The 142,377-nt window shown below is 40.8% G+C and overlaps 6 protein-coding genes across 8 annotated transcripts in view; 2 read left to right on the top strand and 4 right to left on the bottom strand.

Moving 5' to 3' along the window:
* The window catches only part of LOC139443596 (coadhesin-like), a 19,111-nt gene extending 1,822 nt beyond the window's left edge, over positions 1–17,289 (bottom strand). The window contains exons 1-12 of the mRNA XM_071224559.1: positions 17,161–17,289; positions 13,024–13,072; positions 12,342–12,362; positions 11,638–11,676; positions 9,595–9,615; positions 6,074–6,253; positions 3,411–3,605; positions 2,103–2,288; positions 1,405–1,590; positions 559–750; positions 244–429; positions 1–112 (exon numbers count right to left, since the gene is read on the bottom strand). The exon at positions 1–112 is cut by the window's left edge and continues 80 nt beyond it. Of these exons, the coding sequence (XP_071080660.1) occupies positions 1–112; positions 244–429; positions 559–750; positions 1,405–1,590; positions 2,103–2,288; positions 3,411–3,605; positions 6,074–6,253; positions 9,595–9,615; positions 11,638–11,676; positions 12,342–12,362; positions 13,024–13,072; positions 17,161–17,175 (1,382 nt within the window). The 5' untranslated portion in view covers positions 17,176–17,289. The remainder of the gene's footprint in view (positions 113–243; positions 430–558; positions 751–1,404; positions 1,591–2,102; positions 2,289–3,410; positions 3,606–6,073; positions 6,254–9,594; positions 9,616–11,637; positions 11,677–12,341; positions 12,363–13,023; positions 13,073–17,160) is intronic.
* A 16,222-nt stretch (positions 17,290–33,511) lies between these two features.
* LOC139444260 (malate dehydrogenase, cytoplasmic-like) lies at positions 33,512–54,155 on the bottom strand. The gene is made up of 9 exons (XM_071225183.1): positions 54,074–54,155; positions 53,399–53,535; positions 49,278–49,376; positions 48,769–48,865; positions 46,777–46,952; positions 37,831–37,953; positions 36,054–36,230; positions 35,301–35,414; positions 33,512–34,420 (listed from the first exon to the last, which is right to left on the bottom strand). Exons 2-9 carry the CDS (start codon positions 53,516–53,518, stop codon positions 34,208–34,210), a joined length of 1,119 nt encoding a protein of 372 aa, XP_071081284.1. The 5' UTR covers positions 53,519–53,535; positions 54,074–54,155; the 3' UTR covers positions 33,512–34,207.
* On the top strand, positions 53,958–81,814 carry LOC139444229 (WD repeat-containing and planar cell polarity effector protein fritz homolog). 2 transcript variants are annotated; one of them, XM_071225152.1, is made up of 28 exons: positions 53,958–54,014; positions 54,739–54,804; positions 56,356–56,400; positions 59,598–59,648; positions 59,869–59,939; positions 60,225–60,284; positions 62,123–62,243; positions 62,777–62,910; positions 63,415–63,492; positions 64,375–64,475; positions 65,971–66,033; positions 66,613–66,712; positions 67,735–67,771; positions 68,200–68,270; positions 68,601–68,651; positions 68,815–68,886; positions 71,497–71,588; positions 71,942–72,043; positions 74,230–74,335; positions 74,971–75,085; positions 76,043–76,166; positions 76,830–76,893; positions 76,994–77,084; positions 77,869–77,966; positions 78,977–79,095; positions 79,859–79,956; positions 80,152–80,177; positions 80,536–81,814. In XM_071225152.1, the coding sequence occupies exons 2-28, from the start codon at positions 54,744–54,746 to the stop codon at positions 80,584–80,586; spliced, it is 2,202 nt and encodes a 733-aa protein (XP_071081253.1). In that variant the 5' UTR covers positions 53,958–54,014; positions 54,739–54,743; the 3' UTR covers positions 80,587–81,814. The 2 variants fall into 2 exon arrangements, with proteins under 2 accessions (XP_071081253.1, XP_071081252.1); XM_071225151.1 differs by lacking the exon at positions 53,958–54,014 and adding an exon at positions 54,238–54,316.
* A 429-nt stretch (positions 81,815–82,243) lies between these two features.
* On the bottom strand, positions 82,244–89,903 carry LOC139443180 (large ribosomal subunit protein mL48-like). 2 transcript variants are annotated; one of them, XR_011651720.1, is made up of 8 exons: positions 89,861–89,903; positions 89,499–89,581; positions 87,559–87,613; positions 86,043–86,173; positions 84,538–84,640; positions 83,960–84,049; positions 82,932–83,133; positions 82,244–82,393 (listed from the first exon to the last, which is right to left on the bottom strand). XR_011651720.1 is itself a non-coding variant. In XM_071224141.1 (7 exons), the coding sequence occupies exons 1-7, from the start codon at positions 89,879–89,881 to the stop codon at positions 83,023–83,025; spliced, it is 594 nt and encodes a 197-aa protein (XP_071080242.1). In that variant the 5' UTR covers positions 89,882–89,903; the 3' UTR covers positions 82,244–83,022. The 2 variants fall into 2 exon arrangements, 1 of the variants encoding a protein (XP_071080242.1); XM_071224141.1 differs by having other exon boundaries at positions 82,244–83,133.
* A 242-nt stretch (positions 89,904–90,145) lies between these two features.
* On the top strand, positions 90,146–96,006 carry LOC139442709 (DNA-directed RNA polymerase II subunit RPB7). Its single transcript, XM_071223591.1, has 8 exons — positions 90,146–90,229; positions 90,983–91,092; positions 91,393–91,552; positions 92,340–92,390; positions 92,837–92,902; positions 94,760–94,831; positions 95,211–95,244; positions 95,721–96,006. The coding sequence occupies exons 1-8, from the start codon at positions 90,218–90,220 to the stop codon at positions 95,732–95,734; spliced, it is 519 nt and encodes a 172-aa protein (XP_071079692.1). The 5' UTR covers positions 90,146–90,217; the 3' UTR covers positions 95,735–96,006.
* Positions 96,007–131,158: 35,152 nt separating this feature from the next.
* LOC139443595 (scavenger receptor class F member 1-like) lies at positions 131,159–133,800 on the bottom strand. Its single transcript, XM_071224558.1, has 2 exons — positions 133,790–133,800; positions 131,159–132,239 (listed from the first exon to the last, which is right to left on the bottom strand). The coding sequence occupies exons 1-2, from the start codon at positions 133,798–133,800 to the stop codon at positions 131,159–131,161; spliced, it is 1,092 nt and encodes a 363-aa protein (XP_071080659.1).
* Between the last annotated feature and the right edge of the window lie 8,577 nt (positions 133,801–142,377).

The raw sequence follows: 142,377 nt of genomic DNA, 5'->3' as shown, positions 1-142,377 counted from the left end.
ACTGGGTTGGTGCAGGTCCTTGACCGTGTCCGGACTGTTGTGGCATTAATTCCGCATGTTGCAGAGCAGGGAACCAGGGACCACTGACTCCAGGTAGCATAGCTTCCATCAACTGAAATAAGCAACAAACAGAAAACCGTTAAAATCATGATAATATTGTTGGGCTCTCTTTGTGGTTTGTCTTACAATGAAACTATAGTGATGCTGTTTGTAATTGGAGTAGAAGGTGTACTGCTTAGATACCTGGACATTCACACAAGAAACAGTTCTGGCTTAGAGTTTCAGTCAAATTTCCGATACAGTCCTCTCCGCCGTTCTGGGGAGGTGTACATGTTCTCGTCCTACTTCTGGTCTTTGTTGCTGATGGTCCACACGTCACAGAACATGGAGGATTGCTCCAAACACTCCAAGTAGAGATAACGCCATCAACTGAATAAAACAATATCCTCATTATTTCTCGTCTCAGACAAACGTTTTGTATTTGTTTTAAGCATACGATCGAATGAGTCACATAAATCAAAGTATTCTTTTTCGTAATTGTTTTATATGCAATCGTACCTGGACATGAGTTAAGACCACAAGGAAAAGAGCTTCTTTCGAAAGTTGGTCCTGAACAGGGTGCTCCTCCATGATTTGGTACTGGGTTGGTGCAGGTCCTTGACCGTGTCCGGACTGATGTGGCATTAATTCCGCATGTTGCAGAGCAGGGAACCAGGGACCACTGACTCCAGGCAGCATAGCCTCCATCAACTGAAATAATCAACAAACAGAACATGTTGAATATATTCATCAATTTAGGGTTTCTTCTGAAGGTCTCCTCTGTTGTGCACGCGGTGTATGAAGTCTTCATAAGCAATCAAATTTTAGAGTTTGAAAGACACTCGTTCTTCTATTTGTAGCGACATTTCAGAGCTTCTTTCTTCCTCTTCATCAGATGCTTACTGCATGTAACGTAAGGTTTATGTGGAACTTACTGCACAACCAACCACTCCACAGTTTCTTGGTTCAGTGTCATATGTTTGATTTGATTGCTCAAGCCATGCTCTTGCCTTTAAAGTGGTTAAAGAACAAAGCGATATCATTTAGTTATTTACACAATGACCAGGATGTTCGCTTCACTGAATCTGAATATAAAGCATTCTGTCGTGTTTATCTTTGACTCATTTAAAAACAAGGAACTATTTTAAATACTTAATTGGTACTCTCTTTTATTATTTAAGTTTCTACGCATATCAGGAAAATATAAGGATTTTCAAATAGATATTTAAACATATGATTCAAACATCATGTTACTTATCATTAATTTTATTATATTGTTTGCAAAAGTTAAAGGTGTAGTTTCCATTGCGTCACACACACTTGCGTGCACGCTGCTATATTTCAGCTCATAACTATGTAATGTACCTGGACAGTCATTTAGGCCACAGTAAACTTGAAAAGCTTCATTTAAATTCCCTGTACATTCCTTCCCACCATTCTGGGGAGGCGTGCATGTCCTCGTCTTGACTCTCATCTTTGTTGCCGACGCTCCACATGACACAGAGCATGGAGGATTGGTCCAAGCGGTCCATATTGACAAAACTCCATCAACTGTGAAAGAGATAATAATTATAAACATGAAGTAAATGTGTTTTCAAATAACGTTACAGATATCAAATATATATTTAGTTACATTAAAACTGTTCAAAAATTAGGAATCAAATGAATGACGGTTGTGAAAATAAATGGGTGAATAGACAGATTTTCAATTACGACTGATGACTTCATCTGTTTGTATTATAGTATCAGCGACATATGTACCGCATGATCATGGGTAAACATTAATTATAAAAAAAAGGTAATTCCCCATGACAGAAATGTACTCTTTAGTGATGTAGTGGAAACACATTGTAATTTACGATGCCTTAAAATTATCATTATTTGTATATCCGTACTATAACTAACTACAGTTTCAAATAAGTTTAAAAGTAAAACAAATATAATCAACCAGGTATAACACGTATCTAAATATAATTAATAAAACTGTACGTTTATCTCCTACACGTACAAAGAAGCTTTGAAAGGGAAAGGCAATGGATTATGTTATCTATATACAATACGACCTGGGCATGCGTCAAGACTACCAAGGCTTGTTTCAAAAGATGGCCCTGTACAGGATCTTCCTCCATGATTGGGTACTGGGTTCGTGCAGGATCTGAACCTAGTCCTGACTGAGGTGACATTAGCTTCGCATGTTTCATTGCAAGGGACCAGGGACCAGTCGCTCCAATGAGTGTAGCCTCCATTAACTGAAATCAGAAACAAATTGAAAAATTGTACAATCATACGTGTGCTCATAGGTGAGTGTTGCTGAATATTTAGTCCACTTTCGTCATTTGAGATCACAATCCCCTGATTCCAACCACAGGATACCCCTTTAAACTGCAGATGTATTAATAAAAGACATAACTCTGTGGCAAGGCTCAAACTGCAGATGTTCTACCAAAGGACATCCCCCCGTGAACTGGCTCATTTTGTTGTTGCTGTAACTCGCCAATCAGCTGAACAACATTCAGTCCATAAATAATTATTTATCCTCAGCCAAGAGGATATTGTTAAAGAAAAAAACTCGGTGACATTAAAAATTTGAAAGCATGATGTCTTTTATATACAATCTTATCATCATATTTTACATTGTATTTATCATAATCCTCTCAAACCAATATTCAGATTGCAATGAAATCTGCATTTGGGTTTATTTTTACATGTTTGTACAGTTCTTTTGTGACAAAGGAGGTAGGGTCATGTCAAGACATCGCTTGTAGGTGGATACAGTATAGCTTAACCAATATCCAGGGATTTGATCGGAACAAAATGGTCACAGAAAGAAAGTTCTTGACAAAAAATACTGCTGAATGTTGAAAAATGAATTTGCCTGACACAAGACTTGTGTTGCAAGATGTGCATAAACAATGTATATTATCAATTAAAAAAATATCTGGTTTTGCAGCTGTTGCTGAAAAATATCCAGTCTCCAAAGAAAATCCAACCCCACATCCTTCAGAATATCGAATGATCAGAGTCCCTTAGGCCTAAACGTTCACTTAAGTCCACCATACACTTGGAACGGACATAAGAACGTTTATATTGTGGTTTTATAATTACTGCTCACACATATTAATTTTGCACGTTTCTCAGTTGAGAACTGTTGTTCGGTACCCAAAACAATTCTGTCAATCAAAACTTCAGCGCACCCTCTTTTTTAATTTAACTGGCGGTATAATGTAACCTTAATGTGAATATTTACCGAAAACTGAACGTTTCACACACGACAGAAAGCTTTATAGATTTAATATGATTTTTGTCAACTCGAACATTGTCCAACATTTTTTGTAAGTAAGTTTCATTTGGCAAATGGGTAAGTTTGGTACCTGGACATCCATTCAAGCCACAGCATTGTGTTTGAGTTTCAGTTAAGGGTGAAAGGCATTCGCCGAGGCCTTCGTTGGTACGTGTGCAGGTTCTCGTCCTCCTTATGGTCTTCGTTGTCGATTCTCCACACACCTCAGGACAATCACCCCAAACACTCCAAACACTCCAAGGAGAGAAAACTTCATCAGCTGTTTCTTTGGCCGTAATTAAGACAACATAACCATGCATTTCAATTCTGTGTTGGTATTTACCAAAAAGACACAAATGTTGGTAATATTGTCAGTGACTTACTTATCTATCAAACGATTCAGACAACTAGTTCTGAATTCTGAACACTTTTTTATGCTTTGGCTGAAATGATAAGGGGTGGAATTCATTATGTCATGTGATACTTGTTACGTTTCATACTTTTATTCTTGAATTATTTACAATATAAGCACCACATTAAATATGGATAAACCATCCCGAAACGCACCGTACAGTTTAGTACAGTAAATTGTGTCTGGACGAGTATAAAGCTTCAGATGTCCTTCAAGCTCATGATATACAAGTTCCTAAACAGGTGCTTTACTGCTTTTAGTCTTGATAAATTATTCATGATATTTCGTTATATCGTGAACATGCAAAGCATCTCTGACAACCAGTGCATGATTGGCTTGGAAATATTTGGTAATGAAAGAAAACATGTCGAATGCAGTGCATGTTTCGTCAAGCAGAGGTAGTTTGTAGTGAGGAAAGGTACATTTGCCTTTAAAGGCTCAGACGCATGTACAAATAGCAGCCTGATGCATGAGAAGAAAGGCATACTCAAGCCTGCTAACAGTCGGACTGACACTGACATTATTTTACATAGCTGTTAGCAGCAAGTAACGAACTTGCGTGAAAAATAATAGAATTCTGTCCAAACATTTAAAACTCTATAATTCATAAAAATATCCCCAGAACGTCCATCACTTTCAAGATAAACTGATAATCGTCACACTTCATCAAACACATAATTATATGTTATGTGACAGTGTACATTGTAACTGTATTTATGTTGATGTAGTTGGCAGAAATCTATTGAGACGCTCATAAAATGGCAAATGTTTGCCTTTAGTGATAATACAACAGCAACTCGTATAATATTGTGTTTAAATTGTGACAAAGATATAGAGTGACCTCCCTTGGTCTGTGTGTTTAACTTGAGAAATCCGTCCAGCGCTTGTCAGAGTCAAAAGAAGTTTATTGTACAAAAGGCCTCCGGCCCATATACAAGAGAGAGTTACGTATGTAGATACAATCATAAATGTTACACATTGGGATATTCACGTTGTTTAATAATTCATTTCTTTTGGCTAATGCATGCTTAATATTAGATTCGGTCTTTGTCGCCAGAATAACTACAAAGGCGTTTATCGGTGACATTGTTATGAAATAATCTTGTATGTGTTGCTTTCATTGTAAAATGGACAAACACAAAATGATGTTCATTTTCTATCTCTAGATCACATATTGTGCACATTCTTTTCTGTTTTTCAATGGACAGTTTTCTTACTTCATTTGCAAATAGGTCTAGTAAACCAAGTCGATATTTAATAAAATGTTTTCTTAAGTTTTCCGGAGTGAGTACTGATACATATATTTATGGTTGAATTAAAGTCTTGAAAGTTTTGTAATATTCATAATGTCAACTATCCTCTAAAGTGGAATGCCATTCTTGGTAGCATAATGTTTTTTTGATTTTTCTAAATTCATTAAGAAACTTATTTACATTTCCAGCTGACTGTCATAGCCATATAAAACATATTCCTTGTATGCGATGTCCAAATATTCTTTCCCATGTTATCTACATGTAGAAGTATGTAATAAGGTAATTTAGGGAGACGTTATTCATGAATATGAAGGGTTTTAAACCAGTATTTTAAACATCTGATCTGAGAGTTAATATATAATGGGTATCTACCACATTCACCATAAACCATACAATTTGGTGCAGAAGATCCGACACAAAGAATTTTTTTACATTTTAATAAGTGTAATATTCGCTACCCTCCCGGGATTGGAGAGCTCCACTGTCGTTGGTGGTTATTTGATTGAGTGATTAGCGTATGCTTAATAATACTGACACGGCATAGATTTTGTGTGTGAAATGTGTAAATTAGGGGATTATAATTTGATTTGACATTTTTTTCACTTGAGGTACATGTATTGTGATTCTAGTTCAAAGAAGCCTTTTCAAGAAATACCTGGCTCTAAGCATTACAAAGACAAACGCAAAAGTATTTGTTAACAAAATGCAGTTTGAAGAATGTGAACATAAGGGCTTCATTTTATAGTTTAACTAATGGAACTACAAATATGAAAACCGTCAGGCCAATATATTGTTTATGTGGACTTAATCTTTATAATGGCAAACAAGAGATCCATTTATATGATCGGAAGCTTTGTATTGACCCAGTGAGAGCAAACAGTCTCACAGTGGAAGAGATACCTAAAATCACCGGAGATGCCTACGTCCGAACGAAATGTGAGTAATTTGGGTGTGACAGTAATTTAGCTGTAGAGGAAAGTTTGGGATGATCCTGTAGGACAGATGCATGTGAAAAGCAAGAATTCAAGAATGCAAGAATAGTGATAAGCTTTAAGCATCAACTGAGGTTGAGATTATTGATATACTCACTTTGGCAGTCATCAGTTATCTCAAAAGGTTCTGACTGTGTTTCATATATGCGAAGACCACCATTTACTCTTTTACAGTCATATGTGTCACCTTCGCAGCAAAGCTTCCTGAACACGAATCTTCCTGATCCAAAAGTAGGTGAACATAGATCTGATGAGGCCCATTCACTCCATCCAGCACCTTAGGAGTGTCATGGCATGTATAAATATTTGGAACTGTATAAGGGAGTTTACCATGATATTTTAGAATCCTGTATTCTTATTAGTTCCTGCATCCTGTAAATTGGAAACATGATGCCACCAAACCCAACACAATGGATGTATTTCCTAATGAACAAGCAACCAAATGTAAGAATCTTTGGTAAGTTCACCAATGCTATTTTTCTGTTATCAGATGCATCATTGAAAAAGGTTTTACATAATGAAACATAAGTAATTTGAGTGAGTGATTTTGGTTTTACGCTGCTTCATGCATTGTTCCAACTACACTGCGAATAACACAAGGAATTGACTCCATACACAATTGGCTTCATATGCTTATAGTGTAACATGAGGTCAAAAATAGCAGAGCTTCGGTTACCCAAAAACATTAATGATTTTCACACACGATTCAAAGTATCACTGACCCGTATTAAAAGCATTTGACCTACACACCTACAATTCTTAATGACTGTACGTCAGGCAATCAATAAGCTGCACTCAGAATGCCATCAGATGTAGGTGACCCTACGATCCCCAATATCTGACAGGTAATGAACCTATCCATATTATTATTATCTTCCCGAGGCAAGTGAGTTAGCTGACTATTAAAGTCCAGTTTCCACCCTTGCCGAACTGGGCTGGTATTATAACTAACGAGCCTATGCATAGTCCAATCAAAATCGCGCTCCGAAATCGAAATCCGGTTCGTAAACTATCATTCAGATTCGGTCGATTTCAGGATTTGCAAAGCATGTGCACCGCTAACTCGTTGTCAACAGATATTTTCTAAATCTTTTCATGCTTTTAATCAAGGTTCTCACGTGATTTGTTGCACTTCGCGATGTAAGACTCGTTTTATCACAATATATAGATCTTGATTATCGATCAGATCGTCTTGACTTGGCGCCGCCGTTTTGTTTAAAGCAAATGCAAGCGATACTAGAGGTGAAAACTGATTGGTCGATAGAAGAGGAATAGAAGGGACATAACTCGTAACAGCCACTGGTGGCGCTACGATCGAGCCCAGTAATTCCAGCCTAGTTCGGAACTGTGTGGAAACTGGACTTTTAAAGTCAGTTAACTGTCTTGCCTCGAGAAGATGTATTATTAATGACAGTCCGACACACGGTCGAGGACATAACACGGTGTTGGTCAAAACGCAGTAAGCAAGCATGCCAATCGTTAGTGGCCCGAGACCCAATCAGTCAGCCGGTGACAGCAGATAGGAAACCGATAATATCCCACCCACATTAACACCAGCAACCTAATCTACGCCCAGTCGGCATAACCCGGTGCTAAGAAATGCAACTGTTCAAAACACACCCTTAACTCGTTAACTGTAACACTGGGTGCGATCAGACAGTGGACCCTACATCCACCAATGCTGGTAGAAATGGAGCCCATAGCAACCTATCCACGTCAACACATCTTCATTGCCTTTTCCCGTCAAACGATAAGTCTACAAGTGAAGTATAAAACTAAAGTAACATCTCGACCTAAAGAGTCAGTTATTTAATTTAACGACACAGTAAATAATTTTCCAGCTGTATCACGGCGCTCGGTTAATCATCAAGTACAGCAAACCAGTGTTTGAAAGCATGAGCAACGACCCACACTATCAGGATTCGATGACAACAGAATCCACCAAGTAATGAGAAATGCTGAATCTGCCAATGATATGATGGTGGTAATATAAGATATACTCAGCAACAAAAGTTCCTGTGACACCCCTTTCCAATCCGTTGCATACAAGAAAAACCTTTCTGATGTTCAAATGGGATACGAAAATATGAAAACATGTAGCACAAACGCAACCTCAGCAGAAAAGCATGATCTGATGGCAAAACGTGTCTTTCATGCAGCAACGCGTGTTTTAGGGATTCGGTATGCATTGTTTTTGCTTGTCTTGAAAACTGCAACATTGAAAAACATCACATTTTAATCATTATTTGAATTTTGGATATGCCATGCCTATCTGAAAATGACAGTTTGATGGCCTTTGGTATGCTCCAAACAGGAACGTCGCAGCGTGAAGTTGCTAGGCGATTGAACGTGCACAGAAACACCATTAAGACGTTATGGCAGTGAAGGGAGCAAGCATAACACTGCCAGATACCGACCAAGGAGTGGCAGGCCCCCCGTTACGAGCGTCCGTCAAGATCGTTGGATTCGAACCACCCATCTGGGAAATCGCTTTCAGCCTGCAACCATCACTGAGAGAACCATCCCTGGCCTTTTTCGAATATCGGCACAGACTGTACGTCGGCGTCTTCGACGTGACGGGATTGTTGCGAGGAGACCAGCCAGACGCCCTATTTTGACCAACAATCACCGCCGATTGGGTCTGCAGTTGTGTAGACAGCGAATGCGTTGGACGTCAGTTCAGTGGAGACAGGTTCTGTACACCGACGAGTCTCGTTTTCAGCTCTCCCACTGCGATGGCCGAATACGAGTATTCCCACGGTGCGGTTCTCGTTTTCAGCTCTCCCACTGCGATGGCCGAATACGAGTATTCCCACGCTGCGGTGAACGTTACGCTCAGGACAACATGGACCTGGCATGATTTTTCAGCAAGACAACGCCCGACCCCATGTAGCCAGGATTGTTCAACAAGCACTTGGACAGAACAACGTAAATGCGATCCCATGACCTGCTCGCTCGCACCGATCTTTCTCCAATTGAACACATGTGGGATGAAATGAACCGCCATCTCCGACGTTTACCACGTGCCCCCAAAACAGTTCAGGAACTGAGAAACAGGCTGGGGGGGATATGGGATGTCATCCCACAATACTATGTTAGACGTTTGATACGTTCAATGCGAAGAAGATGCATTGCAAGTTGCATGCATCTACGCAAGAGGGGACACACGCTACAGACGTGTGAATTGACATTTCTGTTCTTGCATCTTTCTCTTGTCATAACGTCATTTCTGTGCTAGATATGTGTCACTAAATGTGTAAACTTGTTTTACTGGTCCATTGGATGTTTGGAAATATGAATTCTTTCAGATGTGTGCGTCTACTTTGATCAGGTTTTTTGTTTTCTATCGTGTCACAGGAACTTTTGTTGCTGAGCATATACACGTTGTCAGCCGGATCCTCGCCGTATAAGATGTCATTATACCTCGAAAGTGGAAGTCGATACTAGTTACTAGTAGCTCTTCCTTCAGGCCTTTTTACCTGCAGATTCTTCACTACAAGGAAACGAACATCGCAAAAGGAATTCTCGATGATGATCGTTATTAGATACCATTTAAGGCATTTGACATAGAATTTGAAATGCAAAAGTAATATCCATAGTTTAAGAGGTTGTCCTTACCTTCGAATGCTTTTATTTGTTCTGAAAGTAGAAAGTGTAGATGCCAGCTTCCAAAAACTAACCTTTTACACATTATGTGTCTTGGATTAGTTTAGGAAATTTGAGCTTGACAATGACCTACAATATATTTACGCCTGATATTCATGACATTATTAACGAATACATTCATGCGATAAGCACTTACATGGATCTGATGATAGTATTAAGAGAGTGAGTGAATATAACATAACGCCGCACCAGCGATTACGCGGTGAATCTGATGATAGAAACTGGGGTCTAATTCTATTCCACTGACAGATAAAGTACATTCCATATACACCGCTGGAAAATACTTAACCTAACAATGCTATGATTATATGTCTTTTAACTGAACACCAAATGCAATAGTTCATATTCTTCCCCGCGAAATCACGCGCGATTCTTAATGTTGCCATACTGATAGACATTTTAAACTAATGTCCCCAAAAAAGTATACCAAAAGTTTGAAAGACTGTGAAAGAAAAACAAAGGCATGTCGAAATTCAATATGTACATTCTTAATTTTAGTTTTGCTTTACCATAATGTGGAAAACCATTATGATTGTTATCTATACAAAACAATTACGACTGACTGAGACACAAAGACAAATGTTTCACTGTCACGTAACTTGTTCAACATGACTTTAAACACGAAGCTGCACCAATAACATCAAACGTCGGGTGACGTTAGGGGTAATCCGCTGCCATTCCTCAAGGAGACATTGTTCCAGTTATTTTCTGATGGCTGGTGCTGCTGGTCGTCTTCTGATCTAAACTAATGTCCAAAAACAAGTATACCAAGAGTGTGAAAGACATACTTAATTTTAGTTGTGTTTTAACATAATGTGTAAAACCGCTTATGATTGTCAGCAAAACAAAAAGAATACGACTGACTGAGACACAAAGACAAATATTTCACTGTCACATAACTTGTTCAAACACGATGCTGCACCGATGACGTCAAACGTCGGATCCACTGCCATTCACCAAGGAGACATTGTTCCAGTTCTTGTCAGATGGCTAGTGCCGCTGATCTGTCGGTCAAGGATCCCATAAATGTTCGAAAGGGTTCATATCAGGAGAACATGCCGGCCAGGGTAAAGCGTTGTTCAGAAAGTTCCGTGTGAGCCTCGTCGTATGCGGTCATGTATTGTCTTGCTTGAAGACAATACTCGTCTGTATACTCGCTGCCGACCATGTTAAGGTAGAGCAATATCCACTTTCATCGGAAAACATGATGCGTCCCCAGCCCTCCACTTACCAATGTCGAAGTCGCCAGGCCCATGTCAACCTGTTACGTCGGTGTTGACGTTTTCACATCACTTCGCGGTAGGGTCGACGTGCTCTGATACCACGTTCTCTTAATCTCCTATACATATATTAATCTCTATCGACTGACCCTGTATCCCAGTGTCGTCGCTGTAATGAAGTGGTTTTGGAGTTGAATGGTCCGGATGTGGCTGTCGTCAATGGGCCTGGCCACCAGTAGTCTCCCTGTCTGTTGTAAACGTTACATCAATCTGACAATGTGGATTCAATCGTTCTTGCAACGGTTGCGTGCATAGCTCCTTGTTGCGCCATACCAACGGGTCTCTCCCTCTGTATAGCGGTTAAAAGTGGCATATTTTCTTGTTGCTTTTGGTTGATGTGTTCATAACGTGCCGTGTCACCAATTTTATATAGTATTTTTTCACGTGCATTGCGTTCTACGTTGCTCAAAGTCGTCGTGGCAAAATGCTCGATTTTTATAAGAAATTTATTTTTTTTCCTTGTCACCAAATACATTTGGTTGTATTCGTGCGACATATCTAAGTCTTAATTTATATTGACTTTCTAAGTTATCAAGAAAGTGAAAAACATTTTTAGTTGGTATACTTTCTTTTGGACACTAATTTACATTACCGAGCGAAGATTATGGTGCTAAGATAAATTCGTTCTCAACCGGTCCTTCTGGTTATCAGGTTAAGTATACCTCGAAACTGATCATCGCCTTACAACGTTAGCTATACCTTCAGACGTTTTTACCTTTAATCTTAACACACGAAGGCACCTGTGCGTCCTCACCTGTAAAAATACAATTTATCACATGCATGATATTATTATACTTATCAAACCTCCGTACCAATGACAGCCGTATGAGCTGACTGCATTATTTTCACATAAATGTATAAACACACTCAAAACTGAGTTCCTATGTTTACCAGGAGTGAGTGAGTAGGACTTAACGCCTCATTGAACAGTATTTCAGTAATATCATGGCGTGTCATCATGATGTGGGAAGAATGCCCGAAGTGATGCAAGTCTTACACTTTTGCAACTTTGGTGAGACGCTCGCGCACGGGTTTCTATCTGACAGACCGCGTAACAAAATCAGGGCGAATATGAGATTCGAACCCACGATCATAGGTTTCTGGCAAGCCTAAGGAACGCATCTATACCTATCGAATTCCGCCTTGGACGAAATGTTAAGGTCATCCACAAAAATGAAACGCCAGTTGACGCATTTACAACGTTAGGTAGACAATTGTCTTGTACACTACATAATGAGGCAGATTAAATACTGCTTTGATGGATTCCACGGTTCTGACAGGGCAAACCCATTGTCAGTTTGCTGAAAACTAAGACAGAACGTGGGGCAATCGGCCACTCAACTCAGCATCATTGGTAATCATAAGATTTTTCTTTAAAGATACCTTTCCGTTTGATGACTATACTGTTTTACTACTTACTTTGGATTGGTGCCATTGATTCTGAAAGTAGAAAGTGTCGAAGTTAGCTTCGGAAAACTAACCTTGTATACAAATAATGTGTATAATGTCATCGTAATCCTTTGGTCTACACAAACAAAGTAGAAAATAGAGTCATCAACGATGAACACATTGCTTCACATCAGCCACTACACACATCAAAAACAAAAATAAACTTGGTCCTTGTCAAATGTTTATTGACAAATGCGATGCTAAATGTATTATGCGTTTTTAAAAGGGCGTGATAGGGGGAATTCGCTCATAATTGTAGTCAAAGAAAGTTAATCACACTTTACAAAATATATAGCACACGAAAAGATCGAGAGTGGCGCCTTAATTACTATCCTTATTGCATAATGTAGGATTACAAGAAAAGACTAACTGACCAGGATTTGATAAATGATATTGTGATCAATGATATTGACAAGATCATGTTAATAAATAAATACATTTCAAATAGAGAGCGCTTTGATGCGTCACTTCAATATGTATTTGTGAAAAATGGCAGCTAAATGTACGCGGCGTGGGTCTAAACATACGCTTTACGATGCTTGCAGAGCAGGCAACAGCTTGTGGGCAAATATCGTAGATGTTTCATGTTGCATTGCCAATGCTGTTCTACATCCCTACATATACACACAGTTTTTATATCGAAAGTTCTTACCAGTCTGATGCAGAATGAACTGGAGGACTGCGAATGTGTTGAGAAATATCTACAAGAAAAGAGATGAACTCCATAGTCAAATTAACTTGCCAGGTTGAGTATGATTAGTGTTCAGAGAACAACACAATAACGTGAATGATGTGTAATGAAATTGGCAGTCAAGTACGATAATACCCAGTTTAATCAAATACGTGTTGGTGAGTTTAAAAGTATCGATGTCTTTGAAGAAATACATGAACTGGCCCATTTGTAGAAAGAACGAATCTATTCCAATAGAGGACAACATGCTTATAGTCGAAACATTTGTGTGTTGGATTACAGAATTGCGAAAATATACCCTAAAACACGATGGGGATACTCGCAAGTTACTTTAAAATTTCATAATGATTAGAGATATTAGTTTCTAGTAATAGATGTTTATAATAATAAACGAATTAGAAACAAAATGAAACCGGTAGAGAAGTATGACAGAAGATGTTATGACCGTCAACGATCTAGGAGGACGATAGGGGTTAGATGGGAAATTTGTGGATCTGTGCTGCATAATACCGCCACGGTTTGTCAAATATTCATTCACTCGATGAGCCATACTATGCCATACTACGCATGAATCTCCCAATTGCGATTTGATGGTGTCTGGCCGACTCCTCTTCCAGCGCCTGGCCAATAAGGTTAACGCACACCTCTTCTTGTGCCCATGACGTGTTCAGTGGGGGAATGGCCTGGGTTAATTGCTGGCCATGGCATTCTATTTATGTTGTGCTGCTTGACGATTCGTGCACGGTGAACACGGGCATTGTCGTCCTGGAAGACAAAACGTCGACCCTCACGCCTTGCAAAGCGAACATCAAAGGGTGGTCAGCATGAACTGTCCAGTGACCTTTCTTTGCACAAAATAGAGTGGGGTTCGCTCTGTCATTCTGATGCCACCCCATACCACAACCAATCCAACGCCAAATCTGTCATGATGTCTCAGCATGACATTGGCTTGACGTTCATTTCGACGTCGCCGGACACGGCCGCGGAAAATCAAGGAAAAGCATCGGAACTTATCTGAAACATGACGATTTGAAAGGGAGATAAGCTGCATGAAGACGATTTCTGAACCGTTACCCGTTACTCGTTTTCCCGTAGCCTGATGAAAGTTTTCAGCAAACGCCTCATCGCTAGACCATATACAGACATTAAACCGACATCACAGGCAGGCACGTTTGGATTGGGCTGAAGATCACGTCAATTGGACAGACCAGGAGTTGGCTCCAGTACTTTTCACTGATGAATCGATATACTGTCTAGACTTCACAGATCGTCGTGCCCGAGTGTGGCGTAGACAAGGAGCAATATTCCAACGTAGCTGAACATGACCGCTATAGAGGGGCTTAATCATGACTTGGGGTGGGACCAGTAGGGAACTGATCTCCTCGTCCTACAACGGGGAACGATGACGGTGTGCGCTACAGGGATACAGTCTGGATGTGTACGTGAGACCGTATGCTGGTGCAATCGGACCGGACTTCATCCTCAGGGACGATAACGCCCGACCTCATCAGGAGGCCTTTGTCCGCTTGGAGTGGCCAGCCCGGTCACCAGACATCAACCCTATCGAACACATGTGGAATGAGGGCTGCAGATCACCCTGTCATGATGCTCTGGCCTTCCGGCAACTCAACAGAATGGTGTATGGTGTGTGGTGTATTTGTCCTCCCTGACAGCAAAGCAAGGGAGATAATTGAACAAGGGGGTCAACTCTCCGAGTACTCGAGTATTACGTTATCTCCGAGTACTCGAGTATTACGTTACTACTCGCGTAGTTATCATACTCAACTCGTTCTCGAGTATCGTGTGACAGTTTCAGTCCTGCCTACATCAGGTATTCGGTGATAACTGGTGTGATTATCTTATCACATTTTGATGTATTATTTTGACCTCTGACCTCAGACATCTGTCTGAATCATCAATATATTAAAGACACTGAATAGTGTTTATGCCTGTAGACGTTATGGTAACATGCATTAAATATTAAATATTCTCCAAGACCATATAGCTCGCACTTATTGGTTGTTTTATAGAATTCAGACTTGCTTAAATGAGAAATTATAATGTTTCTTATCATTTTTTTAAAGTTGACAAAAAGCAAAGTACAACCTGGTAATAATTCACGTTTTGTTTGATACATTATCTTTGACTTTTTGACATGTTGTTTATGAATTTTGGATGCATCGTTTCATATTCAATGTACATTGACTACTCCCGATTCTCGACATGTCGAGTTGAGCGATGAGCACAAAGTCATACCAACAGACTCCCTACATGTACGTAAAGTATGTCGGTGTATATGCGTGACCAATTAACACGATGCTATTGATATCCATTCAGCCATGACTGCGGAGGGTATCGTATGCCCATGCCTCCAGGTGGGTCAGATTAGGTTTGTATGCCCCCGCTGACTTGTTCATAACTGATTCATATTCCCAACGTTGGTTTTCACTCGTTCTTTCAATCGTGTCAATCTCGTACTGTTCAAACATACATGTTGCATTTATAAAGGGTTTGTGAGGAACTAGCCTTCGCTTACGAGATCCCGGTACATGTCAGTCTAGACTTGCATAGATGTCTATTTATGGAGTTTCAATGCGATTGATATCTAGAGCTGATCTGCCAGTGCTGGTATTATCGGCGAACAGGAGTATCATTTCATAACATACATATCATTAATAAAATAAAGAATAACAATGGCTTAAGGACTGATGCTTTGATACCATATTGTTTTAACGTATTTAATAAATAGAGAATATTTCATGTTTCTCTCATTGAGTGACGGGGAAAAGGAGATATTTTCACTCGAGGTTATGCCACACGTGAACATATCTCCTTGTCCCCCTTCAAGAGATGAGAGAATGATATTTCACTCGACACATGGACTATCCTATATATTATATACTTTGCGTGTAGTTGTCTTCAGTAAAATGTAATTATTTCATGACAAATGGAAAACATTGAAACGTAAATTCTCCCTACCTCACCACAGGGACGGCTCACCACCACTGGTATTTGCGACTTAAAAAGTAGTTTGTGTTTGCAAAATCTTTGAAAAATTAAACAAAAGTATCAAAAAGTATTTAGGGTCAGAGGCATTCTTTATCATACACATATATGTGTTTATACAAAATCAACTGCAACAAAAATATTCTTGAAAACTACGAGACCGCTGTTGGTATCTAAGTATCTAAAATGGCGCTTTGCGAAACGAGCAGTCTCGGTTGACGAGTTAAATGAGAAATTTAAAGTTTATAACGAAACATTTCAAGAGAATAACAAACGGCGTGAAGCGTTATTGACTCCATGAATGACCATTTGTCATTGCTTTGCCTTGTCAATGTTTGAGTTAACGTAAAAAGGAAGTGAACAGTTTGATACGGGCCAAACACTTACGATAAAGAAATATTGAAATATTAGTACAGAAAACTATACAGAAATATTCATGTTGATCTAAGGAATTACATATTTGCTGATATATATATCGTCGTTGAAAAGTACTTGACTGTCCTGGTATAAATCGTGTTTGGTATTTACACAGTAAGTTATGATCTATAAGATGATTATACAATCTCTGGAAAACGATTAACTAAAAAAACTTACTGATTCATGATAATAGTGACATAGGTCTATTATCAGAAGGTAAAGATGTGCCCCACTTTTGGTACAGAGGAATGACAGTTGTCCTGTATGCCAACGTTTTAATTTCGTTCTTCTAAACAATGACTACTTGACAGAAATAATGACAGTTACAAAACCATATTCATAAGAAATCAGTTCCAAAAGTCGATTGTTCGATTCCGACTATAGATCAGCGTGTGTTTATGACAGTGATGATCCCTGGTGTTCGCGAAAAGGTGAGCGTATCCTGCCCCACCAGCGGCACCCGTCATAAACACATGCAAAAGCAAGTCAATGATTTACATGAAAAAGCATGGGAACAACTCAGATAGGGAATTACATTTTTGTCATTGATGCGTCAAATTACGTTGTGAAATGCAGACGCCAAGGGCTGGAGCTTCAGGAATATTGCTCGACATGATGGGAAAGATGAAAGTATTTAAGATGGTGAATGGACGATCTATAAAGACATAGACTTACCTTCAACAGCTTCATGGCTGCTGTTACTCTGTGAACATATCAGGTGAATGGTGAATGTTGTACAGCGGCACCAGCACTTATGTACAGGCTTTTGATTGCTACTTCAGTGACAACCTAAAACTTTGTAAAGATTTCTCCAACGAATATCTAACTGGACAACAGACCCGTGTCTGTGTTTGCGTGAGCAGGGTGCGTAGATACTTTCAATGGGGGTGTTTTGTATAGATAAGTGAAGCTTTCGCTCATGGACTCTTGATGCCAGGTAACCATGAGTAATAACCGCATGTTGTATGGGGTTCAATAACTAAGTCAACATGTTTACTCTATTCAATACTGTTCCTTCTCACGACCGGAGCATATGGTCATGATAAATGTGGTTCAAGTGTATTATGACTGGATACAAGTTCTCTTTCATGGAGTGACTACATCGTGATAGTCTCAACTGCACTTCATGGCAAACTGTTCCATTCAATACGAGAATTCAAAGCCAGAGCTCGCTGGCATTTAGCATGTCCAATGTAATGTTGACATTGCGTAGACAGCATTCATACCTTCTTGACAGATACATATCTTGTTGGATAAGAAACGATCATATTACCAGGTTGTCAGCTTCAAAAACAAAACATGGTGCCTTGCGAGATAATAAGAACATTCCCTTTTCCATGTGCTCTACATGTATTTGACAATTATGTTTACTGCCTCCGTGGTCCAGTGAATGGGGCGTTTGCCAAGGAAGGAGTTGGGAAACAAAGACCATTTCGCTGTGGGAAGAGTATTCGGCGTCTCGAGAGTCACAGCTTGTTCGTGAACACAACGGTCAGTCACTTGCAAGTTAAACTCCTTGTATGGTAGCATAGTTGGGAGCTGTGTTGCAGCGATAGTATGTGAGCTCCGGGAACGGGCTATGACTGTGAGGAGCTTGTGTTTGGCCTGTCGAAGACATTCTTGACCAACTCCTGCCATTTCGGGACAAGCGTTATAGGTTAGGGAAATACGCGAGCGATGACAACTGCTGTCGACGAGACTCAATTCTACTCTATTTAGATAACTTGCCTTTGGTGATAACTGATTCCTGGTTAGAATATGTCTCCAGCAATCTTTGCTTACAAGGCAACAACATGGTTGGTTGGTAAGGCTCGATGTTTTGCTGATTGCGTATCATACCCGCCGGCGTGGGACGGTGCTCATTATATAAGTCACTGGTTCGTCTCGCCGCCGTGTTGTAACTAGAATATGTCCGAGGTCCATGGAAACAACAAACAAACACAATTATTCACTTGTGACAAGCCAAGGTGTTAACAACGAAATTCCCCCAAATCTATATATACTCTCCCAAAAATGTAGGGGATCATGAAATATAAATGTTATGATCGGTCATCAGAAAGATCATCTTTGAAAATACGCCTGCCAGAGATCGATAGAACGATCTCGGAAACAAAGCCAACGCACCTGAAATATTGCACTTTGGCCATGCAGCTCCTCGTTGTATGTGGGTAGGGGGTCATTCGTGAATTTGACACTTCAATGAAAGGTCATCAACTTGGTGTTGTTGATTATCATTATCCCATGCGACACGTAAGCTCTCTTGCCTTAAGGCAGTATTTGTGATCAGATTAAACATGCATCGTACACAACGTGAACTATTGGCATGCTTCACTCAGTGGAGGTTGGCTGCATATTCAATGTGTCTCAGTCCATGATTTGCATACTCTGAAACAGATTTCTGCAGACACAAAATGTTAATGACCGGCCCCGCACAGGGCACCCAAGGTCAAGAAATGAAGTCCAGGATCGATTAATCAGAAACAAGCTCTCAATGCTACTGTCGAACCAGTTCGACAGAGTTTGTCACTACCAGTGTTGCTACTGTCGAACCAGTTCGACAGGCGAATAGCATTAGGACACCCACAAACAAAACTCGCCATATCTATTTACCAAGAAGGCTTTGCGTTACATTTAAATTACGTATGGCATGCATAAATGCTCAGCTTGCTCAATATCAAAACTTTCAGTAGTGTATTTACCTCAAAAAGAAAATATCGCGAGTTTAAAAAGTTTCAGCCAAACTTCGCGGCACACAACTACCACAAACGGCCATTGTTGACTTTTGGCACTTCACGCTGATCGGCATGCAGTCCGATATTTTCTTTATAATGTTATGACTTTTCACAATCGATCATAATTTATTGTTTGCCGACGAAAGGAACACACTCAAGTTCCTTAATTTCTAAAAATTAGCAATTTTCGAAGTAATTAATTATAAACAAAAACAATCTGAATCGTAACATCATCGATTGGATGAAACTTGTGCGATCATGGCAACGGCGGTAAACAAACAACTCCACATGCATAATGATCCCGTAAGACTATTATAATAATTTTGTTACATCTAACTTCATTTTCTAGAATTATTGACACGAATGTATAAATCTGTGTAAAAACATATCATTTTTATAGAGTTTTCAAATGATTTCGTTTGATAAACTTTCGGACACATCAACAAGCCGACAAACGTCGGTGATACGTTTGGGCGTGGCCTAACTCGCGATTTGTGTAGTTGAATAAAGTCAACAAACACTGCAAATAATGACAAATATTGGATGATACGCAAAATCTGAACTGTTATACATTCTAGGTAAATCATGCAATAGCAATATAATGCAGTTTACGGAAAATAATCGAAATACTTGCAATTTAACCTATCATTTCTGAAACCGGAAGCACGTACCGCATGACACATCGAAGCAAACTATGCAAAAGTTGGTAAGCGATCATAAAACAAATTCCGAAATAGATTCAAATTCAAAAGAAAATACATAGTTTACTTTTTTTCGACATTTGTTTACTATTTATTGATCTGGATAGCAGTCTTCACTCCTATTTGTTTCATATTTATACGTGATTGCCGCCGATGCGTAACACCAAATTTGTAAGTCTAAATCCGAAACCGTAAAGGATTCCGCGCTCGATGATTTTAAAATTATTTTCTGAAAACGACGACAGCGGAGAGCGATTTAACATATTAATATGCCATAATAATAACAACAGAAGATTGTTATTGGTCTGTCATTGCAAGAAGGACAATTTAGAATATTAAGGATTGTTTTTAGAACGTTTACTCCCCCTCCCCAATCTTCAGAACGGATGGAAGTAGGTACTCACGTCGACTGGATAAATGTAGGGCCTATGTGATTTTGTACCCAAAACAAAATTGTACCCAAAGCACTTGATGATTTTGTACCCAAAAAACTAAACTAAATCTTGTTGATCATATTTATTTTTTCATGTTTATTGCAAACAATGAGCTGAACATTATGGTAAAACATTTCATCAATAATATGACTAACCTAAATGTACGTGGTCCTTGAGTGTAGTCAGTCCACATTGGCACAACTCAAATTGACTGATTGTGATAGGAAAGTAATAAATTCTTGTGAAGAGAAGAGGCCAGTAAATTGGTAAACCGTAAGGTAATTGTAGATCTAGCGAATTGACAGAAAAGTGATAATAAATTAACTTTTTTCATATAAAAAGCAATGTGTAAGTTTGAAACTACAAAACTGTAATACAAAAATATTCTGGGCACAAAAGCACATACCTGTTTGGGTACAAGCTCTCAAGACATTTTACGTACAAAAAAGCACATTTCAAATGGATTTCATAGAACAATGAGATAAAAAAAAAGATATCTAATCAGTGGAATTCCATTTCACATTTTAAACAAGTATTTGTTTACGTAACCAAGCTCAGGTAGACGGCTCATGTTGTCCTAAAAGTAGAAAAAAAATATGGACACCTCAGAAATGAGGGCTTTTAAAGTAATAATTCAGTCTAACTTGTCAGATGGTTTGATATTGGTCCATCAAAGAAAAATCCTTAGGAAATTTAATAATTAATTTATGACACAAAAAATTTGAAGCACTAATCCTAAGATTATTCAAGAAAGGACAAATGTGGGTTTTTTGTTATTGCAAATGCTTTTGTTTTTGGCATTTCTTGTTTCATGATGGCAAGGGCACTTTTATACACACCAACTGAGGAACTAGTGACACACCAGCTGATTAAGTTTGATACTGTGATTGCATATACAAGGGAAAAACAGGTTTGCAGCAGTACATGTATGCGAAAATTAACCACATAAGGTGAAATAAAGTCAGGGGGTGTGGCTGACAGGACAAAATACATCTGACAAAGGTAATCATGTATACAGGGACATTTCTTTTCATTCCATCCAGGAGGCTGAGACACAAAGAACATAAGGACCTATACTGACTGTATATTCAGAAACCCATCAAAATGATTAAGGATGTCAGATCCAAAGCTGGTGATGATCTGCATTTATTTAGAATTTTTGTACATTATATTGACTGAAGACGAAAACCTGTTGATCACATTTCACAATGGTTCATGTTCCTTCAGGGGACATGCATGAGTGTCACTGTCAAGCACACGAGAGCATACTGCAACAAACCTGGAAAGTCCTGCCACACTAATTACACATTGTTTCATTGGTGAGAACCCTGAAAAAATACATAAGGTAGGATATTTCCATGTACATTTCTCCAACCGAACAGAACTGCAAGAATTGTCAATGTATGTATATGTGCCCTATTCCTTTTTCAAAAGATAACATTCTCTTATAAATATACGATATGGCTAACTCACCAGCTAAGTGCCACCCTGGTTCTTGTGATTAAACAAACAAAAATATCATGTTCTGTTACAAGAAATTAATGTATCGTATTCATATTACAATTATATTTAAGAATTAGTTTTTTGGAAACAAACAACTTCATACACAAGATTAATGTCCATATGAGTTGTGTATGTATAGGTTCATATAAGGATCTTATCTATTTCTATATTATTTTATGAAATACTAAACTTAAATAATGACATCAAATAGTTACTTATTCACATAATTTATGTTCAGGTGAAAGAAGACAATTGTTGAATAAAATATGTAATTAAAGTCTGATCAGTTACACTGTGCTGATGCATTGACCTGTTGACCAATATTTAGTATCCATACACATAATCATTGTGGAAAAAATAGATACTAAATATAACTTAATATTTTAGAAGCTGTGAACAGATGTATATAATTAAACATTAACAAATCTATCATCAATACGCAATCATGGCGGTCTCTATATTGATGGAATAAGTTTTAAGATGATCCATGAATTGTTGTAAAATCATGCTAGATCTAGAATCGATAAATGTATTAAATTATAAAAGGAAAAAATATTTAAATATCCCACATTTAATTAGAAACTAACACTGAAAATATGTATATCGTATTTTTTAATATATATATTTACATCACCCACCTGCGTATATCCTACCATATTCGGCATCGCATGAATGCTATTTTGAAACACGTTTTGTGACGCCTATTATCGCGCACCTGTTGTGGGGTGTGATCGTTGTCGATCGACGATTTCTATGGACTTATTGCTTCAAACACATAATTATTATAGTGAAAACAAAGTAATCAACATATACATCGCAGATACATGAATCATATCACTTTATATTCAACGTAACATGGAATGGTGATCCTTATGTATCAACAAAAGTTCAAATAAAAGATACCGAGAAACTTGCATGTGGCGTGTTTCCGGGTCACGGGAGCATGCAAGGTCCAACGGATTAAAAAATACGTCAATTATATCGTGAAAATCACTTTGTAATTTCATGTTAGTAGCGATTACTGATAGTATGTAGTGATTTGTGTTTATTCTTTATAATACAGGCGAAATATTTCAAAATTGACTGTAATTGTTTTGTTTCGAAAGATTATCAGCAGACTACCCCTGTCTGTGACATCACATCCGGTGACCTTTGCGCAAACTGAAATATTGCTGTCAGAATTTACGATCTTTATTTTCATTTTTCTCTCGTCATATTAAACGGAAAATGACAAATGAAAGAATCTTCGATTGAGAAGATCGTCAACTTTCGCCAAGTTATAAACATGAAGACAGTGTAAACTTTGTTGATATTAAAATAGCAATAAGTTACGACGAGGTCGGGCGAAGCGCGCCATGTTTGATGTTCGAACGTCTGCTAGCATCATGACACGGTATTTGTATTTTCGTATATCGTAAATATTCAACCAAAACACATGAAATAAGGATTGGTGAATATTCATGAGTCATTTATTGTTTCCTGCAAATTTGATAACGTGACATGTTAGATTAACTCGAATGTTCCTATTTCTGCAACTGACATGGTGACCTCGAAAATTTAGTTTTTTTCTGTTTAACGTTTTGATAATAAATTTACAGAAATGGTTCATAATTTACCACCGCGCTGTTACTTACCAATAAAAAACATCGAATTTATACTCAGTTAAAATTAAGATATCGGTGATCTGATTATTGAAATCAATTAGCACAAATTTAACGATTTAGAAAGGTTCCTAACATGAAACGTAAACCACCTTCAATATCGTAATTCAGGCAAGATTACGAAAATTTACAAATTTTGTGTTCGTTTTGGTCTTAACCTTGGTATGATTGAAAACATCAGGATTTTTTTACATAGTAATGTGTATTTTTCTGTCAGGAATAAATGTGCAAAATATTTCTTCAATTGGCCCTTGTATAATGAAGCACCAGCTGTTTGAAATCACCCACCCTCTTTACATCGCCTTATGCTAAAATTAATCCAGCAGGCAGGGCCAAGAAGTCTGAAAACAATTCAGCAGGCTAAAGGTTAAGAAATCGAGCCCAGTCAGCCAATCAAATTGCTGTTCAGTTGCGCCAGTCTTCCAGAGTGCAAGTAACTGAGCAGACGATTAGAAATCGTCTGCTTGCTTGGCGACCACGTGTTGTACCACCATTACCAGTTTAGTCAGACGCTAAGGGGAGTGGGCAAGACTCCGATAAATTAACATTGGGAGTTTGATTCGGACCATGCCACGCCGTATAAATGAATGTTTGACCAATCGTGGGGGCATGACCATTGTTGATCAAGTCATGATAAACGTTCATTCTTTTATTACACTCCTCTATCATGTTTCTGGGTTGTTTGCGCCCTTACACTACACCGCTGACATGTCCCATTGAGTGTCATGTTACACCTAATCCTTCCGTTGTCCTATCCATCCATTACCTACCCTTTGTATTTCTGTGATCATCTGTTATTTCTGAATAACCTGTACCTTTTATGAAGAGTATATATAGGGGCTTTCCCGAGATAAACGATTTTGTCGGATTACACAGGATGTCAAAGTGGACAGATGTCAAATTTGTCAATCGACGGCATACTTCTCAACAGTTGCTAGGGGTCAAAGAAGCATTTTATCACGTGAAACAGTTATGAACAAGTGAGTATGATTTAGGCCGCTTTTAGCAATATTCCAGCAACACCACGCAGGGGGAAACCAGAAATTGGCTTCACACAATTTCACCCATGTGGGGAATCGAACCTGGGTCTGTGATGTGACGAGCGAATACTGAAACCACTAGCTTAGACCACAGCCCCCAGTTTGAACTAAGTGATTAAGCTTGTTAATACCATCCATCAGAATAAATTTCGACCGAAAGCTCTAAGCGTATTTCAATTTAACTCTACGGTCTTGGCGAGTACAAAACATGTAGTATGTCACTGTTGCTGTCCTGAAATCCATTGCCAGTTAGCAGTCCTTGTGAAGGGAGATCTTTGTACAAAGTTCAAACGCGGTATTTAACAGCGCAGGTAGTTTCTCAAAGTATTCGAGGCTCATTGAATAGTATGAATACCAATTCTTGCACGGTTCGTTCTTCACGAGGTTTCAAACATGAGTTGTTGTAGACCAATTCTAATACGGTTCTTCATGGGGTACGGGGCGGTCGGGTAGCCTAGTGGTTAAAGCGTTCGCTCGTCACCCCGAAGACCCGGGTTCGATTCCCGACATGGGTACAATGTGTGAAGCCCATTTGTGGTGTCCCCCGCCGTGATATTGTTTAAATGTTGCTAAACGCGCCGTAAAACCATACTCACTCACTCACTCTTCATTGGTTGCTGAAGACCAAGTTTAACACGGTTCTTCACGGGGGACAAGCATAGGTTGCTGAAGAGTAGCTCTACCAAGCATCTTCTTGGAGGAAATTATTTATTGAAAACATCAGCAACGATTCACCACATCGGGGTATATGGCAGGCAATCATCTAAGTCACGGAGTCGGATCGCCCTATCCAACAACGTCACCATGCCGCACTTAAACATGGATACCCCACTCAGATACATTGTCCTGACACTGATCCCACTAGTCCGTTTCATCACCTTAATGCAGAGCGCCAGGCTACGCAACAAGTACCATATGATCGAACCACCTTCAGCTCTCGGGGCTGACGCCCTATCCACTAGACCAGGAGGAGGTGTCGCCTCTTTCCACCAGCATTGGGGTTCTAGGGACCCACATGGTCAGCTTGTCTTGGTATTTCACTTAATGTGTAAGGAAGGCACAGGGTTATAATGATTAGTCATTTTCGCTTTTCCGTTCTGTTTTGTCTACCTTATATCTACTGTTCAGCAGTCCATGCTTGCGACAATGTTTGTCTTAAGCACCGAAAAAGCAGTAATAGGAGGATTGGATTGGATTGGTAAACTGTGTCCATGGGGTTGGTGACTGGTAGAAATACGGTATACATGTAGAGATGTTATGTGACATCCAACAGTAGACATTCTTTCCATTAGCCTCAGGTACTCGTGAAGAGCAACCTCCTCGTGGTGAGTGCTGGGTAACGCTAATAGCTCTTCCCCCGTGTGGAACCGGGGCAGAATATTTCCACAGCCTCCCATTGCTGGTCGTATGAGGCGACTAAAATGGGCAACCTGTTTGCCGTGGGTTGCGCCCCTGTGTCGGTGGAGGAAGGTAGTCTGGTGGTTGAGGGCACTGGTTCCAGGATTAGCGTTCCTTTGCCCAATACACCACTTTGACCCTGACTTCACCTAGACGGGTGGTAGAATGGGCCCGGTTCTATCAATCGGCTGGTCACGCCAAGCCCTGTGCATTAACATTGTCTTGCACAAAATTGAACAAACTACACTATGTCAACAGTTGCAGTTAATCTGTTTTCAACTTGGACAAGTTCATTGAATTGTGAAGTTTCTTTGTTTTGCACATTAATGTCCTATTTAATTGTATATTTATTGGTCTTGGTCACTCAGTTCATTTAATTTCAATACGTGTTAAAAAATGAATACTAATCATTGCCTAGAGTCAAATATGCCCAGAAGGCGGTGGCTCATGGGCCAATCCGGTGTATCTATTAATCTTGCATTAATACTTCTGCTTGAGTATATCGTCCCAGTATCCTTGGTGCTGTCAGTTGGAGGCCCACTGGCATATAGCATTGTCTTATTGATACTCCGTCGGGGTGGGGAGCTGGGCCGATGAATCTCTATACACTTACCATGATACCCCCAAAACAACTTAAACGTACGTTAGATGATAGTACATCTGATGATGATACTGTTTCAAGGAAAAAGTCTGACTTTTGGTCTCGATTTTTGGTAATCTCAGCATCTGATGATGGTCCTCTGAAGATAAATCCCTTTGCTCTTTCCAAAGCAATTTATGGTATTGCTGGAGACGTCGTGACCATGAAAAAAAACAAACAATCTGGCTGTATCCTGGTTGAATGTAAATGTGCTTCACAATCAGCTACGCTGTTGGCTGTTAAACATCTCGTTTCTGTGCCCGTTACTGTATCAGCACACAAATCACTCAACAGTTCTAAAGGCATTGTCAGGGATCGGGAACGTTGTCTCTCAGACATGTCTGAAGATGATATAGCCTTTGAACTGAAAGACCATGGTGTTTCAGGAGTCAAACGATTTACCAAGAGACAGAACGGTCAAATTGAAAAGCTAAACACGTATCTCTTTACCTTTTCTCTTCCGGTTCCACCAAAATCCATCAGAGCAGGTTATTGTAATATTGGTGTGGACAAGTACATACCGAATCCACTCCGGTGTTACTCATGTCAAAAGTTTGGGCATGGTGCCCAGTCATGTACCAACAGGAAAAAGTGTCACCGATGTGGACAAACTGACCATGATACATTAGATTGCTCAAACGATCCGAAATGTGCTAACTTCTCTGGAGATCATGTTGCATCTTCAAAATCTTGTCCTGTCTGGCAACAACAACACCAGATAGTAAAATTGAAACATGAGAGGAATATTTCTTTTTCAGATGCCAAACATTTGGTAATGTCATCTACCACTCCAACTGCAGTTGTTTCATATTCAGCAGCCGTTGCACGTCCACCTAAACAAAACTCCAGATCTGTTCACTCTGTTGAATGCCAGACGGACGTCACCTGGGTTAGGACCAAGGAGTATTCACTTCTCGATACTCAGTCTGTTGCATCTACCCAAACAAACTCTCCATCTAAATCACTGTCTCGTTCAACATCTCGTTCACCATCTCCCTCTGTGGTAAATGCCAGCAAGACATTCAACTATTCACAGAAATCTGATCGAATACCAAAAGGTCAACGTGATCCTGTCCAACTTTTCAACAAATTTCAGATGCTAGAGGATATGGATGTCACACCTCATCCCCGAACGCGAAAGAAAAGTCATTCGCCTCGGGCTAGAAACAGATCTCCTGTAATGCCACCTCCTGTAACATGAACACTAAATACCCACTAATTCAGTGGAACTGCAGAGGTCTTAGGACCAATTTTAATGAGGTACAGTTATTGGTACAAGATGTTAAACCTTCTGTTTTCTGTCTTCAAGAAACATATTTAAAGCAGACAGATAAGTTTGATTTGCGTCAGTATAATGCTTACCATTCCTTTTCTCCACCAGGCGACAAAGCCACTGGCGGTTCCTCTCTCTTGGTGAGGCAGGGTATTATACATAGCCCTGTTCATCTTAACACTACTCTTCAGGCTGTTGCCGTCCGTCTAACTTTGCATCTTGCATTTACTCTGTGCTCTTTGTACATACCTCCATCTTCTACGCTTCAGCGATCTGAGCTGCAGTCCTTATATGACCAGCTGCCTCAGCCCTGCATAATCATGGGTGATTTAAACGGACATAACCCTTTATGGGGAAGTAGCAGCACTAACACCAAGGGACACACGCTAGAGGATTTCATATCTGACAATAGTCTATGTGGTTTTAATGATGGTTCCAACACATATTTACACCCTGCAACAGGTAGTTATTCCGCCTTGGACCTTTCACTCACAGATGCAACACTTTTGGATGAATTTTCGTGGTCAGTTCATGATGATCTATGTGGTAGTGACCACTTTCCTACAATTCTGACAATGTCAATAATCCATCTGACGTTCCCCCGTCAACAAGATGGAATTTTTCAAGGGCCAATAGGGCTCAATTCACATCTCTATGTACCAATAACCTAAAACCTGAAATGTTCAGGAATATTGCTGACCCCATTCAGTTTTTTTCAGATGAACTGAATGCAATTGCCAATGATACCATTCCTAAGTCCTCTGTAAATCCACACATTCGCAAGCCATGGTTCGATAATGATTGCAAACAGGCAAGAAAATGTAGGAAGAAAGCGGAGAAGTATTTCCAAAAACATCCTACTGTACATAATTTGAATACTGTTAAGATTACTAGTGCCAAGGCACGACGAACTTTCAAACAAAATAAACGTCATTCGTGGAGAAACTACGTTTCCAAGATTAATTCACGTACACCTATATCAAAGGTGTGGAATATGGTCCAAAGAATTAAGGGCAAAGGCTCAAAATCAAGTGTTCATCATCTTAAGGAAGGTGATCACTTCTTGGAAGATCATTCAGATATTGCAAATAAACTTGGCGAAACGTTAAGTAAACACTCTTCTTCATCAAACTATCACCCAGAATTTCAAAAATATCAGATACTTCAGGAAAAGAAGAGGATTAATTTCAACTCTGAAAATGGCGAAGACTATAATGAAGTCTTTTCACTACATGAGCTACAAACAGCCCTTGGGCAAGCTCATGACACGGCAACAGGGGCTGATAATATTCACTATCAGCTTTTGAAGCATTTGCCCGAATCCGGTCTTGCCATACTTTTAGAAATATTTGATGAAATTTGGACGTCAGGAAATTCCCCTCCTTCTTGGCATAATGCAATAGTTATCCCTATACCTAAGCCGGGCAAGGATCATTCAGATCCTACTAATTACCGACCTATATCATTAACAAGCTGTGTTTGCAAAACTATGGAACGAATGGTTAATAATCGGTTAGTGTGGTTTTTGGAATCTAATAATCTGATTACAAATATTCAATGCGGTTTCCGTAAAAACCGCAGTACTATTGATCATCTAGTACGTTTAGAATCTTTCATAAAAAATGCGTTTGTTTCTAAACAACATGCTGTATCTATCTTTTTTGATTTAGAAAAAGCGTATGATACCACATGGAAGCATGGCATTTTGAAAGATCTACATGACTTTGGTTTGAGAGGCCGCTTGCCTTGTTTTATATCCCAGTTTTTAACAGACAGACAATTTCAAGTTCGTGTGGGGTCTACCCTGTCTGATCATTACAATCAGGATCAGGGTGTCCCACAAGGCAGTATTTTGTCCGTCACCTTATTTAGTATTAAAATAAATAGTCTTTCGAAGGTTTTAAATAATTCAGTTGATGGATCACTTTTTGTGGATGATTTCAATTTATCATGTCGTGGTAAAAATATGCATACCATTGAGAGACAACTGCAACTGTGTCTCAATAAAATTCAGAAATGGTGTCTTGAAAATGGTTTTAGGTTTTCCAAATCCAAGACAAACTGTATACATTTCTGTCGTCAATATAAACCTCATAAGGATCCGGAGCTGTATTTAGATGGTACTGCAATTAAAATGGTAGAGGAAACCAAATTTTTGGGGTTAATCTTTGACAGTCTCAAATACAAATTGGGGTGGGGATCAAACAACTCTCCTTCATTTGTATCATTCACTTATCCGGTCAAAACTTGATTATGGCTCCATTGTATATGGTGGAGCCTGTAAAAGTAATTTAGAAAAGTTAAATACAATACACCATCAAGGACTACGGCTCTGCCTTGGAGCATTTAGAACATCTCCTGTTGACAGCTTATACACAGAGGCTGATGAACCTTCTCTTCAACAACGCCGTATAAAATTATCACTACAATATATCACAAAATTGGCTTCAAATCCTTCAAACCCAGCATATGACTGTGTATTCAATCCCCCTTTTGAGGACCTGTTCAATCGTAAGCCGCATCTCGTTCCACCACTCGGGATTCGTATTCAACCGCATGTCATTGCTGCTAATACAGATTTAGATTTAATCACTTCTTATCGACTACTCTCTACTCCTCCTTGGCAGTTGGTCAGACCAGAAGTGGACCTTTCACTCACTCAATTAAAAAAATCTGACACAAACGATTTAGAATATCAACAGGAATATTTACAATTACGCCGCAAATATGATTCATATTCGTTCAATCTTCACGGATGGATCCAAGGATAGTGGTAAAGTTTCCAGTGCCACTGTTATTGGATCAAAAACCATACCTACTAGAATCCCAGACAATAGCTCCATTTTCACTGCTGAGGCAAACGCTATAAAAACAGCCTTGGACTTAATTCAACATCAATCTAACAGTAAACAATTGATCTTTTTTTCTGATTCTCTTTCATGCCTTCAAGCGCTAAAAAATGTCTCTCTAAATCATCCATATATTCTTGACATTTTAGAATTATACAATGATCTGTCTACTAGCCAATGCGACATCATATTTTGTTGGTTACCAAGCCATGTTGGCATCGTGGGCAATACAAAAGCTGACGCTGCAGCTAAGGCTGCCCTTGTAAAGTCTGTCTCTAATATTCTGATTCCACACTCTGATTTTAAATCTTGTATAAAAGATTATATCAGACATTTAAGGCAAACAAAGTGGAATACCCAGTTAGGTATGAACAAACTGCATGCAATAAAACCTACTCTTGGATATACCTACTTGGGTTGCCAGTCACGACACGATGAAGTTGTTTTACGACGATGTCGCATTGGCCATAGCCGTTATACCCATGAATATTTGCTTAAAGGTGAAGATCCTCCGTTTTGCATCCCTTGTGATGAGAGAATTACAATCAAGCATATTTTGCTTGATTTTATAGACTTTTCTCTCACAAGGGATTCTTATTATCATTCAACGTCTTTCAAGGATCTTTTTAATAATATCAACGTTCATTTAATTCTCGGTTTTTTAAAAGAAATAGAGTTATTTGATAAATTTTGAATTTTGAATTGTTTTAAATTAGTGTGATATTATTAACAACTAATATTATTGAAGGCGGTGCTACTCAGGGGGTTAAAGTAGCATAAAATTATTGTCCTCTTGACTCTGGTACGCAAGTCCATCTAAATAAAAGTGTGTAATATCAACTAGTGTTTTAACTACTTGACTATGGTTTGATCTTTTAATATTGGTTAGCATTGAAGATGACCACTTGTGACCAAAGTGATGACATAAATCCTGCTGGGAATCATGCAGGTAGCAAAGGCACTGTAATTCCCATGATCCCCAGTTAGGTGGTCTAGCTTTGGTTACCAGAGGTATATAGCCCAGTTTTATCTTGTACCAAGTCTACTGAAGAATTCTTTGTTTTTTTAATTGTGAACTGGTTTGTTTTATACCTTAGCTGTGATACATGACTTACTGTTTTACTGTCCTTTGTCGACGGGTATTTACTATAATTAACTTGTTTTCATCGCAATATGGCTGCAATATTGCCGATGCGATGTAAAATTTTAACTCACTCACTCACTCACTCACCCATTAGCCTCAATGTCATACATGATAAAACACAACCTGGTATGTTGAAAGTATGTTGAAAGAATACATTACAAGCAGGAATTACAGTTCTGAAAAGAAATATCAGTCAGATGAATTATTATCATTGGTCCGGTGATTTCATTGGTGTAGTTCGTGTCACCTTCTGTAAGACACGATGTGCCTGATTGTGCCATGTGGACATAATCTTAATGATGGCCAGGATGTTGTCTAAATTTCGTCTGTGAAACACAGTACTCTTTTGAGCTGAAATGAAACTGACCAGCTTAATTTAATCATATCTAGTATTTGTGTGTCCGGTCGGTCATTCTGCCCGGCACATGAACAACGCACTAAAAATAATACACTTTCAATTTCCAAACGAAAGTACGAAAGGATCCTGGCAAGGGACACACCTCTGTAGAGCAGGGTTATGCTTTGGACTGCTGGTCCAACCATGCCATGAATAGTGAGATGGGATTCATGTCGGTTTGAACATTATTTCAGTTATATTACAGGTGAGGTGAAATGGGGTTTAACGTCGCGTCCAAGATTATAGCACTTATATAGCGACGTGCATGCACGTGTGTGTGTGTGTGTGTGTGTGTGTGTGTGTGTGGCTGTGTGTGTGGCTGTTTGTACTAGTCCGGACTGATGCCGATTTATAGTGCTAGCTCAGTGAGATACCATGCCGCAGTTTAACATGAATACTCCACTCAGACACAGTATACTGACTCCGAGCCCACCAGTCCTTGTTTTATCCCCTTAATGCAGAGCGCCAGACAGGGTAACAACAAGTACCATCTTTAAACGTCTTTTGGTATGATGCGGTCGGGGATCGAACTCCACCACAGAGGCGGTCAGTTATATTACAGTGTGACAGCTTAATGTTAGAGGAAAGCCTAATGTGATGCAGGTCTTATAAGATGTTTTGCTGCTTCAGTGACATAAAGGAGCATGGTTTGGTTCTGACTAACCAATAGTCAATCAGGGTGAATATGGGATTTGAACCAACGATCATAGGTTTCTGGAATGCCACCTGGGCCCCATATTAACCTTCAAGCAAGGGGCAAGTGTTTATGAATCTAGAAACAAAACCAACAAATTATCAGGAGATGACATCCCCCCAGGCTGGTGCAATTTGGAAATGGAGTATGGCTACTTCCAGCCAACATTGGTTCACAAAAACAGCAATGCTGTTGGGTATTTTTCAATATCCCAAAACATCAAAAGGCTTCAGTTCACCACTAGACTGATCTGTATAGCAAGTTTCATTAAGAAATAGTCAATGTTCTTAAAGTATTGCTCCAGAAACAGCACTAGCCCCATTTTCAGCCTAAGTCCAACCTGTCTTCATAAGAAAACAGATAGATAAATAAAAAACCCACATATATCCCAAATCATCAAAAGGCTTCAGTTCAGCACCAGACTGATCTGTATAGCAAGTTTCAACAAGAAATATGCAACGGTTTAGTTGGTCTGCACTGGAATGGAAAACGGACTGACATGCTGATCACCATATCCCCCCATTCTTCAAATCCGGGGGGATAAAAAAAGAAGACAAAAAATCTGGTTCCTGTTTTATTTCATAGCACTGACAATGATCTAGATGAGCATTTGGACAAATCAACAGAAAGGTACTCTGAGCTCTCTATAAACCCAGCTCAACACCTGACTCACAAGCTGGATATATAATAGAAGGATTATAAAATGACCACAATAAAACTATATCTCTTATTGCATACAGGTCATTCTGTATGGTATGTTCAAGTATTTATGCCCTGATATTTCAATCCACGTCGTCGTCACTTTCAATGATTCCAGGTATCGATGTGAGATCACAAACCAAACATCACACCTATATACATTCAAAATAATGGTGGGTGTTCTAATTTAATGACTAGCCTTGTCATGACCTCAACAGGTTTTAAGTAATGCTGTGAACAGTGGTGTGAACTGGTTTCACATACATACACACACACTTACAAAAATGCCTTTTTAATGTTCTAAGTTGCTCATCAGCTTTCATCCACGGGTTAAGTAGGACCAGGGATTTATCTAGCATTCCAAACTAGGTGCCCTTGCCTGGCACATATCTTTTTCAAAATTTGAGAATTTGTAATGACGCTGACTGCAAACTTGACGATCACGACTAGATAAATCCTATAGACATACCATTCCTGGAACAGAGCTTATGGTCAACCACCAGGGCCTAAATACAAGAAGTGTTAGTAGACAGATTCTATAGTTTGGGTCCGAACAGTCAATCTTGACAGACACTGATGGCCATGTCGCGTTCCTCGACAAGCTCCTTCTGTGTGGCGTCCATCTTTTCGCGGGCAAAGTCATCAATAGCAATACCCTTGACAATTGTGTAACTCCTATCTGCAGCGATCGTAACTGGGAAACTGTAGACAAGGCCCTCCTGGATCCCGTACGATCCATCAGAGATTACCCCCATTGATGTGATGGCGCCCTGCAACAAAGGATATATGGGTAATGTGTGTCACCACGGAGATATGTGACCTTTTGCTTGATAGAAATTTAATGGAGCATATTTGTGGTGCCCCAATCTAAACATGCCATAACAGGTTTTGTAAAATATTTAATTTCCAGTTTATGAGTAAGATTGCTTTTAGTAGTTTAGATATGTCAGATATGAGTGGCAGCTTCATTTGGGAGGAAGCCCGAAAGGGATGAACAACACAGATGCAAAGGTGAGGTGAGGTGAAATGGGGTTTAACGTCGCGTTCAAGATTATTGCACTTATATAGCCACGTTCCTGTATGTGTGTGTGTTAGTGTGTGGCTGCTTGTACTAGTCCAGGCTCTTGGCAATTTTATACTGCTAGCCCACGGAGATACCATGCCGCAGTTTAACATGAACACTTCACTCAGACACAGAATACTGATTCTGAGCCGACAAGTTCTTGTTTTAGCCCCTTTATGCCGAGGGTTAAAACAAGCACCATCTTTTAACGTCTTTGATATGATGCGGGCCAGGGATCGAACACCTGACCTTCGCTCAACCACTAGACCACAAATATGGTCCATATGCAAAGGTATGACTTTGATCATTCAAGTATCATTACAGATGCCAGTCTGGATACAAACACACCCTGTCAGCGGTGTATGCATTTTCAACAACAAATCATATACTAAAAAGATAATAACAACAGATTCAAATGCCCACAACAACCCCGCTCACCAGCGATGAGTGCTCTTTGGTATACGTCTGAAATGGTGGATGCGGTGTGAACATTTAAACTTACTAGCAATAATTGGAATGTTCCTACCCGAGGTAGTGGAGCAAATTGCTTAAATGGTCACTCATCCCTTGCTCAAAACATATCTTACCTCCTTGGTGCCAAACCACCAGTCTCTGAGGTGGTCACAGATTGCTTTGGCAGCCGACATCGCACTGGAGAGTTTCCTGGCAGCGATGACTGCGGCCCCTCGCTTCTGCACCGTCTGTTGTGGAAGAAACACCATCGTCACTTGGATTGTACAAAACAACAAATGCAAGGCCAGACATTTCTTGTTTCTTGGCTTACAGATTAATATATGGAAATAACTGAACCTCAATCCACAAAGCGATCTTAGCACAGATACGATCTTAACTTCAATAGTTTAACATTGACCTTCAACAATCATAGCTCTACGTCCTTACCCGTGCAGACCCCAAGTTAAAATAGGTCTTCAGCAACCCATGCTTGCCGTAAAAAACTAAACTGCTGGTTGTAAGAGGCGACTAATGGGATCAGGTGGTCTGGCTTGCTGACTTGGTTGATGCATGTCATTGAATTCCAATTGGGCAGATCGGTGCTTATGATGTCAATCACTGAATTGTCTGGTCCAGCCTCGATTATTTACAGACCGCCACCATATAGATGGAATATTGCTGAATGCGGCATTCACCCCAAAAACATACACATGTTATCCTAGGTACTCCTGTCTGTTGAGAAGGGTGTGCAACTAAATCTGTTGTGTGTCTGTGGGAATGTTCTAACAACATATCGTAAGGAAATTTATCACATAAATGTGGCAGTGACAACTAGAATCCAAGACTTAAAATATTATCTCTTTACAAGACATTCAGAGTATTGTCACCTGGATGAATTCATTGTTGAGCCAGTTGTCATCTTTGACAGCACTTCGTACGTCCTTCACCTCGTTCTGTACCTTGACCTTGGCCTGGCTGATGTCGGGGAACTGCGTGGAAGAGTGGTTGCCCCAGATGATGACGTTGCTGACATCGGCCACTTGGACACCCACGCGGGCAGCGATCTGGTGGTACATAAACAACAGGGGATACATGAGGGAAGCAGAGAGAGATTTGAAACTGACCGTATGCAAGTCAAAATAAACTTGGACTATGGTGACCATGTTCATATTTACCATACTGCAATTTCTTAGCACATTACCAGGGGTAGATTTAACAACAAATTTGTATGTAGCCAGCCAGGCTTGCTCCTAAAAGTCCTGTCCCTTCTCCAAACTAACTGGCCCTCCCCAAAAATGTTTAAGGCCGCGATTGAGTTACTCAGGGGGCTCAGAAAACTTTAGAACACACTCCTAAAACATCTTTTCCTGCACTCTGAGATTAAATGTTGGCAGCCATTTGCCTCATTTCGTGGAGATTTTATGTGCAAATAAAGATGTTGTTGTTGTACAGAACAGTACAAAATGGCCGCCAGTTGTGTCGTAGAAATTGAAGTTTTCCATTGACCAACTGTACCAGTTACCACCATCGTCTAAACAGCAAGTGATGTTCATTCGTTCATTTTGGGATAAATATTTCTCTCTTCTAATAGAAAACAAGCAAAAGTTAATCGAGATGCAGTCTATAGCAGGGAGTTGGCAATGAGAGAAAGGTCATTGGTTCAGTCCCCAGCTATGTCATACCAAATGACGCTCTGCATTAATGGGCTAAAACAAGACTGGTCAGTTCAGAGTTAGTATACTGTGTCTGAGTGGGATATTCATGTTAAACTGCAGCATTGTATCTCAGTGGGCTAGCGCTATAAAACCGACAGCTTACATCTGAGTGAAATAATCTTGAATGCATTGTTTAACAACATCTAACCTTCCCTATCCTGTGCTTTATAGAAGACTGATTAGTATAAAGCTACAGTCCTATGTTCAGGGATCAGTAAATAGTTGCAGGAAACAAGAGCTGGTCTGAGTGAAAAATCAAGTGATTATTTCTGTTCTGGAGCATCCTCCCTAGGCAAGGGAGTTAACCGACTGTAAACGTCCAGTTTCCACCCTTGCCGAACGAGGCTGGAATTCTCGAGTAACAGTTTGGCTGGACGAGCGAGTTGATTCATAGTCAAAGAAAGTGTAAGGAAGAATCATGAGCAAACTTGTTTCGAACATGTCAAATTGATTAGATATCAGGAAACAAACAGTCACATTGTCACCACGAAGTCTAATCAGTCCATGAAGAGTCAATACGTGCCCAGGAACTGGGAGTGTAAGGAAGAATTATGAGCAAACTTGTTTGAAACAAGTCAAATTGATTAGATATCAGGAAACAAACAGTCACATTGTCACCACGAAGTCTTATCAGTCCATGAAGAGTCAATGCGTGCCCAGGAACTGGAAGTGTAAGGAAGAATTATGAGCAAACTTGTTTGAAACAAGTCAAATTGATTAGATATCAGGAAACAAACAGTCACATTGTCACCACGAAGTCTAATCAGTCCATGAAGAGTCAATACGTGCCCTGGAACTGGGAGTGTGAGGAAGAATTATGAGCAAACTTGTTTCGAACATGTCAAATTGATTAGATATCAGGAAACGACCAGTCACATTGTCACCACGAAGTGTAATCAGTCCATGAAGAGTCAATACGTGCCCAGGAACTGGGAGATAACCCACATACCTGTGACTGGGCTCTGTTCTGGTCCAGTCTGGTCAGGCAGGAAAAGTTCTCTTTCGGGATGGATGGAGCATATTTAGAACAGATTAATGCGTTTGTGTTGGCTGGGTTACCTACAACCACTACCTGAAAATAAAACATGACAAAATCACCTTCATGTAATACTATATTAACATGAGAATCACTGCATTGGTGTTGGAGTGTGAAACTTACTTATTTTGTAAATGTTCAAAAAGACATATTTGTGGAAATATTGAAAGTATCATCTTGATTGATTTTGGAGACAGACAGCCTGTTTTCGTTTGAAATACTATTGTGAGGGTAAACATATATACTATATATCGCTGTGTATAAGGCAAGTTTTTCGTACCTTGAATTAGGGGGCTTTCAAGGGGGGTTGTCTTATACACAGGGTTGAAGAGTTTTGGTGTTTTTCCCCCTAACACAGACATAACTGTGAGCAAGTAACACCGGAAATACCATGTCAACAAATCCGTAATGAATCATGTAATTACACTGTCTGGTTATAAAAACAGTTCATTGTATATTTGGACTTACCTTTGTAATCTATTTGATTAATTTTATTAAAAATTTCGGCATTTCATTCAATATTGTTCATTTTCATTTTGTCAAAGTTGTATGTGAAGTGATTGGAAGATTGGTGCCTGGAAATGAACTTGAGTGGAGGGAGAATGGATATGTATATCATAAATGCCATAATTTGACTTGCTGAATGTCATATTTGTTGTAGTTTGACTATTATACGTCAACATAAAGTTTTCACTATCGCGAGCGTGGAAGCATCAGAGGTGATTGGTCAAATTGTTCCATACAAAAAAAAATATTCGGCAATAGCGATCAGCTGTACCAGAGTGCTACGTTTATGGTTATTAATCTATTTCAAATATATATATAGTAAAATAGCATTAAAATTACATGATATTGGAATAAATTATTCTGAATAAAATAATAGTTTCAGATTCAATTCTTTCGATTATTGTATCAAAATTCTTTAAAATTAGTAAAATCTAAATATTTTTTACATTTGTATACTTATCCTGCATTACTCCGTATTGCATTTACTGCTGTCTTTGACAGAGTGACGAACTGTGTGAGATCCAGCTGCTGAAGAAAGTTGTCCCAACCAGCTCAGGAGGCAGCGCCCTCTCACAGTCGGCACGTGACCCGGAAGTCATGACGTCACACAAAAACACATAACTGCTTTAAACATAACATCTGAAACTTCGTGGGGAGGTAGCGTAGCGAAAGGGAGGGCACTTAGACTTCGTAATGCAGGATAAGTATACAAATGTAAAAAATATTTAGATTTTACTAAATTTTTTAACTTATCCTGCATTACTCCGTATTGCATCTTTATCAGACGGCATGGCCGGTGGGCATACCTGCAGATGTGAACCATATTAAACCCTCGTCTAGGTCCGATGAATCCGCACCGCATACAAGTGATGACCGGAACATCTACGACCATTCCTGTCTTCAGGAAACAAGAGTCGATGCAAAAACGAAACGCCCGAATAGGTAACCGAAATACAATGAGGCGTGTTGCCAAAATATATAACTTACCGAAGAGCGAAAGCGAAACGCAGTAGAGCCCTCTAATCTGAGGCGATAAACACCAGAGAGTTCGACGGGCCCCGCTCGGGGAATCGAAGAATCAGCGGCGTCGGCGGCAAAATTTACGACCAATCCCAAGAGCGAATGCGAAACGCAGGAGAGCCCTCTAGGCTGGAGGCAAGGAACACCGGTGAGGTCGACGGGCACCGCTCAGGTATCAGAGAAGCGTTGGCGTCGGCGCCGGTGTCCACATCTACTACCATTCCTGTCGTCAGGAAACGAGAGTTGATGCAAAAAGTAAAACCCGGATAGGTGACAGCAATAGAATGAGTCGGGTAACCCAAAACTAAAACTGACCTAAGAGCGAATGCGGAACGCAAGAGATCCGTCTCGTCTGGGGTGATAAACACCAGAGAGGTCGACGGGCCCCGCTCAGGGTATCGGAGAATCAGTGGCGTCGGAGATAGATGACCTGTTGGGCTACAACCAGGGACCAAAACTGTGAACGCCGGCGACAACTTTCAAGGCTACATCACGGAAGTAGTGGTTGGTGAAGGCGGTGTCCGATCGCCACGAACAGGCTTCCCTGAACGACTGGATGGAACAGTATACCGTGAAGAACCAGTGTAAATACGATCGCCCTGATCTCATTTTATTTCAGGTGATAGCCTTTGGGGGGAGGGTCCAATCCGGCGGCTCATAAGCTTTAAGGATGACCGTCCGGAGCCACAGGGAAAAGTATTCCGGCTGACCAACGACTGCGACGAAGGGGAGACCGGCAGAAAAAGGTGTTTCCTAGACTTGCGGCAGTCTTTAGATCGTAGAATAACCTTCAGTGCCCTTACTGGGCATAATGACGCTCATCCTCATCCTCGGCACCCACACTGGACGAGGGGGGAGGGGACAAGGAATGATCTATCAGGCTGTCCTGGGAGTTGAGTCTTTACGCTGACGTCCCAGTACGGTCCATGATGAACGGCGCCCTGGGTACCGCATTCGAACCGGGCACGGGAGACGTCGAGGGCGTGCTGTACATGGACTCGAGCGGCAGTAGTCAAAACCAGTAGAAATACCCGTCTTCTACTTAAGGTCGTAGAAGGAAGACGAGGGGAGTGGTTCGAAGGGCGTTGAAGACCACATTCAGATCCAACGCAGGCGGTCCGAACTTGGCCTTCAGGTCTTCAAGACTGAACGAGCGCAGCCAGGCCCGTAGGTCGGGAATTTTCGTCTTTCTCCGATCGTCCGAGATGGCCAGAACGGAGTAGATGGCGACCAGGTGTGTGAGGGTGGTAAGCCCTTCAACCGACGGGTGCTACGCAAGTACAGAAGGAACTGATCCAGGATCTGCGGTGACGCTGTCATCGGATCCTGGTGTTTGTCAGAACAAAATGCCTGGAACAAGCATCATTTATCAGCATACAGTCCCCCTGTAGATGGACGGTGGGCTGAAGCAATAGCCTTGGTCGCTATAGCCGAATAGCCCTTGGCTTTCTGCAGGTGTGTCAGGCGTGCAGACGATAACATGCGGGTATGAGGGTGTGGCAACAGACCGTGTGGATGGAGCAGAAGGTTGGACCACACCGGAAGTTCCAGGGGTTGTCTCTGGGTATGTTTCGGAGGTCGATAACCCAACTTCTGGCTGACCAATAAGGCGAGACCAAAGTCAATGGCAGGGGTCGAGTGGCCTGGATCTCTGAAGAACCATGGGAGGGAGAACCGGAGTCGGAAAAGCGTACACGCGTAATCCTTCTCAGGAACGATGGAAGGCTTCGACTGCCACAGCGGTCGTATCCGGCACAGGTGGAATGGAAGACGACAGCTGGCCACATTCAGATATGAGGCAAACAGATCTAGGGTTGGGGTGTCGACCGTTTGACATATTCTGGCCCGAGGCGCCGGAGAGCGTGAGGCGTCGGAGAGCTTGAGGCGCCTGGAACGCCGAAGATGGTGATTCTCGGGGGCGCCGGTCGAGTTTGTAGCGCCGGGAGAGGGGCGAGTACTCTGGGTCCGCAAACACCACACTACGGTGACGTCGTCAGTGGACACGATCAACAGGGCGTGACCGAGAAAGCACTGTCAGCAAGCGACGTCCTGGATAAGCCTTTATCTCGAGGCTGTTGCTGTGCCAATGGTGTTGATCTCTGGATCACAGGTGGTCACAATGTGGGCTGGTGTGGGCCACTAGCCACTGACAAGGTGGCAGGGGAGGTAGTCAGCAACAGGGGTCTGCGATTGCGTACCGTCGGTACGATTCGGAAAAAGGTGTGATAGCCTGCGAGCCAACCTCAAGTAGACGAAGTAAACCAGCTTCACAATCGACCGCCGGGGCATCGACGTAACCGGGTAGTAGGAAGTCGAGGCAATATGGCCATTGCACGAAGTAATGAGATCGTTTTCATCCCTGAAGCGGCGTATAAGTACTCCTGTTCTTATATCGAGGTGACGATGGAGGACGACAACACGATACGAGGCAGGTATGCAACAGGGGTCAGTGGGACGGCCGAGGGACTTTAAGTATCAAATCGACACTGTGTCCGGTAGTCAAGGCGGAAGATAGGAAGGTGTCGTAGTCGAAAAGATCAAACCGGACGAAGGAAGGCGATCTTTTCCATCCCTTGAACGCCTATAGGCGCTATCGTTCTTACAGCGAAGGGTTGATGAAACAAGGTTCCTCGTGACAGCCGTGTTGGTAGAGGAGGTCTATTGTTTCCAACATCCGTACATGGATGGACTGCGACAGGCGCCTGGTTGAGTGGTAGCACCAAGCGTACAGTTAGACATGGAAACCAATCTGTAGAAATACATGGCACCCCTTGCCATGGTAAGTTGACCTAATTCCGGTCGGAGTTGTTGACAGTCCGAGTACTTGACACGTGACATGTAAATCACACTGCGCAGTAGCCGAGAAAACCGCCTTGGAGTCGGAACTGAGGTGCAAACTCCACACACAGACAATCCTCAATGAACTGCGTGAGAGGCGATCAAGTGGTGTACCCGAGTTTTGCGATAAAACACGGAACCCCATGGGCGTCGTGGAAAACCCGGTGAGCGCCGAGGAAGAGTCTCTTTCAGGAGCGCTGGCGCTAGGGTAGGGTAGAACAGCGTTGGTGTCGGCGATGTCGACGAAGTAAACTCTTTGTAAGTGGATGTCGTCGTCGAATCTGATACAGACGCTGTTCACATGACGCTCTGTTTCGATGGAAACCCGCAGGTCATCTCTCCGGAATCATAGCGCTTTAAACGACGGGATTATGGATAACGTCTCAGTGGGCAAGTTGAATCAGACCAACTGTCTATTGGTTGAAAAGATTCCACCCAGGAAGTAGAACGATAGTCACGATCCCGAAGACCGACGGGAGAGTAGCGACAGGAGCGGCGACAGTTGTTTCACCATGCTTCTCCGTGTGACGAGTTATGAGACGGCAGCAAGAGAAGAGGGCAGCAAGAGAAGAGGGCAGTGGCGCCGGGGAGGCGATTGCCGATGGTGCCCCTTAAGCCGCAGTAGAAGATCGGATAGTCGGCTCGTTGATCTGAGCTTGATAAAGCTTGTTGATCTGTGCGCCGGAGGTCATCTTAGGCGCCGGATATATCATAGGCGCTTCTTCCGTAACTCTTGAGGCGCCGGAGTAGTCAGAGGCCCCAGAGACATTAGAGGCGTCGAAGATCATGAGATCAAAGACCTTAGAGGCGCCGGGAGCGCCGAAGACATCAGAGGATGCGGAGGCGCCGGAGCGCGGAGACATCAGAGGCGCCGGGAATTCACGAGGCGCCGAGACATCAGAGGCGCCGGGAGCGCACGAGGCGCCGAGACATCAGAGGCGCCGGGAGCGCACGAGGCGCCGAGACATCTGAGGCGCCGGAGGCGCCGGGAGCGCCGGGACATCAGAGGCGCCGGAGGCGCCGAGACATCGGAGGCGCCGGAGGCGCCGGAGGCGCCGGGAGCGCACGAGGCGCCGGGAGCGCACGAGGCGCCGAGACATCAGAGGCGCCGGGAGCGCCGGGAGCGCCGGGAGCGCCGGGAGCGCCGGGGAGCGCCGGGAGCGCCGGGAGCGCACGAGGCGCCGAGACATCTGAGGCGCCGGAGGCGCCGGGAGCGCCGGGACATCAGAGGCGCCGAGACATCGGAGGCGCCGAGACATCAGAGGCGCCGGAGGCGCCGGGAGCGCCGGGAGCGCCGGAGGCGCCGGGGAGCGCACGAGGCGCCGAGACATCGGAGGCGCCGGGAGCGCCGGAAGCGCCGGAGGCGCCGGGAGCGCACGAGGCGCCGAGACATCAGAGGCGCCGGGAGCGCCGAGACATCGGAGGCGCCGGGAGCGCACGAGGCGCCGAGACATCAGAGGCGCCGGAGGCGCCGGGAGCGCCGGGAGCGCCGGGAGCGCCGGGAGCGCCGGGAGCGCCGGAGGCGCCGGAGGCGCCGGGAGCGCACGAGGCGCCGAGACATCGGAGGCGCCGGGAGCGCCGGGAGCGCCGGGAGCGCCGGGAGCGCCGGGACATCAGAGGCGCCGGAGGCGCCGGGGGCGCCGGGACATCAGAGGCGCCGGAGGCGCCGGAGACATCAGCGTTGATGTGGTGGTGTTGGAGACCGTGAACGGTCGTATGTCGTGCCAGGGGAGGCAGACTCTACGTTGGGAGCGCTGGAGCCGCCGGTGGAGTAGGAGACCGTGAACGGTCGTATGTCGTGCCATGGGAGGCAGACTCTACGTTGGGAGCCGCCGTTGGTGCTGGGAGCACTGCGAAGCTCCGCTGAGCGCTGCTGCCGTCAACGTAGGTGGGGGTCGACGAGCACGTTGAGCGAGGTGTGTCCTGGATACTCGCATGAGCTGAAGGATCACAGCGACGAATGACTGCAACATCGGCACTGCCTTGTGAAAGTACAGGGCATCGTACAATCACGGCAGAAAGGGGCGGCCCCGACCAGATTTGTTCCCGCGGCAACAAGTGCAGCGAGGCAGAAAATCTGGAATTTAAGCAAAACATAACTATGTGGCAAAGCCACAAAGTGCGGGAAGCATAATGTGATTCAGAAACTTTGTATTTCAATGAAGTTTATGAGATCAAACAATGACGCTAAAAGGTAGCGAAAAAGCATAGCTTTAAGCAAACACATAACCATGTGGCCAATCACAAAGTATGGGAAGCATAATGGATTCAGAAACTTTGTATTTCAATGAAGTTTATGAGATCAAACAATGACGCTAAAAGGTAGCGAAAAAGCATAGCTTTAAGCAAACACATAACCATGTGCAAACACGTAACCATGTGGCAAAACCACAGAGTACGGGAGACATAATGTAACTCAAAAACTTCGTATTATATTGAAGTTTATGAGAAGAAACAATTACGCTGAGAGGTAGCGAAAAGGCAAGGCTTTAAGCACACCAAAACAACATACATAAATGTAATGTATTACCCAAGCCAAAGAGAGAATTCAAAACGCAGAACACGACATTACGTGGCCACGTGGTGAATGGCCAAAATGGCGGGAAAGAAAACAAAATGGCGGGAACAACATTGCGCCCGTAAATTACTGTGACGTGAGCCACAGACGAGCGATAAACGTTACAATTTACGAATGGGAAGACCCTAAGGTCACGGCCCATAACAGGTAACAATGTAGCAGCATATAATGAATGTAGAAACACGCAAAATATAAAAAACAAATAATAAGCTTTAATTTCCACAAGGGATACACAGTACGTCCGTCCGTGGAGGTGACAAAGCAGTTATGTGTTTTTGTGTGACGTCATGACTTCCGGGTCACGTGCCGACTGTGAGAGGGCGCTGCCTCCTGAGCTGGTTGGGACAACTTTCTTCAGCAGCTGGATCTCACACAGTTCGTCACTCGGTCAAAGACAGCAGTAAATGCAATACGGAGTAATGCAGGATAAGTTAAAAAATTTATATTATTGAGTAATTATTCACCAAATCACCGATATATTCCGAGAAATGTGTGTACAGCTGATTGCTACTTAGGAGGCTTAGTTTACGAGAAAATACACACAGTAATCTAAATCTCTGCATATAAAACAATGCCTATCGGAACAGGAAATACAATATAATCAGTAAATGATCATGTCTAGTGTTTTCTTTATCTCAACTTTTAAATTTGTATTGACCAAGTTTAATTGTTATGATCTGTTTGTTTCCCTGAATTTGCTGAAGGGGAATGTAATTTTTTTCTGCAGAAGACAAACACGTTTTTATTGCAATGTAGGGATTGTGTATGCGCTGGTGACGTGCTTCATTTTGATTTGCTTTATAGATGGGGTATATAGATTAGCATCGATTCTAAAGGTTTGTAAAGGGGGGTCTTCTTATACGTGGGGTCGCTTTATACATGGCAATATACTGTACAAGGCCTACCACTGTGAGGGTAAATATATATTCAGGGCCTGCCACTGCGAGGGTAAATCTACATACAGGGCCTGCCGCTGTGAGCGTAAATATATATTCAGGGCCTGCCACTGTGAGGGTAAATATACATACAGGGCCTGCCACTGTGAGGGTAAATATACATACAGGGCCTGCCACTGTGAGGGTTAATATACATTCAGGGCCTACCACTGTGAGGGTAAATATACATACAGGGCCTGCCACTGTGCGGGTAAATATTCATACAAGGCCTGCCACTGTGAGGGTAAATATATATTCAGGGCCTGCCACTGTGAGGGTAAATATATATTCAGGGCCTGCCACTGTGAGGGTAAATATACATACAGGGCCTGCCACTGTGAGGGTAAATATATATTCAGGGCCTGCCACTGTGAGGGTAAATATATATTCAGGGCCTGCCACTGTGAGGGTAAATATACATACAGGGCCTGCCACTGTGAGGGTAAATATATATTCAGGGCCTGCCACTGTGAGGGTAAATATACATACAGGGCCTGCCACTGTGAGGGTAAATATACATACAGGGCCTGCCGCTGTGAGGGTAAATATACATACAGGGCCTACCACTTTCAGAGTTAACAACGGTAAATGATTAAGGCTTGAACACTATGCTTGAAGGTAAATAAATGCATACCGAGTCTGCCATTTGAATGCATACAGGTAGGCCTACCATTATGAACATGATGAATCAGTCTTGAAATTAAGCATGAAAGTCGAGTGGTCACAACCTCAATGTTAATGGAGAAGATACAGGAGTCCCCTGATTGCAATACTCTATGAGCAAACCTCAAGGGCCCCCAATATTCCGAACATTGACAAAAGTAAATGCATACAGTCACAGTGCCTGCCATATTGTCGACACTAGTCTAGCTTCTGGTCTGTCAGACCAGACATAGGGATTCGGCAAGCACATTTGGAAACAAACTGTGATACAGTTCAAAATTTGATTAATTAAATGTAGAACACTGCATTAGTCAGTACCTTCACAGATTTTTTTGAATACTTGTCCAATGAGTTGCCTTGTGTCTTGAAGATCTTGACATTGGCGGCGAGGAGATCCTTGCGTTCCATTCCCTCTCTCCGTGGCATGGAGCCCACAAGACATGCAACATCGACGTCCTTGAAGGCAACACTCTCATCACAGGTGGGAATCACACCTGCAATTACACCAAGGACAAACACGTGACACGTTTGAAATTTGACTGTCAAAACTGAAGTTTTGGAAAACCAAGAAAACAAGCATGAAATACTCACATCCCCTGCCAATATGATATGTCGGGTTGTGTGCAATGTAAATGGCCTAATTGCAGCACTAAAAAAGTTATTACTGGTGTTGTTTTTCCATCTGCAGTTTTATGTAACTGAATTTGTAATGAGTACGGTATATCGCTGTGTATAAGGCGACCCCACGTATAAGCATGATAAGACTACCCCCTGTACACACCTTCAAAATCAACCCAAAATCCTATACTCCGTGTAAAAGGCGACCTGGAATGAAGCACATCACAAGTGCGCACACAAACCTTATATAAAAATATGTTTATCTTGCGTTGTTTTTTCTACGATGATTGGTCGCGTGTGTAACTCCAGCACATGTTGCCATTTTGTGTTTACACGGTACGACACCAAATTGGTGCCCGTAAAATAAGATTCATTTATGAAGTAATAACATATAAGAGACAATGGTGAGTAATTTAATCTCCAATTAACTATGTTGTAACTCCATAGGATTATATTTGCTTCACATTCAGCGTGTTTATTCCAACAATCACTTATTCACACTGTCTCCAACAGTTGTTAATACAACCGTAAAAACAGTGGGAATTGATTTCATCTTCACCGGTTATCACATGTTAGGTCACATGTGCAATATGCAAATGCTTACCAGTACTTCCGGCTCTCTACTCACGGATGTTGATTGTTTTACCGTGTCAGCTGGTTTGACAATCTGCATCGAGGCGAGGGTCATTTCAACTTTATTTGCAGAAATTATTAAACTTTATTCAAGGAAAAGAGATACAAATCATGTTTATATATGGAAATAGTTATTGGAACAGTTATTTAGGACGAAATGCGAAGTTTTATTGTCAAATGCTGGGCTGGCTATCAGACGCCGGTTGACATCGCCAGTGGAAATAAATGTGAGATCTTCGACTCTGTGTATAAGTCGACCCCCCTTCTTATTCCCCTCATTTTTGGTACGAAAAACTCACCTTATACACAGCGATATACGGTAGGGTGAAACACATGGACGAACAACTTCTTTATTACAATTAGGAGCGATGTTTTCGGTGAAGGTTCTGACACCGTTATCAGGCAAATGAAGTACAGAGTATGGTTGACAAGAATATATAGTGTTTATACAGTTGAGTAGGTTTAAGATCAGTTACACTGTTGTATTTGTAATGATCTGTGTTTCTGCATGAAGTTAGTCAGTGAATGCAACAACTGTGTCCATGACACTTTTGGAGGAACATACACTCAAGCAATGCAGAACTTACCAACAAGAAAGGAAATGTATTCAATACTGTGTGATGATATTATGTGCCAAATTTGGTGAAGAAATATGGTACAGTTTTCAAGATCCGCTCCGGAAACGAGGACTACCGCCATTTTCAGTCTAAATCAAAGTCGTTGCTATGGAATCTCGAATTTTTTTTTTTAAATCCCAAACTTTCAAAAGGCACCAGTTCACCACTAGATCTATCCATGTGCGAAGTTTGAAGAAGAAATATAATACGGTTTTCAAGATCTGCCCTGGAAACGAAATGTGACGGACGGACGGCAGGATGGAAGGACGGCACCCATTCCTATATCTGCCTTATACTTCGTGGCGGGGGATAATAACAATAAGCTGGAAAACCAAGGCTGCAGTGAATACTAGCTGATACTTCTTTACATTTTTGAAAATAAACAGTAGACCTAAACAAGAGAGTAACTATGGTAACAGACAGACCACAACCCAATGCTCACTTTTGAGGAGAGGGAGAGCACAGTCCTGCAGTTCCATCACCACTCCATTGAGCACTCCCATCATGGGCGCGATATCCAACAGAACAAGATCAAGAGCCTGGAAACACATCATCATATTTGTCAGTTTGTACAGGGCACGGCCGACTTGTTGTTGCTGGTTGTTTGTTGTTTAACGTCGCACTCAGCAATATATCAGCTTTATCATGTATATGGCGGCGTTCTGTAAACAATCGAGTCTGGACCAATTGTGTGGATCGATGCTCATCATATCAATCACTGGATTGTCTAGTCCCGACTCGAATATTTACACATCGCTGTCATATAGCTGCAATATTGCTGAGGGCGAGTTAAACTACAAACAAACAAAAGCATATTAATGATAACTTAGTAATAGTATGCATGAGCAATGATGAAATCTAGTCAGATTTAGAACTATTTCCTCCAGGGCTACACATGGCATAAGTTACACATATAACACAGCCATGCAGTATTTAGCCATTACGTCTCACCTGGTTTGTTCCAAACACCTCTCCTCTGGCTATGGCAATGACAAGGGAGTAGGCAATCTGCCCTGCGGCGCCAGTCACCAAGACTTTCAGAGTTTCCGACTGTAAAACAACATCAATTGTCATTTGGTTAGACTGACCTAATGATGACATGGTTAGACTGACCTAACGATTTATCATACGGTTGACATGGTAAGACTGACCTAACGATTTATCATACAGTTGACATGGTAAGACTGACCTAACGATTTATTATACGGTTGACATGGTAAGACTGACCTAACGATTTATCATACAGTTGACATGGTAAGACTGACCTAACGATTTATCATACCGTTGACATGGTAAGACTGACCTAACGATTTATCATACGGTTGACATGGTTAGACTGACCTAACGATTTATCATACGGTTGACATGGTAATACTGACCTAACGATTTATCGTACTGTTGACATGGTTAGACTGACCTAACGATTTATCATACCGTTGACATGGTTAGACTGACCTAACGATTTATCATACCGTTGACATGGTTAGACTGACCTAACGATTTATCATACGGTTGACATGGTTAGACTGACCTAACGATTTATCATACGGTTGACATGGTAAGACTGACCTAACGATTTATCATACGGTTGACACGGCAACTCTGACCTAACGATTTATCGTACTGTTGACATGGTTAGACTGACCTAACGATTTATCCTACCGTTGATATGGTTAGACTGACCTAACGATTTATCATACAGTTGACATGGTTAAACTGACATAACAATTTATCATACTGTTGACATGGCCACACTAACCTAATGTTATGTTATTATCAATGTTCTGATTTAAAAGTAATTACCAGTTTTTTACAGATAAAACTAGGCTTGGACCGGTAATTCATGTGAATATCAGCACCTGTGGACAGGCAAATAAACTATTCTTGTTGACCAAAACATTGAACATGATGTTGAATGAATTAAAATCAGGCAATCTTATATTTTTTTCATTTTGTGACTGATAAAAAATTAGGGGCAACTGGTATTTTTTAAAGTTGCACGTCCACTGGGAATGGCAGTTTCAAAAGCCAGCGGGAACACTGATCATGGTTACAACTAATGACATTGTTATACAGATCAAATTATATGTTATAATAGTTGACATGATTAAAAGAGTACATGATGTATGTTCCAATAGAAACTACGGATTAAAGTTTCACCTAAAATGAATCACAAATGCCATTATCAATGTTTACAAGTATACCAAAATATGTTTACAGTAAACTACAGTTATAACGAACACGTTTATAATGAACTGGTGGATATACATGTAACAAACTTACTTTTTTGTCCCAACTATTTGCTGTAGTTATGCTGTGTATATGCATATAACGAACAACGGCTACAACGAACTAAAATTAGTGGTCCCTTTGAGTTCGTTTTAACCGTAATTTACTGTAATTGTAAAAACCATAATGAACCAGAAAACAGGAAAGAGTTGCCATGGTTGCAGAGCAGGGGACATTGACATACCGGGTATACATGTTTTAGAATCCTGATAACGATAATCAGGACAGGAAAGATACATTTTCAATATTAACATGTTTAACATAAACCTAATAAAGGAGTCATCATCTGGTCTGTCTGTCTGTTCATCCATTTTCATTTTCTTCTTCGAGAAGTTGTGGTATCGTCAAGTCACACAAGTTTGATCGACATGTAACTTTGATCGGCAATTTTTAATGTTAATTCTTCCAATATGTAATGAGAAATTACGGTACCTACAGCTTTGATCTTCTGGGAACACAACTTTCATTCGCTTGGACCGGAAAATGCTTCGTGTCAAGTTACAAAATTCAAATTACAGCTCATATTCTGAAGAAAGTCCACTTCTTTTTGCGTACGATAGCGATAGATCTGATGTATCTATTCCACTGATCGAATAGGCACATGAGCATCACATTATTTTGTTTGTACTGCCTGCACACACGTCCCATGTTTTACAGCCATTGGATGTTGGTTGCTTTGGACCTTTTTTGCTAAAATGTACAACCTCCGTCATACGTATATGTGAGAAAATGCTACATTTTCAGTAAATAAACATTCTGTTTGTGAACTTGGCTGTAGAGCTTATAACCTGTCGCTGACACCAGAAAATTTGCAATCCTCTTTCAGGAAATGTGGAGTCAACCCATTTGATAAGTCTACCACCGCCGATATCAACTTTGCGCCATCAAAAGTTTTTAAGTCAGTTGAGTGATTCAGTGAGTTTGGTTTTAAGCCACTTTTAGCAATATTCCAAAAATATGAATGTGGGGAAGACCGAGAAATGGGCTTAACACATTGTACCCATGTGAGGAATCAAATCCGGGTCTTTGGCGTGACGAGCGAACGCTTTGCTTTAACCACTAGGCTACCCCAATGCCCCTAAAGATTGAACATTCGCTGCATCCTGATACTGGTATTATTGATTCAAGTGTGTCAGTTGGAGACAAGGATGTCACTTCACATACTGAGGGCAATGATGTAGTAGGATTCTTTAAAGACAAGAAGACTGTACTTTTCTAGAAAGCTGTGTCTACTAAAAAGAGAAAGGTTCTAAGCGCTGTTGTCGGGGGCAAGGCCATCACCGAAGATGTCATTCTGAATATAATTGTTTCCCATCAGACTGTGAAATCAGCACCCAAAAACAGAAATCAAGCACCTAAACCATGTAAAACTTAAAAAAAAATACTGTCACTGCGAAGAATGCAAGTACTTCAGGAACTTCACAGACCAACTCGCATCATAGTTTTGATTCGTACAATAGTGATGTGACAAGTGATGACGAACTCTGCTACAAATGCATCCAATTTGTACCTGATGAGGTTGGAGCTAGTGTCTCATTAATAATTACAACCTGGGCACAATGTACCCACCCTACATGTCAGCACTTGACACATAAACGTATCTGCATGCCAGTTCGTGTTGTGCGTCAACATTCTGAGTTTGGGTGCCCCTGTCACCATGAGCCTGAAGAATAACTACCTGTATCAACCTTGTAAATAAGCTGGATATTTGTGACTTTACATTGTTTTTTTTCAATATTAAAACATTAAATGAACGTTTTATTGACAAAGATATCATAAAACAACTGTGGACTGTTCTAATTCGGATTTTGACACAAGACATGTCATCTCGGTTATGTGACAAGCGAGCCAATCAAATGATCAAACTTGTGTTACGTAACTTTCTGGGTCACTTCTGTTGACAGTGAGAGGGCGATGATGTCGTGAGTGTCAATTTGAGTGGAAATACCTGGATTTCGGAAATGTTTGTCATAAATAAACAAGTTTAGAGGTAAGATATTTGAAAAATAGATCATATGAATATTATTATGAATATTCAGCGACTTTTCGTAAGTGATCAAACTTCCATGACACAAGGATACTGTATTCCAAAGGTGCTCCGCAAATTTGAATGTCCATTCAAGAAATCAAATTCAACAGCCAAAAAGGTTTTAGTATTTCTTACAAAGCACCCTCAAATGAGAGTAAGGATCATAAAGTGGTTTCTGGCTCCCCTATAGAAACGACTCATGTTTTTCAAAGTGGACCAACTTTATTGTTACTAGTAGGCCCAAAAGGCACTTCATGTTGGTCAACTTGAATGAACACAGGACATCATTTTATACATGACTCCTTTCAGGATTCCAAAGAAGAAAAGCTGCTCGCCACTCTCTGCAACTGTCATGAGAGAAGAATAATAAAGATCTTTCACTCATGACTGCAACACCGAAGACGACCGGTGCCCCTCCTTAGCCCCCACCCCGCCCCCCACAAAACAAATTCAAGTTACTTTTCACACAAATTAAACACAGCCCTAAGCGAGAACAACATAGTGACGGCAAACAATAAAAGTGAAGCATGGGTGAATTAGGGAGGCTGTAGGCAGCAGTACTGCTTTGTCATGAGGTCATGAAGTGGCGATCAGCTGTGTGTAACTAACTGCACATACTTGGAGGACTGTCAAGGTCACTATGCAACGAGACAACACTGATTCCTAGACATTCAAAGAGAACCAGATGAAATGCGACACTTGGAAAAGGGTATGTGGAAGACTAACTACTTTCGGAACAATGGTAAATGCCTACCATTCTGGACGTTTTCTTTATCCACGAGACCACGCTTCTCTCTAATGTTGATTCACTACCGCCGGCTGAGTGATGTGGTAAGGTCAAGGACGGGCAGCTGTCGCAAGTTGTAAAACGCATTTTGATTGGATCGTATCCTGAAAATGGACCAATGAATAAGAACATGAGATGGAACAATCGTGACCAAGTCAGGCCATAAGCTGGTTCCCGGCTCCCTATGCGCGTCGTCAACTTGCGCCAAGATTGTAAACTGGTCCCACTATTGGTACGCGACGCAAGCGAGTTAAAATTTAGTTTTTTCGAGTTTAGGTAGACCGGAACCCAGTCTAACGAATACGTTACGGAAAGATGCGAGTGGTGACGAATGTAGATCCGTGGAGCTCACCATTGCATCATGTGGGATACATAGTCAAAGAAACCAGCTGAAAATCTACCTACTAAGATCTACCTCTGATCAAAATTAATTCTGAACTTTTTTCGTAAACTAGATCTAGGGGTGGTGCCTAACAATAATATATGGCCTAATATATTAACTCTACTTAAAATTAGTTTGTTTTGTTTTTTGTTTCGAGTCCGCTACCGCAAACCATCTTAGTCTCTGCGCAAACTGATTTCGGTAAATAAAATAAATTATTGTGGTCATCCCTTTACACATTACACATGAAAATCACCAACTATATGCTAGACTGGTTCCTGGATCCTCAGCTCGGTCGACGAACGGGAACCAGCCTATGCCGAATGGCTTAATCGATCCGGTTAATATATATCGTTCCGGATTTTAACGTTGGGCGTCACGTTTGCGCATGCGTCGATATTAGTTTGTTTACTTCCGATTTTGAGCCGACAAAATTGCTGAAGTTTTGGAGATTAGTTTGCGACCTCAGAAGAATCGCTGTTTTTTTATTTTAACAACCACGTGTACGATTCCATCTGTCTTACATTAACTTCTAGTTTTCTGCCTGTGGCATATTTGCAATTTTCTTGACTTTCCCGAGTAAAATTGTCAACAAACTGAACACAAACATATCAAAAACATACAACAAGATGATATAGTCTGTGATCAGCACACGCATTGACTGAATGTGTACTCACGAAGTAGTTACATTTTGAGGGTTAAGTGCATGACAATTGTAAAGTTAAATTACGAGAGTAATATTTATGATGCTACAATTTGTAGAATTAGAAAATATGGTGAAATTACCATACATGAACATCGTTGATACCAGAGATCTATTATATGGTCTCTGCTATGACTTAAGGAGGATCTGATTTGCTCTTCTTATTTACACCCGTATCCTTCTGTGTTTGGATCTATTTATGACAGACAGATGTTATTTCAGTTTCAATGGTGACTTGTCTGAGTGAGCTGTTTCTCTGGTCTCTGAAAAATCATTACTCAATACCAGGTAAATTCTATAGAAGTTATAATGATAATATTAATTATGTTGGACTTCGTTTTTATGAATGTTGTGTTGTATCATCGCTAAATCAACATAGTGCACACATGGTATATATATATACATAGTTCCTCGTTTGGCTTGATATTCAAATAATTCACAGAAAATAGATGCTAAACAATATCAAGAATATGTCTAGTAAAGAATAAATTCTGTTTCAGGTTGAAGTGCAAGTAGCGCTGTCACTGCAAATTCACTAAGCATTACTATTGTTTTATGTGGTATGATCCGTTGTAAGATGTGTGCTAATTGAGATTGTTCAATACTATTCGCTTACAGTTGTAACTTTTAAATGTTTAGTGACAGATCAGCTAGTGTTTATGCCCTAGATAATGTAAGTTTGTACTACTCATCTTGTTGATGCCATCATGGTCAGTATTGGCACATTTTCTAATCAGAATTACAATGAAACCTCTTTTAGTCAAATGTCGGAAAGCCTGACGTCTGGATATTTACTGTTGGAAAGACTATGAATATCTGGGATGTACAAAACTCATTGGCAATTCATGTTGGAAAAAATAATTATTTGATTAACATTTGTGATGTTTTAAATGTTTTCTTACGTTCAGCATTGTTCAGGGAATTTTTTGCATTCAATGCAATAATATAAGGCTAAGGTTTCTTCCTCTTTGTTGTTCCTGTTGCCAGTGAAATCTGAAAAAACAATAGCATTAGTTATCATGGTTATAACTATGATCATTATAATAAATACCTCAGTATATCCTCTTCATGTCCTTTAGGGTCCAGACATAATTTCCAAGAATATTGCATTAGGGACTGGTCATGTGACCCCTTTTGGAAACCATACCATGTATTATTGATGTATGGAAATCTCTTGGAAATGTGCATTCAACAGTGTCATTAAAATAAATCAAAACTACCAAAATAATGACTTTATAGCCATTTGAAGTTATGAAAAAAATACAAATTTTCGGTGATTTTTAACTGTCTATCAGTAACCCCTTACAGTTCAAGATCAATGTGGAAAACCCCTAACAGTATGGTATCTGTGGAAAGAGCAGACCCTGGGTAGTAATCTCATTACTGACAAAGAAATGTCAGGGGGAAAATGGTGCAAAGAGTGAAAAAAAAAGATTGCAAATTCCTCGCGCTTATATTTAAGCTGGCTGAGGTGTGTGAGGAATGTTTCCCCAAGTTCAGAGTACATTCTGGAGATCCTTAGGGTATTACCACTGTGACTGCATACTCGAAACTAGCAATATGACTTATTGCAATGGATTCATCAGGGGTCTTCCGATACAACTTAAATTCCAAAACTATTTGTTTAACTCCCGGCTGTCCTGAGGATATTACCAAGAATTGGGCATATTTATAGACAATTGCTGCCCATCTGAGGCAAAATACATGTGTTGGTTTTTTAACATTATATATTCCTAATCTGGAAATTTAAGACATAGAAGTGTGAACTTGGTTGTTTTTTAATTGATTTCTTTGGCTGTGACACAGTAAGTAACTGATTGACATTTTCTTTCTTTGCAGATGGAGCAATTGGGTGCCATGTCTATCATGATAAAGGAGAGCAAGGTAGCTAGTAGGGGATGTAACGACACGTAGACAGGTCCTGGTTTCCTCGTATAAGTGACAATCTCATTAAACTCAGATCTTAGTTTTCGCTACCACTAAACAAAGATCTGAGGACAACCCATTACGGGTCACGTCAGAACGACCTTTCGCGAATTTTGACCGACCAATGAAATGACTGACAAGAAATCGACATTTGCCAATCAGAAGGCAGCTTTCTCGAGCTTAACGACACTAGTTTCAAACTGGCGACTACGCTTCGAAACATATTTTGACGTATTCTCGATTAAAAAATTTAAAACTGATAAGAACATTCTGGAATGGCTCATAGATGGCCTAGATTGTATGGATATAATCATAAAACATGTAGCTGTCGTTCAGAATACCCCATGTTAAATATATCGTGGTTGCATGATTAGAAAACACATTCCAACTGTCACTTTAATGATCTGGTAAGCAATGCTCTGATTGGTTGAATGAAAGGTCGGTCTGATGTGGCCCCTAATGGGATGTCCTCAGATCTTTGTTTAGCGATAGCAAGAACTAAGATCTAATTTTAATGAGATTGTATAAGTGACTACCTGGGAGGGGGTCACTCAAATGTGTTACTGCCTGTCCATGGCTTTACGGCATTAATTTCAAACTGGTGACTACGCTTCGAAACATGTTGACAAGTTCTCGATAAAATATTTGGAACCTGATCAAAAGAACATTCTGGAATGGCTAATTGATGGTCAAGATTGTATGGATTGAGTCATTAAGCCTGTAACTATCGTTTGGAATACCCTATGTTAAAGTTTTTGAGGTTGCATGATTAGAAATAACATTCCGACTGTCACTTTCATGATCTGGTAAGCGACGCTCTGATTTGTCGGACGAAAGGTCGTTCAGGTGTGACCCCCTAATTGGATGTCCTCAGATCTTTGTTTAGCGATAGCAAGAACTAAGATCTGATTTTAATGAGATTGTATAAGTGACTACCTGGGAGGGGGTCACTCAAATGTGTTACTGCCTGTCCATGGAAAACGGATTATCTGTATGTATCACAAAAACTTGTCATTGTTATTTAATTAAATAATATAACAAAGTTAAGTAATCACACTCGCTGGGGGGCACTTGAGTGGGCTTGTCACTCTGCGTAGTGTAGAGTGCACCCGTCTCGCATGCAAGAGACGGTAGGCCGTCTCGCGTACACGTTACATTACTGAGTTATATTGTTATGTATCAATGGCTACTTGTATCACTGTATGATGCATGGCCCCATGGCGTATGTCAATAATGATGAAAGTGACTGTTAAGTAGTAACTGATCTGTTCCTCTTACCGTTGTTACCCCCTCTGTTCAAGATGTCAACTTGTACACATAACAACATGGTAGTTTCTTAAACAATTATTTCCAGTGATGGGAATAAAGATAACAAACAGCAGATATTGTTAGGTACAGGGTATTCCCGATTTTGAGTTACAGTGAACTATGTTCCTAACAAACACACAACAAACTGACGGATATAACAAACATATTTTTTAGATCCAACCATTTGTTGTATATATTCTGCATGTGTGCTTATAATGAACTACAGTTATTGCAAACTTAAATTAGTGGTCCCCTCTAGTTCGTTATAGCCGTAGTTGACTACATTTTGCAATTCATCATTCTCACTTGGAGCCAAATGGACTGTAGGTGCTCTTGTCAGGTAAATTTGGAAAACATCAGGATATTGTTCAAAATTGGATTTTTGTAATGTTCTAATTTTCATACTTTCTGAGAAAATTTAAAATTCAAATTGGGAATTTGTTGCAAACTTTGGGCCGGATATCGACCTCGAGCTGGTATAGATAAATCCCTGATGCTGGTCTGTGACTTGTCAGGTGGATAGGCTAGGTGACTTCCTTGACTGCATGTAAACATACTTTGACAACACTGATCCTTGCTCAGAATATCAATCAGTGGATTATGATCCTTGCTCTCAATATCCATCAATGGATTATGATCCTTGCTCACTACATCAATCAATGAATTATGATCCTTGCTCACAATATCCATCAATGGATTATGATCCTTGCTCACTACATCAATCAATGGATTATGATCCCTGCTCATTACATCAATCAATGGAATGTGATCCTTCCTGGCAATATCAATTAATGGATTGTGATCCTTGCTGCCAATATCAATCAATGGATTGTCTGGTCAAAGCTCAATGATTTACCATGTTTAAGGGCCATATTATAAGGATGGAATATTGCTGAGTGCAATTTTAAACAAAAATTTATAACAAAAAACAACTTGTTATTATTCTGGTCTACAGATTCCCCTTCAAAATCAGGAATGTGGAAACAAAATTGCAGTTTGAAGTTTTTACCACCAAGTCTGATAATGTTTTTTGCTGAACATGCTCAAAGTTTAACATGTAGTCAATACTATTGTTTGGTTCACTGGTACTCCAAGCATATATGTTTCTGTCTCATTTAAACGCAATAGAAAATATATATCACCTGTCATAGCTTTACATAAATACCAAAGTGGAAGAAGATAAGTTACTGCTTTCTCCCTCATCTTACCAACTCTATTTGTTTACAAAACAAAGCAAAGATTTAAAGGTCTGATGTTTATTGTATTTCTTTTTGACCATTGACCCAAGCTTTCAGGGACAAAAATCTTTAAACCTACAAATAAACATGATAAAAATTGCCAGTGTTTCAGATTGGTTCTTTTACTGTGACACTGACTCATTGCAGTCCACAATTTGATTGTTTTTTAGTTTGGTAATCATACAGAAGAATGTCCTATTAAAAGTTGTTAAAATCATAGAAGTGAGTTGAAAACACTTGTATGTTGGATGGACATTGTTTCAGCCATACGACTGCAGTAGGGAGTTAGTATGATTTTACGCCGCTTTCAGCAATATTCCAGCAATATCGTTCCAGGGGAAACCAGGAATGGGCTTCACATAGTACCTATTTGAGGAATTAAACCCGGGCCTTCACAGTGATGAGGGTGTTTTGTAACCACTAGACTGCAGTTGATATTTGTGCATGTTATCATGGTTATCATCTTCCCGCAGCAAAGGTGTTAACTGACTTTATAAGAAAGTCCAGTTTCCACTGGACTTTCCTATAAAGTCAGTTAACACATTTGCCGCGGGAAGATGGATGGTTATATGAATTTATGAATTATGAATTATGTTTCTTGTGATTCAGTCAACTTTCTGGAGCAGCCGTATTATGAAGAGAAGCAACAGTTTACTGAAGGTAAATATTAATGCCACCTTTCTCACAGCCACTATATGATCACCGATAACCAGTTAATGATTGCGTTGCTAAATATTGTGGGAGCCTTGAGTTGCCAGAAAATGAGATTTTTGTACTTGACAAGATCTAACTTAAAAGGCCACAAATCAGATGATGATGATGATAATCATCATCAAATTGACAGGTGGACAGTGACGGTGGTATTTTGTTGTCATTACAGCCAGGGACATGATTTGGTCTCCTCGAAACAAGCGGCCAGAAAAAATAAGGGACAATTTAAAGGAGGTTGAGGTAACTCATTACATGTTTCTTGTGCTTTGTAAACATTGCAGATCAAACTATTACACTGTTAGAATATGTAAGACGTTAATGGTAATCATATATTCTGAAGATGGCTGCACAGAGCTTTGATTAACAAATATTGTTAATATTTTTGTTACGTTTTCAATCACTAAAAATAAATTGATGACATGTACAATCACATACTAGTTTCACAGAAATGATATGTCTTTGTTTTATGTTTGTCTCTCTTTAATCATGTTAAATATTAATTTGAGCCATGTTCTTGTTTTGTAGGACCTGCTGAGTCAGTTTAAATGTGTTCAAGTCAGGTGGAAGAACAGAAGGGTGTTGCAGGTATGGCATGTTACTCATGGCCTGTTTAGATTCTGGGTTAAATGTATCGTGGTTATCATATTGGTGGTCTCAGACAGCTGCTTACGTTAGAACACTACCTGCCTGAGGTCGTACACACAGGTGACATCGAAGGCAGGCTAATAACATAGAGCTGAAGAGATGAAATGAGAGGATAATTATAAATCATAATAAATAATAGTCTGCATGATAACTATTTAAAAAATATGACGATTGGGAGCTGTTTATCATACAATAAAACACTCTTGGTTAATTCTCCCTGCAGTGTTCTATTGTACGATAAACAATGACCAAGAATCATCGGGTCAGTCCATTTGATAAACTGGGGAGGGGGTACGTTTGGTATTTCCCGGATATTCTTCCAATTTTCACGTCCATTCCATGTACCTTTTCTCCCAGCACCAATTGTCATATCTCTCCCACTTTTGAATGCAAATTATTCTGCCATCGCGTTCATCTGCAGTGCCCGGCTACATCTATGGGGAACATCTCACCTCTCAAAAATAACATTGTCCAATTTATGATGTCATGAAGTTGCGAGCGCTTCTTTGAATCTCCAGAAGTGACGTAATTATAGAACAATGTTTGATTGTGAATTAAACCACACTCTGTTCTTCATTGTTCTTTATCATGTAGCTATCTTATATATATGTAGATACAACTCATTCAGTCCATGTAAATGAGTACATGGATGATATAGTGGTAATACATCTTCATCCTCCCCAGGCAAAAACACCCGGTTCATAAACATGGCATTTGCTGTGCCGAATTCGTATGATTGCAGGATTTGCAGAGCATGTGTACCGTCAACTGATATTTCCAAATGTTTCCATGCTTTTAATGAAGGTGCTCTTGATGCACTTCGCGAGGTAAAATCTGTTTGACTACAATAAAGATCTTTATTATCGATGAGATCGCCTTGACTGGGTGCCATCATTTTGTCTGAAGCAAATGCAAGGGATATGAGATGTGGAATTTGATTGGTCAATAGGAGGGACATAGAAGGGACACATAAGTCGTTATAGCCGCTGGTGGTGCTACTATTGAGCCCAGAAATATCAGCCGTGTTCGGCAAGGGTGGATTTCTAAGGTCAGTTAACTCTCTTGCCTCGGGAAGATGTAAATCGTGGTTGAGGTTCTCTACTTGTCCATATACACCAGCATTTCAATAAAACAAGGGAATTTAACACCCCCCATCCCCTTCCTGGACTTGCCATGCAACAGTGTGAAAGATTACTCTGTTTAAAACTCTCATTAAAATCAGATCCTAGTTCTCGCTACCGCAAAACAAACACCTGAGGATATCCTATTTTGGGTCACGTCAGACCGACCTTGCTCGAACTTTGACGGACCAATGGAATGGTTGACAAGAAGTCGACATAAGCCAATCAGAAGGCAGCTTTTGCGTGCTTTACGGCATTAATTTCAAACTGGTGACTACGCTTCGAAACATATATGTTGACAAGTTCTCGATAAAATATTTGGAACCTGATCAAAAGAACATTCTGGAATGGCTAATTGATGGTCAAGATTGTATGGATTGAGTCATTAAGCCTGTAACTATCGTTTGGAATACCCTGTGTTAAAGTTTTTGAGGTTGCATGATTAGAAATAACATTCCGACTGTCACTTTCATGATCTGGTAAGCGACGCTCTGATTTGTCGGACAAAAGGTCGTTCAGGTGTGACCCCCTAATTGGATGTCCTCAGATCTTTGTTTAGCGGTAGCTAGAACTAAGATCTGATTTTAATGAGATTGACTCTGTGTTGGGTTTTTCCCAGCAAGACCACCATGTTTTTATGTCTCTGCTTGTGTGTAGTTGGTGTTGAGCAACTGCTGTGTCCTGACATTCGTTCTGACCGGTCACTCAGGGGATGTGGAGAAAATCATCATCGACAAATCGATGGTGGCCAAGTTTAACTCGGAAACTATCTCAGATGGTGGGTAAGGGGTGTTGGTGATTCTCGCTTGTGTTGAGAGTAAAACAAGTGTGTTCTTCAAACTTCATATGTATTTGTTTTATTATGAATATACTCCCTTTCCATTGAGTAGAACTGGAGGCTTGATGATGGCTTGATTTACTGATATGAGTGGTTAATCAATCCTGGTCAACCTGATTATGTTCGAAGATTTTTTAGCATCATAGCCATGCTCGTGGGTTTCACCAAAGTGGTAAACATCTGAGACCTGCATCACGCAGTCTATCCTCCCACATTAAGCTGACACGCCATGATTTAACTGGAATAATGTTAAAAGCGGCGTTAAGTCCCAAACACCTGACCACCCATGTCCTGGTAATTTGCTGTGTATATATATATATGCTTAGAATGAACTTCGGTCATAAAATGAAATTAGCAGTCCCTTGGAGTTCATTATAATCGTAGTATATTGTATTGTGTTTAATCTTATGCTTTGAACATTTTGTCTTCTTTTATCATTCATGTGCTGTTATGTATATTCTCTTCATCACCAGTGTATCTAACTGACCAGTTCCTGGTGGCATGTCACTATGACTGCTGTAAGCTGGACTACGCCCACTTCACGAAGCGGCCTCCCCTCACTGAGGCAGCCAAACGTATTGACAAGCTGGCCACCTGGGAACCAAAGGTGGGTGGCAGTTTCTCTAACACAGGGTCATGGTCATATTGTCCTCAAGGTCACATCTAACAGTTGAAGGAACTATCACAATTGTCCATGGCCCAATAGTCTGATAGTAATACGACAATGGCAAGTTGAAGTATCATTGTAATAGTGAAATAAATATTTTATTGTCACACCTACAATAGTCTTTTCCATTTAATTTCATGTATAAAAATTTATTTGATTTCACCTTTTCACAATCATTGTTAATCATGCCCTAAATCTCGAACTGGTTTGAATATTTTCTTATGATTTATATTTTTCAGCAATAAATGTTTTTGTTCAACAACTCTTCTGCAGTTTATGCTTCAGTTGTGAATAGCATGCAGTGTTAAAGTCCCAGTTTCATATTAAAAATTCCATATCAACATGGTCAATAGAATATTTTTATGTGCTATATACCATTATATAACAGGAGAGAGTGATAAGAAAGTCAATCCTTTGACTGTTTGACAATTTCACATATTTCAGTCCATTCAGTTGGACCTTCCAGGCCCCAAGGGCAGAAGACTGGAGCGACGTTTCTCAAGCAACATCCACAATGATCTGGTAGGGACTGATTGCTTTTTGATTTTAGCGTTTTCAGTGAATGTGTGTTCATCAAATACAATCAGTCTACAAGGAATTACACGCATGAATTATTGTTTTAAGTCCTAAATCTTTCAACATTAATTCCCAAGGGACAGAATATCTGTTGCTTCCCAGTAATGGGTAGGCTATTCCATAAGTAACCTTCAAGAAAGTGTGGAGTGTGTTAGTCATGGAAGAGGAGAGTAGAAATGGGGTTTAGTGTCGCGTCCAAGGTTATCGCACTTCCGTAGCGATATGCATTCATGTGTGTGTAGCTGCTTGTACTACTAGTAATAGTCCAGCATAATGCCAATTTTATAGTGCCAGCCCTTTGAGATTTCATACCGCAGTTTAACATGAATACCCAATTCAGACACAGTATACTGACTCTGAGCCGACCAGTCCTTGGTCTAGCGCTTTAATGCTAAGCGCCAAACAGGGTAACAACAAGTACCATCTTTTAACGTGTTTTGGTAGGACATGGTCAGGGTTTGAACCGACCGTCCGCTCTCCAGGCAGACGCTCTGCCGCTAGACCACTGAGGCTGTCCAATCATGGAAGAGAGTTGACAAAAATCAAGTTATTGTTACATCATCACCTTCATCTTGTACACTATTGGATGTTGTCGCCAAACAATACACAAGGAAACATCAGACAACTAGCTAATCAGTGTGAAGCGGAAATTATAATTTTCAGTCAGAGTTATTGAAAATTATTCATGTCCTTTGTCTGATATTAATGTATGGATGATGAATTCTCAGGGTTCTTTTGAGAATGAACAAAGTCAATTTTTCATGCTGATATGTATTGTGAAACAGCTTCTTCTTCTGTTCCAAGATACCTTGTATTTGACTGTTTCAGTTGCTGGTGTGGTGGTACAAGTCAAGTGATGAGGCGTGGCCGTGGACCCCAATGTCCGGGGATAGAGAGCGGGCAAACCTTATGGTTATGTCTGTCAATGGGTACGTATACTGAACAGTCTTTGCACATTCAGTGATGGCGTGTAAGGTAGCAGAGTAGCAGGTACTCTAAGAAAGTTAAGAAACTGTTTGAATAAACAGTTTGAAATCTCCATAAGAAACTACACATGTGTGTTTTAATTCACCATGTTAACAAAAAGATATCATCTCTATGCATTTGGATGCTGCCTAGACAATAAAAACTTTCTCCAAATTCATTGTATCATATATTATTAAGACTGCGCATTATTATTGGTACACTGTGATACAAACCATTGACGGTACATATTTTAAAACTGTCACACAATGCGCATTTCTTCTAACCTTACAATCCTATGTGGAAACATGCTTGAAACTTACCTCCTCAAGTGTCACCGCAGGGAGATGGATTGTCGGTCAAAGTCTAAAGACTGGTAAGAAGTTCAAGCCGGCGAAGACGTCTGCTGGTTCATCTGGCGGGACTTTTGTCTCCCTTCCAGTTGCTGCTGCCACAGTATCACAGATACTAATTTTGTCTGTCATCAATGATGCAGTATCTGACAGTTTATTTTAAATGAAGATGTTGAAGATTGGGAAATTTTGGTACAAATTGTATATTTACAAATTGTACAAATTGTATATTTATATACTTATCTTATACTTATACGCTATATGCCCACCCGACCATCCCCGCACCTGATAGCTCTGACAAAAGAGAATGAGTTGGCAGAGATGGACAGATGACCAGGTCGTGTAAGGTTGATGTGCATGGGATCACATATGTGGCCTGGTTGATGGATGGTAACCATGGTGATGCTGGGATGTGTTCAGGTGAATTGTTTATTAGAAGCTGGAAAGTTTGTTCCACATATGATCGAAAGGAAAGGAGAAGTGCATATTGTGAGACAGGATAAGTACCAATATATAAATATACCATTTATAATATCATTTTCAGATTGAGCTACAATCTAAATTGGTTGGTATATTGAAAACAATGTGAAAATAAAAGACTGGTGATTTATTATTGGGTGGTGGTGGTGAGAGATTGGTCTTACGTATCATATTTTGCTGAAACACCCCCTACCCTAACCCTCCCTCCTCAATTTTATGTAAAACTGATTCATGCTAATGCATCTATGTCAAGTCATGTACCCAAAATCAAGTTATTTGAGAAAAGCTACCCATGAAGCTACCCATGTAAGTCCAGGTTAGAATAGATAGGCGACTGTGCTTGTCGTAAGAGACGACTAACGGGATCCGGTGGTCAGACTTGCTGTCTTAGTTGATGCATGTCGTCGTATCCCAAATGTGTGGATCCAATGTCAGGATATCAGTCACTTGATTATTTGATCCAGACTTGATGATTTACACAGACTGCCGTCATATAGCTGGAATATTGCTGACTGCGGCGATAACAACAAGAAAACAAACAAAGAAATATTTGAGAAAAGCAACCAAATACTGCTACAATGCCTTGACTGTTGATCATGTCACATTGCTGGTTTTGGTCGTGTTACAGACCCAACCCTGATGTGTTGACGTACACCAAGACCGAATGTGACCCTGTGCATGCTGCATTCAGGTGAGTAGGGTGTCGTGTATGCTGGGTTGGAAATAATCTAACATACACATGTCAATGTCAAAAGTCAACCTATGCTTTGCTAATGCTGTGTAAACTTTCTTGAAATGATGTCTTAAACGCAATGTATAATTAGGAAATAAACGATGAGTGGGAGTTGTTTATCGTACATTAAAACACTTCACTCGACCACGAGTTGTTTATTTCTTATATAAGGTATCAACATTATGTACAGACTCTTTAGGATATGATGAAATAGATACAAAAATATTTACCCATAATTTAATAATGATGACTCCCTCAATAGAATCCGACCTTGTCAATGTCGGACAAGTCCATTTTTATGCACAGGTGGGTGTTTCCCGCATGTTCACACTATCATCACATTGATTACCTGTACCTTTTCTCCCATTGATGATTGTCATATCTCTATGTTTGGGGAAAATAAGGTTCAGTTCAGATACCATCTGTAAATACATGAACTGGTTGTGTTTTACCTTGATGTAAAATGGATTGACAGTGGTGATTTATGACTGTTGGCTGTTGTTGAGATGTGTAGTGAGAGTTCTGCTTGTGTGTCAGTGCTATCCAACCCCACAAGATCTACACCGTGGAACAAGCTCTGTCTTCAAAGGGGGACACAGTGGCACAGGCCTGCATCTATGAAGTAGTCCGAGGGAAGGTAGGTTGTGTGAACTATGTACATTGAAATCTTGTTGGTTACACTTGTATGTATATACAGTGGAACTACACCATACCAATGATTCGTTGTTATGGAAATGCATTATTCCAGATGATTAACAGGTTCACTGCACATGCAATGGTTATGAAACAATGGCCTATTGAGCATGAGAGGGAGGTTAAAAGTAATCAAATACTGCCACACACTAGAGAGGAAAGACTTGATAACTCAAGTTATATTGGCCCAGTGATCTTTTCTGGTTGTACAAGGCGACTAAATGGATTGGATGAATACCACATGTTAAATTTTTTCAATTTTTCATGATAAGAAAACACATTCCAACTATCACTTTCCTGATATGGCAAATGAGGCTCTTATTGGTGGGATGATAGAGAGCGGGCAAACCTTATGGTTATGTCTGTCAATGGGTACGTATACTGAACAGTCTTTGCACATACAGTGATGGCGTGTAAGATAGCAGCATCTAGGTACTCTAAGAAAGTTAAGAAACTGTTTGAATAAACAGTTTGAAATCTCCATAAGAAACTACACAAGTATATTTTAATTCACCATGTTAAAAAAAAGATATCTTCTCTATATCTTTACTAGTAAAGACTGTCATCTGTTTTGAGCGTTTGTTTTCAACCCTGTGAACTTTCCAGGTGAGAACTTTATCAAGTTTTGTATCAATATGTGTTTAATGTTATCAGTCTAAGATAGTGTTGGCTGTTACTCAAGGTGAGCTATGTCCTATATAAAGCATTACTTTGGTCATTAGCAAAAATCACAGGGGTGGATCAGTTCAGAGTTGTGTCCCTTTGACATGCAGGAACCTGTGATCATGGTTTGAATTCCAGATTATGTTTGTACAATACCTGAACTGGTAAACCTATACGCCCTGCCCCAATTCTGGCTTTCATCCCACATGAAGTTGACACACTAGGAAATAACTGAACTTCTGTGGTGTCGACCAACTCACTCGCACCTTACAAACCTGTATTCATGATACTTCATACTTTCAGATACAGAGAGTGTCAGTGACCAACATTCCACTTAAAGGTATTGTAGCAAACTAATTTACTCCAGGCAAAACACACACACTTTTACAATGTGGTAATGTATAGTGATGTCATATCTAAAATTTAAGTGCAAAAAAATAAAACTGTTGAAATGGTAACTTGTTCATATTTAAAGTCTTTGATGGGCACTTAGAAGTTGATAGAACATGAATACATGACACTTTTTTTGGAAAACAACTTCTTTTTTCTTCGCTACGACATGTCAGAGCTACTTCTTGCTCTTTTTCCTGATGAAGGAGAAAGATGTAGCTCTGAACATCAAGAGAAAGAACAAAATAAGTTGCTATCCATAAAAAGTGTCATGTATTCTTGTTCGTATGTGTTGCTTACTATGATATATGGATAACATGTTATATTTGTGTTCTTGCATGAAGTGAGTTTGCACTGACAAGTTTGGTTGGGTTTCAGCCAGTGTTCTCTGCCAGTGCCGGAATCCGTCTGAGGATAAACTTCTCCTAGGTTGTAGCGATGCCTCATTGGTAAGGCTTTGAGTTATTGTGTTAATATTTCATGATCTGTTTAAAGTTAATTCAGGTGTGACTTTGTTGTGAACACTCAAAAGATGCGTGTGTATGTGTAATAGGTTGTCTGTGCCAACTTGAGTATTCTTCAGAGTGACCTGTGGGAATTCCAGGTTGGACTTGGAAAACCTTCCACTCAGTGACTTGAATGATAGCACTTCATCGTGCCCTGTCTTGTCCAGACTCAAAAATTTGGCTTCCTTCATGAAGCTTGAATAATGCTGAGTGCAGCTTAACTTAAACAACAAACAAACAAACGGTTGACTGGCATTACATGGTTCATTGCAGGTGATGTATGACGAGCACAGGAAACTCACCCAGTTTACACGGGCAGCAGTGGTGAGATATTTCAACTTGATAAGACCACATGTTAACAATAGAAAGAAACAATTGCTTTGTTCATCTTTCACCTGTTTAATTTGTTCTCTGTTCTTACACAGTGATCAAATCAATATGATTATTATATTTCAGTGTTGATATAAAACAATGGTTTTGTTAACAGCTGCCTTCAGTGATGTCCTGGCACCCTGGTGGTACAGTGGTGTTTGTGGGCAGTGCAAGAGGGGATGTACAGGTGAGTGATGTGCTGGGGGTACAGTGGTGTTTGTGGGCAGTGCAAGAGGGGATGTACAGGTAAGTGATGTGCTGGGGGTACAGTGGTGTTTGTGGGCAGTGCAAGAGGGGATGTACAGGTGAGTGATGTGCTGGTGGTACAGTGGTGTTTGTGGGCAGTGCAAGAGGGGATGTACAGGTAGGGGATGTACAGGTGAGTGATGTGCTGGGGGTACAGTGGTGTTTGTGGGCAGTGCAAGAGGGGATGTACAGGTGAGTGATGTGCTGGTGGTACAGTGGTGTTTGTGGGCAGTGCAAGAGGGGATGTACAGGTAAGTGATGTGCTGGGGGTACAGTGGTGTTTGTGGGCAGTGCAAGAGGGGATGTACAGCTGAGTGATGTGCTGGGGGTACAGTGGTGTTTGGGGGCAGTGCAAGAGGGGATGTACAGGTAAGTGATGTGCTGGGGGTACAGTGGTGTTTGGGGGCAGTGCAAGAGGGGATGTACAGGTGAGTGATGTGCTGGTAGTACAGTGGTGTTTGGGGGCAGTGCAAGAGGGGATGTACAGGTGAGTAATGTGCTGGTGGTACAGTGGTGTTTGTGGGCAGTGCAAGAGGGGATGTACAGGTGAGTGATGTGCTGGGGGTACAGTGGTGTTTGGGGGCAGTGCAAGAGGGGATGTACAGGTGAGTGATGTGCTGGGGGTACAGTGGTGTTTGTGGGCAGTGCAAGAGGGGATGTACAGGTAAGTGATGTGCTGGGGGTACAGTGGTGTTTGTGGGCAGTGCAAGAGGGGATGTACAGGTGAGTGATGTGCTGGTGGTACAGTGGTGTTTGTGGGCAGTGCAAGAGGGGATGTACAGGTGAGTGATGTGCTGGGGGTACAGTGGTGTTTGGGGGCAGTGCAAGAGGGGATGTACAGGTAAGTGATGTGCTGGGGGTACAGTGGTGTTTGTGGGCAGTGCAAGAGGGGATGTACAGGTGAGTGATGTGCTGGTGGTACAGTGGTGTTTGTGGGGTTGGTTGGTTGGTTTGTTGTTTAAGGCCGCACACAGCAATATTCCAGCTACTACTGACGGCAGTTTGTAAATAATCAATCAATCCAGTGATTAATATCATGAGCATCGATCCACGCAATTGGGATAGGTGACATGCATCAAACAAGTCAGGAAGCCTGACCACCTGATCCCTTTAGTCGCCTCTTACGACAAGTCGCCTTTTATGGCAGGCATGGGAGTGCTGGCACCCTGGTGGTACAGTGGTTTTTGTGGGGAGTGCTGGCACCCTGGTGGTACAGTGGTGTTTGTGGGGAGTGCTGGCACCCTGGTGGTACAGTGGGGAGTGCTGGCACCCTGGTGGTACAGTGGTGTTTGTGGTGAGTGCTGGCACCCTGGTGGTACAGTGGGGAGTGCTGGCGCCCTGGTGGTACAGTGGTGTTTGTGGGGAGTGCTGGCACCCTGACGGTACAGTGGTGTTTGTGGGTAGTGCTGGCACCCTGGTGGTACAGTGGTGTTTGTTGGGAGTACTGGCACCCTGGTGGTACAGTGGTGTTTGTTGGGAGTGCTGGCATCCTGGTGGTACAGTGGTGTTTTGGGGGAGTGCTGGCACCCTGGTGGTACAGTGGGGAGTGCTGGCACCCTGGTGGTACAGTGGGGAGTGCTGGTACCCTGGTGGTACAGTGGTGTTGTTGGGGAGTGCTGGCACCCTGGTGGTACAGTGGGGAGTGCTGGTACCCTGGTGGTACAGTGGTGTTGTTGGGGAGTGCTGGCACCCTGGTGGTACAGTGGGGAGTGCTGGTACCCTGGTGGTACAGTGGGGAGTGCTGGCACCCTGGTGGTACAGTGGTGTTTGTGGGGAGTGCTGGCACCCTGGTGGCACCCTGGTGGCACCCTGGTGGCACAGTGGTGTTTGTGGGGAGTGCTGGCACCCTGGTGGCACCCTGGTGGTACAGTGGTGTTTGTTGGGAGTGCTGGCACCCTGGTGTCACCCTGGGGGTACAGTGGTGTTTGTGGGGAGTGCAAGAGGAGATGTGCTGCTGAGTCATGTCCTGACACACCACGTTCATCTTCCCGAAGCAAGGGAGCTGTTAAAGTCCAGTTTCCACTCTTGCTGAACTAGGCTGGAATTTGGTGACTTGATCAAAGCACCACCAGTGGCTGTTATGAGTTAGTTCCCTTCCCTTCATTGATTGACTTCAAATGTCGGCACCCAGTGATCATGATCTATATTGTAATAAAACAGGCCTTACATTGCAAGGTTCATCTTATCACTTGAGCACCTTGATTAAAAACATGAAGTTTTTAAAGATTTGGAAAGTATCTGTCGATGCCCAGTTTGGTACACAGCCTTTGCAAATCCCGTATTCGACCTGAATCTGCACAGCAGTGACCATGTTTACGAACTTGATGTCAGTTTCATTACGCGATTTTGATTCCATCCTATATGGCAAGTGTGGAAGCTTGACTTTGATGGACAGTTAACTCCCTTGCCCCAGGAAGCTGACTCTGGTGGTGGTGTTTCTGGGACACATGTCTGAACATGCTGCCAGTGGTGTAAAATGAATGAATATAAAATTGAAATGTGTGTTAAGTTTAATAATTCAAAATATAGCAAACTTATTTGTCTCTTTCAGCTGTATGACATGGCTCTCAACCCATTAAGAATAAGTCTTGTATCAGAAGACCCAGGATCAGAAAAATATCTAAGGATTAACAGGTTCTTCAGGTGAGGTTTTCAGACAAACTCCTCACACAAACACGCACACGCATGCACACATGCACTCACGCACACACCAAGACACACCTCTATATAAGAGCAATAATCTTCAATGGGAAGTTTAATCACACTCAACGCAAAAAGTATTTTCCTCTTCACCATCATGGCAACAGAGGTGTTCTACATAGGAAAGTGACACTGATGAGTACTGTAATTGTCACGACACAGCGTTGGTGCAAGTCACTCCAAATTACCTCTCATGACATCAATGCATTGAATATTTCATATAGTTTTTCCATTATGTGGTAGTGTAGAGATGTTTACTAAACATGGTACCCTAAATTCTGTTTTCTCTTGACCAGGGGCCCAGTGACCTTGACCCACATGGCCTGGTGCCCCCACAGCCCCCAGACAACAGACTGTGTCACAGACTACATGGACGCCTTGTTCCTCACGTTTGACAAGTAAGATATGTCTATTTTTAAATAAGGCCTTTTCTTAACAAATTCATACTTTTTAATAATTCTTAAGCATTTTAAAGCCATTTGTACTATTTTGCCCATCCATCATCAGTGTATTATAATTAGGGAGTGTTGAACATGGTGAAAGAGTGTTGATGGACATGGATGACAAAAGGTGAAACTAAACTTCATTGTGAGTTGGATAAAACAAACTACACGTATGTAGATAACCGTGCTTGTGTTGGCTTATATTATAGTAGCCGATATACTATCCAAAATAATCACAACAAGCTGTAGGGGGAGGACTAATGACGTTTAGTTATGTATTGTACTAGTTGTTATATGTAGTCAGCCTGACACAATGAAATAACAACATAAGCAAAGATAAAATAGATTCTGATAAATATATACAATCTGTTACAGGTACTCTTTGAATTTTTAAAATATAGATATCACTTTCATTGATAAATATCACTTACTTTACATCATCTAGTACTGCACGTATTTGTACAATACATTGATCTACATAGATACAAAATATATTAATATAATTATTAAGTGATAATGAACATACTGTATGTAACTTTAGGAAGTATTACAAATCATGGAATATAGAATATATATAAAATATCTGAGATGATTTTACATACCAGGAAGGTGAAACCTGCACTGGCACTACTGGTGCACAATACACTCATGGCAAACATTGCCACAACAAATCTGAATAATAACGAAATAGATATGCAGAAAACTATATATATATATACTGTATATATAAATTTTAACATGAACAATGTCCACTAATTCGCTGTAAGGATTTAGCTCACACTTAGTTGATAAACATGGCAAGTGTAACCTGCTCGTTTCACCATTTGTAAACATTGTTGGACACCTGTAGCCAACTTAAATCTGCTGTCTGGTGTATAAATATGTAACCTACACCTAATAAGTATACCACACTAAATGTAATACTCTGAATTGAATAAAAATCAAAACAAAAAACCAAAAAAAAACCCACTCATACACCTGCACTTACCAAGATACATCAATCACTCATATCAAACATGCATTTACCTTCCATTACTGTACAGAGTGATTTAACATACGATAATTAGTTTTAAGTTTAATACTTTCTTATACAGATAATAAATCACTGAACTGTGAGATCATCAATAATTATATATATAACAAGATACATTATGTTTCTAATAAATCAAATCAAGAATGCAATCCACAATATATCCTATTTTTAGAAATTATCCATATAGTCAACGTCATAAAATACATAATCAACTAACCTTAAGTATGAATGAATGTCCTCACATTCAAATCCTCACATGATGAGAAACTGTGATTCAAGATCATGGCAATAAATATACACAAGTATGACATATGTCCTTCCTTGAGAAGTAGAGTAGCAACTGATTTTTAAAATGTAATATAGAAACAATGAGGTTGTAGTTAGGGTCAGCTTGGCATATCAAGGGGACAATAGACTCGCCCGGGGAGCGCTGTGGCACAGAGTGCTGTAAGTTAAAAGCATGCAATGTGACAATTAGTGGAGGTTACACTGAGAGTAAGCTTGCTTAAAGTTACCGAGCCTTGGAATGAATGTTTAAGGTATAAAATACTAAAGTATAAAACATAACTAATATTCTAACAGAACTATTACTAATAATATGTTCTTATAATGTGAATATCGTAATAAAATAATCATGATAATTAGTTAAGATGGCAACAAGCTCATACAACCTTACTACTAACTAATAAATCTTGACTAAAGGCTATGTACATATGTATAGAGACTCGAGCCTGCCACAATATGTTTTCCAATTTATAAACATGATGCATGAGGGAAAACTCTGTTTTATTTCAAGTAATGGGAAATAAGCTGCTTAATAGATTAAGGCTTCTGAGGCAGAATAGGTCCCCAGTATCCGATGCTTGTTGCAAGGGCCGGCTGAACTGTTAAGTTTCGTGATCCGGTTGTTTGTGTGTCACTGTGACCTGATGGCATGGATAGTTGCTCATGATGTAAGCCACTGGTTTGTCTGGTCCATATGTTTATTTCCATGATTCTTTGTCATAGATGGAATATTGCTGACTGCGGCATAAAGGAACATTTGAGAATGAATTGTTTGTACTTCATTATGATGTGGTCAGAAGGTACATCCATGTCTATGTTCCAGGGGTCCACCTGCTGTCCTGCTCTTCCACCTCGGAGTTGTGAGTCGGGAGAGATTATCTCCCCTTGAACTGGTCAGAGAGTATCTCAAGCATAAACAGATTGATGAGGTACAGTGCTAAACTTGGATGGCTACCCAGTTCAAGATAAGGCACAAAGGACCATATTTTGCTTAAGAAAGGGAAAAAGCTATCTGGTGGTCAGACTTTGCTGACTTGGTTGATGCATGTCATCAATCCCAATTATCGATGCTCATGATATCAATCACTGTATTTTCTGTACCAGACTTGATTATTTACAGACCACGTCATATAGCTTGAATATTGCTGAGTATGGTGTTAAACAATCAACCAACCAACCAACCAACCAACAAGAAATTAATTAATTAAAATGATGTTTCCCTTCAAAATTGATTGACAAAATGGTGGATCGCAGAAGTGATTTATTTTATGTTGTTATCTGCCCTGTATCCATAACAACAATATGGTGACTACTGATCATGCTGAGTAAATTTTACTTTAGTGTGTAGAAAATAGGATCTGCATGTACAACCATTGTCAATCACTGTAAAAAAAAATTATCTCCCAATACAGCGCAATACCTTTCGCGATACACATTCCCGTAATACAAAACAATGTTTTGCCAATACTCAGCCATGATAACTGATGATATTCTTCTGTTTGAATGCTGATTTATCATGTGTTTCCTTGTCATGTGTCATGGGGTATGTTTGTGATGTGTGCAGGCTGTGGGTGTGTTGTCAAGTCTGAACTGGGACACGGACGGTCACACGTGCTACTCCTGTCTGTCTACAATAGTCAACAACCTTCTGCGGATGCCCCTCAATGCTGACAGAGAAGGTAGAGATGCTGCCATTAAAACAGAGGGTTAATAAGGTTTCATATGCATTAAATAAATGGGATTTGCCTGTGTATAATAGGTTTTAGATATCCCATGCTTGTCACTCCAGAGTCTATGGTACTGCAGTTCAATGTGCAGAGTTGTGGTTCTTAGGCGTGACTGAATAATAGGGCCGTGGGTTTGAAACCCAGATTCCACCTGATTGTGAAGCTAGAGAAGAGTGATAACTTGGGCTGGGACGGGTAACTTGGGTATTCGGGTCGGGTGGGTCCTGAGTAGGACCAAGGTACCCTCATGACTACCTGTGTGATATATTGTTTCAATACAAAAACAATAAAAGTTGCTTACGTTTGCATTTCTTTCTGACTCTGCTTGCATTGTTTCTGACTTTTATACATATGAGTAACGATATGACATCAGTCGACTTTAGTGAATGCATGATCTGTTGCTTTTAAACGTGTATCAAAATAGCTTTTGTCAGGGCTTCAGTAAAACAATTCCCATTTGGACAATATGTACCCAACTCTTGAAACCTACATTAGGTACCCGGGTCGTGTCGGCTAATAGGGCATTAGGTACCTAGGTAGTAAATTTGGACTCATCCCAGTCCTAGTGGTTATCATCTTGGAAAATCGGAAATTATCTGGCAAGAGAGGTAAACATCTTGAAAAAGTGATAAAAATTTTGGAAAAGTGTGTGACCCTTCTTTTGGAAGTCTTTAGTCTGGAAACCTCTTGATCCTATGTATTTCTTTGGGAATGGTACTGTCCGGATTACCAGACTTTGGCTGTGTATGTATACACTAAGAATCTTAGAATGACCTTGTATGTATGTGTATCATACACTAAGAATGTTAGAATGACCTCGTATGTATGTGTATACACTAAGAACGTTAGAATGACCTTGTATGCCTAAGTGGCAAACTTTAGATTTTAATCATTGTGTTTATCTTGCAGCTCAGCTTGAAGCCACACTTGGTACATTCTATGCACCTAAACCAGCTATATCTGAAGTGACTATACTGGAGTACAGAGACCCCATCAGCAGGCTAGCTAGACGCTTCTTTCATTACTTGCTCAGGTAACTTGTACATCTATTGGTGTTATGGTGGTGGGGTAGCCTAGTGGTTAAACACTCGGGTTAGATTCCCCACATGGGTACAATGTATGAAGCCCATTTCTGGTGTCCTCCACCGTGATATTGCTGGAATATTGCGAAAAGCAGCTTAAAACCATACTCATACACTATGCCTTTATTTGACATGAAATAATTTTGTGAAGAAATCTGATCTCATGTATTTGGTTTGTAATTAGGCCTTTTATTTTATAAGTTGGGTTTCTAAAGGTTTGTCTCAAAATTTAATGTAGTTGATCCTAAACAAATTCTCAAGGCCTATACTTCAACTTTCATGTGTGTTTCCAGTTTCCCCAAATGACCCTGATCTTCAAACTCCGACCCGGAACCATTTTACTCATTATTCTTGAGCTGCACCATAGCTTATTAACTTCCTGGTATTGTCTCTATTTTATGCCACAAGCATACATTTATTGTGCTTCACTACGAATAAGGCAATCCTTATCTTCCTTTGAAAGCTATAAAATACATCATGAAACAGAGTCTCACCAAACATCACTGAACACGTCGTTAAAAGTCGATTATATTTTTCTTAGACCATTTTTTTTATTTCTAATCTAATTTCTATATCAAGATAAAAGGCCTCAGAAGTATTGCATGTCATTGCAGGTATGCTCGGTTTGACAAGGCCTTCCTGTTAGCTGTTGATATCGGTGCCAGGGATTTGTTTATGGTGAGTTTGGAACCTTTTACTGGAGAGGGAGGTGTCACATCTATCCTATCATGAAGCTGAATCTGAAACCTATTTACCCCCATGTGTTTGTATGTGACAGGACATCCACCACATGGCCCTGGACAAAGGGGAGACAGCTCTTGCAGAGGTCGCAAAGAGGAAGGCAGAACAGGTGGACTCGGAGTCACTTGGTAAGCACGGTTCTCACAGGGCTGACATGGCAGTGTTTGAAATATGTGCCTGCCTGTAGGCCCGTGGCAGCTAGGTCTCGAGTCGGGCCCGTAGTTTCAAATTTGTTTGTGTCCTTATGTCCTGCGGTTAATTTATGTGTCGATTTATTTGCATTTGTTTCAGTGAGGGCCCGAAGAGTTTAGTCAGGGCCTGTACCTTCTGGGTCTTCTTGCACACAGCCATCTTAGCACTAGGATTATCGTAAGCCTATGTTAAAGTATGGGAGTTACGATCATCTTAGCGCTGAGATCGCTTTGTAAAGTGGGCTCTGACCCATTTAATCACGTGATATATTGTTTCAAGACTAAAATGATCTAGAACTCCATGGTTACACTAATGTTTCCATGTCTTTCTGACCAAGCACGCATTCCTTCTGAATTTTAAGTTTTTGAATGAATATAAAGCTTCAGTCAACTTCATTGGATACATGACCAGATTGTTTTTTACGTGTATCTAAATACATTTTGCCAGGGCTACGGTCAAACTATTCCCATTCGGAGATTTTGTACCTATCTCTTGGGACCTACAATGGGTACCTGGGTAGGGTCGAGTAATAGGAGGTTAGGTACCCAGGTAGTAAATTTTGACTCGTTCCAGCCCTAATTCCATTGGTGATGTCAAGGGGCTGTTATCATGGTTATTGTGTCTTAGAAATGTTTAAACTTGACTAATAGGACTGAAAGAGGTGTGTAGTGGAGAGCCAGTGCTACAGTGGTGAAGGGTATTGTGTGCTTGTGATTTCAGATTCCTTTGATGGTTTGGATGAGGAGCTGTCATTAGATGATGGTTATTACAATGGTGACCACAATCCTCGCCAGGACCACGAGAATCTCCTTGACCAGGTTTGAATTCAGTTTATGTATTGTTAATTATTCTCCACCATCTATCAAAAGTTGAAAAAGTGTGTTTCCTCTCCATGGCTTCCATCAGATTAACCGATGGATTTCTGATGTGTTTGCAATCTTCGCAGGAATGTAGTTATTTGACAAAGTGGAAATCATTTAAGTGGGATGCCATTGGCAGATTTGATTCAGAATTTGAGAACTATTTATGGTTTATAGTTGATGGCTGGAGTATACTGAGTACTGTAAAATTTACAGTTTAAATCATGAAATGAATGCAAGCATGACATTAATCTGGAAAATGCAAGTCTCAATTGCTCGCATTAATAAAATGACCCATTTGTGTCCTGACATTGAAGTTTATTGTCATATCAGGTTCACTGCACATTCTGGAAACAATGACATACATAATTGAGTGCTGGCTTGGTGTTTCTCACCATTTACACATGTCAAGTGTGGTCAGTTTGTTTACACATGTTGATCAAGCAGTTATGACAGTCGCTAACTGTGTATGATGGTGTCTTTGTTCTTGGTAACCTTGTCAAATAATCTTTTAATTAAACGCAGAACATTGCTCATCAGTGCAGTGAAAATGTCCAGTAGAGTAGCACCAGTTGCAGTGAATACATTCAAATGAATTACAATCAAAGAATTGCTCTGACTCGTGTAACAATAATTGGAACCTGTTTAATCTTAGTCGATGACCTGACTTTTCTCAATTAAATAAGCCATATTTGAAATTCCCTGCCATTACATAAGATCACATGTCAAATGTGAGAAATTAATTTTGTGAAGAAAACAAACATTATTATTCAATCAAACTGCTATCACCCCATTGTATATCATGGAAGTCCACAATCATGTTGCTATCATTTGCTGATTAGTTTTTAAGGTTCAAAGGTGGTCAACTCGGATATGTTTCAAGACACAGTTTAGGCTCAGGGTCGTCTCTCATGTTAATTTCATTTTTTTCAGTAAACAATTGTGCATTTGATTCATTGTGTTTCTAGCTGCCACGGTCGAGGCAGCACCCATGGCAGAGTGAGTACTACCGGCAACAAGCATCCTCGTCCTCCCGCTCCCACCGCTACATCGACTCCCAGAGACACAGAAATGGATCTGTCAATGGGTAAGGAGGCAGCCTTCATGTCCTTCAACCACTCAGGGATGATTTTATTTTGTCCTAGTTTCTGTTAATGATGTTTTCACCACTATAAATTGAGAGAATATACCAAAGAGCTACAAAGTGTGGTGAGTTGAAATTGGTTTTAACGTCGCATTCAAGATTTACTGCACTTGTATAGCGACGTGTATGCACATGTGTGTGGCTGCTTGCCGATTTTATAGTGCTACCCCACTGAGATACCATGCCACAGTTTACATGGATATCCTACTCAGACACAATATAATGACTCCGAGCCAACCAGTTCTTGTTTTAGACCCTTATTGGCCTTAATGTCGAACGCAAGACAGGGTAACAATAAGTACCATCTTTGAACATCTTTTGGCATGACTTAGCTGGTGATTGTTGAGCCCCAACATTCTGTTCTCTGGGTGGACGCTCTACCTTTCGACCACAGAGGCAGTCTAAAGAGCTACAAGGAATTATGGATCATATATGCTGAGTGACATAATTTGGTCCAGAGCGTGGTGAGCGGTATTCTTCATATTACCCAGTCATTTTGATTGAGTAAAATGAAGAAAAATGTAGGTAAACTGATCACAGGCGGAGAGACATCAGCTCGGTGACAGTTGCTGTTACAATAGAACAATTGAACTATCCAATCACCGTAAAGCAAAAGTTTTCATGCTCAGTGAAAATGTCCGATTGCACCTCTTGGTTCAATATTTTGGTGTATAAATGTTTTAAGACACTTGATCTGTGTGTACAGGTACCTGCCTCCTGATGGAGAATATGAGATTGATGGAGACCTCATCCATGACTACACAGCTGCTCTGATGGACCAGCCTCCAAGAAGACAAGATCAAGGTCAGTTGGTTCGCCTACTGTGAAGGGTGTACATCTTGCACAAGCCTCAACACAATAAAAGTGGAATATATACTCAGTGTACGTCGCTGGATTTTGTGGTCAGATCGTAATCTATCACCTTACCACAACCAGTTCTCTTGCTTTATGAATTCTATTATAGGTAAATTAACTGCTAATATCTTCTATTTATTTCAGGACACAGAGCAAGTCATGATCATGAAGTAAGTATCTGTCTGTATGAACAGTATACATGGTGAATTTGAACAGTGTTTTAGGTATATCATGTGTAAGCTAAATGGTTGATGAATTCCCAAAGTGATGGAGGTTGTAAACATTTATCACTTTGATGAAACACACAAGAATGTGGATTGTGCAAACCAAGATTCATAATCAGTGCCATTAATGAGATTTGAACCCATGAACAGGAGATTGGTATATATCCTGGACCTAAACAGCACTGGGACCACTACACCATCTCGTTATTTTTACTTTGGGTGAATAAATCCTTTCTTTCAGTACTACAAGTATCACAAGTAGTGTTTCACAGCACTGACTGAATCTGATGTTTTACTGTCACAGGAGGAAGAGGAGGAAGGCAATGTCAAGGTCATACACTTCGGGGTTGTGTAGAAGCACTACAGGTCCGGGTACATTCAGGCCAGAATGTGTGATGAATGGGAAGGAACTCATCTGGACCTGCTCAGAAGCTGATATTTAGGCCCAAGTCTGAAGCAATTCTCAGTAGAAATCAGAGTAAAATTGTTTTGCCATGTTATGTTATCATAGTAATAACTAATGTTATGGCTTTTGCAAAGGTCATTTGGATTTATAAGCACATGCAGGAGAGGTTTTGAAATTTCTGTTTATAATTCACTTAAAATTAAAATCATGTTCATCTTTCTACTCAGGAATTCAAGTCCATATTTGTAACACATACATGATATACATTAATTATTGTACAGTGAACCGTCCATTATAAAATATTGTTCATTTAACATTAACAGGTTGTTGTATAACTTAAAGCTTCATAGGTGTTTTACAGATACAAATCCATGATTGCATCTCATGTAAAAACTACTGTTGCGTTGTGACATGATGGATTTATATCTATGGCAGGTCTATGATCTGTGACAAATTGTACAATCACATTGACATATCATGCCATTATACAAGAGATGGGAGAATTCTATTTTAGATTGTGATATTTATACAATGTTTCTTTATTATTCACTGTAGTCATTCAAGCCTAGTCTCATTAAAATCAGATCCTATACGCTGATATAATTTCTCTTTGTGTGAAGATCTGAGGTCACCTCCAAAGGAGGTCACAGTAGGTGAACATTCTAATCATCCAATCAGCATTGAGCGTTCAGACGAGTAGATCTGATTTCTGTATTTCAAGTGTTGTCAGAAAGTTCCGTATGCAAAAAATTAAAGCTGTTTAACAATATTAATGTTATTGTGGGTACTTCATACCCTGTTGATTCAGCACCATGGTGTCTAGAGCCAAAAGGTTCTACTGTCAAAGGTGTGTTTGTCTTCTGTGGCAATTTTCTTTTGATAAGATTGAAATTCTCGAATGGAGGTAGTAAAGAAATGATGAAGACTAATTGTTTTCGAAAGATGACATGATTTGCTCAAGAACCCACGCATCCTTCAGTCAGAATGGGGTGGTCAGGGTTCTCCTGATTTGACCTCTCATGGAGGTGTCCTCAGATCTTCATACAGAGGTATATTATCAGAGTAAAACCTCTGTTTGTAATGAGACAGGTCAACAAAGCAAGATTCACCACATAAAGTATCATGGATCTAAGCATCTTACAAGTAACCACATGCTGTCCTGTTATGGTGTAGATACCCGCTTCTGAACCTGTAAATGTATGTATATTTTCTATCATAAAAGGTATGGATTATAACACCTTTTGTTTTTTCTTCATGTATGCTATTAAACATATAAACCCAAATTGAAAACAAGATGAAATTGTAGGAGTTTCCTCCACTACAATGGACACTCCGTTATGTGGAGCACCCTCTGGGAGCAGACCTGTGTCCCCCTAACTTGTCATACCAGTAGTTTCAGCGATTTGTCGGTAGTCATTTCTACCAACATGTGAGCAGGTGCAGTTGAACTGACACACGTTACAGTGAATGACTGACTGTCCCCTGTATGAGACAGTAGGACACGGACGGATCTCATGGTATGAATCCAAGATTGTGTTGATTTAACATACAGATTTTTATAAAGCTAAGACATTGACTGACCAAGGTCATCTGCCATCAGAGACAATTGAGTTTCAACATTTATTTTCTCACACATCACATCCGTACAAAACTCCAAGAAACAATTCCCTAATGATAGTGATGATACACGTTTCAGGCAATGCATCAACACGCTTGTACAAAGTCCTCAAGGTGATCGTGTTCTCTGACAGATGCCCTGTACTTTTGTACTCAATACTTGAAGGCTCTTTTTAGCTGTCCAAGATGATCAAACTTTAGATGCAACAACTGGTAAGACTGCTAAAACAGCTTTCTCAAGAAAATCAGACCTTTTACTCCAACACCATGGCTCTGAGTGAAGGTCCAAGGACAGCTCCATAAGTTGTGTCAGGTGAACCTTCCAATCAGCATATCTGCCTCGCGGCTTCTAAATTCTTGGTACAAGTGGGTGATGTATTCAGCCAAGCATATCTGATTTCTGTATCTTAAATACAATCTTAAAGAGATAGTTCCAAAATTTAAATACAAACAGCCATGCCATCATACTGTGGACATTTGTACACCCTGAAGCCTGGCATCTACACACTGAAAGGAGTACAATTTCTGAATGGAGGTGGTAAAGCAATGAAGCCAAATTGTTTTAGAAAGTTGACATCTCATTGGCTAAGGACCAACACATACAGATATGGCAGTGGAGTAAAAGATTGGATAGAACTGGACCTTACTAACATCCAAACATTGATGCCTCTATTGACTGGTTGTATAGGCAATCTGCTGATCTGTGATAAAACACTCCAGATCAAAGAGCAGTCCTTTGCATAACCAATCCTAATCACACATGTCATCTTATTTCTTCCTTCTCTCGTCTCTGGCCTTCTGAATGGCATCAACTTCTGCATACAAATCCTTCAGACGTTTATCAGGTACATAGCGATCATTCTCCTCTTCCACATCAGGCTAAAAGATAAGTAGGTGTTTTTGAAACTTACAGTTGTGACATATTATGGAAAATAATCTTGTCAAAAAGTACAATCAGCTACATCACAGAGACTGACTAACTGATACAATTAAGTTGCCTGTTTATTTAAACCTGGGCCCCATAGGGCTTCAACCGTACCAAAGACTTAGGATATAAACTTTTTGTGGTTTTAGATTTGCTAGTTTTATTCTGTATTCGATGCTTTGAAATTTCCTATGCAACCCGCCGGAGGTTTCCAATGTTAAAATGTCTGGGCATCGAATCCTCAATAAATCCTGCAAATCTTCAAAAATATGGTTCGTCGACACTAAAATACAGAGGTTTTCAGTAATTTCCAGAAGCACTCTCTCAACAGAACTCTCAAAGTTGTCATAGTTGTGAGACTGACATGATGTCACTCTAGAATATGACATCATGACACAATGGATGACATCATGAGTGATAACTGAACTGGCTTGGGTTCACATAGAGTGCAAATAAACCCAAGTGAACTGAAGTTGTTTTGATAAATATCAGATTAGTGTTTAATTAATGTGGAATCCATTTTGTCAAGCCAAATGGCAAGTTTTAAAAATTTGGGATTGAGAAAAAATAATATACTTATCAAGAAAAGTATTCATACACAGTTAAAAGTGTCAAAGACTTCCAGGCTTAAAATCCAATTTAATCATGTTTTTCAAACAAACATATTGCAGTAAATACTTCCATTCATTTTACAATTTTAACAACCTTGTTTAAATACACAGTATCGGTATTTTGCATTTAGATTATGAATACTGTAGCCCATGCAAATGAGTTACATACCTCTTTCAGGGTGATGTTTACACCCATCGGCAAATGGCTACGGATTATGTTGAGAAATATAGGCAGCATTGTTGAAGGGACATCTTGTAACTAAAACAGACAGCCAGCAGTTAACTTTGAAGACTCCCACCTTGCAGATTGTAATCAAACTATATATCACTGATCAGAAATGTTAAAATCAGCATCACAAATTCCAATAAGGGACCGGTCATTTACTATAAGGGGTCAGAGGGAATAAGGGAAAGCCACCAACAAATATGACAGTCTCCAGGTTAGGGCATAAAAAGTAATACACATTTTGGGGGAGGGCCATGAAATAATGGGCATTTCATAATATATAAAATGAAAAGTGCTTTTGCATTTTGTCTTTTCAGGGAGAGTCATGAAAGAAATGTATAAGGACATGGGGAGGGTCATCCCAAAATATGACAAGCATTAGGGGAGGAACATTATTTTCAATATATTAGTGCATCAAAAGCCTCTGACCCATAGTCCCTAAAATAATGCAATGTTTGAAATGCGTTACTGGTTTTATATAATATCTGGTTATTGAGTCGATGATAACCCGGAATTCTCACCTGTACCGTCCTCTCGTACGTCCTCAAGTCATATGTGTGCTGGATTACCTTAGAATTGGGCACATAGGTTTCAATGTGTGTTGCCTTTGATGGTGAGGGCCACCTGTAGAATGCAATGTGACGTTACTAGTGCAAAGGTTGGTTGTTGTTTAACGTCGCACTCAGAAATATTCCAGCTATATGATGGCGGTCTGTAAATAATTGAGTCTGGACCAGACAATCCAATGATTGACATCATGAGCATCGATCCATGCAGTTGGGATACAATGACATGCATCAACCAAGTCAGCAGGCCTGACCACCCAATCCCATTAGTCGCCTCTTACGACAAGCATAGTCACCTTTTATGGCAAGCATGGGTTGCTGAAGTCCTATTCTACCCCGGAATCTTCAAGGGTTTACTAACGCAGTTCAGAAGTTTGAAGTTAAAGAAATGAATCTGACATCTAACTCATCTTTGAAATACTTCCTATAATTTGTAAGTTGATAACTGGAGAGGAAGTTGAACATGGCATGATGCTCTCTTGGTTTTTATTTTTTATTGAGCACACTAAGACTGGTGTCACTGACGCATCAGAATTCAGCCTCAACAATACATAATACACTTCATCCCATATTGTGATTTCACAAAATATTTTAACTGTCTACATCCAAAGTCTACAAACTGTCTCAAATGATATTTAGATATGTAACTTTGGAAAATATCAGTTTGACTGAAAAGGAATTTATCAAGATACACATCATACACGTATCAAGAGGTGAAATGGGGTTTAACAGTGTGTCCTAGACTATTGCACTTAAATAGTCAATGTTCATGCACGTGTGTGTGGCTGCTTATACTAGTCCGGACTGATGCCGATTTTATAGTGCTAAACCCACTGAGATACCATGCCACAGTTTAACATGAATAACCCACTCAGACACAGTATACTGACTCCGAGCCGACCAGTTCTTGTTTTAGCCCCTTAATGCCGAACGCCAGGCAGAGTAACAACAAGTGCATTCTTTTAATGTCTTTTGGTATGCTGTGGCCAGGGATTAAACCCCGGACCTCCGCTCTCTGTGCGGATGCTCTACCACTTGACCACAGAGGCAGTCTAGAGAGTATCCTTAAAGTGGTAATACAAAATGTTGATATCTCATAGAAGAATTAAACGACCCACGTCATTGTGTCTATCATGTTTAATAAAACACTGCAGGAAGAATAAACCACTTGGGTCTGCCCCTCATGGTTTATTCTCCCTGCAGTGTTTTACTGTACAATAAACAACTCCCACTTGTGGTTTATGTATTAAGTATTTTATGTACTGTATCATGACTAAGTGTTGAGTAATTCTGAAACAATTCATACAAATTGACTTCACAAATTAATGACTATACATCTGATACATATTAAATCATATTCGTTAGTTTCCCTGACTTATGTTTCAGAAGTTATCTTGAAAACCACTGAATGTTCCTTGGCACTTGATCTGTCAAGTATCTAAGGCTGATGTCCAACTCACATGTCAGTGTCGATACCCAGCTGGGTTGCCTGGTTGTGGACATATTTAGCAAAGGACTCCAACAAGGCAAAGTCGTAGCCCCTCATCCTCACAGTCAAAGCTTCATATTCAGGGATGGCAGGGCCTGGTGTCTGCAGGTAGAAATTTGTTATCAAATTGGGAGAAACGTGAAAGCCTCCTTTCATTTCAAAGAAAGGGCAGGCATTCTTGAACCCGTTACTGCATGTAGTTGTCTATCTTGACAAAATCAACACATGATATCCTGTTTTCTTCATCTTCCCCGGGCGACTGACTGTAAAAGTCCAGTTTCCACCCTTGCCGAACTAACCTGGAATTCCGGAGTTAAATTTTGGCTGGACTGACAAGTCTATGCATAATCCAATCATAATCGCATTATTAAAAGTGCAGAATTTTGATCAACTGAAGGATTTGCAAAGCATGTGTACTGCCAACTTGGCGTTGACAGATATTTTCCAAATATTTTCATGTTTTTTCCAAGGTGCTCAAGTGAGTTGATGCACTTCGCTAGGTAAGACCTGTTTTATTACAATATCGATCTTGATTATCGATCAGATCGGCTGGACTAGGCACCTCCATTTTGTTTGAAGCAAATACAAGTGATATGAGAGGTGGAGTCGGATTGGTCAACAGGAAGGACATAGAAGGGACATAACTCTGAGCCCAGAAATTCCAACCTAGTTGGGCAAGGGTGGAAACTGGACAGGCCTTGGGAAGATGGCATGTTGAGATTCTTATTACCTTACGAGTGAATTATTGAGTTAAACGCCGTTTTGAACAGTATATCAGTTACATCAGAGCATGTCAGCTTGAAGTGGGAAAAAAGCTGAAATGATGCAAGTCTCAGACATTTACCACTCTGGTAAAAAAACCCAGCATGGGTATGGTGTTGACAAAGCCAGAAACATAATCAGGATTAACTAGCATTCAAACACAAGACCATCTACTAGATGCAATTTGTACACAGCAGATTCTGGTGCCTTAGACGACTGGGACACCTGTGCCCCATTTAACCTTACGATGAAATCTCTATTGGTAAATGACCTTAATTCCAACATGACATTTCTTGCCTCCTGCACAACTGTCTAAAAAAACCTAAAAAGCAAGAAATAAAACTGGACTGTCTCCGGCTGGTATGTAACCTAATGTAACCTAAAACCCCATGTACCTAGTGATCCTAGTACAACTTACAATGTATCCCGCCTGCAAGTATAACTCAGGGTACATGTTTTTTGTGTGTCCCTCTTAAGGGTTTTATACCATGCTACATTCCTGCTTCTGGCAAAAAATAAAATCATTTTCATTTTGGTGTTTTGTTAAATACTGTCAAATTTTGATATGAAGGAGGTAATTCAAGATGTGTTTGCTTTGCCCAACAACTTAAAGTAAGTGTTCAATGTGTATTAAATTCTCAATAACTGAGACAAAAAACGTCTATGTTGATGTTGTGTGTCATCAAAGCTGTTGTTACTATTACTGTTCTTATCAGTGTCCGTACCAAGTTATCCGGCTCAAAGACGCCAAGCAATCGTGTGGTGGAGCTCAGGTGTCTTCTGAAATAAAACAAATAACAAGAGGCATGAAAGTTACATTTGGTAATGTGTTTCTGTATCCAAGACAGTTATAAGTGTCAGTGTGACAGTGGGCCTTTGAAGTGGGCATTTGTAAGAGGGCCTTGTTCCATGGCTCCCTGACCATGGCTACTTACTTTCCGTCCGTCTAATGTTGTTACTAGGGCCATGTCAGACACTGTGGCATTGTCAGTTGTCATTGTGTCATTATGGTATTCTTAAACTGCTTGATTGATACACATCATAACCATAGCTTTAGAATTCAGACCTCCCATTTCTTGTAAGGCCATACACGTCACTGAGGCAAGTAACCAGTTTTACTGATAATCTGCAACCTTTGGATTGTCAGCTCAACACCGACTGAGTTATGTCCATTTTCCACACTGGTAAAATGATGCAAATCTACCTAGTTATGTTTGTTTGTTTATTTGTTATTTAACGCCGCACACAGCAATGTTCAAGCTATATGACGACGGTCTGTAAATAATCGAGAGTCTGGACCAGACAATCAAGTGATTGCCATCATGAGCATCGTTCTACTCAATTGGGATACAATGACATGTATCAACCAAGTCAGCGAGCCTGATCAACCGATCCTGTTGGTCGCCTCTTACGGCAAGCATGGGTTGTTGAAGACCTATTTTAACCCAGGTCCTACCTAGTTATGCTTAAGGTGTAATGGTTATAGGTTCTGTGCAGTTACCATATCCCCTCATCTGTATGTTGTTTAGTATTTGTTTTCTTGTGTGTTAATACTTGGGTTTATATCCCGTAAGAAATGTCTGCCAATCTGCTCTGTAGGATATTAACCAGTCTTCTACATGTCTGATTGACACCAAATCACAAAATAATTTTAAAGTCTATATGTTGATCTCTTCCTCAATCAATCATCTAATTGTATGTTTGCTTTATTTTATTGAAACTAAACTTTGATTAAAGATAAAAAACAGAAACCAATGGTGTTTTAAGGAGGAATGCTGTCTTTATTTCCACACCCATACTGGTTCTTGTTTTCGAACTGGAACCTTTTTTCAAATTTCACATTCAAAGAAATAACATATTTGGAGGTAAGTGGTAAAAGAAGATATTGGTATATCATGTACCTATTGATAGATGTGTTAGAAATGTGCTGAACATCCTACTGTACAAAATGGTAGACTTTTCTTATGGGATGATCCGTAGCCCCCAGTAATGACATTAATGAAAATTTTAAATTAAATGTTGAATGGATTTGGCAATATGGTAACTTCAGCTAGATTATGCAAATACTAAGGTGTCACTCTTCATTGGTCTTAGCACTGCCAGTGCCATTTGGTTAAGACATGCAGAGCTACAGATAAGCTGCATATTTCCGTAAAATACCCTCCAAAATTATTCAAAACCCAATTACTTTCAATTAACTTGCATACAGAAACGCATGCATTAAATGAAAAACTCAAATGTATTAAAACAGCATGCGTAAATACCCAATGAAGCTTTTTCAACATGCGTACAATCGAGCTATTTCCAAAACACAATTACGAGCTAATTTACTTTCCGAGTCAAGCCTTTTGTTAGAACCCTTATATACATCCAAAACATTCATTATATTTTTTTTTAATTCTTAAAATGTTTACTCATTTTGGGAAAAGCCCAACAGAGTGATAAATAGATGAGTGAAAAAGATATTGGTTACCCAATGAAAAATGTAATAACCCATTTAAAGTAGAAACCTTCGAGCAAAAACTCAATTGCTCAAAAAGGTTGTCTGAAGCTCTGGACATGTCCCATTTATTGGTCAGACTTGTGCCAATATGGTGCAACTGACCACTCCTTTGGACTGAATTTTCCACATAATGACTAGGATTCAATTTATTCTTCCACCTACCGACCAATTGTCTTTCTGCAATGCTGGCAAACATTTTGGGTGTGAGAAAACTTAGCTTTGGCCACCAAAGTTCGCAGCAAGCCCTGAAACATAAAACATACTTGTTAATTGTATATGGATATGTTTAATAATGCGCGACTGACCTCTTGGTTGATCTGACCTTATATTGAAAATAAAAACACTGAGTATGTTGAGTGCAAGGGCCCACCTGGAGGCCAGGCTAGTTGATATCGTACATAATCCTGTCTTTCTAGTTTACACCATTGTACTGATTTACTGAATAGTAATCGTAGTTGCTTAAGCCTTTCTGTTTTGTATCTCAAAAAGAAAAAAACATGATCGCGGTGTTATGTCAAGCTTACCCCTAAAATACCTGACTGCATGTTGGGGATACTTTTGAGTAAATTAGAGTTATCGAACTTAGTTTTTCGGACTGTCATTAACCGATAAAATCCAAATTAGATCATTTGCGTGCTTCTTCCGTATTTGAAATAAACAAAGTCGTACCAAAGTCAAACATTCATGTATACATTTGTTAAACATGCAAATATACATGTGGTAGAATGTAATAGCACAATAACATTCTAGTTTGACGACATTTTATTGAAAGAGAATATCTCATTTATCCGGATTTTACTACCGGAACTCGCGTTAGATCGAATTTTCCGGTTCCTCTCATGCCGTTGTTGTGTTTCTTTGCTGACTCTTGAAAGAACACAATGTTTTATCACGTAAATATTTATTTTCGTATTCCCTCGATTGTTGTTGGTATTTGTGAGAACCTGCGTGTGGCCGGCGATAGAAGGTTATCAATGTGTTTCGCGGATGGTACACAATACATCCAAATATTGAGATGGCTTTCTACTTCTAGTTTCTAACTTACTCTTCATGCTGTCTCTTTGAACTTATGAGTAATACAACAGAGAATCTTTGTTATTTAACAACTGTTTCGACTTGATCAAGAGCGTTTTTTGGAAATCAAGATCTTGGCTAGATTTAATTACAATATGACTCACAAATATAATTTTGTCTTCTGAATTCAAATCAACGCAAAGAAAGCTGTTACGTTTTGCAGGGACTTTGTTGGCAGAGCTTCAGATTGATTTGAATATTTATTGCTCAGGTGATCCATTACCAATTATTACCTTGAAATAGTCTTGGAAAATATGGACAGAGGAACAATTTGCTATTATTGCTAAAAAAAACCAGGATTTTTTCATGGGTCCAAGCTCTTTTGTTTAGCTTCCTTTAGTTCTGGAGACACTTGCACAAAGCGATTCTTAGCGATAAGACTATTGTAAGCCTATGTTAAAGTATGGGAGTTACAATCATCTTAGCACTAAGATCGCTTTGTGCAAGTGGGCCCTGATGATGAACAGGTGGCAAGATCATGATGATGTGTGTGTGTTACTAGTGTTTGAACTGTTGCAATGCACATTTTTATGGCAATCACTGAACTTAAAAAGAACTGTTTTCCATTTCAGGTTTCTCTAGAGCATGAAATCTTATTGCATCCAAGATATTTTGGTCCGAATCTCCTCAACATTGTCAAGCAGAAACTCTTCACTGAAGTAGAAGGGACATGTACAGGGAAGTATGTGCCATATTTACCCATTTATATGTGTTTATAAAGATATTTAGTGTTCAGGTGTGCCATTTAAGTATAGGTGTGTGAAGAAAAATACATATGCTCTATATACCATGATATACAGTGTATATATATATAACACATCATGTTCAATAAACAGACTGAGGGACATATTGAAAATCAGAAACTGTTTCACCTTCTTTCATAAACATGATGTTGGTAATGATTGCGACGATAATAAATTTCATTTTTAAGAAGTGAAAAACCTCTCCATTTCTCTTTATGCTCTCACTGACTACTTTTCAGATATGGCTTCGTCATCGCAGTTACAACGATAGACAATATTGGAGCTGGGATGATCCAGCCCAGTGCAGGATTTGTTCTGTACCCCATCAAGTACAAAGCTATTGTGTTCCGCCCCTTCAAGGGGGAGGTGTTGGATGCTGTTGTCACACAGGTCAACAAGGTGAGTGAGACTGAAGTAAACAGGTTACTTGGTGAGACAGGAATCCTTGTAAGGATTTCTTTGAGTAATGCACAACATAAGGTACTTTTTGATGCGACTCACTTCCTGACATTCACTCAGGCGAAATGAGAAGTCTTAGTTCCTAGGCATCACTAATGAAAGAATATTGCCTGTCTAAACATACTGCAGACATGCTCAGGTGTTTTGGTTGTAAGTTGCACATGTTGCATGTAACTTTGGTTACGATATACTCTGTTGCATTATGTTACATATCTTGAGAGTAAGGTTGTCTTATGACAAATGATACATGAAAAGTTGATAAATATGTGCATATATTTCCATCAAAAGGAAATGAATGGTAGCTCTACTTACATGACTAAATATATTTAGTTCATTTCAGTGAATTGATAACGCAGTTTCTTGAGCAAGTTGAAACCTAAGACTTACCGACAAATACTCAGACCACTTTGTATCGATACATGACCTGCCAACATATATCTGTATCAGTTTGTATCGATACATGACCAAGCAACAGTTATTTGCATCACTTTGTATCTGTACATAAACTGCCGACAGATACTGGTATCACTTTTCATCAATACATGACCTACCAACAAATACTTATACCCATAGAGTACTTTAATGTTTCACCCTATTGTCTTTCTTCACTCTCAGATGTGTAGAATTGAAAAAGGCACCTAGGCATGACATATATATTTATCTGATAAAGATCTGATAAGTTACAATGGTCATCACATGTTACCGAGATGTAATTTCTGTTTTTCAGGTTGGGCTCTTCACTGAAATTGGCCCCCTATCCTGCTTCATCTCCAGACATGTAAGTTACAAGCAATATGAGCCGTGTCCGAAATAACTGCCTGCCCACCTGCACGTGTCTGGTAACTTATGTTGCGCTACATGAAATTTTTCTCCACCTGCCAGGATGCCTGGCAGATAAAATTAGGACTACTTACGTATTCAGTTTTATTATAACACCTTGAAGAGATTCTCAAGTGATTGGTTGCATTATTTATTTGTCTCTTATTTTTTGCAAACTTTCAATATTTATTATCATGATTATGCCTGAATGCGGGCAGGTAACTTTGAAGATTGGCAGGCAACATTTATGGGTCCCCTGCCCGAATGTCTTGTTGGGTTTTAGTATCATTTCAAACACTGCGTATGAGCTCCCTGTCCCATGATATCCCCCGTAGATGAAGGAAACATTTGATGATGATCTTGTCATGATTGATGCTGATTTCATGGATCTTTGTCTCTTTTCAGTCTATTCCTGCAGACATGGAGTTTGACCCAAATTCAAATCCACCATGCTACAAAACAAAGGATGAGGTATGAAATAAACTGGTCTATATGATAAATCCTTGACAGATGACAAGGGAAGAGATTTAGGAGTTATCTCCCTTCCTTCACTGTCTGTTACCTGACCCCGCATTGAGCATTACTTCAGCTATATGAAGAATAATCCAGTCTGCACCAAACAATCATGTGATTGACATCATGAGCATCGATGCACTATAGTGTCTGAGGCTGACCTTCCGATCCCTTTAGACACCTCTTCTGACCGGTATAGACTGCTGGTGACATACATTCTGATCTGGAATCCTCCTTGGTGTACACACTTTGGTATGATGCATATTTCCACAAATATACCCAAATGCAAAATAACTGTGATCTTTTGAATTATGTTAATAATTCTGATGTTTTAGATAATACATAAGACTATGGGCAGTCAGGTAGCCTAGTGGTTAAAGCGTTTGCTCGTCATGCCGAAGACCCGTGTTCGATTCCAGACATGGGTACAATGTGTGAAGCCCATTTCTGGTGTCCCCCGCCGTGATATTGCTGGAATACTGCTAAAAGTGGCGTCAAACCATACTCACTCACTATGCCTTAATTTGCTATGAAATAAATTTGTGAAGAAAGCTGATCTCATATATTTGGTTTGTAATACAAACTGTGTACACAAAGACACCTCTTGTCAAAACAGCAAATGGCAGCTTTATGTCCTTTTGATCATTAATGTGCTTTATTGTAAACAGAAATTACTCCTAATTTTTTTCTTTTCCTTTCAAACATGTCAAAGAAGTATATATATGAGTCAAAACCGGACATTTTATTTTCACTGTTGTAGAGAAGAGACACAAATTGACACAAAGGTAGACTTTAGAATTTTGACTTATTATGGTTTTAAACATAGATGCGCCAATTGATAATTTTGTCAACGGGGTAGCCATTGGGCCTAATTTACTCAAACATTAGCAGGGATTCCAGGGAAGAATTAGGACCTTGTGTTTGTCACAAGAGATATTTATTGTATGTGTGTATATGTGAACATGCGGATTGTGTGTCACTGTACCCCAATGGGATGGATGACTGTTCATGCTATTGGCCACTAATTGTCTGGTCCAAGATTGATTATTTTCAGAATGCCATGCTGTAGCTGTAGTGTACTCACAAACAAAATAAATCATTCAGCATGATGTCAAGGCCCATGATGGCAGTATGTCAAGGGTTTGTAAACACTGTCTCCAAAACAAATTTTAAAAGAAGTAAATACTGATTTGGTTTAAGGTGTAGTAGATCAGCATTGTACAGTGTTGTAGTGAAAGGAGATATCTAAAAGGAAAATGGTTAATGTTAAAGTTTATGATTGACCACATGTGATGACATTATCTCATTCATATCCTTGGTACATATACTATCAGTACCTTTGATGCCAGGTTTTGCTTTGTTTACAGAGAAGGATCTCATCATGATGTAGTTGTAATGTAGCCACTGTTGTGTAAGACCCACTCACTAACATCTGTTGTGTAAGACCCACTCACTAACATCTGTTGTGTAAGACCCACTCACTAACATCTGTTGTGTAAGACCCACTCACTAACATCTGTTGTGTAAGACCCACTCACTGACATCTTTTGTGTAAGACCCACTCACTGACATCTGGTGTGGAAGACCCACTCACTGACATCTGTTGTGTAAGACCCACTCACTGACATCTGGTGTGTAAGACCCACTCACTGACATCTGTTGTGTAAGACCCACTCACTGACATCTGTTGTGTAAGACCCACTCACTGACATCTGTTGTGTAAGACCCACTGACTCACATCTGTTGTGTAAGACCCACTCACTCACATCTGTTGTATAAGACCCACTCACTCACATCTGTTCTGTTCTTTATCAGGATATTGTGATTCAGCAAGACGATGAAATCAGAATCAAGATTGTTGGCACAAGAGTTGATGCTAAGGACATTGTGAGTAAAATATACATTGTATTTCACCTAGATTTTAAAATGTTATATTGGTTTGAGGAGGTTAAACAGATCCCCAGCACTTGACGGAAACTGTGGCTGGGAGTGGTTGGTTTGCATACAATTGACTAAGATGTGACAATAACTGTACAACCTCATCACCCACTGGCTCACTGTACTTCTCATTCATTGCAGGCATGACTGATGTTTTTGTGCCTGATAATTGCCAATTTAGCTGCCTTTCCATACATTTATTTTCAAAGTAGCGTACACATGTTCTGTGCTTTGCATAATTTATCAAATGTTGTTATTTAGAATTGGTAATGTTCGAGTACAGTTGAATAAACAGACATATCTGACCTAAACTATTTTGTCTTTTCAGTTCGCGATTGGAACTCTTATGGATGATTATTTAGGTAAGTTACACTTGTCTGAAATATGGTTTACAAGAAATATTCTGGTGTTTTTTATCTTTGAAGTTAAGCTGGAACTCATAGTTAGAGACATGACGATAGATGCGAGTGTTATTTGAAAGTCACATCTTAAAGCTGTTGTCATAGGGTTGTACAGGAAAAAAGCAATGAAAGAAAAAGAAAGGTGTGGCAGTATTTTTTTGAATGACAAATCAGAGGCTGATTCAGGATTTTATTTTCTATTTTCACTTTTATTAAAAAGAATATGAATTGTGGGGTTGGGTTCAACTTGACAATGTACACAAATATTTCAATAGCCAGGATCTGAGTGCTAGTCAAATGGTTACCCGCCTTCCTACACCTATCTTCTGCAGAGAGTCTTCACTACAATTTGTAAGACATGTTATAAAATACCCCTCTGACCAAGTTACTCCGTTGGTCAGCATTAACGATCTCTCTATGCTGTCTTTGTTTTGCAGGTCTTGTGAGCTGAGAAGTTATTGCAAGATCTGTCTCCGGTGTACATAACAGGGACTGCCACAAGATCGGGCAGGGTTTCATGTGTCTTGTCTTCATTGTAGCATGTTGCTGTAAAACTTGGGTGTCAGTGATGGACAAGCTGTAATGCTTCACAGTCTACTGAGTGAATGAACAGTACATTGTATGGTTTAGATTGATTGGTTCAAGCTCTGGTCTTCAACACAAGTTGATAAGATATTGTAATTCTTGAAAGAAAAGAAATAAAGGATATGATGTGACACACCATTTCATCTTCAACCTATTGAATATACAACTAATATCATCTCCGTTCTATTATGCTATATCACCTGGTTCCATTTGTCACCTTATGTTCGCTTTGAGGCTGGTTTCCATGGCACAATGCTAAAAATAGCCGTCTAATCAAATTTTTTTAGCTGCAAAATAATTCATGGCAATTGTTATTCCGGATTTTGAGTGTAGATCAATGCCAAAGTCAGAAGAGGCATGTTGGTTTGTTGATTCCAAGGCGAGATTATTCCGTGATATGTGAATGATAAGACAGAGATTGATCCAGGATTTCTAAAAAGGGGAGTTCCATTTGTGCCATTTGTAACTTCAGTGTTTGGGGAGGGAAACTTCACGAAAAGGCTTCCCCCCCCAAAAAAATCAAACACAATATGTAAACCATTATGAATTTTACTTTAACAACCAATCATGGTAGGATTTTTTTAATGTCAATACAGCTGTTTTTTCTAATAAATATGTGGTAATTGTATGTTGATTTCAGTCGTGTATTTAGACATGCATCAATAAAAAATTTCCACTATAGGTTACTCCGAACTGAAACTGTAGCCCAATACGAGTGATACAGTCATTGTAGGTCAGTCGTGGAAGATTAAGGAGTGGTCATTTGTTATTGGGGGAGGGGGGAAGCATGGGAGGGTCACCCAACAGTATAACAAAATAATACATAATAAATGACAAAATAATACACATATATGGAGAGGGTTATGAATTACATATAAAGTGTTTGTTTTTTTTCAGGGAGAGTCATAAAAAATGTGCAAGGACATGGGGAGGGTCACCCAAAAAGTGTGACAAGCATTAGTTTAGAACACACACACACACCTCACCTAAAAAATAACCTATCCCTTAGCTATCAGAAACAGACAACAGTGCAAATAGCAGTGTAAGGCTGAACCTACATCACCTTGTTGTCTTACCACATCAGTATTATCCTGAATTAATAACTAAAGATTTTGCGATTTAGCGATTCTTAAAGCTGACTGACTGCTTGTTTGTGATCTCACGCCTCAGTCAACAATATTCCAGCTATGCTATGGTGTATTTGGTAGTTAGTTGAACAGTATCTCCTAACAACACAATAAGACATCAGTTTATATATTCCGCACGTCACAACTTGATAACAATAGATTGTCTTCAGTGATTCACTTCACAGCTTTTGAAGTTCCGTACGGTCGTCTTCATTTTCGTTCTTAGAAGGGACAAGTAATTAGTGTGTAACATCTTGGAATATTGATATAATGGATTATCTACCCCTCTGAATGTAAGTGCCTTGTCACACTTTTGGAAAGTATGCCATTCCTTCTCACGGGACAAATGATCCCCAATTCATCGCAGCTCGTTGGTTGTTCTCTAATGATTTCCGACAGTAATGAATCAACAGGTCCTGATGAATTCTTCCTCAGTTATTAATCAAAGTGTAACATGGCACTGGATTCCCTGATGCTGCCAGTCCCCTTTTGGTACGCGTGATTCGGGGTCTATTTGGAGGTTATTCTGGACTCGGCAGTTTGGTACGCGGGGCGCAAATAAAATTGTATAAATTGTATTTATATTTTTCAGTAATTTAACTTAAAAGTCGCAGCGAATCAAGATTTGTGTTTAGTAGTGTGCAGGATTCAGGGGTGAGCAATGAGACTCAAGAACATGCACAATCTCCCGTCACGGTGCTCACTAGAATTTGAGGTGTTTACCTCAACGCTGAATTTATAAAACCAGCAGAATGCATAATATCTAAAGCAAGGATAAAGGGAGGATAATTCCGGAAACAAGATAATTATTGCTTTAGTTCTTTAACAATGTGTGTCTCTTAGATGTATAAGTATGCAAAGTGTCATCCCCGTAACTTCAGTGGTTTCTGCATTGCAGCCACTTCGCACTATTTAAAACAGCATAGATCAAGGACCGTAACACTTGAAAAAGCATGTCCCCTTTTCAAGCACAGTGCACTAAATTGAAAAGCTTTGAGCAAGGGCTGCAACTCTGTAAATAAGGAATTTACAACACCAATTTTCGAACTCATTTGAGATCGTGACCAGTAACATTAGTGTGTAACATTTCATTTCTCTAACTTAAAATATGTTTTAAGAAGATTTGTCCCCATTGAGAAGCAGATGGACGGAAGGAAGGGCGGTCTCTGTTCCTATAATCCCCACCCCACTTCGTGGCGGGGGATACAAATTAGATGGGTTCAGGGGAGGGTAGGTTTGGCGTCCTATATGTACCTGTACCAAAACGCTGAGTCATTACACACGGGAACAGAAGCTTGCCATACATGCACGGGTTTCATTGATCGGGTGATAAGTAAGGCCGGAGGGGTAGCCTAGTGGTTAAAGCTTTGGCTCGTCACGCCGAAGACCCGGGTTCCATTCCCCACATGGGTACAATGTATGGAACCCATTTTCCGGTGTCCCCCGCCGTGATATTGCTAGAATATTGCTAAATGGGGCGTAAAACCATACTCATTGATAAGAAGTGCGTGAAATCGAGCAGAGGTCGGCGATGGGGTCCGGCAGACAAGGCAATGTTGGTCTGGTTCAGACTCGTTTACCTAACTACAGGGCGCCGCCGTACAGCTGTACTGATACCGGCAATAAATGTGACCCCAAGAGTGAGTGAGTGAGTTGGGTTTTACGCCGCTTTTAAAAGTATTCCATTTATATACCAATGTTGACCACGGTACAACTCCCTTATACCTTGGATGACAAATGTTAGCTCATGTTAACTGAATTACGTTATAATTAAGGTTGCCCCAAGTTTCCCACACCTTACAAAAACCCATAGGGACGGCACTCAGATTAGCAGCCTCAAAGCACGTCATCGGTAAATCTATTTACTTTAGTTATTTGCTTCAATCACGAATACAAACTTCTCAATGTATATGATTAACAAGGTATTTATGGTATATATGTATTCTGATATGCGTCAGGGAAATTTAACTGTCAAATAGTGATATAAAGACTTTAGAATGAATAACGTAACCTTGAAAATGTACAAAATGGGGTTTAGAATGTAAACACATGCAAGACATATTCAGGTGTGTTTAAATCCTAATGGGAATACACATTTGGTGTGATCTATCTAAACACGCCCCCGCTGTGTGATGTTCTCACAGCCTAAACACTACCTAAACATCACATCCACGTATCTAAACACATTTAAAACGAAACGCAAGACAAAACTTATGGAATTAAGATTCTTTTAATCTGACATGGAGTTTATCTCGATATGACAATTGTTTAGTGGAATCAAAGACTTGCACAAGTATAACAACAGCAGCTGAAACAAGTTTAGTCACGATATGGATTCAAAACAAAAACTCCACCTTGACACATCATGTATATAAGCTGTATAAATATTCCTCGTCCGTGCTGAATCCTATACATTTATAACAACCACGTGTAAATTAAATCATGCAATTTATCCAACATCAAGCCGCATCTCTAACTAAATCAGCTGAAAGTAATATTGTATTGATCCCACTCTATTCAGTGCTACTCGAAACACCTCGGCAGGATATTGTTGCTCTGTTCAATAGAGAAATACCCATGCACACACTAAACATGCTCAAGATTAATTAAAAAATAACTTATTTATTTATGTTCATTCAGAATCCCTTTAGGCTGCGCACATTTCTAACTAAAACCCGACTACAGTTACTGGGAATCAATAGTTTCCATCGTTCATACCACCACATGCTCAGTTGTAGTCTACTGCAAATGCAAACCATTCAGTTTTAGATAAAACTTTAAACGATGTGATCAATAATCAGAACGGTAGCATAATGTTTGATACGTGAAAGCACTTTTAAATAATGGCTATTATCTGTACCCGAAAGGGAAGAACAAGTGTTACTTGAATTTGAATTGTATGAGAGAAATGTTCGACATGGCAATCATGTACTTCTCATCAACAGTGCTGACAGATGAGTATGCTACTTTCATAGATCCAGGTTTTAATTGCGTTCCATGGACATGCATTGAGGTACACATTCTGGTGATTGAATTCCCTTGTACATCTGCAGGAATATACACACAGAATGTGCCTTGAAGATCAGGGGTAGAATAGGTCTTCAGAATCCCATACTTGCCGTAAACTATGCTTATCGTAAGAGACGACTAACGGGATCGGGTGTTCAGTTTTGCTGACGTGGCTGATGCATGTCATTGTATCTCAGTTACGTGGATCGATGCTCATGATATCAATCACTGGATTGTCTGGTCCAGACTTGATTATTTACACACCGCCGTCATATAGCTGGAATATTGCTGAATGTGGCGTTAAACATTAAACAAACAAACAAACACATCTCTTGAAGAGCCAAGATGATATGTTTAATAACACAATTGCCCCTATTCCATTCCCATCCCTTCTAAGATCTAGCGGTCTTTTCTCATCCCCTTGTAAGGTCAAGGAAATTAGAGACTTGAGGATGGCCTCATATTCGAGGTTCCCTTACAGAATGACATGCATTGTTATTTAATCGAGTACGTAACTTTATTTGGGGGGAATAAAATCTAACACCACCCGACCCAGATCAGCCTCGCCTCGCACACAGCCAACAATCAGCAACAAGAAAACGGAAATGTATGGTATAACATGCAGCGTAACCGTGTTGTGTTACACAACAAACACACACACACAGTATGGGAGGTTTGGTGTGTCTGGTTTCAGAACAACCCCCTGCAGGGTGGGGATTGGGGAGGGTGTAGTCTCCTCCCCCATTGGCTACGTGGACAAGCTGGAGATCTGTGAGTACAAACAACGTCTGCCATTACATGTAGAATAAGAAATAAATTTGGACACATTGGTAAGGAAAAAACTCATCCAAACGGGTGTCCATTTCTTTCACGTGATGACTTACCATTATTATACATTTATTCTGGTGAAAACACAAATCTTCAAACTATTTTACAGTCCATATAACAACATATAGTGTATCTTGTTCGTCGTAGAAGTGACTTGTGATACTTCGATTCTGAGTTTATTTCATAGTCAAGAGTTCGTATCACAACGTTGTGTGATCACAGGTAGCGGGGTTCGTCTTAAGATCGCTGACCAAGTTGGTATCCTTAAAAGACTTCGTAATAATTACATATATAATATCTACAAACATCGTAGACAACGGTCGAACGCAATCACTGCAAGATGTGAAATGACAAGTCGTCCCTTTTGGCCATATCAAGCTCCTCCCTTATTAAACAAACAGCAACAACAACAAAAAGGCAAAACCCGACTCACCCACGTGTTCAAACAATTGACATCATGGATTGAGTGCCTTCGTACATGTCATCGTCTCCAGTACCAGCAGATTATCTCTGCCAATATTTTCGATCTATCACTGGCTTGTGGGTGGACATCAAACATTTTATCATATAAAGGCTTGTGTTATCGTTGCGACACGCCAATCCGATAAACTTGGAATATACATATGGAAAGAAGATTACTAGCAGGAACTGCTTTGACGCAGCTCTGTTTGTATGACGTTCCCTAAATGATCAGGTTAAGTATGGTTCCCCCCCCCCCCCCCCCCCCCCCACCAGTGTCTCACAGTCCCTGAACCTCAGTATTTTTCATTCCGCCCATCCTTTACTGTAATGCTATAGTCCTACATAAAGTATGTCCTGCTTTTCCATAGGCTATGAACCTCCCATCTCACTGGGGCTCCTTTTCAATTTAAATGTAGTCGTTGTTTTTAATCGAAATTATATATTTTTAGAGACTTAGCGTTAGTATGTGGTTTCCGTTTGTGTTAGCGGTTATGTAAACAGCCATGGCTGCAAATAATTTGGCACTACATCATAAATGGGGCGATTTACTCAGACTTTAATATATTACTACGCGTTGTGTTGTTTGTGTGATTGTTGTTTAGCGCCGCTCTCAACAATATTCAAGCTCTATGACGGCGGTCTGTAAAAGGCGATTGTGCTTGTCGTAAGAGACGGCTAACGGGATTGGGTGGTCAGGATCGCTGACTTGGTTGATGCATGTCATCGTATCCCAATTGCGTGGATCGATGCTCATGATGTAAATCACTGAATTGTCTGGTCCAACCTCGATTACTTACAGACAGCCGTCATGTAGCTGGAATACTGCCGAGTGTCGCGTTCAACAACAACAAACAAGCATATTCATATTCCATAAATATGCTATTTATGCTACGAAAACTCAACGGCTAATATTAACTGTAACATATCTCTACTTATATATACTATGAATCGTAAATAGATTTGAGATTATCAGGTTGTATTGTGACGAATAATATCTTAATGGGTCGGAATAAGTACTTACATGTTGTTAAACGCCGCAGTCAAATTTTGCTTGGCCATCTGTACATAGTTGTGCCTGGACAAGACGGTGTGCGACAGCAGGAGCAGCGGTCGACGCTGTCGGGGTACAGTGACACATGGTCAGTCGGGTAACATTGGGGCACTCCATCCTCATGTAATCGACTCTTACAACAATGAGTTCTGAAGACAACGGAATCCGGCCTTTTAGTCAGTTTGACGTTTACCGCTTCGGGTTGCTTGCTGGAGATCGTGTCTTGAATCCCGAAGGAAATAGTTTAATATTAAGAGATTTAGACCAAAATCAACCCTAACCATATGCTATGTTCGATAACCAGCTAAACTGGTCAGTGGTAAACAGGGCCATTTTTAATAACATAAACTCTGGCAGTGTAGGTTCGAATCCCGGATAGGAATCAGACCCCAAAAGTACTAGAATCTGTACTGTACTAAGAAAGTGTTATCCCAAATATACTACTTGTTACATTTGACCTCTTTCTTAAATGGCATTGTGTGTTTAATGATATAGTTAATTTCCGAACAATACATTTGACAAGTACATAATACATTGCAAATATAAAGAGGGTTAAAAGACAAATCATCTCAACACCATTGCCATACCTTCTGTTTCAGCTCCATTTTCGAGCTGCAGCTCTTTAGATTCAACATTCAAAATTGCAAATGTCAGAACGTAAAGTACGTCATTGCTTTAAGCCAAATTAACGCTAATAACATTCTAATTCATTTCGATAAGATCTCCTCCTGTCTCTGCCTATCACCACACGCTGTATTTAATACAGGATAAACGTTGATGGATGAAGATGAGGCAGATGTGGAAGACGAAGCAGACAATCAGTACGGTGGTGCCCGTGTTAAAAACTCCACGACAACCTGTTGACGTGAATTGATCTTTGACAGATAGAGGGCGTGATTGAACAAGAAATTCAGTAAGGCTTTACATGATAATATCTTAGAGCTTATTCTCTGTTAGTATTTGTCATCTCTGATAAGCTTCAATCAGTGGGAATAATTTGACAAAACTACATTAAAAAGGAGCCGTGAAGGTGATGATATAAAGATTATACCAGGTGTTTTGTAACTTCTGAGGTTTTAGCATGATTTTACCATGACATTCACAATAATCAGAGATTAAATGACTTGTTCATAAGAGCAAAGGTTACTGGGTGCGTGACTACGAAACTATAATAGATGATCCATATTCAAGATCGATATCGATATGTGATCAATAATATTTTGTCGTCCTTCCGATTGTTTGTAGCTGAGTTCGCACACTTTTGCAAAAACATAGTCAATTCCATCCTAATCTAAAACACATGTTCAAGCATCACCTCTGTGCAACTGGGTACAAGTTGATTTCTACGATGTTAGAAAGCATCTTTAAACTTTCTGGTTTAGGGATCTATTTAGTTAAAAGATTCTGGTCTGTAAGTGGGAAGAATAAAATGAAAACAACCTTTCTGAATGCGTTGCAAGATGTGCAGTGTTCGTTAAAGGGAATCTCGCCAGTCGTGCAGACAACGCATTGTGAAGACAATTCCTTTGTGGTAGACACATGAGTTTGTATTACGCGGAATTAAAAAAAACCGGATCCACGAACAAACATCTCCGTACGTCCGTAATCCTGTGAAGGTAGCCGGCTGCGTTGCCGAGTTCCAAGGAGACTGAATTCATGGATTTAATGATACTTAAAGAGAATCATGACATTATTATGTTTGGGTCAAACCCAATTTTTAAGGTTTCACTTTTTTTTTTGACCGGCAGTTTATCTGCTTTCGTATAAACACTAGTTGATTTAAAGAAACAAGTCTTCGCATAGAGATCTTATGAAATTCGAAATAATTCATCTACATTCGCATAATAAATAGAAACGTTGCTTTAAATATCCAAGGTACAACGACTTTAATATATTCCCTTTTAGCAGACAGCGAAGTTATTTACAGAGTCGAAGAACCATAATACAAATGTCTATATTTTAGCTGTACTCTGACATACATATTAAGAGTGGTTATCATTTAATTTACAAAATGACATCATTTGGATTTAGACCAACAAAAGCTATTTTATAATTGCGTCAGTGAGTGAGTTAACGTCGCTTCGAACACTATTTCAATATTACGGGTATGACGCGACAAAAACTTGAATCATATTATTCTAACCCACGATAATTGGATTCTGGTACGACCAAGGGACAAAACTCTTCACTGCGAATTTTGACGACTGCGCCACTTGTTCCTTTTACGTTTCTCGTTTTTCATGCCCCGACAACCCCTATAATACTCTCTTTATGTTTAAGCTCAATTTCATTAAAATCAGATCTTAGTTCTCGCTACCGGTAAAGTTATCTTAGATTTGATTCTAGCCAGAATGGTTTAATCACTGTTAAGAAACTCTTAATTTCATTTTAATTTAATTTCATAACAATCAGGTGTACTTCTATAGATTTATAATCTACTAAATAGATGGATTGATTGATTGATTGATAGATTTCACCCCTTCTACCATTCAGTTTTGAAAAAGATCCCGAGAAACAAGAATTATTTGTTGACTGTAAGAATTATGCCCTTAGCACATATGTACATATGTACTGTTGCTCGGTATAAATAAAGGTTTCTCAGTCCGTGTGTGCACATCTATGCCATGAACTATTTTTTATAGCATAAGTCGCGTAGGAGTTGAAAAAAACCGCGTATTCCTAATTGAACGTAACTAGTATTACTGGGTTATTTTTAGTAACTGATATTAAAAAATAACGAACCGCACCGTGAGTGCATGACATCTCACATCAGTCGACCGTAGGAACGCTGTCATTCTATTTGCAAAATCTAATTTCACGATTCTCACGTTTTCCTCGAAAGAATCGACAGTTGTACGTGTTTAATTCTCCCCCTCCCCGAAGACTTTCTATGACGTACCCTGTACGAATGAAGCGCACGGATTTGTCGCCCTCACGATTGACCCTCCGACGCGAATACTCAGCTATCACCGTCGCTGATTCATAGTTACCGACGGCTCATTCACTTACGTTTGATGTCTTTCGTAAGACAACGGCTGAAACATCTTCTGAACAGAGACCCACACGGACATATATCTGAAGCATAGTCTTGATTTCATCCTCACAGATCTATTCCAGCTCTCGCCAAGAGCCTTTCTCTCCAACCTTCGTGAGTTCTGGCGTCGGTTTGCTCGGACCTCTGGACCCCACTTCCCGATTCCCGATTGGGGAGTGAGAAATCCACTTCATCCCGGGCCGCCGATGTTTTGAGGTAGCGATGCTGGTCAAGCTAGAGATGCGATGTTGCTGTATTTCTGATAAAGTGATTTGTTCGGTGAGATTGATATGGAATGTTATCGACAAAATACTTGACTGATTGCCTAAACTGGGTCGCAACGGATAGAATGAAAGGAAAAAAAACACGCGATCCTCTGCTCTGAAAATAGCTACAGATTCTGAAAATAGCATATTTGGCATTTTGGAGCGTTAATATTGTAAATGCTAAAAACTCCGCTATTGACAATAACGGAGACGTACTTTGCGATTTTCATTTCGTTGAGCAACTGCATTTTCAATTTTCAACACTCTAGCTGATGAGAGGGATCGGTGAGTGAGAGCGCTTTCTAACCACGATTTTAAAGCGTGCTAATTTACTTTCATAATGAAAAGTTAAAAGTCAGAAAACACACACGGACTTTTGTAAGAATCCCTCCGTTTGATGTTATTGCAGTCATTCCGGACCAAAGCCCCATAAAATCTGCTTTGTGGAGTAATTTGTACATTTTCAATCGTTTAATCACGCCTCAGTCTTGCGATTAGCCATAGTTCATTTTCTATTTGACTAAAGAGGCCGGTTTGCCGCCCTTAGGAACCTGGTATGGATTTTTAACTGAACTAATCAGTGGAAACTAAAGTTGAAATTGATTAAACTCTGTCCGATTGGAAAGAAATCAGAACATCGCGCGATTGAACAACGTGAGGTTGTTTCATCACAGGCGTTGACAATCTTATGTACAGTTTTGAAATGGCCTCGGGGAAGGACAACTGATGGAAACAAACCTTTGTTAAAAATAGAACAAAGGACAAGTGTAAAGTTGAGGGAATTGTGACTTGCCTTTCCAACAACTGTCCATCAAAACACATCCTAGATTTGGCAGTCTTTTCTGTCAATAATTCCGAGCAATCGAGCCACGATCATAGCACTTTGAAACCAAACCGGATATCAGCTGTGTGATGCCGAAAGACCCCATGAGCAGTGAAAGGCCACTTTTCATTACATTAAACCATGATCGTTAAAACATGACTTAGGGGTGCTCTTAAGAATTACGGGAAATATCTCGCTCCATCTGGTCGATTTCACCACCAGTTTACAACCACCAAGTCACGTGACCTGGTGACCAGAGGAATTATTTCTTGTCTCGGATTGACCCGTTTCATCACAACTCTCAACGTTGGGACTTCACCAACAGCGATTATCTTTGATGGGGCGAAACAGCCCAGGTTGAGCCTGAAACTGTTTACATACCACAAACGCAGGAGAATTTTTAACACCGAAATAGAAAAAGTTCATTAGACGCGAACTTCACATCTTTTAAGTGCTCACTCTGCCACTTCAGTCTGTTGACTCAAATATTCACTGGCGGAATGGTAAACACTATTTATTTATTGCAAAAAGATAATCACATGACCTTTGTACGAAGTATATACAGTAAATATGTTGAATAGTAATAACAAAATACCATCAATACCATCAATCACATACCAGACGCCAGTCGGAACTTACAGATTTGTTTGTTGTTAAGCGTCGTCGCGCTCCAGCTATATTCCTGCTATATGTAAATAACCGAGCCTGTACCAAACAAACTGATGGTTGATATCATGAGCAATGATCCTTCCCGTCTGAGTTCGATAACATGCAATAAACTATGTCATGGAGCCTAACCATCCGATCTCTGAATTTGTTTGTTTGTTTGTATTTTAACGCCTTTCAACAATATTCCATCTATATGACGGCGGTCTGTAAATAATCGAGTCTGGACCAGGAAATCCAGTGATTAATATCATGAGCATCGATCTACACATTTGAGATACGATGACAGGCATCAACCAAGTCAGCGAGCCTGACCACCCGATCCCGTTAGTCTCCTCTTACGACAATCACAGTCGCCTTTTACGGCAAGCATGGGTTGCTGAAGACCTATTCTACCCCGGATCTTCACAGATGCCGATCTATCAAGTCGCTTTTACGGCAGGCATAGGTTGTTGGAGACTAATTTGAAACTTCTTTCCTCACTATTGGTTTGATAACTGTTGTGTGTTGTGCATTGACGCCATTTATACAGAGTCATGGATAGTCAAATGGTATTCGACGCCGCTCTTCGCTGTGTAAAATTGCGGCCCTTATCCCAAGCAGGATCCACTGATCGTCACCACGAATCCAGGACTCCCTCTGATAATGTCTACTGGCCTGGCAGCGCCACATTACATTTGTCTTTTATTCTGACATGATATAAATGAAAGACGCCACAAGGCGGCGTTAAACCTACTCACTCAGCATGTATTCTTATGTCACATGTTAATAATTAAAAATATAATAAAAAATTATAAAGTTCGTCTGTTTGAAAATATTGAGAAAACCTGTACATAAGAACTAAAAGATACATATTCCCACTGAAACGATTCGGCTGATATATAGGCTTGTAGAAACTTAACGTAATCTAGCTTCCCGTCATGGCGTATACAGGAATATTTATACTTCTTGTTTCCACTGTTCGACTAGCCTGACAACTGATATTGATTTAACCATATTTTCTGTTCTGTCTTGAAAGACGATCACGTTTTCAGACACCAATCTCGTCATACTTAATCATGTTATTCCCAGCCGCTATAGTGATCATAATGTTTCTAAGAAACAAGCAGGGCTGTGTTGGAGGTGCCATTCAGCCGCATGTATGTACTTGGATGTTAGACAACAACCCCTGATTGTATTTCTATGTAGGTGATTACCTGTAAAGGTCAACGTATCTGACGGGTTATTGCTTGTATTTCAGAGTTGGATTCGTTGAAATGATCGTTTTGATGCCATAAACGACTTAGGAAACTCACATTTTGAATATTGTATTACTATAATATTCATCTTGACTTTAAATAATACGGGTATTGAAATGGAAAGGGTTTGTGTTCGTGACTTCTTTATTCTGAGGTTTTAAGCTGTTACGCCAAACTGAATGTTTTTGTTTTTTACGAAATGGCAGCATTCTAGCAGGAGTGTATCAAAGAACGGTAGGTTGAATACACAACCTAGTTTTTGACAAATAAATGGATTGCAGGTGATTCCATGGCGTTTAATGAGTAACAAAAAAATTCATTGACGTGATTAGGGGAGGTAGGGTAGCTTAGTGCTTAAAGCGTTGGCTCGTCACGCCGAAGACCCGGGTTCGATTCCCCACATGGTTACAATGTGTGAAGCCCGTTTCTGGTGTCCCCCGCTGTGATATTGCTTGAATATTGCCAAAAGCGGCGTAAAACCATACTCACTCACTCAATTTAATATTCATATAAGCTCCCAAATATTTTCATGTAACAAGAAACTGATTTTCTGAATGTACTGTTCCTTTGCTGAATATATAGAACACGTATATCTACAGTGTAGCCTCCTTCTCTGTTGGATGAATGTCAGTTTGATGTAGAATTATATCAAGTAAAGACAATGTCTACTTTCAATGCAAGAGTCTTTGGGGTATAGCGATCACCATGTCCGTCCGTCCGTCAGCCGTCCTTTTTTCGTTTCCGGAGCATAACTCTGAAACCGTTAAATATTTCTTGTTCAAACTTGCTATAGCAGTCTATTGAACTGGTGCCTTTAGATGACTTGGGATTTTACTCTCCATGACAATAAGTTTGACTTGAAAATGAGATTAGTGCTCGTTTTCGGAGCAGAACTCCATAATCGATGAATATTTAGATATGAAACTTGCTACACAAATTTGTCTCGTGATGGTCCGGTGTCATTTGATGATTTGGGATGTTTGTTTTCTATGTTGTGTTACGTTTGCATGACGACTAGTTGCAAATGAGGGTATTTCTCGTTTCCGGATCCGAACTCCTAAAACGTTGAATACCACTGGATGAAACTTGCTATACAGATCAGTCTAGTGGTGATCTGATACCTATTGATGATTTGGGATATTGAAAAATACTGAACTGCATTATTTATTTCTTCACTGAACCTTAGGTACCCAATGGCAATGAACCCAAAGCGGGGTAAAAGAAGCCAAACACCGGCACCAGATCGGGGGGATATGTAATCTCCTGATGACTCTCGTTCTACGTGTAGGCATGTTGTCGATGAACACGCCATTTATTCATCATGATAAAAGTCACTGTTACTTCTTTGCGGATAATCCGAAAGGTCATCAAGAACTAAATCGTGTATTTTCATGTAACAGAACAGTTTTACTGAGACTTTTGTAAATTGCTCGTACAGAATGCAGTCTGCCGTGACAACCGTACCAACCTGCACGTCACTGGGTCAGCAGCGCTGCGGGCATCGTGTCATGCAACTATATATACTGCTAGGAGGGTGACAGAACCGCATGGAGGTACACAGTGTGCACACAATGACACCTCCTTTATCCGGACGGAAGTGGTCCCTGTGAAATTGTACGGTATATAATCCCATGGCAGTGGTCAGTATCGAAATGCAAAAATACAGTGGTGATAGCAAAAGTCAGTGATAATAGCATGTCAACCTAAAGGTGGTCAAGGCTTCCGAGATGGGCCTTGGCAGGGAATACGGGGTGATCGTCACACGAAAGCTGGTCTTGATGTATTCTCAGATGAAAATGTGTAATGAAAGGTGTGAGAGAAACGTAAACACGCCCTTGTCCCTCTATATATACAATCTAACTAGCTACTGGAACTTTCAACACAGTGCCTTCACCAGTCTAGCGGCACTAAAACATCACAGAATATTCCACCTAGGTCCACGGTATACCGGACCTTTACATGCCACACTAGCCTAAATATAGTGACTTCCTGACGACTGATGACATTAAATAGTACTACATTCCTGATGACTAATCGGTGCCAAAATACAATGCAATAGCATCTAGCGAATCTCAACAATAACATACACTACCATATAATACAGGGCATATGATGCACAGACAATGAAGAGCTGTATACCGTTTTTGGTACAGTTCAGATGTTAGATACTGAGAATGAGAGAGTGAACATTGTTACGACAATAGGATAGCTTCATAATTGCTCTTTTATATGACTGGATCTGAGTCAAACCAACCGTGAGCATGAAATATTATGGACCCACCATAGGAGTTGTCGTCACAACCAACTTCAATACTTAAGTATGTCATCGAACCCCGAAGAAGCCGACTTCGTCATGCAACGGTAGTAGAAACAATCAGCACCACCACCACCACAACAACAGCAAAAAACAACAACTATTAACCTAAAATAAATAACATCGGTGATAATTATCAATCATATCTCACATCACAACTATACAGCTGGTCCACATCAAGGCTGTATGCTTAGTCCATTACTAGGTAGTCTATCTGTAAATTATATTGTTTCGGATTTAGAAAATCAAGGCTGTAAAGGGATATTTATTGATAAATATTTCCCAAATGCGATGAGTTTACTGTATGCTGATGGCGCTGATACTGTATAAAATATGCATTAATATTATTGCCTCATATTGTGAAAAATGGAATTTGTCATTTAATATTGATAAGACTAAAATACTCGTTTAAAAAGAAAAGAAAATATGGACTATCAAGAAGTTATGGAAAATGGAATCTGTACCGATAACCAATTGAAGTGGTATCTTTTTCTAAATAAACTCGGTTCGGACATCTGCTCTTAGAACTGAAGCTGCACAGTCAGAAGAGACTCTCTGTTGTATCTTATACACATAGCACCTTCCATGTCTTTGATAAAATGGTCCTACCAATCTTATTGTATGGAAGTGAACTATGGAGGACAACCTATTTATATTCAATTGAAACATATTCGTTTTGTACAGCGCTACCTCACTCTACCATAGCTAACTTCAAATGCAGCTGTTTTAGATTAATGTTGTCCTCTACCGTTATGCATACATTACATTACATAAACGATGCGGGTCGTTCTGTGTGAAGATTCTTATATTATGCTATTAATGTCAGCTAAAGTAGACAGAACAATTTGGGTTACAGATATTAAGAATCTATTGCAAAGATATGGTCTCGGTTACTCATGTATATATGTTTATGATGAAATTTTCCCAGAGAGTGTGGCGCCAAGAATGGTTTTCAGATATGAATAATTCTTCAAAACTTTGTAAATACAGTCAAATTAAATATCTACTTCAACATGAAAAATATCTGTTTCAATCAATAACTTACAAATATCGTATCTCTCTTTGGCGGTTTCAGATGCTATGTACATAACCTAATGATAGAAATGGGTAGGTGTGAAGATATTAACAAAACGTTTTCATATTTTTCAAACAAACAAATATAAATTGTGTTGAAAATGAATACCACTTCCTTTTAGAAGAACATATGCATTTTAAAGACATAAACCTGAAATGTTCATAGTAACCCATAAAATCATATGTTTATTAACCTCTTGAGTGCTGTCGTAAATTTGTGTCAAAGTATTGCAGTTACAACTGACTTACGATAATACTATCTCTACGATCACTAGGGGCCTGTACATTGATGGAATCTGAATAATTTCTCTGCCGAAAGTACAACACTGTAATTATACCAACGAATATCACATTACCGTACAAACATATTTTACTTTGTGAAGTTCCGGGTTATTTTACTGGTAAATATTTCAGCTGAGCACTCCCTAGACACTAGGAGATACTATGGCACGTTTCCTCCGTGGAAAACCGCGATCAGGGTGATATGCACCCGTTGTTTGATTGTCAAGGCACTTGTTGTTCTGTCACATGAGCTGATACATATTTATATTCTATATCATATAAAAAACATCACTATCCAATGCGGCAATCAACTGATGGCCACAGAACGATCAATCTTCTTTATCCTACAACTCAAAATAGTCAATAGCCTGTTTGTGAAGTAAACCAGTCTAACGAAATAACGAAATGTAATTACGTAGTGTCATTGTGTCTATAAAGCAGAGCTCAGTTGGAACCCATTCACCAATATTGGTGAAAAAATAATTAATGTAACGATCTGGGTCATTTGTTGGGAGATGGTGATGTGTTTATATTTTCGGGGTTTTGCCTTTGGAAATACAGCAGTCAGATAGACTGGACATATATGACAGAATACCCTGATTTGTGACAAAATGATGAGTTCTACATCTAATCACCAAATCATATCAAATATACCATACGTCTCCAGTATCGCACATGCACCATGCTTTGTTTGTTTTCTTGTTTAACGCCGCACTCAGCAATATTCCAGATTTATGACGGCGGTCTGTAAATAATCGAGTCTGGACCAGACAATCCAGTGATTGACATTTTGAGCATTGAGGTACGCAGTTGGGATATGATGACATGCATCAATCAAGTCAGCGAGTCTGGCCACCCGATCCCGTTAGTCACTTCTTACGACAAGATAAGTCGCCTATTAATTATAGCAAGCATGATGTACCATGCACATGAATTTTAAGCTGATTTTCCAAATCGTGATGGTTTGAAACCATCTAATAAGAGTATTACAGTGTGTTGTGCCTTTCCTGGAATATGTTCTGAACACCCCAAAGTTCACACATCGTCAGCAAGCCTGACAACAGTCAGCCGACTTAAATGAGTGAGTGAGTGAGTTTGATTTAACACCGACGTTTCAGCATGACGTGAGAGGAAAGCCCGAAGTGATGCAGGTCTCAGACGTTTAATACTTTGGTAAAATCCCAATCTCATTGAAATCAGATCTAAGTTCTTGCTGTCGCTAAACAAAGATCTGTGGACATCCCATTACGGGTCACGTCAGAACGAGCTTTCGCGAACTTTGACCGACCACTGAAACGAATAACAAGAAGTCGATGTCAGCCAATCAGAAGGCAGCTTTCTGGAGCTTTACGGCACACGTTACAACTTGCCGACTTCCATTTCAGACTACGCTTGAAAAATATGTTGACACAGTTCTCGATTAAAAAATTGAAACTGAACAAACGAACATTCCGGAATGTCTAATATATGGTTGCGATTGTATGACAGTGCCTCCCACGTACTGTGCAACGCCTCCTTCCTTCAAATGTGTATCCCACGGAAGCGAGAGACACTTGACGGAATCAGTCGTACGGGCCGTAACTGTCGTTCGGAATACCCCGTTTTAACGTTTTCGAGGTTGCATGATCAGAAAACACATCCCGACTGTCACTTTCATGGTCTGGTAATCGACGCTTTGATTGGCCGAATGAAAGGGCGTTCTGACGTGACCCTTAATAGGATGTCCTCAGATCTTTGTTTAGCGATAACGAGAACTAAGATATGATTTTAAAGAGATTGGTAAAATCCACAAGAATGGGTTTGATGCTGATAAACAAAATCAGAGCGAACAGGGATTCAAACACACGACCATACGTTTCTGGCGCACGTAAAAAATGCAGTTCTGTGCAGTGAATTAGACGACTGGGCCACCCGTGCCCCATGACAGGGCGGATAATAACAGGTAGGAGGAGAGTTTACTTGAAGCAAACGGGACATGCACTCACACATACGCTCAGAGGAGGACAATCCCCCACCCACGAGAATGTCCCCGGACCACTATCTACATAACACCGACCTTTGGTTTGCCTTAGTAGCGTGTGGTTTGTAAAACCCCATTTCTGTGGATATCAGGTTATAATACCACTATTAAAACACATCGGTGACGTCATTCTATTATTCGAGAGCTCCATTATCTTTCAGGAATGGAGAGTTGATTGTGTTCTCTGCAGATGTTGCACGTGCTCCGTCGCGAGTTGGGTAAACTGATTGTATTTTATGCTAGAAGCAACAATTTAGGATAATGTGTTGTGAACATGAAACTGTTCCACAAACAGCAAGTGTATTGCAACATGTGCTGCATGATTAATATAGGAAACAATGTACTTACACATCGGTTTTAGTTCTTCCTTGTCCGGTATCTCTAGACAGTTGTGCAGAAGGCAAGAAATGCCATGTTGGAATGAAGGTCATTTACCAAATAGAGAGGTTAAATTGGGGCACGGGTGGCCCAGTCGTCTACGGCACCAGAATCCTCTATGCAAACTTGCATCTCGTAGGTGTGCTAGAAACCTTTGGTCTTGCGTTCGAATCCTGGTTCACCCTGATTATATTTCAAAGTTTGTGAGCACCATACCCATTCACCGAAGCGGCAAACGTCTGAGACCTGCATCACTTCCGGCTCAACTATTTCAAGGTGGCGTTAAACTAAACGTGATCTGTTGTGGTTCATTCAAATTAAAATGTCGATTTTAAGACAGTTGTTGTCAGTCATTTTATAAAATATACAAACAACAAACACGTAAAGAACAAACACTCCTCATCTTCCTTTTCATGGGAATAAAACACATTTAAACAGGTAGACGTTCACCACTGTGGCGAAACCGACGATGACGGGAACATAGCTCCAAGGTTCGAAATTAGGATGAATCTGTGATTCGACCCCACGACTAGCATTATAGTGACACCGAGGAGCCCCCAACACAGACTCTCTCTCTCTCTCTCACACACACACACACACACACGCGCGCGCGCGCGCGCACCTCGATTATTTACGCTTGTGTTAAAAAGAACCCCGAGAATTCTTTTCTTTCCTTACAGAACAAGATAACCATGTAACTGCCACTGTCAGTGCTGCTTTATTAGAGCAAATAATCTTAAAAACTGAAAACTGACACAAAAGAATAAAAAGAGCAACACGGAAACGTTTTGAAGGACATTAGATTTAATGACTATGTCAGGAATTATTTCTATGCTCCTCCAACTATTCCGCGGAACAGCTTATCAATTAGCTTCTGCCTCGGGTTATCCTCCTTTGTCCAGCAACAGCACCAACGACTCCTTGACTCACTGTTTGCGAATACATCCCCGAGACATTCATCGTACATGACTGACAACTAGCTCCAAATGCCAGACCCTCAATCTAATCTGTTGGTAATAATTCTTCCGAGCTGGCATTCATAACCTGTATTACTGGGCTGCATGCTGAATTAAAACGTAATGAACCACGATTGATCAATGTCTACAATCTAGAAAACATCTACCATCTGGCCTGTCATATTATTTATCGTAATTTGTAAGTAGTTGTCGGGAGAGTCTAATTTGTCAAGCCTGAGTTATTCGTCGTGGCCGTAGGGTCAGGTAGAACGGTTCGTTTTTGTTTACGTCGAACGAACCTAATGTCCATTATAAGAAGCGTTAACCGTAATTTCGACATTCAGACCACATATGATTTGATTTCTAGCCCCACCGGGGTATTTTTGTTACATGTGTGTAGTTTGCTCTGAAATTCTAACATACTCATGTCCTAAAGTTTAGGAACATCTGAAATGAAAAGTATTATTCTAAATTGCTCATTTAATTGTGAACAAGAACTACACCGCTTTACAACACGTGAAAACGGAACAGTGTACTTACTTCTTTTTATATTGTCTTTGATCTTTATTGTAATGATTCCACGTTTCAACAACCCTGTGCAATACCACGTGGTCAACCGTGTACAATACCCTGCACAACACCACGTGGTCAACCGTGTACAATACCATGTACAATACCACGTGGTCAACCGTGTACAATACCTTGCACAATACCCCTGGTCAACCGTGTACAATACCATGTACAATACCACGTGGTCAACCGTGTACAATACCTTGCACAATACCCCTGGTCAACCGTGTACAATACCTTGCACAATACCACGTGGTCAACCGTGTACAATACCATGTACAATACCACGTGGTCAACCGTGTACAATACCCTGCACAATACCACGTGGTCAACCGTGTACAATACCATGTACAATACCACGTGGTCAACCGTGTACAATACCCTGCACAACACCACGTGGTCAACCGTGTACAATACCTTGCACAATACCACGTGGTCAACCGTGTACAATACCATGTACAATACCACGTGGTCAACCGTGTACAATACCCTGCACAATACCACGTGGTCAACCGTGTACAATACCTTGCACAATACCACGTGGTCAACCGTGTACAATACCCTGCACAACACCACGTGGTCAACCGTGTACAATACCCTGCACAACACCACGTGGTCAACCGTGTACAATACCCTGCACAACACTACGTGGTCAACCGTGTACAATACCCTGTACATTACCATGTGTACTTACCTATGCTAATTATGTTCACTGTTAAGGTGAAGACGTATGTTGTACTTCATAGTCTCTCGCAGAGCATACTTACACGTAATATTTTACCTTGAGTGAGTTGAGTTTTACGCCGCTTTTCCACGGTGAGGGAAACAAGAAATTTGCATCACACGATGCAACCATGTGGGAAATCGAAGCCGTGTCTTCGGCATGACGTCAGAACGCTATAACCACTCCGCTACTACACCACCCCTTATGGCCATGAAGAAATTAAGCAGCAATCCCGCTTTGTTCATGGGACTCATTAAACGTGGCGTGGCAGAGTTGCGTCCCTTTCGCCGTTGTTATCCTCTGGTCGTTGGCTGGAATCCTACTAAACTTGTTCAACAGTTGGTTCATGCGGCGAGCTTACCTTTACTCATAGAGGTCGATGGATCCTTTGAAGAAACCCGCGTTTCCTCCGATTATGTTTCTTGGCGGTCATTGCTCTCACTGCATCCCACAACAGGTATCTAAACTTATAGGGTTTGTGCAGTCCAAGCGAAAATTGTAAGGTGTTTCTTTCCAAACCGTGACTTTGTTTATAGGCATCATTTACAAAACAGACCCGTGAAGACCCGGGGAAGAATAGGTCTTCAGCATCCCATACTTGCCGTAAAAGGCGACTAACGGGTGGTCAGGCTCGCTGACTTGGTTCATACATGTCATCGTGTCCCAATTGTGTAGATCGGTGCTCATGACGACAATCACTGGATTTTCTGGTCCAGACTCGATTATTTACAGACCGCCTTCATATAGCTAGAATATTGCTGAGGGCGGCGTTAAACAACAAATAAATAAACAAACATTTACAAAACAACATTGTGTGTGGTGTTTAAAGAAACCTTGGGCATATGTTTGACCTAATAACACCGGCAATCGAATTCCCCTTTTGCAAACGATATTATGTGTTTGAACTACATCGTTTACCGCGTCATGCTTTGTTTTGATATAAAGAAGCGCGGGGCATGAGCTCGATGATTACCTACATATATTACTTTACGGTTGGTACCCACTGATATTACTTTACGGCTGGTACATACAGATATTACTTTACGGCTGGTACCCACAGATATAACTTTACGGCTGGTACCCACATATATTACTTTACGGCTGGTACCTACAGATATTACTTTACGGCTGGTACCCACAGATATTACTTTACGGCTGGTACCCACAGATATTACTTTACGGCTGGTACCCACAGATATTACTTTGCGGTTGGTACCCACAGATATTATTATTTTACGGCTGGTACCCACAGCTATTACTTTACGGCTGGTACCCACAGCTATTACTTTACGGCTGGTACCCACAGATATTACTTAACGGCTGGTACATACAGATATTACTTTACGGCTGGTACCTACAGATATTAGTTTACGGCTGGTACCCACAGATATTACTTTACGGCTGGTACCCACAGATATTGCTTTACGGCTGGTACCCACAGCTATTACTTAACGGCTGGTTCAAAGTAAGGTCCACCCAGCAGTCACGAAACAATACCTTGGTGACGGTAACGATGATTTCATTGGTCAGTTATTTGTGGCGGTAGTGCCAGACTTTACCGGACGCTGAATGTGATTGGAAGGCATCGAAGATGACCCAAGGGAAGTTAGAGTGACCCCTTGTGCAGGAACTAATCCTGGATCTCCGATCATGGACGATTACAAATAGACACAAGCACCATTTGCACTGAATGTGAAGGATATGTATCCTGAATTCCTTGCAGTATCCTAGCTGCAAATAACTGACCAATAAAATTCCTTTTAAAAGTCTTGTCTCAGAGTAGGATTTGTTTGCAAAATGACCACTGACCCCCAGGCAGTCTGACCTCGCGTATGTAATATATTCCGGATAATGAGAACAGAGCACATTAGACTCACTGTGTATACTCACGGAAAGTAGTAACTGTGCTTATATTAGGTTCAATAAAATACATTGATTCTGAAATCATATAATGCAACTTTCAAAACATATTCAAGAAGACATCTCCTCGACTTAAGGTCGGTATTCAAAAATTTACACGTGCATTTTCATGCACGGCGCATTACAACAACAACACAACCATATTCGGTTGGTGCATCTACTGAATCAATACCCAATATCTCGGACAACACCTGGGTTGAGACCAATTATTGACAGAACCGTACCCAACCGCTTGAGGGAGCACAACATCCGATCCAGACGATTAGCGAAACGCTCAAGTTTGCTTCCGCGTCAGGCACGCCCAGCTTGACGTAGACAGCATCTGAGCTTCAGAAAACAAAGACTGGGACATCACTGTCACTCTCGAAACGTTTTGTCGAATACTTTTTTGTTTATAATTTTTAGTTAATCTCGATGGGACCAACCCAACACAAATACGAATTTGCCTCCATTGTGGTTATTTAAACAGGGTCTTGGATAGTGTCTGTCGCACAAGCGGCTGTAATTCCGGATGTCGACTCGTGCCCTTATCGTGGACATTTTGGGGCGCTGGGGTAGCCTATCAGTTAAAGCGTTCGCTCGTAACGCCGAAGTCCCGGGTTCGATTCCCCACATGGTTGAAAAGTGTGAAGCCCATTTCTGGTGCCTCCGGTCATGATATTGCTGGTATAATGCTAAACGTGGCGTTAGAAAACATCGACTCGCGGCCATCATATCAAATTTGGTTCAGTCGGGCATAGCGAAACAAACCAGTCTGCTTCGAGCTTTGCTTTGGACATTTATATGGATAGTTTCATTGACAACCTAGTTTTAGTTAGAACGGCCAAACAAATATGATTATTCTATTAGTATGTACTAGTATTTAGATACAAACTATTCCTATCAAGATACACATTTAAAATATGTGGAGGGTTTCTTTGACCAAAGTACTACAGTCATACACGCACTCTGATTTGGTTTCCCACAAAACATGCATCGAAAACGGTGGAAAGAGTCTTCTTGCATACTATAGTGAGGTGAAGTGGAGTTTAACGTCGCGTCCAAGATTGTTGCACTTCTATAGCGACGTGCGTGTGTGTGGCTGCTTGTACTAGTCCGGACAAATGCCGTTTTCATAGTGCCAGCCCACTGAGATGTGCCATGCCGCCGTTTAACATGAATTCACCACTCAGATACAGTATACTGACTCCGAGCCGACCAGTCCCTGTTTTAGCCCCTTAATGCCGAGCGCCAGGCAGGTTAACATCAAGTATCATATTTTAACGTCTTTTGGTGTGACGCGGCCGGGGATCAAACCCCCGACCTTTCCGCTCTCCGGTCTACCATGATGGAGGCGGTTTTGCATTTTACGGAAATGGTAGAGTGGGGACGAAATGCAGAGTTGCACCCCTTGGCTGGATCGCGGTTTCTAATCCCACATACACAGAATATGATCTTGGTCTTTCAGCATCATGCTTTTGGGCGTCACTAAAGTGGATCAGGGATACTCGGATCCTGGCATGCTCAAGGGACACAACAAATTGTTTCGCCCAGGAACTGCATGTCTTTGTGCAGAGTTTCCTCCGATAGGTGTGCCAGAATCCAATGGTCATGGGTTCGAGTTCATCTTCGCCCTGATTTTGTTTCATGGTTTGTCAGCACCATAACCGTTCCCATGGGTTTCACCAAGAGTGGTAAAATTCTAAGACCTGCACCACTTCGGACTTAACTTCCACATCAAACAGACACGCCGTGATGTAACCAAAATAATTGTCAAAGCAGCGATAGTAAAAGTAAAATATTGTTTAATGCTTTCCAGTAGATCATTAAGCTGACATGCCGTGATCTAAATCATATTTTGTATAAAGCGGCATCCAATCCAACTTACTCGTTTTTTAACCTTCCTTTACTGGCTGAACAGATTGCCTTTTTGTCATCACCCTTCTCGCAATCCAGACTTTCAGGAATGGAAACAATGTGCCCATTTCATCACTTAACCAAACACTAAACAGCACATCTCTATAGAAACAAGCGCCACGTAAAGGGACAGAGTGGCCGACACAGAAACAAAACAAACATTTCACATTTCCAATAATAAATGTGTTATTACTCGGCATAGAGTGTTGTATCGCCTGGTACAGAGTGCTGGTGATTATCCCCTTCGTTAATGTCATACCGAAGTGCCAGGTGATGGCTGGCTATTTCTGGTATGCGAGGCTGGAATTGTGAGAATACACGATACCGCTCTCCCTCTGAAGCCGAGGCGTGTATTCAGAATGTATATGCATATTCTGTTCTGAGTCCTCTGAATCATCATCTGTTTTGATGGCATCATCTTGTTACCCGTGTCGCGCTGACCTCGCTGTGATCGATTATGCTTAGAACTCCAAGCATGTAAACATCCGGAATTGTTTTAATGGGGATATAGTGATGGATTGTTTGGCAGCAGGGAGCCTTGCTCACGGCCGAGTGGGGTCTGGTTCAACAGGCAGTTGACCACTTTTTTAAAACAATTATTTCTATTTGTGGAGACGTGAAGAAATACTTTTTCATGATTATGGTCTTCGTCGTTTCTAAATTTCGTTTATTTTAGTTTTTGATCCGGTTATATTTCATCGTTGAGTGGTTGCCAAGTGTATGAAATGCTTTGGGCGAAGTCTTCAAGACGCCCAAACAGGTTCCTACAATGACAAGAACAGAAACATATTATAGATATTTTAAAGAGCGAGAGAGATAGAAAATAATTAATGAATAATGTATGGCATTACGCCGCATCAGCAATATTACAGAGAGAGAGAGAGAGGGGTGGGGGGGGGGGGGGGGGGGGGGGGAGAGGGTTTAGCGTCGCGACCAAGATTATTGCACTTATATAACGACTGAGAGAGAGAGAGAGAGAGAGAGAGAGAGAGAGAGAGAGAGAGAGAGAGTAAACAACAATCGCCCACGTGCCACACCGACATCTGGCGTGAACACCTGGAGAAGGGGCGATGACGGAATCAATTAGGACACTCTGTTAGCTTACAAGAGTAATTGATGTCGCTAATGAGAGGTCATGCATTAAAGCTAATAGCAGAACGATGAGATACATGTCAACGATGTTTGGAACTTTGGATACATTCATGCCGATAGAATTTGCCGCAACGTGCGTATTTATGAGTAATAAATAAACAATATTCATCCCAAACACATCAAACAGAAATGGACCAATCACTGACATGTAGTTTGTAATGAATGAACAAACAAACTGTCTATCTCAGGTAAATGTTCTCAAACAATATATCATTGAATGAAAACTGGGTTGTTTTATTGGCCGTTTATTATTCGATGATTGTGAAAATTAGTTATCATCTTCACCGATAGTTCTTTTAGTGTTGTTTAATGCCGCAGACAGAAATTCGTTCATGTATACCACGGTAAATAAAATGAAGTCCGGACTAAATAAATCAGTGGTTGATATTATGAGCATCGTTTCACGTCGTTGATATCATAAGGAACCCATCCTTCAATATATCCGTGTGTGTGTGTGTGTGTGTGTGTGTGTGTGTGTGTGTGTGTGTGTGTGTGTGTGTGTTTGAGGGGTTAATTCTTTCTTTTTAGTTTTGTTGCAAGGTGTTTCTCTTAAATAAAACCCCAACTCATTCATGCTTATAATTTTACATAAACAAATATCTTTTCTCGATACTAATCCCAGCATCCCTCCAGAATATCAAATGGTTTGTCCCTAAGCGCAATTAAGTAAGCAATGTAGTATCGAGGACCTATTCTAGCGACCCTATAACAGAGTTGGTGAGGGTCAGTCATGGTTTTGGGGTGGCAGAACATCAGCAGACTTGCTCAACGTAGACTAACATTTAGTCTCTGAAATCTTATATTACACAATATCCTTCTTGACTCTAAAAATAAAAAAAATCCCTATGGAATAGAGCTAGCTTGAGCTGGCTAGACTTGCTTTTGTATGCATTTCTAGATTATTATTTTTTCATAAAATAAATATATTCCACGGTCCTGGTGCAGGACTATGCTCAACGCTACAGCTATGGGTATTGGCCCCATTGATTGCTGTTCCATTCATGTGAGGGATGAGAGCCTACAGCTGTGTTGTGTCGTCGGTAAACAGTACATTTAACAACTGACGTTGATCAATCCAGAAGGGTCCAGACGTCCAGTTGGGGTGTCTCACAGCAGAATGTCCAGCTGACCGTAAACGGCAGCGTAAGGTGCTTGTATTAACGATGACATGTTCACGTTGTAACTGAGGCAAGGTAACGAATCTGTTTCGTATGGCAAGGTTAAGAGTGGGGAGTCTTGGCCGCCTAGTCTTGGAGAATATGACCATAAAATTTATCGGCATCAGTCCGGACTGGCACAAGCAGCCACACGTGTGCATGCATGCACGTCGCAGGGTAAATGAAATAATATTGAAACCCCATTTCACCTCGACTACGAATGAAACTCACCATGCGTAATAACTGATACTCATACGTATATATAAAACTGACGCTCACACGTATGCATAAGAGACGTTCATACTTATATATAACTGACGAATATGCGTAAGTAACTGACACGTATACGTATGAAACTGACTTCAATGTGCAAAATCTGAAACTGCTGAAAAAAAGTTTATAACGAACACGCTTATAACGAATTGTCGGAAAAACGAACATTTGCAGTGTGTATGCTGTATATATGCTTATAACGTACAACGGTTATAACGAACTAAAGTTAGTGGTTCCTTTGAGTTCGTTATAAGCGTAGTTTACGGTATATGTATATTGTATTTAAAATTAGAACTGAAATGTAATGTTGTCCAATACCATGATGCACGTGCAATGTAATATAACTGTATGATATATATGTAGGTAATATGGGTCATATGGCCCTGAAAACAATAAACTGAACTATATTGAAACAACTATCCATACATACCCTACTAGCCAACTGACATAGTTTCCAAGTTGTGGTCAATCACGATAATTGAGTCAGCGGCAGCCCTCTCCTCCGTCCCACACACCCAGTGACCCAAAGGTGACTGGGATGAGAGATTTACACAAACATACACACACGCCCCTCTGTCTGAGAACTTTCATCCGAGAGTTATCATAAACTTTGAAACGCTACGAGGTAAGCAAGCCAATTAGCTAACGTCGTCACAAGAAACGCAGCTTCCGCGTCAGATGGAAATAGATCATCGCTTCCCCTTTATCTTCGTTTTAAGACTCCGATAGCACTTTCCAATGACCGCTACCCCGTGTTTTGCATCATTAGTGCTGGGATATACGTCTATTTTGGGTGTTTTATATTTCGCATAATCCCTACAATGTCTGTAAAGTCTAAATCCGTTCCCAACACCCGTTTTCTGTTACGTCTAATACGTTTTATTGAAACGGGAATTGATTAAGTGTTCAAGGATCAAAAGGTTTATTTTGTATTTAGTTTCATAGCTTGAATTACATCAGGCTAGTGTTGGGTTGGGGTTCACAAAGTGGTATACGTTATGTGTGTCCCACAATGTCGCTTGTTGTGTTTACCTGAGGGTGCTCCGGGTTAGTTTCTGCATGTGGAAAATCTGTATGAACAAAGTAACGGCCATTGCACATTGCTTTCATTCACAGAAATCGATTTTTGAAACACTAACTCTAATCCCTTGGTAACGGAATCAATATTTGAATTGGTATTTCTTGAGAACGCAGTCATAATATGACTCCCAATGTCTCTTGATTAGGCTTATTTCCTAAGTTTGCCTCATTATATATTTTTTAAATACATTTCGAAGAATTTAAAAAAAACATGTTTTTAAGACTATGACTATTTAGGTGTTTAACGACGAATGGCAGACATATTTTTTACATATAATTAATAAGAATTCTTGGAGCAGATTGTTGTCATCACGTCATGAGCACATATTTAAGGCCGCTAGGTTTGTCCATGGTAAATACTAAGGGCGATTGTAATTGTTTGTGTTATCTTTCATTACGCATTGTGTTCAGTGGAAGATGGCATCATCGAGTTGTAGATGGTTGAATGATTGAGTGGTGAGTGCTTGACTGGTTGTGAGGTGAGCGGTCGCGTGGCAATCAGTTGAGCGTTCGGTGATTGAGCAGTAGTGATTAGTCGTCTGGTAAGTGGTTGCGAGAAAAGGGAACGCGCGAACGAGTGTTGAGTGGATATGTGAATGGGCGGAAAGCGATTGATTGGTTAGATGGTTGAGTGATTGAGCGATTGAGTTATTTGATTGTTGAATGATTGGGTGGTTTGGTGTTTGAGTGATTGAGTGGTGAGTGGGGTTTAACTAGCGTGTGAATAAGGAAATGGCCAGTGGTAAGTTGTTTGGAATTGAAGCAGCAAGTAAGTTGCTGAGGGACTGAGTGTTCAATTGTTGCTTGGAGTGGTCGTGTGTCAGGGTTCAGTTGTAAGTGGCCATGGAGTTATAAGTGGCTCGACCCTGGCGCCATTCACGTAGATCACGAGTTGTGCCCCTTGTAATGAAAACACGATATCCAATCAGATCTCTGTTCTTATCTCGTATAGCTTCACAAAGATGGCGACGACCTATGAGCAAACGTTAGGTGTTTAAAAGATGAAAAGGTCATTCGTGTCAACACAGGCATGCAGTGATAAATCACTTTCATACGAGCAAGTGAGTGAGTTGGGTTTAACGCCGCTTTTAACAGTATTACAGTTATATCGCGGCGTGTCAGCTTAATGTGGGAGGAAAGCCCGAAGTGATGCAGGTTTCAGACGTTTACCACTTCGGTGAAACCCACGAGCACGGGTATGGTGCTGACAAACCTAGAAACATAATCGGGGCGAACCGGGATTCGAACCCACAATCATAGGTTTCTTGCGTGCTCAAGGGACACAACTCTGCCCAGCGAATCGCCGCACCTTAGACGACCGGGCCACCCATGCCCCCACTTTCATAGGAAGGTGTACCAGTCGTGCATGTTGATTTTGTGACACGTTCTGATTGGATTATCCATGTGTGCGATAGACCAATCACATTTGGAACAGGAAAGTGGGCTTGACGTGGCCATGGCAAGGGTGGAAACAAGACTTTGATAAAAAGGCTAGTGGACGCTCTTACCTCGGGAAGATGCCTGTTAGTACTCCCCGATGGTAACCATTCCAAGACTATGCCGACCAGCCATTGTCATCCCATTGTAAACATCTCTCATTATCCTCACCAACTTAACGCCACGGCTTAAACTACGAAGAAAGGTGATTTGTCTTTAAGACACCGTACATTTGTTTACTTCCTAATTGATCGTTTTTACAAGCTGAAAATAACATTCCGCACAACAAGTTCACACATCACTTTGACATTACGGTCGATGACAAGACTTCCTGTTTGAATGCATTTATAATCACGAATGGATTAATATCTAAACTTAAACTGTTAATCTATAACTGTCAAATGGGGGAAATATATTTACATTTATTCAATCTGAGGTAGGGCTTGTTGAAAGACGCCAGTTTTTCTCCGATGCAATACTACGATGTCTGGCGAATACAGAACACCATTTTGTTTGTCACCTTGTATGGTGTCAAGAAGTACGAAATATGAGGGTCAAACATACAGATCCGTTATGAAAATATGAAGCTCTTCAGTTGGACGTGTTGTATGTTCGGTTTCCATTAAGAAGACCAAAGAAATCACGAACCTTTCATTACCAGCAATAGTTAAGGTGGGCTTTTCATTTCAAGGGAACCCGAGTCCGCATGGTAATGGATCCAATGAAGTATTATCTGTATGTTAACACGATAATGTGTGTTAGCATTGTCCCTTTGTAGTGAGTTGCCAGTCCAGCGTGGAGACAAATGAGACTATGACGCTGCCCATCGCGAGATACTGACATCACATCAATGGACGTACATATCATATCCGAATACAACCGGTATTAACCATATGTGGACATCTGCGCACATAATCGATCATCACTCATTCAACCGTCTTACCAACCTACTGTTTGCCAGACACACATACTGGGTTTGATAACAGTATAGTATAGAAACATCACATTTGGCACTGGCGTTTCCTTTATTGATCGTAGTGTTGGGCCCATTCAGCATCTTCAAACCAACAAAATGATAGCATTTGGAGACAAAATATTGGCTTGGAAGAAAATTAAACTTTTTCTAGTCAATAGTGCACAGCTTCCACTCCAGTGCTACCAACGCGAAGCACCTAATCACTAATACCGTATATATGTAAACACGGGAGCCGTCAAAAAGCTCTCCAGCAGATAGGCGTATCCGTCTTAGTCCCTCTTTTTTCTCCAACAGTTCCTTTTCCAGAGGACGGCTTTTGCCATGAATTGATTTTTAAAGCCCGTGTTTACAGTGGCGAGAACAAACGGAACACTTGCCGGGACTAATTTCCTTCCCAGCGGGCATTGGGATGAATATGAATGAGCTTCCGGGGCACTGTGAGAAAATGGACTACCGTCCGTAAGAGATCATGCCACGAACTTGTCATGATGATTGTAAGGTTATTTTTCAAAATTAATATTTGTGAGCGATTGGATTAAGAGATTTTCGTAACTGAGTCAAGTTTACACCTTACACGTCAAGTAACCTATTGGAAACGGTATTAAAGGGCAGTATTTCACATTGAAATATCGTTTGAAGTTGAATCTCTTCTGAAAAGGCCAAGTCAACGTTTCTTTCATGTGAACGCCATGTTGGATTTTGAATACGTAATGTTAGATTTATTCTATTTCAAACATTGGTAATTATATAACGGATTATTAGAAGACAAACGACCTTACGAACATCGATAGTCTTAAGACGCGAAGTTCCTAACCATCGAGGGCTAGGATTGTAACCTTTGGTCCCAAGCTTGTGCAGAACATTGCAAAGCGCTAGTTTGTATGAGCACCGTTCTTATTATATCCCTCTGGAGCAATGAAATTGTTTAATTCTGTGTGTTCTTTGGCGTTACTTTTGACCACACTTATCCAGGTCATGACCAACATATTGTTATTTGCTGCCTTGATCAACAATTTTCTTTCCGGTCCCAAAGAGGCGATAATATTATTCATCCAGTCGTTTTCATTTCCAAACTACTATTTGGTACACTGCATATTCCTACCATTAGTGCTGTTTTTGTGTTCATTATCATTTTTAAATGCGTTTTAGCGAACAGAACTTTAGCATCTTGCAATCGTGCAAGAAATGTCACAGGCTCGAAGCAATATCCGCCTTACTTAGAGAAGTGCTGACATTTCAGAAACACGATACATTTTAATTTGTCAAGACAAAGAAGCAGAGAAGCCTTTCAATGCCAGAATGTTGAACAGTTATCGTTTCTTTGTCTTTTGTGTGTATTGCTTGATGGGAGAGCCGTGGTATTGATATCTGTTGTTTTATTGTTGTATAACACGAGATGAATACGGACAGAGCGCTGAGAATAAGGTGTGCGCCTTCCTCTGGATTCTGGAATAGAGTGCAGAGATAGTGCATTTGTTGGTTTACGTCAGATACCGAGACAGTTAAATAATGACATAAGCGCGTGGCATGTAATTTCAGCATGCTTATACATATTTCGGATTTCAATATTTGTTTGTTTGTTGTTTAGCGCGCACTCAGCAATATTCCAGCTTTACGACGTCGGTCTTTAAATAATCGAGTCTGGACCAGACAATCCAGTGATTGACATCATGAGCATAGATCTACGCAATCTCATTAAAATCAGATCTTAGTTCTCGCTATTGCTAAACAAAGATCTCAGGACATGCCATTAAGAGTCACGTCAGAACGACCTTTCATCCAACCAATCAGAGCGTCGCTTACCAGACCATGAAAGTGACAGTCGGAATGTGTTTTCTAATCATGCAACCACGAAATATTTAACACGGGGTATTCCGAACGACAGTTACGGGTTTTATGATTATATCTATAAAATCTAGGCCATCTATAAACAAATTCAGAATATTCTTCTTATCAGTTTTATTTTTTTTAATCGAGAATACATCAAAATATGTTTCGAAGCGTAGTCGCCAGTTTGAAACTAGTGTCGTAAAGCTCAAGAAAGCTGCCATCTGATTGGCTAATGTCGATTTCTTGTCGGTCATTTCATTGGTCGGTCAAAATTCGCGAAAGGTCATTCTGACGTGACCCGTGATGGGATGTCCTCAGATCTTTGTTTAGCAGTAGCGTAAACTAAGATCTGATTTTAATGAGATTGCCATCTACGCAATTGGGAGACAATCTAAAAGTACCCACCTATGACGCCGGGATACAGGGATAGAGGAGTGAATCAACAAGATTGTACTTTGACACCGTTGATATTCAGTTACTGAATGTGTTTTGGTTTAACGCCGACTTCGGCCTTATTAGTTACAATGCGGACTGTCAGCTTGATGTGGCAGCTCAGCCCAAAGTGATGTAGGTCCTACACATTTTCCACTTTGGTTAAACGCATGACCATGGGTGTTGTGCTGTCAGGGAAAGACACATAATCAGGGCGAATCTGGGATTCAAACCGCGGTCATATATTTCTGACATGCTTAAGGGACGCACGTCAGTTCGGGAAACCATTTCCCCGCTGTATTCTGAATCTTGTGTTCCAGTCGATGGTCAGGCGACCCCACTGAGATAGGAAAGTGCAGATACCTATAATCTAGGTGATTGGTATTGAGCACAATCTAAAGGTTGGGTTTGCGTCCAGTCTGGACGGTCTAATCGGTGTTCTTGTGAGAACTGTGACTCATTCTGTTTGCAAATGTTTCCAGTTAACGCCAATTTGAGGTACATTGTCAAAGTGTAAATTCCAGATGCTTAAACAAAACCATGAATAATCGAATTAGCCAAGTGGAGATGACATCACGTCGTTGTATTGGCTGCATGGCACAATGTTCCTCACTTAGAGGTCTCAACGACACTCTCCTGTCACTGCACCCTTGACGCTGCGTCCCTAAAACTGGATACTGGACACCGGGCACCTGAATCCTAACGCTGCGCCTCTGACGTTGGACTACTTACGTAGCGCTCCTGACGTAGGACTTCTCACGTAGCGATCCTGACGCTGGTCTACCCACGTAGCTCCTGACGTTGGACCACTCACGTAGCGATCATGACGTTGGACTACCCACGTTGGTTGGTTGGTTGTTTAACGCCGCACTCAGCAATATTCCAGCTATATGACGGCGGTCTGTAAATAATCGAGTGTGGACCAGACAATCTAGTGATTGATATCATAAACATCGATCCACGCAATTGGGATCGATGACATTCATCAACCAAGTCGGCGAGCCTGACCACCCGATCCCGTTAAGCATGGGATGTTGAAGACCAATTCTACCCCGGATCTTCACGGGCCGTCTACTCACGTAGCGCTCCTGACCCTTGACTACTCACGCAGCGCTCCTGACGTTGGACTACTCACGTAACTCCCGACGCTGGACTACTCATGTAACGCTCTTGACACTGGACTAGTCACGTCGCGCTCCTGACCCTTGACTACTCACGCAGCGCTCCTGACGTTGGACTACTCACATAGCTCCTGATGTTGGACTATTGAAGTAGCTCCTGACGTTGGACTATTCACGTAACTCCTGACACTTGACTACTCATGTAACGCTCCTGACCCTTGACTACTCACGTCGCGCTCCTGACCCTTGACTACTCACGCAACGCTCCTGACCTTTGATTACTCACGCAACGCTCCTGACGCTGGATTACTCACGCAACGCTCCTGACCCTTGACTACTCACGCAACGCTCCTGACCCCTGATTACTCACACAACGCTCCTGACCCTGGATTACTCACGCAACGCTCCTGACGCTGGATTACTCACGCAACGCTCCTGACCCTGGATTACTCACGCAACGCTCCTGACCCTTGACTACTCACGCAACGCTCCTGACCCCTGATTACTCACACAACGCTCCTGACCCTGGATTACTCACGCAACGCTCCTGACGCTGGACTACTGACGCAACGCTCCTGACCCCTGATTACTGACGCAACGCTCCTGACCCCTGATTACTCACGCAACGCTCCTGACGCTGGATTACTGACGCAACGCTCCTGACCCTGGATTACTCACGCAACGCTCCTGACCCTTGACTACTCACGCAACGCTCCTGACCCCTGATTACTCACACAACGCTCCTGACCCTGGATTACACACGCAACACTCCTGACGCTGGACTACTCACGCAACTCTTCTGACCCTGGATTACTGACGCAACGCTCCTGACCCCTGATTACTCACGCAACGCTCCTGACCCTGGATTACTCACGCAACGCTCCTGACCCTGGATTACTCACGCAACGCTCCTGACGCTGAACTACTCACGTAGCACCTGACGCTGGACTTCTCACGCAGCGCTCCTGACGTTGGACTATTAAAGTAGCTCCTGACGTTGGACTACTCACGCTGCGCTCCTGACTTTGGACTACTCACGTAGCTCCTGACGCTGGACTATTCAAGTAGCTCCTGACGCCGGACTACTCACGCTGCGCTCCCGACGCTGGACTTTTCAACCAGCACCTGGCGCTGGATTACACACGTTGCGCTCCTGACACTGGACTACTCACGTAACCCCTGACGCAGGACTACTTACGTCACACAGCTGACGCTGGAGTTCTCACGTAGCATTTCTGACACACGACCCCTGACAATGGTCACCTGACACTGGACACTGGACACCTGGCACAGACAGGACCCCTGACACAGGATCCCTGACAGTGGACATTGGACACCTGACACAGGACCCCTGACACCTGACACTGGACACCTGGCACAGGACACATGGCACTGGACACCTGGCACAGGACACATGGCACTAGACACCTGGCACTGGACACCTGACACTGGACACATGGCACTGGACACCTGACACAGGACACCTGACACTGGACAACTGGCACAGGACACCTGGCACTGGACACCTGGCACTGGACACCTGACACTGGACACATGGCACTGGACACCTGACACAGGACACCTGACACTGGACAACTGGCACAGGACACCTGACACTGGACACCTGGCACTGGACACATGGCACTGGACACCTGACACTGGACAATGATCACCTGACACAGGACACCTGACACTGGACACTGGACACCTGGCACAGGACCCCCGACACAGGACCCCTGACATGGGACACTGGACACCTGGCAGTGGACACCTGGCACTGGACACCTGACACAGGACCCCTGACACTGGACACTGGACACTAGACATCTGGAACAGGACACCTGACACAGGACACCTGTCACTGGAAACCTGACACTGGACACCTGGCACTGGACACCTGACACTGGACAATGGACACCTGGCACAGGACCCCTGACACAGGACCCCTGACACTGGACACCTTGCACTGGACACCTTGCACAGGACACCTTGCACTGGACACCTGACACTGGACACCTGGCACAGGACACCTGGCACTGGACACCTGATAATGGATACTGGACACCCGACACTGGACACCTGACACAGGACACCAGACACTGGACACTGGACACCTGTCACTGGACACCTGACACTGGACACCTGGCACTGGACACCTGACACTGGACAATGGACACCTGGCACAGGACCCCTGACACAGGACCCCTGACACTGGACACCTTGCACTGGACACCTTGCACAGGACACCTTGCAGTGGACACCTGACACTGGACACCTGGCACAGGACACCTGGCACTGGACACCTGATAATGGATACTGGACACCCGACACTGGACACCTGACACAGGACCCCTGATAATGGACGCAGGACCCCTGACACTGGACGCTGGACTCCTGAATGTGGGCCCCTGACGCAAGTTCCTGATCACGCTTGACACCTAATGTTTCTGCGATTCAACTTATTTCGTTCTTCGTCATACGTACGTCACCCAAAAGGAAGACCAAAATACATACATATTTTATTGAAGACAAATTGCTCCCACATAACACCAATAACTACATCAGTCAACGTGGATCCAATGTCCTAAAATTGAATTACGTTCGACATTTCTAACCGAGTAATCGTGAATAAAATATATGCCCCTGCTTGGCGCGATAATGTGTGTAATTAGTCCGAGTAACGTGTTGAGCTGGCAACTTGAATAAATGCCGAAGATCGTTAATCAGTCCAACCAATGAGGGACGACCACGTGACGTCATGAGAGCGATTGACGCCATGAAGAGGAAGGTAATTATCCCGATGCTTTATCATGTACCTTCTGTCGACAGGTTGTCAAAGGTCACGGTGCGCGGCCAGCGTGTCTACCGCGACAGCAGGGACGGCGATGTGGGGAGCTTTGCGCTGACGTGAATAAACAAGATGATTAACTCCGATGGGTAATTACACAAGCAGGATTAACTTACATAGAAACGGCATTTGATGAATGTAATCCCATGGTACGTTGTTCCAGGAAGTAGAATATTGAAAACCTTTTTATTCATTTTTCAGTGAGACATTAAGGCGATGTACAATTTTGTGTGAAGATAATGAGCGCGAATAAAACCGACCAAGGACATCCTTAAAAGGTAATGTTTCGAAACCGATCAGAAAGTTATTGAAACAAATACCCTCGAGGTAATGCCTACAGTTGTTTGAGGATGAATAATTAATCCTACAAATAACACATATTTATTGACTGTTTATCAGGCAAACCTATGTTGACAATATAAAAGTATGTTCCGGATCATATTTTGAAAACGTTTTGAAAAAGTGTTTCGTATTGTGTTGATATTGGATGTTTACGTTGAATTTTACAATATAACAACTTTAACACGGCCGTCCGCTAATCATTATCTCAACTAGACAACCAGTGATTGATAGCATGAGCAGCAACCATGTCGGGGATCAGTTGTACATATTGTAGGTGATGGCAAGAATTGGGTAGAAGCTGAAAGAATGGGGTAGGAGCGGCCTAGTTTATATGAAGTAATGCAGATCTTAGACGTTTACAGTGTTGGCAAAACGCAAGAGCACGGTACAAGAATCGTACCTTGGCGAACCTACGATCACAGCTCGGACCCTAAGGACAGCAACCCTCTGCAGAGGATAACTGCAATCAACCTCATTCGCCTTCAATCATGGAAGAGCAAAACTCTGAAAAACTGCCCGTTCTTTTAAAACATTAGTTTTTGAAAATCTAAAATAGATGAACCATCTCTTTTATGATCCAAAACGGACGCTCATTGCCATTTGACCTAATTAGCCGATATAGTTTGTTATCTTACAGATCAGCCATCTCCGCTGTACACAAAAAATAGCGTTAGAGTTTCATCATTTATGATGTAGTAGAGTCATAAAAATTCTCAAAGTACAGCTTTGTCGGAAAAAGGTGTTTCCCCAGGGAACAGTGCCGTGTTAAATAAATCATGGTTCCGCATCGAATAAAAACAATTTTTCAATTGGTCTGTTTTTATTACACCGCCGAAATATTCCCAGCTGAAACCGACGTAGATTTTATCTTCGTTCAATAGGCGCGAACGGTAAGATACGGCCCGGCCAACGATAAAACTGCTTCAGACGTGCTTCTCTGCCTAAGACAATGCATTAGACAACGTATTTCTGAGGTACTAGCGCGCCAGTCATTTGGTACTCTAACCTCTTAGCCTAGGACATTTTTAACGTGTGCGCCATGTCTCGTGTGAGATGCCCTGGAGACAAATGGCGCTAACAAACAGTGGAATACCCACAGAGAGGGGTAGCTGAGACGGAAAACGATTTATTTCAAACAGCGGTATTACTTGGTTAGATAGTCGTACTCTGATTTTTTCAATTACGTGAATGATCCTTGGTTTTTGCCATGAATAGCCATACATGCCGCCATCTTAGGAAGAGATTGAATACCGCAGTTGCCGAAGAAGTCGCATTATGAGTTGCAGTGTTGCTGATGGAGGTGGTGTGACTCCGAATCTGTAAGGGGACTTCAACTGTAAGGCACACACTACTGTCGTGTGGATATCAGTGTCCTTTGCGTTGATACTCCAACAAGCACTCAGCTGGAGTGAGTGAGGTAGTTTGGTTTGCCATCGCTATGGACAGTGGTTCAGTTATATCATTGTTTGCATCATAAGCTCAGCAGTACTCATCTATGATGAGTCAACTATAAAAGCAATGTTTGGACCAAGGCATTAACGCTTTCCTTATCTGTGTTGCAAATCGGACATATTTCTTCAACGTTTTTCTTTACTTACAAGCAGCAACATATCTATGCATTTGTACATGGCATACGCAACTCAAAATTAACATAACGGTTTTAGTTTAAAGCAAGTACTAAATGCACTATTGTGTCACTGGAGTTTCTGGTCCAAGGATCACTTGATTGTGTGGCTTATTTACAGGCCGCCGTCGCATGGCAGGAACTGCTGTGCGGCGTCAGACAACAAATACTTACCTTCTTTTGTAAATTAAGTGAGTGATTGGTGCTTTTCGCGGACACTTGGAGTCATCACTGATTTCAGTGATCCATTCATTTGTTTTTCACCGCTATTTTGCCTTCTACGCCCAACGTTTCGGCGAATAATCGAGACTGGTTATTCTCTGGCGTTGACGTTATAAACTGACGTCCAAAAGAAACTTTACCAACTGAAAATATAAATTTCAGACAAAGTATAAATTTCTTTTCGATGAAGTCTATCTAAAACACATAACCTAAATACAACAATAGGGTATGCAGAAAATGTTAATCGTCTGTCACATATTTGCGCGATAACACGCGAAAAAGTGAAAAACACGTGCACCACGGACAACTGCAAATGCACGTGTGGGTAAGAGTATAAAACGATTGCAACGGCAAGTCAGACATCCACAGTGATAACAAACACAAAAGAAATGCCACAACTCACAGTCGTACAACGTGAACGAGCCTTGGGTATGGTACAGATGGGAGCCACCCACGCCCATATTGCACGAACCTTCGGTTGCTCCCGTGTTGTCGTTACCAACTTGATGCAACGTTACAGACAGACAGGGCGGACCGCTGACCGCTGCCAAAAACAGGCAGACCCAGGGAGACCACGCCCCATGATGACCGGTACTTGCGTACCTTGCACCTCCGAAATAGCTTCCTGACAGTGACGTCATCGGCGACAAATGCCTTAGGTCATAGGGTTAGTCGACATACAGTGGCCAGGAGACTCGGGGCTCATGGAATCAGGGCTTTTAGACCATACAGAGGACAGCTATTGACAGCGCAACATCGTCGTCTGCGATTGAGATGGGCCCGGACTGTACGACGTTGGCAACGACGTGACTGGCAGAGGGTTGTTTTCACTGACGAATGTCGATTCTGTATGTTTAGGGCCGAAGGGGTGAACGAACGGCGGCGTGTTGCGTGCAAGAGGTCGTACCATATGGTGGAGGGAGTGTCATGGCGTGAGGGGGGATCTGTGGGCAGGAGAGGACGGAAACTTGACAGCTCAGCGTTACATGGATAACATTCTTCGTCTAGTTGTCCTACCATTTCTCCAACAGCAGCCACGTGGTGTCATTTATCAGCATGACAACGCTAGAGCCCATACAGCCAGAATTGTCACTAACTTCTTCGCAGCCAACAATGTCAACGTCCTGCCGTGGCCTGCACGCTCACCCGACATGTCACCCATAGAATACCTCTGGGACTTGATGGATCATCGTGTTCTGTGCGTCGAAGATTTTTTGCGTGTGTTGAGGCATTTGGTGGTCACACACGCTACTAATGACTTATTATTGAACGTGAGCGATTGTTTATGTACTCTGCCTATTGTCCATGATTCTGAAAGCTCGAGTTTTGTACCACACCCAACTTTGGGGGGCTCTGACGTCATTCTCGGTCGCGGTATGATTGTCATTTTCAGTGTTGATTATGTTGATATATCGATCTTCTCAATACACTTTACTTCATGCATGTATGTTTTTTTGTTTTTGAGCAAGAGTGATTTAAAACTCTGGTAAAGTTTCTTTTGGACGTCAGTTTATATTTACCAGTTTGGAGAAATTCGTAACCATGGTATTAATGTTGACAGACCAAGGATTACTATTTTAGTTTCGAATTTATGACTTCGGTCGACAAAGGGTTCCAGTTGGATGTTCATCTGAGACTACTGGTACACACCTGCCTTCATATCAAACGTGAAGAGTATAATTAATTGAATGACGATTAATTGATCGTAATTAAGATATTTGGTCATACACTGACGGTAACATTGGGTATAGGTGCGATATGAGTGTTATCTGCTTGAAGATAGTGTCATACCCATCTGTAGTCATACTGTCAGTACTACCATGCGTGATGCAATGGTTTGGTTCAGTCATGCCTGGGGGTAACAGTTCAGACACCAACACTTGCCGGCCATCTTGTAAATAATCTTGACGTATTCGTAGCATTTGATGATTAAACCTGGCAGTGTACTGTCCAAATGAACTCAGATCAAGTTTTGGTAAAACCTCATATCTGAAGGCCATGGGTACTTCAGTCGTCTCAGGAGATGGAATTAACTGAGTTATGTCCCTTAGGTGTGCCAGTATCATGTTCCTGATTCGTTCTGATTTTGTTTCCTGATTTGGTGGCACCATGCACGTGGTCAAAGGTTTTCAGCAAAGGGGTAAACGCCCAAGACCTGCATCACTTTGGGACACGCCGTGATATAACTGAAATATTGTCCTTCTTAGCCTGAATCTCACGACCATTTGATAATCTTGGGGGACAGGGATTGTGCACTAAGACCACATATCTTTCAGATACAGCTGCAAAACCAGATATATCTTTCTTAAAACTAAGAGTACACTATTTTTTGGCTCACAATTTCTCACTTTTCCAGCAATGTAAAGCATAATTATATTTTTCACGAATTTTCGGGGACTGAGATTTTTCTAACATCCCGGGTCCCCCAGAGATTATCAAATGGTTTGTCCCTTAGACATGTGAAAAGAAAGCTGGTCACCTATTGTGTAGTATATAGTCAATGTGCTACCTCTGCATTGCCATGTACAACACCACTATCGGTATTCATAGAGAGATATACTTCATATCCGATTGCAATTGCTATAAGTATTATAGCATCTTCAGATTCTGTCAGTAGGTCACGTGACATCAATGAGCTTTCTCCAGAGTATGATAAGAAGGGATGGGACAGACTTTGTGGCAATTCATCACTCACTTGTCTAATTATGCAGCGTTTCTTTTATTACTACTGAGCCAGGAAGCAAGCGCATGAATCTTCGTGTGAGGTGGAAGTTGCATGTAGTGATGAATGAACTGTTGCACGTAGTAATGGGTGTAGTGTTGTTGGGAGTGGTGCATGTAGTGATGAATGTTTTGTTGCATGTTGAGATGAATGTAGTGGTACATGTACTAGTATTAATGGCTGTAGTGTAGTTGGTAGGGTTCATGCAGCGATTAATGTTGTGTTACACGTAGTGATGGAACTGAGACGTTGAAGTCATCCTTCTTGTCATACAGTCTTGTTGATTGTCACTCTGACAATACATAGATCTAAATACAAGATAACTTCGATCCAGATCAGAGGATCAACACGGCGCAAAGAAATTTAGTAGAATTCCTACCTATTGATGGAGTCACCTGTACTGACACAGAGCGCAAATATGTAACCCGAAAGACGAAACAAATTGTAATTTGCACATGGTACCTTCAGAATCAGAACATATTTGAGTTTAAATAGATATGTAATATAAAAATAGAGAACAAATATATGAAAACAAAACGAGTAATATGTTTTCACAACAAACATTTGTTTTTGTTTTAAAGGAACACAGGAACAAAATGGTAACATAGTGGTATACATGATAAATGTTTAAAATATTAACTGAATGGAATGGTATAAAAACCTTTCTTGGCACATCATATGTAAACATCATAAGTTGCATTCTCTTGAATTGAACGAACAATTATGGCAGTGACACAATGGCTGGACGAAATGGCATAAACATATTTTGTAAATCAAAATCAGCAAGAAGGGGAACATAATTGGTGCCAATAGGGATGCCTACGTCTTTCCTCCAAATTGTACATACATGTTATCAATGAGTAAGTTAAGCATTTCAAATATTGTTTTCTCAGAAACCTCAGATGACATTTGCTTTCATTTGTGACAAATTGTCCTGAACCTGTGAAGATAGATACGTGACTATATCTGTGGCCAGCTCGTTTAGTAACAAAAGCTCCATGGATCAAGGAATGAACTTTTCCTTCATGTTTGTCATGTGGGATTGTGGTGTACAAAGTTGAAAAATCAAACGTTTTGACAGAATTGATCTTGGTTCTTTTCTGAGATTGCAAAATTTCAAGCAAGTCCTTTGAGTTTGTGAAAATACACATTGTCTCAAATACTTTCTGTCAATATAATAAAGACCTTCCTTGATTGTATTAAGGACTATGGTCAATCTTTGAGACAGGGATTTGGTGGTACAATCGCTGGACCAAGCAATATATCAAAATTTGGACGGATTTTTTATGAAGCGTTTGGATCCAGTACAAAAGAGAAAAGGACATGTTTTTAGGTTTTAGAGTCAAGAGACAAGTCACGAGTTGAAAGAACTGATGCATGGTTTGGGCAGATACTGTCCTCATACGTGGCATTATAGGATATCATCGCACTTATATCAAGTTCTTTGATGAAACAATTAATGTAGTGATGCTTACATATAATGTTTGTGTTACTTGAGGCCTTGTCAGTGGGAACAACTACAAACTTTCCATGTAGGACAGCTAGACTTAGGATGACAGCTGGCTGGGACCGAATGGGTTTATTCCAATTCTGTATCCCCGGTGTATAATGCGGGGGAATATATTCATCATCTGGTCTGTCTGCCCGTCCGTACGTATTCCGTGTCTGGAGCATAACTAGAAAACCGAGAGATTTTTCCTCTAAACTTGGTACATGTATTAAACAGGAGCTGAACTGGTGCCTTTTGCTTGGGGCCGGGGGTATTCTCATTTTCTGATCAATCTTGTTCAGCTTGTGTGTATCAATGACAACATTAATTAACCCGATCTGAAATACATTCAACGGGTTCCACTTATCTTCTAACCAAGTTTTGGGTACATGCGTCGACAGCACCCATAACGATTTTAAAGTTGTGATCCCAATTGGAAGGAGGCTGCTCACTATATTTTGATCCCTATTTAAATAACTGTTGAAGGTTGTTATCATCAACAAGAGAGAAGTAAAATGTGATGATTATATGATCAAGAGGTGGGTAGCAGTGGAATGGGTCCTGGCAGCCACAAGTAGCAGAATGTACATCATGAGCTGCCACGTCCACGTTCTGCAAAACGTTCCTATAACTGAACAACTTGGATGAAATGGTGTTTGTAAAAAACGGACACTGGTTTTACTTCTTGAAATTTGAAATATTGTGGGGCTTTTTGGAAAACTGATTTTTATCCGAGAATGCTTTTTACATTTAAAGCATCAATTCCCTTGTTTGCAAATTTCAAATTCAAGAGCCTGCGGTCTTTATCTGATTTAGTTGGGTTACTGGTTTGGCCAAACGCTTCAAAGCAATATCAAAAACTACACTCTCTAGTCGATACTGTGGGCCCTTACTGTTTGTAAACCCATCCATCAGCAACAGTTTCTGGAGTAGTTTGACTTCTTTCAATGACAATAGTCTTGTTCTTTCTTTGTGCAGTCCCAATGGTTCCTGAAGGAGAGGCAACAAACCTATCAAATGAATGGTATCATTTGACCTTCGTCCTTCCTTGTGGCCATGGCATGCCGGAAACTCCCGTGACGCACAATAGCGGCAGATGCAGGCCTAATGTTCAAATCACCAGGAGGCATCAGTCAGCAATCTCACATAATCATTTGTTCTTGTAGCGTCAGCACCATGTTTGCTGGTTATGTAACTGTCTAAAACATAACGATTAATCTTGTTTTACCTCCAAGTTCCGTTTCAATGAAACGACACCTGAATTCTATTGACAGTGACAGTGATACTCTAATATGTATTGTAGTAACCTATCCCTTCCACTAGTTAGAGCGCGGATTGGTTGTGAATAGAGTAGGTCGTTATTGTTTTAATTGCTTTGATACAACACATCGTTGAATCATTTCTTTGGTTAAATCGTCCTTGGAACCTCTTTCTCAACGAACGGATTTTACCAAAAAATATGTTGTAGGGTTAATTGTTTACTTCACATTGCCAATGAAAACATGCATCTTGATTTCACCAATGTCGGTGTATTCGTTTCTGAATGTGGTACGCATAAGGTCCCGTAAATCCGCACTTGTCGCGCCAATAGCTCGGCACATACTGATTAAGTAGGTTTGGTTGATATTTCTTATATTTCATATACTGCGCTGTGAAATCCCGAACATTTTACCAGTAGCAAATACAATGATAATTACGATCATGTTATCTCGAAACTGAACATTATCAAATGTAGTTTTGCAAACTTAACCAAACATCCAATTCTCATGCAAGGACCATAACTCTCGCTTTGTTTTCGTCGTCTGCTAGCCGTTAAGATGTCCGTGACCGCTGTAGCTGATGAAGACATTTTAATGATATGAATGAAAAAGAAGTGGGAAAAAGATAAATTCGTTTACAACCGGTCCCACGGGGTATATAACGTGACATATCACATGTGTGTATGATGTGTGCCAGACCATGAACTGCTATCCCACATACCCCTCGGAGCGAACTGGACTCGTACCCAAATATTGGATAGCCCGTACCTAATCAACTGGATGACTCGAATCCGTAGCCAATGAAAATATGTATGATTTGAAACATAAATAATTAATCAATGACCGAACGAACATTTTCACGATTTGAAACATTAATCTCCGTGGGTACGGATCGTCTAGAATTCCCCGTCGAGACCTGCTGACAACTACTGTTGTCCCCCTGGACAAGGTAACGAATAGTCAGCAACAGGATAAAACATTTGGTATGTGCTTCTGTTCAACTTCATAAAAAGGTTAATTGAACTGTATATGTATCAATTACGTATCGTGACTTTATATTACATCTAGCTGGTACGTGCCAGTCCTGGGGTGCAATAAAACGATGATGGTATTTTATAAAGTTCCATATTTGGACACTTTAAGTGGAGAACAATACCTATTTCCATCAAATATATCTAACCAGCTTACATAACACCCACGCACGGATATACACTGGTCATGTATTAAGTGGAGCGACTTGTATTGCCCATGCACTGTCCTACTACAGGCGAGCAATGTACAGATCCACGGATTAGCTCTCCGTGGAACGGGCGTGCCTTATTACTTATAACCTTAATCTGTGCCATATCCTGGGTTAGTCGTGGGATTCACTAAATCACGTGTGGAGTCCATTTACGTGTCGTGGATGAAAATTGAAAGCAATAGGCCTTCCTGCACTAAGAACAGATCTATTCCGGCTTAATGTCCAGAGTCGATGCTGTTAATGTTTAGAGCAAGTATGATTTGTGAAATAAATGAATGATTAATCACATTGATTGATTAAGAAATGATACGGCTGCTTTTTGGTGAACACTCGGTCGTTGGGGATGTCAAGGTTGAGATGAAAATACAGTATTTATGCTCTGTCAATATCGCAACGTAAAGCAAGGAAGCAACAGTATCATTCTGCTGTTGTATACACGAATAGAACACCCAGCTCTATTCCGACTGTAGGTAGCTCAAAATAGTGCACATACACTTGCCAATAAACGTTTCTCATGGAAACCCAATTATCTTGAAATAATGTGAATCTCAAAACGTAGTTTATGTTCTAAATGCATTCTATGCATCAGTACATACTCGATAGTCCCAAAGTGTTATTGTGTTCTAAAACCGAGGCCGAGAGACTAAATAGTGTCCATCACTTT

This window comes from Haliotis cracherodii, unplaced genomic scaffold, assembly GCF_022045235.1.
Source record: "Haliotis cracherodii isolate W230 unplaced genomic scaffold, xgHalCrac1.p SCAF_5, whole genome shotgun sequence".
In the NCBI taxonomy this organism is placed as follows: domain Eukaryota; kingdom Metazoa; phylum Mollusca; class Gastropoda; order Lepetellida; family Haliotidae; genus Haliotis; species Haliotis cracherodii.
This window is presented reverse-complemented; position numbering and strand designations above follow the sequence as displayed.

What these genes read in the sequence shown, in the direction of transcription:
- LOC139444260 (XM_071225183.1), bottom strand. Translation starts at nt 53,518, where the DNA reads ATGCGTTTTACAACTTGCGACAGCTGCCCGTCCTTGACCTTACCACAT. An exon ending in AGGTGTTTGGAACAAACCAG is followed by an intron (nt 48,866 to 49,277) that starts GTGAGACGTAAT and finishes ATGTGTTTCCAG; the next exon opens with GCTCTTGATCTTGTTCTGTT. An exon ending in TGCTCTCCCTCTCCTCAAAA is followed by an intron (nt 46,953 to 48,768) that starts GTGAGCATTGGG and finishes GTGTAATTGCAG; the next exon opens with GTGTGATTCCCACCTGTGAT.
- LOC139442709 (XM_071223591.1), top strand. An exon ending in TTGTCACACAGGTCAACAAG is followed by an intron (nt 91,553 to 92,339) that starts GTGAGTGAGACT and finishes TCTGTTTTTCAG; the next exon opens with GTTGGGCTCTTCACTGAAAT. An exon ending in GCTACAAAACAAAGGATGAG is followed by an intron (nt 92,903 to 94,759) that starts GTATGAAATAAA and finishes GTTCTTTATCAG; the next exon opens with GATATTGTGATTCAGCAAGA.
- LOC139444229 (XM_071225152.1), top strand. Translation starts at nt 54,744, where the DNA reads ATGGTGACTTGTCTGAGTGAGCTGTTTCTCTGGTCTCTGAAAAATCAT. An exon ending in ACAATTTAAAGGAGGTTGAG is followed by an intron (nt 59,940 to 60,224) that starts GTAACTCATTAC and finishes CTTGTTTTGTAG; the next exon opens with GACCTGCTGAGTCAGTTTAA. An exon ending in TTGTTCCTCACGTTTGACAA is followed by an intron (nt 72,044 to 74,229) that starts GTAAGATATGTC and finishes TCTATGTTCCAG; the next exon opens with GGGTCCACCTGCTGTCCTGC.
- LOC139443180 (XM_071224141.1), bottom strand. Translation starts at nt 89,881, where the DNA reads ATGCAGTCAGGTATTTTAGGG. An exon ending in TCTTTGAGCCGGATAACTTG is followed by an intron (nt 86,174 to 87,558) that starts GTACGGACACTG and finishes TTCTACCTGCAG; the next exon opens with ACACCAGGCCCTGCCATCCC. An exon ending in CGTACGAGAGGACGGTACAG is followed by an intron (nt 84,050 to 84,537) that starts GTGAGAATTCCG and finishes TGTCTGTTTTAG; the next exon opens with TTACAAGATGTCCCTTCAAC.